General features: G+C 39.7%; 6 protein-coding genes across 11 annotated transcripts; 2 read left to right on the top strand and 4 right to left on the bottom strand.

The window, feature by feature from the left end:
* Window positions 1–30,764: 30,764 nt before the first annotated feature.
* otomp (otolith matrix protein) lies at window positions 30,765–38,318 on the bottom strand. Its single transcript, XM_027999897.1, has 9 exons — window positions 38,151–38,318; window positions 37,902–38,038; window positions 37,513–37,615; window positions 36,844–37,029; window positions 36,259–36,433; window positions 35,504–35,571; window positions 34,509–34,693; window positions 33,154–33,325; window positions 30,765–32,957 (listed from the first exon to the last, which is right to left on the bottom strand). Exons 1-9 carry the CDS (start codon window positions 38,230–38,232, stop codon window positions 32,947–32,949), a joined length of 1,119 nt encoding a protein of 372 aa, XP_027855698.1. The 5' UTR covers window positions 38,233–38,318; the 3' UTR covers window positions 30,765–32,946.
* A 10,283-nt stretch (window positions 38,319–48,601) lies between these two features.
* acvr1l (activin A receptor, type 1 like) lies at window positions 48,602–56,662 on the top strand. The gene is made up of 10 exons (XM_028000398.1): window positions 48,602–48,759; window positions 50,476–50,559; window positions 51,160–51,402; window positions 51,505–51,710; window positions 51,811–51,910; window positions 52,493–52,639; window positions 52,730–53,005; window positions 53,163–53,360; window positions 53,475–53,605; window positions 54,798–56,662. The coding sequence occupies exons 2-10, from the start codon at window positions 50,487–50,489 to the stop codon at window positions 54,927–54,929; spliced, it is 1,506 nt and encodes a 501-aa protein (XP_027856199.1). The 5' UTR covers window positions 48,602–48,759; window positions 50,476–50,486; the 3' UTR covers window positions 54,930–56,662.
* A 360-nt stretch (window positions 56,663–57,022) lies between these two features.
* d2hgdh (D-2-hydroxyglutarate dehydrogenase) lies at window positions 57,023–63,266 on the bottom strand. Of its 2 annotated transcripts, none has more exons than XM_028000396.1 (10): window positions 63,114–63,266; window positions 62,491–62,858; window positions 62,341–62,398; window positions 61,438–61,577; window positions 61,168–61,361; window positions 60,401–60,569; window positions 60,172–60,315; window positions 59,226–59,368; window positions 57,916–58,081; window positions 57,023–57,838 (listed from the first exon to the last, which is right to left on the bottom strand). In XM_028000396.1, exons 1-10 carry the CDS (start codon window positions 63,152–63,154, stop codon window positions 57,576–57,578), a joined length of 1,686 nt encoding a protein of 561 aa, XP_027856197.1. In that variant the 5' UTR covers window positions 63,155–63,266; the 3' UTR covers window positions 57,023–57,575. The 2 variants fall into 2 exon arrangements, with proteins under 2 accessions (XP_027856197.1, XP_027856198.1); XM_028000397.1 differs by having other exon boundaries at window positions 62,491–62,811; window positions 62,901–63,257.
* Window positions 63,267–64,251: 985 nt separating this feature from the next.
* Window positions 64,252–75,906, bottom strand: LOC114134530 (RNA polymerase II elongation factor ELL-like). The gene is made up of 12 exons (XM_028001202.1): window positions 75,574–75,906; window positions 73,117–73,161; window positions 72,911–73,032; window positions 71,709–71,869; window positions 69,210–69,508; window positions 68,957–69,081; window positions 66,800–67,277; window positions 66,607–66,697; window positions 66,459–66,525; window positions 65,358–65,529; window positions 65,213–65,257; window positions 64,252–65,133 (listed from the first exon to the last, which is right to left on the bottom strand). Exons 1-12 carry the CDS (start codon window positions 75,706–75,708, stop codon window positions 65,005–65,007), a joined length of 1,869 nt encoding a protein of 622 aa, XP_027857003.1. The 5' UTR covers window positions 75,709–75,906; the 3' UTR covers window positions 64,252–65,004.
* Window positions 75,907–77,566: 1,660 nt separating this feature from the next.
* On the top strand, window positions 77,567–85,749 carry LOC114134102 (ankyrin repeat domain-containing protein 34B-like). 3 transcript variants are annotated; one of them, XM_028000406.1, is made up of 5 exons: window positions 77,567–80,534; window positions 81,128–81,340; window positions 82,043–82,225; window positions 82,341–82,557; window positions 83,516–85,749. In XM_028000406.1, exons 2-5 carry the CDS (start codon window positions 81,131–81,133, stop codon window positions 84,220–84,222), a joined length of 1,317 nt encoding a protein of 438 aa, XP_027856207.1. In that variant the 5' UTR covers window positions 77,567–80,534; window positions 81,128–81,130; the 3' UTR covers window positions 84,223–85,749. The 3 variants fall into 3 exon arrangements, with proteins under 3 accessions (XP_027856207.1, XP_027856208.1, XP_027856209.1); XM_028000407.1 differs by having other exon boundaries at window positions 77,567–81,340; window positions 83,519–85,749; XM_028000408.1 differs by lacking the exon at window positions 77,567–80,534 and having other exon boundaries at window positions 81,237–81,340; window positions 82,047–82,225.
* On the bottom strand, window positions 85,211–133,620 carry LOC114134103 (single-stranded DNA-binding protein 3). 3 transcript variants are annotated; one of them, XM_028000410.1, is made up of 18 exons: window positions 133,338–133,620; window positions 121,572–121,644; window positions 119,505–119,566; window positions 116,085–116,169; window positions 101,215–101,304; window positions 95,806–95,889; window positions 94,650–94,709; window positions 94,500–94,563; window positions 93,872–93,936; window positions 93,713–93,774; window positions 92,576–92,621; window positions 91,902–91,937; window positions 91,766–91,817; window positions 91,457–91,527; window positions 91,148–91,226; window positions 91,020–91,048; window positions 90,824–90,925; window positions 85,211–87,905 (listed from the first exon to the last, which is right to left on the bottom strand). In XM_028000410.1, the coding sequence occupies exons 1-18, from the start codon at window positions 133,391–133,393 to the stop codon at window positions 87,876–87,878; spliced, it is 1,146 nt and encodes a 381-aa protein (XP_027856211.1). In that variant the 5' UTR covers window positions 133,394–133,620; the 3' UTR covers window positions 85,211–87,875. The 3 variants fall into 3 exon arrangements, with proteins under 3 accessions (XP_027856211.1, XP_027856210.1, XP_027856213.1); XM_028000409.1 differs by having other exon boundaries at window positions 91,763–91,817; window positions 133,338–133,618; XM_028000412.1 differs by lacking the exon at window positions 95,806–95,889 and having other exon boundaries at window positions 91,763–91,817; window positions 133,338–133,619.
* Between the last annotated feature and the right edge of the window lie 9,996 nt (window positions 133,621–143,616).

The raw sequence follows: 143,616 nt of genomic DNA, 5'->3' as shown, positions 1-143,616 counted from the left end.
ATTTGCAAAGGCTAAACAAACAGCACAGGACGATCAGGCAGAGCTATGTAAATTCTAGTTTCTGGTTTGATGTCTTTATTTAGCATTTTATTGTTGACGCCTGAACTCTGAATCTCTCATCCTTGATGTTTATCATTACCGTTTGTTTTTGCTGTTTGTGTTTCCATAAATATATTTCAGACTTTGCAGACATAAAAGGAGGCGTACAAGGTTACACGTGCAACACACCATTTATACATTTTATTTTCAGTCCTATCCTCAAAAGCTCTGGCGTTTGAGGCCAAAATAAATTGATTAGCATTAGCTTTTACTCAATGTGTAGCTTGCTGAGAAAGACAGCACTGAGGCTTGAGATGTTCATTTTGAGCTAATGTTCTGGTATTTGTAGTTTTTCCAGGTTTTACCAAATGACCTCGTAAAATCGTAGTTAGTCGAAGCAAACTAATCCAGCTTATAATTATTGTTTCTCTTAGATCAGTTCCCCAACCCTGGTATCCAGGGCGCACTGACCTGCATGTTTTAGATGTTTCCTTGCTTCAACACACCCCATTCATATGACTGCAATTCAGCAAAAGTCTCTTAATCTGCTATCAATTGAAGTCCATGTGTGCTGAAGCAGGGGAGTGCCTAAAACATGCAGGGCAGTGAGGACCAGGGCTGAAAAACACTGCTTTAAATGAAACCTAGTGACAATTTTAAGGTTGATCATTTTATTTAGCTTATTTAGAAAACCGGACAGCTTTGTAATAAATCCTGTTCGACTCAAACCGGCGCGGTGTTCCTGCCTCAGTTGTCATATCCATCCGTGCTTGTAATTTTCAGTGTCAAACCTTTTCCCAGTAAAATGTTTGGGCACAGTGTGATGGCCACGTCGAGGACTGAGGCCTGAGACTGAGTATGTGGGTCGCGCTCTACTCCCACCACACGCTTTCTGTCCACACATTGGGAGGATCCAGATAGATACTGATGGTGCCTGGAACGCGAGTTAATTACCAGAAGGGATATGGGCACAGACAATGAGTTAACAAGAGGAGGGAAATGGACAGATCTTAGGGATAATGCAATGGAAAAAGATTCTGCCAATCCAGAGGGTGAGTCTGAGGATGAGACTGGTGAGTGTCAGTCCGAGTCCAGAAGGAGGGAGCAGAGGGTTGGAGGAGGGACAGGCTGACGGTGGCAGATGGGGAATGAAGCTGCAGAGGACGGGAGAGGAGGTATTTGGCAGAGATCAGGCAGATGCCTTGTAAGCTTGGAGGAGTTCAGGACCGGAGAACAATCTTCAGCTTGGGATTAGAGAAAACGAGAGGTGACTCAGAAAGTAAGGAACCTCTACAATCCCAAAAGTCACGGAGAGACACAAGGAAAATTTGGGCTTCACTCTGACAGATAATCAGGCAAAGAAGAGACATTTTGCAGCTCCTTGTATTCCCAACAGCTAGATCAGGAGATTACCGTCAGGTGGACTTCATAATATGTGTTCATGTATCATTACTAAAAACAACCATCTGACAACTACCATCTTATGAAAAAAAACTCTAATTTGTAACATTCCCAGTAAAACAAACTGTTAAAGCTAAGCCTGCACCTGTTAAAGTTCAGCACCTGATTTCATATTTCATGTGTTTTGTGTGTTGCCCACAGGCTGTGCAATGAGGATCAGGGAGGGGGCCACTCCCCTGTGTCGATACGGACAAAGCACATGTACCTCACAAGCATGCTATGATCTATAATTTAAAATATTATCCTTGCAAAATATTGGCACTTGACACTGTCCTAAAGCTAAACTCCCTCCAAAAAAAAGTAAAAGAAAAAAAATAAAATAGGAGTCTGGTTAACTGGCTGTATTACTATTACATTGTTCAAATTATGCAACTGGTGTTGACAAAGATTTTTTTTTCTGTTCTATCGCTTGGCTAATCATGTCAACATTTATTAAAAAATAAAAACTTATCACAATTGTCACTTAACAAGTTTATCTTTCAAAGTCCCTGGGAACCTTACCAGAGTACATGACAGCTTAAAAAAAAGACAAATAATCATTCATAAATAATCATTGCATATCATAAAGAACCTGGAGAGACTTCTGTTGGTCTACCTGAGTAGAATGGTTTTAATGTATATTATATTTGCACTTAACTTGTGTTTATTCTCAGATTGCCAGCATCAGCCTTATTTATCATGTCTTAGCTTTCTGTATAATTCTGAGGATAATTTAAAAGAATCCCAGTGACAAACTCATTGGGTATAATCTCTTCTTAGAGCATGCACGTCTCCACAAACCCTTTTATGCATCCGTTTGTGTGTTTAAAGTAAAAGTGTGTGTGCTGGCAGCACACACTTTTCAAACACTCCCTCAACCTCTAGTGCGCTGGCCCATAGCCTCATTAATAACCCTTGCGTTTGCTGAATGGGGCTCGGGCGATCTATTGCGGTCTATTGCAGTGTTGTTTTTGTTTGGCCCTGGTCACAGTGATTCCTGGGAGATGACAGCATCATAAATCTACAGCTTATTCATGGAGTTAACCTGACCTTTACAGCAACAGCAGAAGAAGGCAGGGAGGGAAGGTGTGGGGATGATGGGGAGGGGAATCGTAGAAAAGGCCATGGAAAAAAAAGGAGAAAATGAAGGAAGAGTGGGAGGTTAGAAAGTTTAAAGCTAGAGCTAAAAGGATGAGAATCACAAAGAGGAGAAAGGAGGAATATGGGAAGGTGACAGAAGACCAAAGCATGTGGAGAAGAAGAATAGACAGAGGTGGCTCAGGGAGATGTTAAAGAAGAAAGACAAGGAAATTCAGAGGAGAATAGGGAAGGGGAAGGAGAGGCGACGGCAGTCAGAGGATGGGATTGGTGGGACAAAGAGGTTATTATAGAATGACAGCAATCAATGAGTGTGAAGGGAGACAGAGATAGAGGATTGCATGCTTGTGTTGGCGTGTGTGTGTGTGACTCAGTCGATGGAGCCGATCTCTCTGGCACCTCCATCACCTGTCGAGTCTTTAATAAAGTCTCTGTGTTGGGGGTTTTCGTTGACTCTCCGACGGCAACACAACTCTCTGCTGGAGCAGCCTCCCACATGGCCAACAATACTGCACACTCGTTCAGAGCGGCTCCTTACAGACACCTGCATGTCACACTTTTCTAAGTCAACAGTGTTTTTCCTCACACAGTGCCAGCGACTTCAGTTCACCTTTACATAAAAAAGTGACTGAATGTTTATATATTGGTGTTTGAATCCAATGCAGACGTCCTCATTTTATTTTATTTTATTTTTTTAAAGTGCAATTCTAAATATAAGCTGGGAAATAATTGACTGAAGCTTTTCTGTCATTTCTGCAGGGTCTTTTTGTCCATGAATCATTTATGACATACAGTGACCTCCATCAGGATTCACACCCATTTGAACTTTGACACAAATTGTCACAAATTGCCACAAACTTGAATCTATTTTACTTGAATTTTAAGGGATGAACCAAAATTAAGTTGAATATAATTATGTAGTGAAAGTGGATGAATGTCTCTCCCAGCTTGACACATTTGAGGCCCAAAATGTTTGCCTGGTATAAATAGTAGCATTGAATGGAGAGTGTTTGTAAATATCAACTTTCAAGTCTTGCTGCAGAGATCCAATTGCATTTACTTCTGGACTTTGACTAGGCCATGTTTAGGGTTATAGTTGTGTTGTAGAGTGAACCTCTTCCCCAGTCTCCAATCATTAACAATTTCTCTTCCAGCTTTGCTTTTAGCTCCACTCATCCCTCCATTGTGTTGGGTTGTCTTCCTTGATAAATATTGCATCCCAACAGCGTGATTCAGCCACCACCATGTTTTACAGTGTAGGTGACCATTTTGTGCCACACAGAAGTTTTGCATGTAGGTCAAAACATTTAATTTTTGTCATATTTGACCAGAGTATGTTCTTTCACGTGTCCTCTAATTGGATTGTGGCAAAGTTTAAATTGGACTTAAGAGGGGGTTTTTTTGGGGGGTTTTTTCACAAAGATTTTCTTCTTGCCACACTTCCATCCTTCCAAAGTCAGATTTATGCAGCTAATATTTGTCAACATATTCTCCCACCTCATCTGAGGATCTCTGCAGAAACTCATGCGAACACGTAGCTGCATTTTTGCTTAGTGTCCTTCTGACGGTTTAGTTGAACATCATTGCTTTCTCAGGTTTACATCTGTGCCATATCCTTTTCATCCTCTAATGATGGCATTACCAGAACTGTTCAATGATTGCCATTTTGCAGGGGCGTGCTGTGGTGGCGCAGGGGGTTAGCACGCCCCACATTTGGAGGCCTTAGACCCGCGGAAGTCGCGGGTTCCCGGTCCTCCTTCAAAAATGGCGCCGGCTCAGCTGGCTGCCTGCAGACGCAGCTCCCGTCATGTGTGTGTTAATCTGTGTATAAAAAAATTCTTGCTGTAACTGCGAAATAATTTCCCTGCTGGGATGAATAAAGTAATTCTTCTTCTTCTTATAACCTGACAAATTTATCTCTGACTTGTCTGCTGTGCTAGTCTTCACTGACCATTAATGTTTGTTCAGTCCGTCTCTGTGGCCTTCACAGAATAGTTATACTTATACTTGAATTCCCCTAATCCTATTATTAAATGAAGATTTTCTTCAGTTATTATTATCAGTCAGAATTATTGCTCTGGATTTTATTGAGGGACATCAGAGAAAGAGGGGGTTAATAATACACTTGCCCTCATAAATCCCAGTGAAATAAATTGTAGTTTGTGATTGTGACGTTACAAAATCTGAGAAAGTTCAAGGTTTCTAAATACTTCTGAAAGTCTCTGTGCTTCATCATCAAAGTGAGTCATGCCCAAGTATTGAGCATGTACAAGTCCAAACTCCAAATTTTCATCTGTGATATTACCCTCATAAACCATCTCTGTTTTCAAATCTCGTTATTATCCAAATCATCCTAATTGCTCAGACAATATTGTTTCTGAACTTTCATTCCGACTGAGCTCATAAAACTGAAATTACACCGAGACAGAAGGTTGATTTGTGAGCCGGCAGCCCGGTGGACTGATAAAGCCATTCCTATGGAAACCGCTCTCCTTATTGGTATTCAGCACCTGTCTGCCTCACAGACCCATCACACATCCAGCAAGTTTAAAAAACGACCATTAAGAAGCAGAGTCTTTACTGCTGTAGAGCAAAGCCACACACAGACGCATCCAGCATTTAACATGCTGCAGAGGAAATTACATTACATACAATAAACCAATTAGCTACATTACTAATAGAACCGAGATCAAATTACCAAGGAAAGGAATCATTAAGTGGTCTGTTCTGTGAATGTGTGCACATTACTGGTTTGCTTTCATTGAGTAACACCCAGGCTTTTGAATGAGAAATATTTTGTCAGGGTTGTTTTAGAGGTGGTTACAATGTTAGCAATAAATACCTGGAATGTAATGTAGTGTAAATATTAATCTTCCAGAAACACACCAGTTCTTTCCAGGAATCTTAAGGTTTTCCACTGTAAAGAGGAAACTCTGTTGGGGAGAGACTTTCACACCTGGTTAGTTTAGATAAATCACTGCTGCAAAGTCGTCAAACTGTTGATGTTTAATTTATTAATCTGCGTTTCAATTATAGCTAAGTCTAAAATTAATGACACATTTAGGTTTAATAATGTAATTTTATCAACTATTGCTTCTCACTGGAAGAAATGTTTTCATTTTGGAGTGGCACGGCCAGAGTCTAAGCTTACATTTGATAGAAAAGCCTACGGAGGGGGCAAAATGTCAAATGTCTTCCTGACCTCAAACACTGGGATATCAACCCTAAAGCACAAAAAATAATAGAAGGATTTTAAAAACCCAGGTGAAAAAATTGGTAAACGTAGACAAATCTGTAAATCTGTAACCAGAACAAAAGCACTGGTTGGCACTTTTGTTCTTGTTCATTATTCAGCTTTACTTGGGTATGCTTCTTTTAAATCTTGTTTTACTGCTTGTTTTAAACAGGTTCTCTTGTAGTTGTAAATGTAACTTTTTGACAGCATATCCATAAATTGAGAGTGAAAATCAGCATTTAGCTGGAGAGATGGACAGAACATTTTGTAAATGTAACACCTCTACCTTTTCTTTATGCAGAGTGATCCTGCATGAGCAAAATTCAATTGTGGTTGTAATAGTCTGCTCCGAAACTTGACAACCATCTTTGAATTTCCATTTTCACCAATGTAGAAAGGGTTGGGAGCTATGTAGCTCCAAGTTTACCTCTTGTAGGATAACTCTGGCTGAGAGACTGAGCTAAGCTAACCAACATTTGACAGAGACTCCAGGGTTTTTTGCTAGATTCTTTAGCGCTGAGAGAAAAATGGGGAACCGTAATGTCCGATTCACAGCAGGAGAAAATACCCACAAACAAAAACATTGCACATATTGCTTTCTGAATATTTTTCTGAATGTAGTAAAACAATGCAGCTGCTGATAAGAAATTTCTGTTACTGACAAAGCAAAAAGAGTTTTGACTTTTCACTTCAAATACTGAAAGCACTTTGATTTGAAGTTGGATTTAGATGGTGATGAAGATAAAGAGCTTGGCTTTCTTCCTCTGAGGGAGAAAATTTGACATGCTTTCCCCTGGCTAATCTGAACCATTTACTGAGTAACGCAATTTTGAACCACAGACGCCAAAGAAAAAGTCCTGCAGGAGTTTATTTTTGTTTTTATTTTTAGTTCTTGATACAACAGTGGCATTAAGACCCAATATAATGTTTTTTAAGGCATAGAAAACATTTAAAGTACATATTTTGAAATAACTAAACAAACAACACATGAGTAATTAAATTCATGTCAGTATCTTACGGCCCCAGTTAATTAAAAAATATCAGCAGGCACTTTACAAGATTTAGATTTAGATTTTTTATTTTTTTTTGGAAGTATGTGGTGTGTAGTTTGGCACAAATTAGTCCAAATTACTCCAATCCAATTATATAGTCAGATTCACATCCAGTTACTTGGATGCGGTGCAAATTGATATCAATTATGATGAAATACAGTAGACGTCAGCAGAGCTTATAATGCTCATTGGCAAAACCCTGCTGAATGAACCCCATTTGATGGCACCGAGTCATTGACTTTGAGGCAATCTCTAAAAAACAACAACCGCCACAACCTGCTGGGGGTTTCAGATGACAGGATCAAGAAAGAAAACCCCAGACAGGCTGGAGCAAAAAATACTCTAATGGGTTCATCAAGACATCAAGAAGCCAAAAACTGGCAAATACTCAACTCTTAACCAGGGGTACCTTCTACAGGAAAGAAAAACATAGACTACTCAGAGGTGACGACTTCCATGTCTCAGTCTACGTCTTAGCCCAGGATATGGACAAAGCTAAACAGAAAGACGAGAGTAAAACTATAAAAAGATCTTTATTGCACTGCATATATTGATCAGACAGTTAACAGGCTTTTCAAGTAGATCAGTCGGGTATAAGAAAGTGAGTTTCATATTATTGAACCTGTACTATGGAAAAATGTTACAACTTGTTCAACTAGATGTCAGTCAAGAACTTTAAAACTTTGTTTTTAAGCCTGTGTTTCTGGTGGAAGAACACCGAGGGAGGCAACTGCTTGCTTAAAGTGACCCCTGCTTCTCATCAAACTCCTCTGTGAGTTGTAATCCTTTATCACCAACACCTTCTAGTCTTCTTAGGCTTAAGTTCCTGTATCTTCAGTAATCTCTCCTTTGTTTCTCTCACCTTCCATTTTCGCCAAGCCTCCCAACTTCCTGTCATCTCTGTCGGCCTCCCTTCATATCTTCATACCACTACCCTCGTTTCTGTCATCTCTTGCCTTTTCCTCCATCTCTTCAAAGTCATTTCAGTCTTTGCTGTCATTGCACTGAGAATTGCACATCGCTCAAAGCTATAACATCTGACAAAACTCTGCTCGCCGACAGTGTCGGCAGAAACGCACCGAGAGATAGAAGAAAGTTCACTCAAGCAGCTACCCTATTATCCCAGCGGACGCGCGCACAAACTGCAGCCGCACTTTGACAGTTGTAGATACATTCAATTTACCTTGTAGTGGCCTCCAGAAGCGATGGAGATGGCTGAACGGTTCGTAAGTCAAAAAAACATATCCACAAAAGTGTGCAATGCATCACATATACCCTTTCCCTCTTCCTGTCTCCCTCCCTCTTTGCATTAAAAGCATTCGATGGGATAGTAACAGTAGTAGCGTTAGGTTTTTATCGCCGTAATTTGCCATCGTACATCAACATGACAGTGGCCGGGGCAAGACTGTGTCATCCCGCTACCAGACAGTAAACTGCAGTCTCTACTGACACATGCCAAGGGCAGCCAGATAATGTAGATGCATGAATTCAACGGCACGGGTTTGATGTTGCAGATCACAATGCATCATTCAGTGGCATCCAGCGAGACACAAAAGTGAAGGATACCGTTCATCCACAGCCGCTAGAATGAGATAACGGGTAATCTATGCACTAGTCATGGCTGGACTCAGCAGCGCTCTAGTGAAAATATACAGCTGTTTATGCAGAACAAAAGGAAATGGCCAAGAGGGTGGATGAGGTGGGTATAGTGAAGAGGATGAGAGGAATAAAATGTCATAGCTGATAGACAGGGAAGGCCCATCCTCACCATCTCTGAGCATATGAAGGGTTAGAGATGAAGGAGAAGGTGGGGATGAAAAGGGAGAGGAGAGATCGCCGCAAGGTAGAAGGGACTGTATTACTGAAAATGTGAGATGTGGGAGAAACGTGTGGTGGAAGTGGAAGGGCTTGAGCTAAGGGAGAGGGATTATGAAGGTGGAGGGATGAGGTGAGAACTTATATCGCTCTCTCTGAGCACAGGAAATAGAGAGGGAAATGAGCGGGTTGGTGAGGGTGAGCAGGTATGGGTGAATTCGAATCGCTGTCTGTGAAGCCAGAAAATGAGAGGATGGAGGAAAGAGAAGAGGATTGGTAAAGGTTAAGAGGGATTTTACTAGATCTGTTTTTTGTGTTTCATCTCTGCTGATTTTAATGGGGTCTTAAAGGCAATGTGAGGTTACCCAGGCAACTGAAATGCTACGCTGGCGGTGGGGCAATGTTAACCTTCAGGAAGTAAAGACTACTTCCATGTTGTGAAGTGTCTGCAGTTTCATCAGAGGATTAGACTACAAGAGAGACGAGTAGACACGTTTGCTGTGTGGGTTAAAGTGTTATAACGAGCGATCCTGGGTCAAATATGGCCTGATCCCATCCTGGGTTGATTCAACACATCAGTGTCAGATTATGAGTTTACAACATTTATGCTCAATTTAGGTTTTTGTCCTCCTCAGTTCATCTCTGGTTGTAACTCTGAAATTAAATGAATAATTAAACTAAAAGCATAATTTCAGTTAGAAATTATTTAACTTCTGTTCATTTTGAGCATAGTACTAGCTTGTGCTAGCTCATAAGAGTAATGATAAGTGAAAAAATAAATTATCTTGTGTGGACTGAAGTCATTAATGCAAATTACGGACAGTGTGCATAATGTTGACATTTTACCATTTACCATTTTAGTGAGGTATGATCAGGTGGTCATAGTTCAAAATGGCCGTCGTTGAAGAATGATGAGATTTGGTTTCTTTTCACTCACAACTAACTGAGATTTTTTCTTCAATATTTTAAACAACCCAAATTCCATGTGACCAGCATAAAACAGGAGTTTTTGTGACAAATTAACCATGAAATATGTACAATGTGTGCTAGGCTTGCAAACATTTTATATTAAAGCTTGCAAAATGGCATCACCTCCATTAACGTTTTTTCATGTAAATTGTGTTTTTCAGGAACTCCTGAAAATCTGGCATAGTGAACTATTTGAAATTTCAGGTCTATAGCATTTTTACAGACTTGCTGGAAAAATCACTGATCTTCCTGAAACATGGCTGACCGCAAGGTCTAATGTTGTTAATGTATCTGTTTCACAAGTTTAAGTAACTTTTTTTTTATAGATTCAGCTGCTGCGATAAACTAGTTCGACCTTTTGACAAAAGCTGTGCATTGGACTCCCAACAATTTGCTCAGCATGCTTCCTCAAGACAAAACATTGCTCTGATACACTTTTCTCTTCTATCTGTGTTTGACAGCTCTCACTCTTTACTATTATGCAGACATTCCACCATTTTGTGTAGCTGCTTAAACCGTCTAAGAGTGTGGAGGGCTGGTGAATATCTCCAGAGAGTGAGAGGAAGGGTACGCCCTGCACAGCTTGTCAGTCCATCACAGGGCAACTTGTGAGAGGAAGTACCTGAAGTGAACCAAAGCAGAACAAGTAAACACTACGACAGAATCAAACCCAAAACCTTCGCACTGCAAGGCAGTAGTTTGGAAAAGTGGCCAACATTTTGTGTGAAATCCAACGTGGACGCTACTTCTTTAAATTGATATTCAAATTGGAATATGAAAGGCAAACGTGATCTTCAGACCTTCAAGTCATCATCGTATTTGCATTATTTTTACAGGAAATCCATAGGTGGTGTCATCACTGATTAGTGTAAAAACCACAGATAGAGTGGTTGAAATGAACACTGTTTTATTGACTTTTACACTGGTTTACTTTTCTGTTTGCTGTGTGGCTACTCTCACCAGAAATGCTGTAGATTTTACTCTCACCAGCAGAAGATCATTAGTGGGACACCATCTCCAACCTCTATTTCAGTGGAAATAATTGTCAGTCTTTCAACAAATAACTGGCTAGTCCAAACATATTGGTATAAAAGTAGCCTAAGAACAAATAGCTAAAATTCAGATAGGCAGTCAAAGTCAGCTGGTGTCTTGTCTTATCTTGGAAAACCGTTTGATTCAGCCTCCAGGAAAAAACTGATGGATTTAAATTACACAAAGATGCCTAAAGTGTCATTTTATTCTGACAAGATATTAACTAATTATCCGTATATTTTCATATTCAGATATGATTAATCTTCATTGCTTTTTATTCTGGGTGAAACTTGTTTTCCAATTATTTTGCCCAAACTTACATTATTGCTACCCAAGTTAAGAAAGCATTATTCTTTTCTATTCTAGCAATGAAAAGTAGTCTGTACATTGTATAATAACATGCTTTGATCCATCACAGTCTGTATCTGTAGAACTGATATGTATTCCCTTGTGTAAGCAGGAATCCGCCCGGTTTGTCTGCTTACCTGTACGTGAGCCTTGCTGATATGTGTTTGCGAGCAGGTGTTTATGTGCAAGCCGGTGTGCGCTCATGAATCTGTCTGTTGGTGTAGCTGTGCTTGCACTATATGACAGAGTGTGAATCACCAGAAGCAGCAGAGCCATAAAGCCCAGAGCTGTTAGGCAGGATTGCTCCTGGAATGATCACAGGGCGGCTGTACTTCTATTTCCCAGGCAGCTATCGTCAAGGGAGGCTGAGGGGGCTGCTGTCGCTGTGTTTGCAGGGACCTGAGGGTTAGTCAGTATATAGTCACAGCTGACAGCACCGCCAATGGCCATAATGTCAGCGACAATGATTGAACACATGAAATATGTGCTCTTTGTCTGTGGTATTGGACAGGGTGGAGGTTAGAGGTAGGGTCATGGTAAGGGTTAAGGCAAAAGGAAAATTGCCTGTTTGGAAAGAAAGGTTGCCGCTCTCCCTCTCCCTCACTCTGTCTGTAGCTTTTATTAGTCAGCATTGAGTTCTCGCCTCTTTGACAAACAAGAAATTTGCCATGTCTGATTTCTTCTGTGCAGGAGAACTTTGTTCGTTTCCCCCGCAGAATACTGTAATATGCAACTATTAATAATGCATACGTCTTCCTCGCCAGGGTGGATCTATATAATTATAGCAGGCAACACATTCCTTTGATATTCACTAATGCGGAACATTTTATAGAATAGGTGCAGCTCAATACAATGTACTGTTAAAATAAAGCTAATTTTTAATTATTTTTTAACTCAGAAAAGCCAAGAAAGAAGCCATTGTTGTCAGAAATCCATAAGAAGCATCTCAGCTGAAGCACAGAGGTAGCAGCATCATGTGTGGAGATGCTTTTCTTCAGCTTAGATTGAGGAGCTTGTCAGACCTGATAGGAAGGTAAACAAAGATAAATGAAGGACAATCCTGGAAGACAATCTGCTACGAGCTACAAAAGATCTGAGGCTAAAAGGTAAATGTGTTGTAAGTTGGGATCTAAATGCAGGAGTTGGGCAGGATGAAATTATTGATATTTCATGAAGAAAACCAAGGATTTACATGAAAGAGGAAAAGCTAGAAGGGTAAAGAGAGAAGCTGTTGAAACAGAAATGTTTTAATCGACAGGAGGATCGGACAGTGACTTGAATAATCTGGGAAGTATAAAAACCCAGGGAGTGAGTGATTACTGGTAAAAGAAACATTTGGGACTAATTAAATGAATGTGACGGAGCTGCCGCAAAGCAAAGTCTGAGCCAAGGAAGAACAATGGCTAGGAGTGAATCAAAAACTGTGTACACATTACAACGTAACGCAGGAATTCCTTGATTGAAACGAGGGTCAGTGGAACCGCAATACACAACACGAAGCAGCTGAACAACACAAGGAGCACACAGAACTCAGATAACATTCAACTAAGTAATCCAGAAGCTGATAACGATTGCAGGAGAACGAAAACCATACCGTTAGAGCTGGAACTCAGAGGTTTAGATCAAAGCATACTCGCATGTTGAAATGGCTCAGTCAAAGTCCAGACACAAATCCAAATGAGAATTTGTGGCCAAACTTGAAAAACGAAGTCCGTCGACTCTCTCTATCAAATCTAACAGAGTATGAGCTGCTTAGGAAATTATCAAGCTTTCATAAAAGGCTTAGCTTTAACGCTTCATTTTTATTATGTTTATTGTCCTGTAAACTGTCTTTAATTTTTATATTCTCATATTTTCCATGTCGTTAATGCGATCTCTGTTTGGTAACAGTTTATTGCTAATTTGCTTTACCTAAAGAGACTAAACGGCGGAGGCATTTGAGGAACGGTGTAAAGTGAAATTGTTATTGTTATGCGATGTTATGTCACGTTGTTAAGCATTTCATAACCACCTATGCGGGCAAGCACATCCATCACAGCCTCAGGGGTGGGTGGAGGCAGGAAGCTGGTGCGCAAGAACCCACTATGAGTGAATTGCACTGTTGTTCAGCAGGGCTTTTTCTGCCTTCATCTGACTATTGATGACTGGACCCAGCCACTCAAGCTACAGTGGCTCAATAGTGCCACCCACAGTCAGAAGAAGGAAGTGCTGTGCCGTTTTGAACTTTCACTGGGATGTTATTCAATGAGCTCTTTTGGGGGTGTAATGGTGAAAACGTATCAGAAAAATGATCAGGTCATGATGTGAAATATGCAGTAGTCTCTGCAGGGCCTGGTGAAGGATTTATTAGGCTTGGGGATTAAGGTGAAGATGAGGCTGGCCGTTGTCCAGTCTGTTCTCTGCCAAGGTTAGACTACCCTCTGGCCTTTAAAACCTTGTCAGCTGAGTTCTTGCTCTCTCTCTCTCTCTTTCTCTCTCTTTTTCTTCCAGATACACATAGAAACACACAAAGATTGGCCTGTTTTTGCCCAGAAGCAAGGTCAAGGTTGTGGCACGCTTCAGAATCAAAGGCCCACCACACCTCCTGCTCTCTTTTACCTGTGTTAGTCTTGCAGACACACATACGCATGTACTGGACCATGCAGAACCAAACACACTACAGAGCAGAGTTTTTCCTCCATAAATGAGCGCCGACCATCCATCACAGCGCCTCTGCGGACCCCTGGTGCCCTCTGGCTAGTTCAACCTGGCAGCAGCAGCAGCACACCGGGTTGCACGGACAAAGAAGGTCATACCAGACCCTGAAAATGAGAGGAGAGATAATAATCATCATCCTTCTAAGCGAGTCTGTGTGGATTTCATCCTGCAAAACCTAATGGGCTACACTGCGTTTAAAGGCATTCTCTCACTCCTCTTTTTTTTATTTTATTCCCAGTCTTTGTATGGATTTTCCGTCTGACCGCAGCTAAGTGTCTAGCAGCGAGCGAAACGCTTCGGTGTGGGTTGCATGTTTTCAGCCAGACAGTGCGGGCGAGGAGATGGAGCTCATGTAGAGCTGCAGGGAAGACGCACAGATTCACTCCTCTGATAGCACCACCAGGGAGACGGAGGAAATGTAGGAGAGCGAGCGCATTAATGAGATTCTGAGGGGCTCGGCGTGCCTGGCTTTTCTCCATTTACCAGTCGGACTCCGAGAAGGCAGATTCATCGCAGTAGATGAATGAGGAAGCAAATTAGAGTCCAATTAATTAGTAAAATATATTTGTTTTCAATGCTGAAATCTGAATTATGATACTCCTCAAAGCATTTGGGAGATTGCTTAAGAAAAAAAAGAAGAAAAACTAATTAAGGGCTGATTTGATTAAGCAGAGTCCAACAATGTGTTGAGGCCAAATGGAAAAAATGACAAAGAAATCAAAGAAATCAAATTTTGATGCTCAAAGCGCCACCATATGATTAGATATAATCTGATGAAGCTCTTCTAACAGTGGGATGCTTTTGTGCTGCTGTTTAACTTTCTTGATAAAATATTAACAGCGGAGCCTTGCTTCTGATGGATCTAAAATACTAATGACAGTTTCAACCACTTCCAATATAACAAAAACAATTCTGTTAGAGTAAAATGTTCAGAATTGTAATTGAATTTGAAAATAAATGCATGGACAATAAAAATGTTATTTTCTTTTAACGTAAAAAATTAAAATGTGTTTTAATTTTTTCTGACGTTACAATTAACACACCTTTTTAAAATAAAAACAAAATACATGAAAAGCATGGTTTGAATTTGTATTGACTCCTTTTACAGTGATGCATCTTTAAATCTGTCTTTAAGATTCACTAAATCAATAGATATCCGCCTGTGTTTGTTTTAATATATTTGCTGTACAGTTGTGAGACAGTTTCAAAGATCTGTCAGAGCTCACATTAGTGAACAAAATGCTTTATGCTGATCAACCAGCACATCTGACAGGATGTGCTAAATTGATAAATTGACAATGAATAGAGAGCATTATTCAGAGAAGCAGCCAAGAGATGCATATTACCTTTGGAGAAGCTGCAGAGATCCACAGCTCAGTTGGATCATTCATTCTGCCTGTTAGGAGGAGAAGCAAGAAGGAAGTGATACGCTGAATGAATGCTCTGGGTGCAGTTTAGGGGGCATAACAAAATAATTTGTATTTATTTATTTTGGTGTATGTAAAGCTACATGTGTGGCAGAAAACAGTCAGTAATCATCACCCAGAAGGCATTGTTTCCATAGAGATATAGGGTGGTGGCAGCGTCATGTTACCATGATGGTTTTTTTACAGAAGCTGCTCCAAGATGACGGGAAGATGCATGGATGTAAACACAGGCTGATTCTGGAACAAACATGAGAACAGTTAAAGTCCAGACCTAAATCCAATTGATTGATATTCACACACACTCTTCATTTGACTCAACTAGAATATGAAGAATAGCACAAAAAAAAAAGATGGTGGGGATGGAAACCGAAGGACTTGCAGAAATGCAAGTATTGATTCTGAGGGTGTAACAGCAATGAACAACACTGTTTGGATTTACTTTTTAATTCAATTTAGTTTACTCAAATAGCACAGTTTCATATTCTCAAAGCACTTTGCAAAAACAACCGAATTTATACACAGAAATATGTTAAACCAATCAAATAAGCAGATTTAAAGACACTTCCATATATTCCGATCACATTGAGTCACTGACATTACAGCAAGTTCTCCTTATTTTAATCGTTTGAAAGCTATATGTGATTTTCTTGCACTACTGTGTGTCACAGTCTCACACAAAATCCCAAGAAAAATAAATTACATTCACTAAATTTTCATTAGTTTGTGGGCAGCCAAGCCTAAAAACAAAAATGTTTTGGTTGAGATTTCATTATATTCATTACTGTCATCTCTTCAGGTTCCAAATATTGAAAAACAACAGGAGGGATAAGAGAAAAAGAATACATTAAAGCATGACTCCCAAAAGCACTTAAATGTTTAATTAGAAGCCACTGCATGCAAACACAAACAGTCCCTTTACCCCCTACAACAACAAATATAAAGGAAGTAGAATACTCCCAGTAAGTTAAACCATCATTTTCTCCAAGCACAGCTTTCCCCTACCTAAAAAAACAAAACAATGGCACTATAATCACACAAAAATCAGACAACAAATGCCATCAATTAAGCAAAACTGAGTAAATTGTATTTTGTAAAGCAGATATGACACAAATGAGTCATTTTTTTTTTTTTTTTTTTTTTTTGTCACAAGTAGGCTTCGGCTCCAAGCATCACAACAGCGCCGCTGTGATACGACTGACAGAAGTGGTTCACCCTCGTCACGTCTCTTTTGTCTCTGTGGACTAATTAGAGAGTAATCGCTGTCAGTTTAGTCGGGGAATTTATGCAACATGACACATTCCAACAGCGCTCAAGGGCCTCGTCTATCCATCTCTTGATCAGAAACTTAATGTGGTGCCCCGCTTATTTATAGGGGGTTCTTAACCTTTAAAACTGCAAGGAATGAGTGCAGGAGCATTCAGGTACCTAGGGGATTTATGTTTCCTTGTAAAATAAGATTAGTCTCAACCTCATTGGGCGACTCTCCCCTTTCGTTTAATTCTATGTCGCAGTTTGTTCAACTGATGAAGAGGATTAGTGGAAAAGTTGTCATACGAGGATGTGGCTAACGATTTATTGTGATTATTTCGTATGGGGGGAATATGTCTCTAATTATAATGCGGATTTATGCGTCAACGTTTATTAGAATTTGTTTTTCTGTTTTGTCTGAATACACAGAAGCCCTCAGAAGTTTGTAAAGATGAATTTAGGATTTCAAACTGTTCAATAAAATGTGAGCCAAGATTTCTAGACACGGCATTAACAAAAAAATTAAAAAATTTATAAACGTTGCCCACTGCAGCTTTAATCATTGTGTGTTTTCACTTGAGAGGACAATGTAAAAATCCTACAAATATATAAAAAAAATATAAAAAATGGCCCTTCAATTACTGATTGGACTTCCCCATATATTCTCTCCACAGGACTACAGTGGATATTACACTTCCTATTGTATAAGGTAAATTCAGCTCTGGGTTTATGAAATGCAACATAAAATGTTATGTTAGAATGGTTGAGATATACTAAAAAAACTGCAATTATGCTTTGAAATGTGATTTCACCACCACAAAGGCTAATGGAGTTTAAAGATATATGAAAAGCCAAATACATCATCCACTGAAGGTAGAGGATTTTTTTTTTTTTTCCCCCTGCTACGTAAAAATCACAGTCCTGGAGAAAGTGCTATTGTGTTTTAATTTTACAATTCAAATGAACTATTATTTTGAAAGTCAATTCAACAGTAAATTAGATTCTTTTGTGTCTTTAAAGCACACCCTCAGGGTGAATAAAGAGCTAGAAGTCTTTTATGTCCACATTTTCATTCAGCGGCCAGTGCTGGTGGGCGGGAAGCTCTAAAAAAGCTCTTTATAAAGGTTCAAGGGCAACCCAGAAGAACCTAATGTACGCTCTGCTGCCGGTGCGGAGAGGATGGCGGGTCCAAGGACTCCAGGAGAGCGCGGTGCGGTGTGTGAACATGCAGGGTGTGTTTGCAGAAGAGCAGAGATGACGTCTGCCTGGAGTGGAGGCGAAACTAGCAGATGCCTTCAGATTCCCCAGAAGAGATGCGAGAGGAGGGAAATGTTTTTGCAAATATTTCAGAGAGCTGTGAGGATTATTTGAAACGTCTCTATTTAAAAGTTAGTGATTGCTGTCTGTCTGAGGAGGCATGGAAGATCTGCGTCATCAGATCATTAATGCTGACAAAGAATTCAGCAAGAAGAGAGCGACTGCAATGGGAAAAAAAATCATTCCCTCAATTCTCTGTTTCACTTCTTAGATTTATTCAGCTGCCAAACTCATTTTCATAATTATTCAGTTACCATGACACACCTTTCAGCTTTACAGAAGGTCTTTATTATGAGAGATGTTGAAAACGTGCCGTTTTAATTTAAAAGCTACTCAGATGCTTTATGATACTTGTCAAAGTGGCCTCGAAACTTTTACACAGTAATTACTATGTAAATGTATGACTAAGAATGATTCAGTTATGGATCATTAATAAATCATCCACAACCAGAGCTCCATGTGTTTCCTTGTGCAACAAAAATATATTTTAGACCCAGAACCCAGCAAAGGTTCTGGGTCCTGGTCCGATTCCTCAAAGATGTAACTGATGAGAAATCGAAAAATATCAGCCAACTGGGGATTGTAGCACCCGCAGGATCGTATAGAGTTGAACAATATATGCAGGAAACTGGGACAAAATTACATCAGGAAGTGTGGAAACTCCAGTAGCAGGGTAAAGTCTGTATAAGGGCAGAAGCAATCAGTAATTAACAGGAACAGGAGAGGAAGGGCGGTGGAGCGGCAGGTGTGGCAGGAACAGAGAAATACATTTATTCAAAGCTTATATAAAGTCGAGATTTTGATACTCACTGTGACAAAATGTGTTTATTTAATGAATTGACACAGAGGCGGTGAATACAACATGGACGCCACACTGATTTTACTTCTAAAAAGAATGAAAGCCTGGTTTTCTATATTTCACAATTGTACTGCATTTTGCGTTTTCCCACCCAAAAGTGAAATTGTTGCAGTGACATAAAAACGTGGGCAAGCTCAAGATATTTGAATGTTTTGCAAGACACTGAAGAAGAGGGCTAATTAAAGGCCCTTCTACAGTAAGTGTTTGTTTTTTTTCACTTGTCTGAGAAAATGTTTAAACTGGGGCTAAAATGCAAGTCACAACTTGGTAGTAAATTAACAAAATCAAAGGTGTAAATGGTGACTGATTTTGCAAAAAAAGAAAAAAAAATCTTTCCCAGCCAAAATTCTCTTAACAAAAAGAACATAAGCATATTGACCTCAGTTCATTTAAGTTGACGCATGGTTTTTCACATTTGTCTCAATTTAAAGTGGTAAAGTATAATGATCATTCAAAATGCTTATTTTTGGATTTTTTTTTTAATAGAATAAAAGTTGCAGGATTTCTGTTCACTGAACTTTGAACAGTCTAAACATGTAGCTTTTTAAAACGGAATAAGGGGAAATTCAGTCCAAATTCCTCAAAACAAAGACAACCTTTTCATTTAAAATCAAATCATTGGCTTAAAATCAGATACCAACTTTCCATTGGTCATTTGTGGTTCACATTATGTAGAGCATGGAGCATCATTTCGCACTGACAAGCAAAAAAAGCACGAAAAAGTTACCGACTGTGGAACTTTAGAATCATTGTTTAATTATTATTTTTAAAATGCTCCTCGCTGCTCCAGAGGTTGTGAACATATCGAGAACAACCTCTTGAGGTAAAGACACTTTTTGTGTTTTGTAGGGCATTGTCTATTACACTGTGAGCTACAGTATGACATAATACACAAAATATTACCGAGCTCGACAATATATTGAATCACAGTCGTAATCACAATATCAACTGGGGTGACCTGCAGAAATGTAAGATTTACACTTATCAAACACATGATAAAGCTTTTGTAAATGGTTTTAATTGGATCTTAGTTTTAGTTTTCTAATTTTTCCTGGTTACTCATTGCTTGATACATCATAACCCATCTTATTTTGCCCTTCACTGCACTAAAATGATGACCAGATACTAAAAAATTAAAACTCCTCCATCATTTTAAACGCATATCAACACTCACCAACTCACGCTTAAATTACAGTTACTATCTGTTCAGTCCAACACCTTCCTCTCACCTCCCAACACTGCTTCCACAGCTGTGCAGCGTTTTGCCAGCAACGCTGGAGAAAAAAAAAGCTTTTAACGCCGAGAGCAGTGGAATATTCATGAGGAGAGCCACGCTCTCTGATGTTGATGGGTGTGAGTGTGTGCACTGATCTGGTCTTTTGGAACTGTGTTTTAATATAATATTAATGCAAGCTGTGTCAGATAGCGTCGACTTTGTTGTTCATTATGCTCCAGTTCCTGCATGTGATGCGTTCCCAGGTTGCAGCAGGAAGTGCACTGGGAGCTTGTTTGACGTCGTGCGGCACAGCAGGACGCCATGTTGCTGTGGAACTAAAAAAAATAAATAAATAATCTTTTTGGGGTGCATGTCTTTTGGGGTTTGTTTCTGCAACGTTGTTGTGCTTGCACACACAACTTTACTCTGTGAGGCTGGAGAGCACTGATGGACGAGCTTTGCACAAAAAACCAAAAAGTTCCCTCTTGTCTCATGTAGCGTTTTAACAGAGATAATACGAGTGTGCAAGCACTTTTAAAAAGTTGCTCTTACTTTTAAGGCACAGTTTGAAAGTTCACTTCAAAGCATTTTCAGTAAATGTTCCCTTTAGCTTTAACAGCCCATTTACAAGCGAACTGGGGCTTGCAATCAGGAGTCACAAATAGTCCAGCTTTATTAAGCAGCTCTCCAAATAAACGATTCTGCAAGATAAGAGATTAAGGTGATGCGGGGGAGTCAAAACAAATAGTCCTTGCAAATTCAACAGAGCATAAAGGGCTTTTGGAGCTAATTTAGCTGTTCTGGTGCTCAAGTAAGTCAAGAACATATAGAAAATTGCTGAATAAGCTCATAATTACGTGTCCTTGTTTCATTATTTTATGCCTGGCCTGCAAATGCTGACTATTAAATGTACAGAATGGCCATCAGTTGAAGAAAGGCTTAAATAAATCACTGGAGATTTATGACAAATGTAGCTGCTTCTATCCTTGCCATGAAAAGTCACGATAATATGGAGAAGCCTCAAGAAGACCGGACTCGGCATTTAAATGCTTCAATAGGAAGATGTATTAATTTTAGGGTTTTCTGTACCTTCAAGTTGGAGACATTGCTGTAGCTGAGTTTAAACCTTGAATGTTTTGGGGGATTTTATATATATATATATATATATGTTATTATTATTATTTTTATCAGTGCTACGTAAAAAAAAATGCAAACTGAATTTAAGATCAAAAATCCCAGGAAACACTGACATCTTTGTCTTTAGTAAATCTAAAACTGCGGTATTATTTTAGTGTAAAGGGGAGAGTAAGTGGCAAAAGAAGTAAGTAAAATCTGTAATGAATTTTACTCCTGCAGCAGTAAACATTCAAATATGCTGCCAGTGTTGCAACGAACAATCATAACACAAAAGGGTGTGTATGTTTAACACAGATAATGAATTTATCTGTGTTAAACAGATTTGACACAACCTATCAGACGTCTTCCATGCCCTGCAGAGTTCTGGATCATTTTTAACGTTGTGATGTGGTTTAGTCCGATGTAAAGGTTGCCTCAAAGAACAACGTTGTGTTTTTGGCTCACGGTACTTGTATTAAACTGATTGAAGACGTTATTATAGTATCATAATACCCAGATGACCAAACGCTAATTTATTGTCTGTTACGGTAATGATCAATAAAGACTGAAGCAAACGTGTGAAATGTAATCTTTGTTGGTCCACCCACTTATTTTTCCTCTCTTTGCCTTTCGATGCTAGCCCTTCCTTTCTTTTTTTTGTTTCCATCCCCTTTTCCTTCCTGTGCTCGTCCCGCTCACGCCCCCTCCCTCTCTCTGCTTAACTAATGGTCCTTAAACGCACCTCCAGCTGCTGTGGCATCGAGACTAACTCACAACAATCAGGAGTTATTATGAGCAGCATGCTGACGGATTATCCCAAAGTACGCAGTGATCAGATTAATATCGGGCCTGCTTAGAAAGCATTCATCATAATATCCCCAGCACTGAAGAGGTAACAACTCGCATCATTGTGATAATTAAAAGTGTTAGACTGAAGATTAAAGTTAAACAGTGATAACAAGGGACTTTGGATTTCAGAATAACTGGGAGCTCCAGGAGAAAATGTGTGTCCTGCCAGATCTCTGGCATGAACTTCACCCTGCAGGAGCGTTTTCAGATTCTTTTTTATCATTTCTTTTATATATATACATAAGATTTTCATCATAGGTTTTAAAAATCAAGAATGTGGGATCAGGTTAGCATAATATAGTCAAAAGTATTTTTCTATTTGTACTTTGCTGTTTTCCTGATGGTGTCAGTTCATTTTATAGTGGCAAAAAGACTTTTTTTTTTTTTTGCACTTTCAAACATAGAATAAAAATTTAATAAACCAGGAGTTTGACCAGTCTAGGTGTTTCAGCTTTGAACTAGAGATCAGAGTAAAAGACTGCTTGGTAAACAGTCCCAGATTTCAGTTTCATGAATCTATGCGTGGCTGGATTTTATTACAGCCCGACTCCCATTGACCGGACCTGCAAACAAGCAATAGAAAACTGCACCAGGGCGCTCTGGGGGAGCTACATCGCTAACAGAAGAAATCACCACTGCCTTTCAGTAAACATGTCATTTTGCTTTCTCTTCTCACTTAAGATTAATCAATGAATAAATTCATGGATTTATCCACATAGGTTCTATTTTTGTATCTCTTTTATTTAACATCCCCAAACCTCCTTCCATTTTCCTAACGTTTGTCCTGCCTTGTCTGCTCATTTTTCATCCTATTTGCACAAATCCTTCCTCCTCCCTCCTCATTTAGTTTGTCTTTGCTAACAATCCACCTATTTTGTCCCCCTTTTTTTCCCTCCTCTCACTTTCCTTCTCTCATCTCCTCTCCTGACAGTCAAACTGCCTTCACCCCCTCATCTTGCCCACGTCTCTAAGTATGTGTGTGTAAGTTATTTATTTTCTCACTTACCATCTCCACCTCCGTAGAACGAGAGAGCTCTGTCCACTTATGAGGGGAGAGACTGATGGGGAGGTGTGGGAGGGAGTTTGGAGAGTTTTAATGAGCCAGCGCTCACACTCATGACAGAAGGGGTAAGTGATGGAAAATTAATCTGTTTGAGAGAAAGCGAGATGGGAAGTAAAAGGTTTATGTGTGTGTGTGTGTGTGTGTACATGTGGGAATTTTTGGGTACAGAGTGGATGTGTCTTTGCAGACCGTTATCCGATGAGAATTCCCAGACTCGCCGACCAGAGACATTTTGAACATGCCCAATCAATATGAGCGTATACATAGTGAGCGTGTGTGCATTATACTGATGAAAGGCCCAGCTCTTAATGTTCTGAACCACTCTGTGGACTAACAAGACTATTTAATCACCCTCCCTCCATCCTTTGCTTTCTCCTCTTTGTTTTGGCTTCAAAGCTCCATGCACTTCTAAGGTTAGACAACACTCACTGTACAATACATCCCTCCTCTCTCTTTCCATATGTGTGCGTGTGTGGGGGTGAGTTCAGCCATTAGTGCTGCATTAGTCATTGTCCGGGATGCCGGCCCGTACACCTGTCGACTTGTTACGGTGTGCAGGAGCAGGCAGAGGTGGCACACCGAGCATAAATCTAACATTCGCTCACACCCATTCACACACATAACCTTGTTAAAGTCACACTAACTTTCACTAACTTCTCTTAAGTTCCTCCTGTCGCCGCTAATTGCCGGACAGCCGCCTTTACCTGAGCTCTCATGTTTATCCGTGACACTACTTCAAATGTCTCCCGGTTCCTTAATGAGGTTCAGACATGGACAGCCACAAATTATTCTTTTATGAGGCAGCGGTGCTTCTCTCTCAGATCCTACCCGTAATTGGAGGATTGCAAGATGCTCTCTCTGTTGCATGTGCGCGACTTTTCTGGCGGTCTTTCGCAAGTAATGACTCACGGGGCCAAGGTGTGCACAGAGGCGAGGTCCCATAACGAGGACGAGTGGCGCAGTTTTCAAACACGTAAAGTATTTTTTGGCTAGGGAAAACTTCAAACTGATTCAGCACTCTTTTAGCAATGCTATAAAACATCACGTTTCTCTCACGTCACTGATTTCTTTCTTTCTTCTTCTTTATTGGCTTTTATGCGTACACCCTTCACCAACACACACCCAGAACAACACCCTCTATTCGTCCCCAAATGGATGACAGATTCACGCTCCACTAGTAAAGACTCTCAGAGTGCGGGTTATTAATGAGTGCATGTCCTAACAACATTACAGAGCTGCTGCCCCACGGAGGAGAGAGCAGGAGAGAGGGAACCAGAACAGGGAGCAGGAGGATAGAGGCACTGAGAAAAAAAAAAACGTGGGAGAGAATAAAGTACAAGGAAAGAATAAAAGAAAGGTAGATGAAAGCAAATGGAAAAGGGAGCAGGTAGAGGGAACACAGGGGAGGGTAATTGAAAAAGTAGGCAGTGGACAAAAGTAAGAGGCAGGAGAAGAGACTCTTTGAAGGTACAAGGGACAGAATTAATGGATCTCACTGGGAACTTGAGGAAACTACAGATGTTAAATGTTATTCTGTCTGTATGTGTGTCCTAAATGGACACAGCATCAATTTGTGCAACTTTTTCTTTTCAATGTATTTATATTGGGATTTTATGTGATGGAACCAACGTCAAGGAGTGAGTTGTGAAAGTTTTCACATTTTTTAACGACTCCCAAAAGGTTTTAACGTGTGAGTCTGGATTCAGTAGCTCTGAGTTAAAACATTTCTGGGTTTGGAGAATCAACTTTTTTCCCTTTCTTCTTCGAAAAGTACCTCAAGCTTAGCTAGATGGGACTGAGAGTGTGTGTGAATGGTAATTTGAAAGTCTTTGCATAGATTTTTACCCGGGTTAAATTTTGGACATTTTTTTCCAGAGTCTTTGTAAGGCATTGATGTACTTTGGTCTAAACCAACTGCATAGTAGGTCTGGTTGAAAATTCAAAAGTGACAACCCCGGGTTTTTGTAGCCTCTGAAAGAGTTTATTTTTCAGAATTGCCTTTGTTTACATGCATCCACTTTATTATCGAAACAAGAAAATCATAGCAAAAGCATGAGACTGCCAGTATCACCACAAACATGGTGTGTGGATCCATTTTGCTTTTTTAAAAGTGTGTGCTTGGTAGGCTGTTTATTCGCTAATGTTCTCTGAGGCCTTAATGTTGCATTAATAACAAAATTAAAATACAAATAGGATGGGACAATGTCCTAATTTGGCTATTTGTTGCATCAGTTCTATTTCTGGATATCAGAGGAGATCGTCCTGAATGCAAATGTACACCAAACTTTTCAGGTTTTTCATTTTTATTTCCTTCTAATTCACACTTTTTCACTCTCAATCTCTTTCTATCTAAAAAAAACAATCTAAATAATATGCGTAGAAGTTTGTTGCTGTAATCTGAAAAGATGTGAAATAGTCCAGCATTATTTGGGGAAGCATTGTAAAATGAAAATCAGTCAATAAGTACAGTTATTTTATTCATTTAGGATTTTTTTTTCTTTCCTTCAAATACGTCAGCTCAACATGAGTTAACAAAAAACCTAAAAAACACTAAATTCAATTTCATCGTCTAATTGTCCTGAGATAAATCTAATAGCCTGTAACGCAACTGGAGTCATTTAAAATGTTAAATATTTAATCCAATTAAAACTGCAACAAGCAGCTTGCACTCTAATGTTAGAACTAATCATCCTAATCTTTTGACATGTATGAACATAATTTTATTCTGACTAAAATGAGTCTCTGTTACTTGCTAGTACATGTTGTGTGTATACTTCAAAAGGATCTGCATGCGGCTCTGAGAGAACTTTAATGAAAAGAGAAACATCAAGGGGAACAGAGAAATTGAGATGAGGAGAGGAACAGATGAATGCAAAAGTTAGTGGAAAAAAGTGGATAAACACAAAAAAAAAGAGGGATGAGAGGACACAGTAATGGATGAGGAAACTGGGCGGGACGAAGCTAGCATGAGGATAAGAGAAGAAAGAAGGAAATATATTCAATGAATAAAGAACATTAGAAGGCAAGAAATGCAGAGAAAGAAGTTTGCATAGAGAAAGAAAGAGGAGAGCATAGATGATGGTAACAAGACGTGGACTTTTAAACGACTGGATCTGATTTTTCCAGTAACTAAAGTTTTGTAACGTATGTAATGCGCTAGCTCGATTTGCAACGACGTGAATCTCACCGGAAATCGGCCACATTATAAACAACCATCCTCTACTGCGAAGGGAGAAGTGTCGAACTGAGCGAAACACCCTGAAGGTAAATATAAATATATATAAATATAAATAAAATGTCTTTAACACTCCTTTTTCTCTGACTTTAATTGCTGGATATTTGGAAGTGTGGCCAACATGGACTGAATGGTTTTATTTGCGTACTCTACTGCCATTGCTAAAACTACACACAGATACAATACTGAAACTGCACAGAAAATCCAGGACTTCATTCACAACTTCTCCTTCTGTTTGCTGACTGACCAGAATGAAACCCATCCTGAGAAATCGAGCTCAATGGGAGAAGTCCCAGGCAGAGGACTGAAGGGAGAAGAGAATAAAGAGGCAATGGCAGTCTAACAAATGATAAGAAGTGAAAAAATTATATTTAGCAAAACTAAGGGCGATTTTGAAGATTAAAAATTAAATTTGACAGACTAACTAATAATATATAAGTCCAATAATTTCACTTCATATCTTCATAAAATGTGTTTAGTAAGATTTGATCGTAAGAAACATCTTTTACCTAAAAATGATCATGATTTTGTAAGAGGTAAATAAAAGGTTGATTGGATGTCGGAGGGTTCCTCATGTTGTGGTATCAGAGCTCCAGCAATGAGGATAGCGGAAGACGCCTTCCGTTTAGAAACACCAACAGCGGAATAACTCTTGAAAGCCGCTCGGCCAGGCAGGAGGTTGGCTTTAGGGAATTTCTCTTCAACATCGGAGCTTCCTGCATCTGTCTGGAATAGCTACTTACTTTGAACTCTGAAACAAGAAAAAAAAATGTTGCTGATGGCTAAAACACACGCCGGAGGGTTGCAGAGTTTCACTCAAAATAGTTCGCTTTGTATAATGAACTATTCCACGGTTGTTCATTGCAGCTGCAGCTTTCAGAGGTCAGTCAGACCTTGTGACTGGATCAGATCCTGCCCTTCTATTATTGAGAGGTTCCTCAGAGTTCAGTCTGTATCCTTCAACACAATAACGCTTCTCTGTGACTAAAGAGCTTCAAGGAAAGAAGCCATCATAAGGGAATGATTTTAGCTTTGACAATAATTTTGTAAGAGCAGAAAACAAGATCATTTTGAGGAACCGGCTTATGGTCTAGAACACGTGTGTCAAACTCATGGCCCATGGGCCAAATCTGGCCCGCCATAGCCTTTTATGTGGCCCTCTAGATTTTAGATTAAACATATAGTGTGCTTAAATATTATGTTATCAATCAAATCAATGCAGTTTTTATCCTTTTACTGCCAAATTATAACAATCAGTCCCTCCAGTTTCTTGAGAATTATTGTGGAAATTCACGCACTTTTTGGCGCTAATAATTGGATGTTTATTATTCAGATTAAAGTCCACGATCTATGCAACGAATAATAAAACGTGGCGTTTACCGTCATAAATAAGCGCAAATACTTTCAAATTATTATTTTTAGAGGTTTTACTGACTCTGGTGGCCTTTATTTGATAGTTAATTGACAGGAAAGTGGGTAATGAGAGAAGGGGAAGACATGCGGCAAAGGTTGCCAGGCCAGGAATCGAATCGTTGTGCTTAAGCCCTGCACCACCACAGCCTCCACCAAATACTTCCAAATTAGTAGCACAAACACTTTGGTTTTTAATTGCAAAAAAATGCAAAAAGAATCACAAAATCCTGGAGAGACCGAAAAGATGTTCAATAATATTATTTAATTTTATGAATTTATTGATAAGTGCCAGCATGTATTTATCAATACATGCTGGCACAACCGGCCCTTTAAGGGCATTCTTGATTTTGCCAAAAAGAAAGATGAGTTTGAAGGTTTAAAAAGTTTTGCTTCACATGTCAGAAGCATAAAAAAAAGATGTTCAGCTGCTATAACAGAGTTAAATTTGTTAACACGGCATGGAAATGAAGCAAAAGGTAATAAAAATCCTTTTCAGATATGAAGTCTGCCACCAGAGACAGATCAGTTTGTTCTTTAACATTAAACAGGCTTTCAGAGCACACAGCTGGGTTTGCCGGACAAAAGGGCCGTGGCTTAACAGTCAAAGCATTTGCAGATGCTTTCATTGCTCATTTCGAGGCTAAGTGATTGCTCATGTCCACAAAGCTTCTGACAAGACAAGGAGACGTTTATTCCAGGCAAAACAAATATTGTCAAAGGATCTAAAGAGAAGTACAAAAGCATCTTTACCTATCAATTCACTTCTACAACTTTGCACAAAACTACACAAATTGTCAAGAAACAATAATATTAATAAACATCTTTGTTTCCGTTGCTTCACGCTCACAATCTGCCACTTTTGGTCTTTTTTTATCAGTATTATTCAGCACCTGCATCATTACAGAAGCAACATGCTCCATAATGTAAACAGAGTCCATAAACAAGTATAGCAAATCCCATGAGCCTCACATGTGTGTGTGTGTGTGTGTGTGTGTGTGTTTTCTTGCTTTGCTTGGTTTTCATAATGCAAAAGGATCTGGAGAGCAGTGTGGGAGCAGAGCGATAAGCCTGGTGTCACTGGTATCTAATCATTCTCTATGTCCCTTATCATCTCAGGGCTAAGGAGCTTGAATGAACTGTGTGGAACGAGATGAGGGAGGGAATGAAGGAAGCATGGTGAATGGGTTAGATGTGAAAGGCAATGGGAAGAGGAAAGGAATGGAGATGAGAGATGTAGGAAGGAGGACCAGAGATTTAAGGGTCTGTTGCACTAAAAGCGTATAAGAAACTGGAGCCAAGTCCCATATCCTGCTTCACCTCGCCACCCACAGAGCACTCACCCACCTCATGTAAGAGGATCCCCCCCAACCCACTGCAAATTCTCACTGTGTGAGAGTAGAGATGTGTGGGTGTGTGTGTGTGTGTGTGGCTATCAAGAGCGCTAAGGATGGGTGGTAATTGAATAATGACAGTCATCCTTCTGATGGATTACCTGTCATTCCTCTATCTTTGCCCCCTCCATCACTGTCATTTCTCTCTTCTGTGCCGCTTTCGCCCCACAACCTCTGGTCAGATGGCGCCCCGTCCAGGGCGTCCCTCGTGCCAGCGTAAATAAAGACACTAGCAAAGTCACACAAGGTTTTCATTTGGTTTGTATGCCTGTGCATCGACATGCCGGGTATACTTAGTTTCTAACTCTGACCTGTCAGATAGTGCAGCCAATTTTGAATAAATAAAATACATTTTTGAAAAGTGGTGACAGAACATACAATCATTTTCTATGTTTCTGATATGATATTGAAGTGGAGTTAATTCGACTAACAATATTTATTATAGGTCTTGTGTTTTGTTGAGCACATAGCATTATAAAATGGGAATGTCTAAAAGTTGTACACATTACGTGCTTGAAAGATTTACATGAATACCACATATTTCCAGACTCTGTATAAAATGGGACATTACCTGGTTTTTCTCACGCTCAGACATTAAATCAGACCAATCTTTCCTGCATAGTCAGTAAGCATTACAGCAAAAATAGTGAATGTTTTAAGATTTTTTCAAATTGAAAAAAAACATTTTTAGGAAATTTTCATGGCTTTGTAATCTTTTGCTGTTAATTGACAACTTTTGAGTTAAATGGATGTGCAGCGCTGCGATGGACTGGTGATCTGACCGCCGAGGTGTATCAGTACGCTTTCAGCTGCGTCTTTGTAGAATGTTTTCACTGCTGGAGTGGAAAAGTTTGCCTTTTATAGCTCCATATCAATAATTTGTAAATCAGTTTTGTGTTTCCTAATATAATTATTATTATTTTTTCAGGCCGGGCATCTCTTAGTGTTGCAATTCCACAAAAATGCTCGAGAATTGCTTAGATTTTCCTGAACGTTTTTCTTTTTTTTTTCCATTAAAAAAGAGGAAACAAACACATTGTGTTTGTTGTGTTTCAATAAAACACATTGTTGAAATGTGTTTTGTTCTAACTGTGTGTCCTGCTGTTTAAAGCTACCGCCCTCTTTAATATGTCAGATTGTTGCAATAAAAAAAGCATGCAAATCTACACTTTTTATAACTCTTTAATTATTCTCAGCTGAGAACTTGGGCTGCACTGAGGCTGTTCTGTTTGTGGTTTTAGTGTTGCACTACAGCAAAAAGGGGAGCAGCAGAAGATCCAAGGAGAGTGATTGTAGCATTTTGCTGCAGTGCAGTTCAATCTACAGTATCTAGTTGTTGCTAAATGGTCCCACTCCATCATGTGGAGGCTTTCTCTATAGGATTAATATTGTAAAGCTCTGCCAGAAGGCATATTGGGTCTCTAGAAAGAGGTCTGTTTTTTTTATTTATTTTTTGCCGGGACCACTGATGATAATGGTTTTGTCCCTGATTTACCAGTCAAACCGTTTAAGTGTGTATGTGATAAACAAGAAGGATCATTTGTTTTCAGGCAAATCGGGATTGCGCGACTGCGTCAGCCGGAATAGTTGACACAAAATGAAGGGAGAATTATTCTTCATCATCATTTAATTGATTGAAAAAGGGGAAGTTTGCAGCTCTACACATTCAGGCACAGATGACTTATTTACATCAAGCCTTGTTTAAAGCAGTGGCATAAAAAGCACCAATGATACATACCCAAGTTGAAAGAAAATAGAGCTCTTTGAAAATCCTGCCAATGGACCACCTGTGAATGCTTCATGCCAGGAGACTTCAAAAAGCACAGTCTGATGAGAAGAACTTCGTCCAGTTTATGTCGGAAGCGGTGTGGGAAACAAAAGCAAGCGACTCTTAAAAGGCTGAAATTTATTGACCGTTCCGACTTTTGTAGAAGACAATCCAGAAGATCAAGCAGCTATAAAGTGGTAAGTGATTTTATCTGTAGTTGCCAAACTTGACTGACTTTACCCTGTAACCAGAATTATAAATGATCACCAAAAAGACCTCAACCTACTAATATTGAGTGGCAAACCCAGCATGAAGCACAAACGTGTAAGTAGCTCCTTCAGCGCTAACATTCAGCTACAAATTACTCATACCTCTTAAACTTTTCCTTGTTTTATTACAATGCAATGACAAACTTTAATTTATTTTATATGACAGAGATAATGCAAATTCAAAGTGTGTGGCACCAATTTCTGTCTCTTCTACTCAGCACAATTCAATTCATCTAATCATTAATAATTTACCCATTTCAGAATAAATCCAGTTGTTCTGCAATGAGGTTGTTTTCTTGTCAGATTCCTACATCAACTTGTAAAAACAAATGTTGGGAAACCAACATTGCACCTTAAAATGTCATCTCTCCTGTGAAGCATGGTGGTGGCGGTGTTATTTCATGGAGATGCGACAGGAAAGCTGGTCAAAGTCTAAAGGTGATCATTCTGGTTGTTGCATAAGTGTTTGTGTGTGTGTGGGCATGCGGGGGTGTGTGGGAAAACTGATTGAGAGGCACAATCTCTCCCCACCGACCAACTAGTCATGCCAACGAGGAAAGGAAATCAACAAATATGGACGACTTTCTCGTTTGAAGAATTTGTGCCACCCTCTGAAGGTGGCGCCATGAGTGAAGAAACATGTTGAAAACATGTTGAAAGCTCTGAAAGACTTGAGAATGACAGATGTTGACATTTTAGCAGGACAATAACCCTGAATATGCTCCCAGAGCTACAATAGGATGGTTTAAATCAAAGTGAAATGATGTGTCTAAATAGTCCAGTTACATTCCAACCCTAAATCCCACTGGGACTTTTTTGTTTTGTTTTGTCTGTTTCACTTTCCTTCCACTTCATAAACAGGCAGTGATTGTATTGGTTTTCCTCTTAAGAACCCAATAAAATCCATTGAAGTTTGTGGGCACCCTTTTATCAGAATGTGGAAAAGCTTGAAGGGCTTCATAAGTTTGAAAGGAATTGTACTTTTGTTGTGGACAAAAAAACAAGAAAAGAAAAACAAGCAGGCACATTTTGAAGAGTACAAGTGTGGAAATCTTGATGATGCGAAGTAATGAAAAAATTTATTTCAGTCAAGAATCCCTAAGGGGGCAATAGAGGCGACTCAAGCCTCAACGTTCTTCCTCCAAATTGCATAGCGTTACAATACACAGTGTGCTGGCACGGTGCGGCCCACCATGCCAGACGTGAGAAAGCACTGATCCAAAACGGCGAGCTACACAAGCCATGGGAGAGAAGCAACCCTACCAACAGCTACACATAAACACACACGCGCACACACACACGATATAAAATACACCATACTGCCAATTAGGGCGGTAATGGCTGTGGGAAAGCATGCATACTTCTCCCAAGCACACACACACGCACACACCCGCGCGCGTGCACGCCCACACACACTGATACAGTAACTGAGACTCCTAATGTCAACGTTAATAGCACCCAGTTGTTCAGTGCCAGAGACGGACCCTGTGAGAAGGAGGTGAGAGGGTGGCGGTGCTGAAGCTGTGGACTAAGAAGGATGCAATTCCCCAACAGACACACAGGAGTGAAACAGTTAGCAGGATGTTTTTGTGGTGTTCAATTGGTTTCTGAGGGTCAAACTCAATGGTTACTGTTTGAACCTTTGATTAAAAAAATTAAGAGAGATCATCTGTAATTACCACAGGTACCATAACTATTATATTCTACATTATTATCATGTATTTTTACCAATTTACTTCATATTTTCTACTCCTTTCCCCCACATCTTGTTTGACAGAGTTTTTAAAAGTTGATTAGCCCGTTTTTGGCTGTCCTCACAGCTGCTATGTTGGACAACACACCAAGTTAGTGAAGGACAATGATTAAAACGAGAGAAATGGGTGGTGAAATTCAGGAACAAAACAAATATAAAACACAAAGCAATAGAAAAAAAAATTAAATGGTGTTAAAGCAGAGGGACACAGATGGCAGGGCGGGAAGGCAGAACGCTAGCATGGAGACAGCAGGATGGGGTGGAAGTTGATGCGCTGGGTATCTTCCCCCTCTTCCATCAGCAGAAGCCTGTTTGTGGAAAAGAGCAGTAATGAGAGCAGCTGCAGCGAATACACACACACACACACACACACACACACCCCAACACGCACATATAAAAAGCAGAAAACACTTATCCAGCCACTTAGCCACCCACTCCTCATAAGCAAACCCACATAAACCCGATTGTGCACACTGGCGAATAGGCGGACATCATCACTCTTACCCTCACACTCGAAGGCCTGCAGTATGGTGGTGTAACTGGGGCCCAGCCAAGAGGTGTAACTACCCAGAACTCTCTGCAGGTGGTGGGTAGCGTCGCTGAACAGCAGATCGGATTGGCCGTAGCCTGCCGAGCTGAACAGGCTGAAGCCCTCGGTGGCGTTGCCAAACACATTCTGCAGGAGAGACAGCGTGTGACAGCACTTAATGCATGAGGGCATGCATGGATGTGCGTTGGCGTGTTCAGGGAACATGTGTGGCTGGGAGATTGAGGGCATGTGCAGCTGGAGGAATGGCGCAGGACGTATCAGTCTTACACTCTCTTGCAAGGAAGGAGGAGTGAGGATTCCCTGTTACGATCTCCACAGTGAGCAGCACAGAGCGATAATATTCACTCTGGATGAATACATACTGGTTTATATACTGGTCACATTACTGGTTAAACCTCAGTATTACTAAATTCCTCATAGATTTAACAGAGATTTCAGCCCAAACTGACCTGAGAGCTGCTACAGATTTGTGGGCCAGAAATTGTAGAGGCCATTGGAGTGATAATGAACTAAAAACTGGTTTGAGATGATTTAAGTTTTGTGACATCTTGCAGAAAGAAGTTATCACAAGATAGGTACTCTGGTCATAAAGGAAGGGCATTGTCAGCAACAATACCCAACAACACTGTGGAGTTTAAATGACGCTTAGTTGGCAACAAGGGCCCCAAAGTGTGATAAGAAAACACCCCCAAACCATTATACCACTTTCAGTCTTAACTGCTGCCAGAAGGAAGGTTGGATCCCAGGATTCCTGTGGTGAAGACCAGAGCTTACCTAACCTGCATGTTACCACTGAAATCAAGATCCATTTGACCAAACAGCATTATTACCAGTCTCTTATTGTCCAACTTTTGGAAGTCTGGTCAAATTTTGGCCTTGTTTTTCTGTTCTTAAATTACCCAAGTGGGACCTGTTAGGATGTTGCGTTAGTGTGACTCATCTGCTTCAAGGTTCAGAGACTGTTGTAATGAGTGGCTATTTGAGTTATTGTTGCCTTAGCATCTCAAACCAGTCTTCCCTGATCTCGACAAGGCATTTTCATCCGTACAGCTGCCCCTCAAGAGACGTTTTCTCTCTTCTGACCCATTTCCATAAATCTGAAACCATTTTCTTTCCCATTTTGATGCCCCATTTCAAGTCCAGCAAGTCCTCAACATCACACAAGACTCAAAATGCATTGAGTTGTAGCCATGTGACTTGGCTTATTTGTTAATTCTGTTGTAAGCAATTGAACAAGTTCACCCCATAAAGTGGCTGGCGAGTGCCTTTGGGGTAACACAAACTAATAATGACAGCTGTTGCGTTCTACCTGTAAACGCTCCAGGTATTTCCAGACGCGGCACTTATCCTCCATGCGCACCACAACGCCGTTGGCGGGGACAGCTGACAGGTGGCATCGCAGATACTCATCCAGACCTGCCTCTGTCCCGTCTGGACACAGCAGCTTGAGGTCCTCCAGCTCCAAGTCCAAGGCCCAGGATTCCTGATTCTTGCCTGACCAAAAGGAGTGCAAAACTGAGTTTAGTTTTCTTTAAAAAAAAAAAAAAAAAAAAACTAAACGAAAACACAAATGGAAATGCTGATAAATGAACATATTTACATTTGTATTTCTTGCTGGTCAAGATCCATGTTTTGAGTGCAAAATTTCCAATTTGCCTTCTTAATCCTAAAAAGTTAACCTTTCCGCATCCAAACAGATGTTTTTGTGAAAGAGAGGTAGACCACCTTGACGCTGACTTCTCCCCAGACATCAGCTGAGGCCTTCTGTGCTCTCCTGACCTGCCCTAATTGGTGCCACTCTGGACCTTTCTAAAGCATATGATGCAGCAAGCTTCGTTAAACAGCTGCAGTGTTCGTGGAGCCAGAGCCAAGCTGCTCCTTCTCGTCTACCAACAGAGTCTGTGCAGCATGATTGTGATAATGATCACCATTAATTTTGGATGTTGCCCAAAGCAAAGCAGCAGATGCACCAAGCTGAGAATTAGGATGCTATTGCTGGACAGAAAAATGCTTGGACATCTGTTTGTTATGATATCATTTCTCTTTTTTTTGTTTAATTCCTGTTTTTCATCCATCTTTCTGTCTTTATAAATCTCACAGGGAGACATATTGATGTGCCTCGCTGAATTTCAGTGAAATTTTCTCATTTATCCTGGATTGCACACAGTTTTAAAAAGCAGAAATACTTTGTGCCGCAATGACATCTTGTGTCTGGTTTGGGTACTACAAGCCCAGTTGGCTTCGGGCAAACACCAGCAGTGTTTCATCACCACTTCTCTATTGAAGAAATCTTTTTGCTCTTACCATCCGAATTGTCGAAGACTGTTGTGTGTTTGACAAACGCAACATCACCGAGGTTCTCAGCAACACACCTGAGAGGGGAAAAACAGTTAAACCCACTTAACCTATGGGAAAAAATCTATAGAAACATATGACCAGACTTTTATTTGTCTCTCAAATTCAGTAGGAATGGTAGGGGAGGTGATAAGCATTTCTCTCTGTGACCTACAACAAGCAACAAGTCCGGCGTGTTGCTAAAACAATAGACTTTTCTCTCCTAACATCACAAACATGAAGATGTGGAGTCCCCTTAACTCTTCTGGTAATTTACCTACAACTTTTGGCTATAAGGAATCCAGCTGGATTTGGCTTAAATGTATAGAAAACCACATCATGCTAACTGTAAGGTATGAGAGGGCGGGGGCAGCTGGGATGATGCATGCTTGTTTCTATTCACTGAATTTACCCAACAAACCCTGAAATACCAGAATATTGTGAAGAAAAATCTAATGAACTAAACCTTGTGTTTTTTGGCCAGAAAATTATCCAAAGCATACGAAGAAATCAGAACGCTGCATGATCTAAGTGTGTCAACAAGCCAAATCACCACAAAACATGAGGCACTCTTCAAAATGACTCGAAGATTTTTGCAACGTTTCATGAATGGGTGTGCCAAAGTCTGGTATTGAGCAAAAGTTGCTGAATACTTGTGGTCACAACTGGAATAAAATACCCCAACTTCAGGTGTCGATAGTGAGTTATTGGTGAAGGAGTCGTACCTCAGGGCCCCTGCCTCTCCGTAATGTCTCTCCCTGTGATTGTTGGCACAGATGTGTCTGTCGTTCTCGTCTCCTATACATGCCTCACAGAGGTTCTTCGGGTTGTTGCCTCTGGGATCATGCAGAGGATCCTTAATGCCAGGCACGCAACTGTAACCAAAGAAGTTCCCCACCGCTGGCAGGAGAAGTGGAGAACAAGTCAGCCAAAATTTGACACTGACAAATGTTGCTTTTGCATATTTTTTGTTTTTCTTATGTCAAATTAGTTATCAGTATTTGCCCTTTATAGTATTTTACCAAAGCAGCTGCATATTTAATGTTATGTGATTACATTTAAACTAAAATCCAAGAAACATTACGTGACAAACACAATGAGGACACAGTTTTTTTTGGTAATTAAATCTTCCTGTCTGTTCTTTCAGAGTGTTTTTGAGTGTTCCATCTCATTCCCACATTTCCACATCCCACCTCCATCCATTCACCACTCTGCTCCCCCCACTTCCTGCCTCCGGACCTCTCAAATACCTTCCACGCATCAGTGTGCACCAACACACACTCGCGCGCAGCCGTCACGCTTGCCTTCACCTTTGGGGAAATTGCACTGCTCTCCTACGCTGATTTGGGATGTGTTAACCAAGTAGCCGATGGGAACCGTCCAGCCCACCGTGGTACGGACGCCGGGGTGACAGGAGCTGCGCTCATGCATCTCCAGCAAGGACAGATCTGAAGAGGAGCGCCGGGCCATTGCCACCACATAATAGCTGATTCCGTCTGGAATAAGACGGTTGGACACACATCAAAGCAGGAAATCAGACTTAAGAAACCAATCAATGAGGCAGAGATTGTAATTAGCTGGTTTTGCATTGGAAAATTATCAGGTTTTTTTTTTTAAATGCATCAAATTGTAAATCACACACCACTTTTAATCTTTAAATACATTAGTTATCAACTTGCATGCACTTGGTTCAGTTAAATATCATTTTGGAGACATGTTCTTGGATAAAAGACGTTTTGAAGTTTCTGTTGAAATCTAAAGTACTACACCAATCAACAAATCTGCCTGTTACTTCCAAAAATCCTTACAATATAATAAATCAAACTGGCCAAAGTCGAAATCGTTATCAGCCAGAAAAAAGCCTGATCAGTGCATCTCTACCAAATATTGTACTTCTTCTGGAAACAAAAATGTTGATACATTTTGGGCAAAAATCCCTAGTGAGCTAATTGTACTAAGTGCTCCAACATGTAGCTTACCTACTCCATTATGAGACTCTCCTGCTGCAAGCTCCAGGCCATGGCAGAGACCTGCAGCGTAGATATCATCTGCAAACATCGAAGCTGCATCGGCTGTGCCGTTCTGAGAAAACAGAGACGTCTTCATGTAGCCTACTAACATACAACTAATAACTAAATGCAAAAATAATGTCATATATATATATATATATACATATGTATGTATCATTTATTTTGTTTATTAAAAAACAACATATCTCATTGTATATGTATTTCAGTGTTATTTTTCACCACATTGTGAAAAATGTAAACGATATTTAAAGAATTCAGTCAGAATTGTTGCTGCGTATTTTTCACAGAGTTAGAAATGATTTTTAAAACACAGGTATGCTATTTCCATCTTTGTGTACCTTGATTTTCTCCATGCAGTCTCTGGTGCTCAGGCCGCGGACACACATCAGCGATCCCCTCACATTCCTGGCCGTGGCATTGCCGGCTAAATCCAGGCACTTCTGCTCCTCGGCGTCCGATAGCACACACCAGGAGACTGAATCAGAGAAGATTTTTTTTTTTTTTTTCCCCTCGTTAAAGCAAGATCACATGAAAATTTCTGTATTCTCTAGAAACAAATGTTCCCTGTAAGCCTTCGACTGGCGTACCTGTAGTTTTCTGGTTGGAGACGCAGTCGACGCTCAGAAGAGGCAGGAAAAGCAGGAAAGTCACAGCGAATCTTCTCTCCATGTCGACTCTGGTCTGAAACCGGCTGCAGAATGATTCTGTAGTTCAGCGGAGATGAGGACCAGGTGGGATTCATTGGTCAGAAAAAAATAATTAAGCCCCCTCCCTCTCACATAACCTCACTACAGAGAGAGGAGGTATAAAGCAGGGGAATGTCGTAGGGAGATTGGATGTAGAGAGAAGAAAACATCATATTATTCCTCCATCCTTGACTATTAGGTCTAAGTCCTCATTAGATAATCCTTACCTCCATCTCTCGATAGTGGTGTAGTGTTTCTTCCTCCAATTATCCACTAAGATTTAAGCCCAACCATAGACACCGTTTTGGTTGGCTCATGTCATCGCAGCAGCTCAGGTCACCTGGCACAGAGACTCGAGCAGGGGTCTTTAATTAAAAAAAAAAAAAAAAGCAGTGGACAATGCATCTTTGTGCCTAAGCGCTGTTCGTGGAGAAAAGATACTGAATAGGTCTTGCTCCGACTCACCAGAGTACACAGCTCTAAGAAAGGAAGAACAAACAGCGTCTGCAGTTGTTCATGCCCAGCAGACCCAGAGAAGGGAACACAGATCACCTACTGGAGACAATTAAACTGTTTGTCTGTCTTTTACTCAGTTCTAACAACGTCCAGTCACATAAAAACTCTTATAAATTTAAGTAAATCTGTTGGGAAGGAATGCAAAACTGAATCTTCTGGGTCAGTGTTTAGTTGCAATTTAAATTTCATGGAGATTTAGAAAGGTGTTTTTTGCAACAATTATAGCAGCAGGCCTCCACTAAATGCTTCCAAAATACCTTAAGTCCTGCTGGAATAAATGGAGCTGGTCTCTGAACAGCAGCTTTCAAGCCATACCCGCACATTGTCAATTGGATTTCGATCTGAACTTTGACTGGGCCGTTCTACCTCATGAAATTGCTTTGATTTAAACCTCTGTGTTTAGGGTGACTGTTTCGCTGGAAGGTGAACCTCCACCCCTCTGGTCAATGATATTTTACAGCTCCCAACAGGTTCTCCTCAAGGTTTATTCTCTGTTTAGCTCCATTTAACTTCCCCGTCCTTACTGAAGAAAAGCTTCCCCACAGATTTGGCTCAGGACATAAAGGCTCATCAGGCCCTCGGGAACCATTTAAGGCCTATAAATACTCCACAAGAACACAGGTTTGTTTTCTCCCTTCCAGGCCTGAAAGAACAAAATGACGTCTTTCTGTCCCGTAGCCCGGTTTCAGCATTCTCTAAGCTTCTCGTTGAGTCAAAACCAGGGCAGAATCATTTCTAGTGTGGTGCCCAAAACATAGAGTGTGATCGGCCAGAAATTTGCTAAACTGACAAATAGAGGCTCCGGAAGAGTTCTGCATTTGAGTACTTCACTTTATTCTTACTTTATTCCACCACTGAGCATTCAGACTCAATCATACGTAATAAAAAACTACTGCTAGATGATTGTTTTACTATCTTGAAGTAAAACAATCTAGATGGTACTTTTGTTTTGCCTTATAAAAAAATAAAAAAATGGAAAAATGCAGAGAGGAAATCCTAAAACTGCGTGACAAACTGCTTCCCGGTAAAAATGGTTATCTCTATCATAGTTCAACATTAGCTACCAAATCATTATTTCATATCATTGTTTAACAATGCAAAACTCTCTATTTCCAGCCTTTAGCTACTTACTCCCATCCGTCATCAACCACTCTCAGGAGCAGTCACGTTTCACCTGCGTTGTTTGACACACACACACACACACTCACCCAGTACATTTCACGTTCTCACAAATGGCTACGTCTGGCTAGCAAACGTCTAATTTTGCAGTCAAAAGAGTAAATAGGTTTCCAGAGTTACTTCATATCAGGATTATGCTGCTGCCACCATATTTCACTATGCTGTGTTTGGAGTTATGTGTTGTGTTTTTAGATTTCCACCACAAGCGGCGCTTCGCATTTGGGCCATGAAGTGCAAGTTTGGTCTCATCTGACCAGATCGACTTCCTCCCCATGTTTGGCATGTCCCACTTTCTTTCCACAAAGGGAGTCCTTGTTGCTTCTCCTCAGTTTCCTCTCTGATCCGTCCGCCGTGTTCCTCGGTCTTCGTGTTGCTGTTAGTTCTCTAACCAACCTCTGGTACCTTTAGCGAGCAGCTGCATTTCTACTCAGATCAGATAAAATCAGCTTAACTATTCTGTTATATTGAACTGAACTTCATTTGGAGGCTTCACAAAGTAATATTTGTGAACTTATAAAAAAAAAGAAAAAACATGCTGTGCATTACATAAAATTCAGATTTAAATTGATGAAGTATGTTGTAAAGTGGGAAAATATAAATTTAACTTGAGCAACAGGGACATATCGAAGAAGAGATTGTATTAGCAGCAACACACCCACAACCAGATCCTGATATAACCAATAAAATCAGAGGTGTAGATGGTGCACATAATTTACCAGTGTACAACACACTTAACTGGAATAAGCCTTTAATATACTGCATTCTGAGAAAAACATCCAACAGTGCTTTTTTCCCCTGGAGAAGAAACATTGGAAGATATTTCTTCCAGTAATCTGTCTCTTGTTTTGGCTGCGACACACACACCCACACACACACACACACACACACACACACACACAAGCCAACACACACAAAACATTCACTGTATCCCAAGTTTTTTTTTGCTAATTTACCTTTAGGAATCAAGTTGTTGGAATTTCCCCGTCAAACTGAGTATTTTTTTAATGTTTTATTTGAATTCTACTACAGAAAAGTGAAAGAGTTTCCCTTTGTGATCTTGCTAAAAACTAAATTTATCCAAAAATGAAATCAAATTTAAATAACTTTGGCTTAGATGGGTTACTAAGTAAAGATATCAAACTTGGTTTATTTTTTAATTAAACAGTTGAAACTTCACATAAAGAAGGACAGAGCATCTCTTATCTATTCCAAATCATCTTAATTAAAAACCGAACATGAGAAGTAAAGTCCAGATGAACACATTCAGCTCATTTACATCTGCATAGTTGCTGAGAATTCACATCTCCTCACAGGGCGTCATTTTCTATTTCCTACAAAATATTGCTCTGCTTCGTGTCTTTTGGACCTTATTTCATCTTCACTAATATCAGCATTCACCCTGCATGGGCACTTACTTCCCTCTTTAACCGCCATCACTGTCATCTATGTGGAAGTTAAATTACCTGCAGCAGCCAATTCCAGGAGCTGCTGTGATCTCACTGCATGAATACATTCAAATATAAATCGGAGTTTGGAAATTCTAGCACGCAAAGTGTATTTAGGTCCAAAACTAGTCAAACCTCAGCTCTAAATAAACGAATAGTTGGGACCTTTACTGAATTTACTGATACAATTTGCTTAATTGACTGTTAGGCATTGAGTTAACACTGACTCACCCCTGTAGGTTCAGGGGCTCCATGCAAAGTTACTGACAAAAATTACAACTTTGAAAGATACGGAAAACTGACTGTAAGAAGGGGCTTCTATGAAGGAAAATGTAAAAGATGAGGAGGTGAGAGCCATTACGTCATTGTTATTTTTATGTGACCCTTGCCAACAATACTAAAGCACTCTTCTATCATTGAGGATTTTGACTTTGAACAGGCTTTCTTCTCTGTAGCCAAAAGAATGTTGGATTTTTTTTTTTTTATGCATTGCATTACACAAGAATTTCCAGGATCAGAATAATATCATGAAAGAAAATCGGGTCTATTTATAGGTGAAATTCGATATTTATGGTGTATTGTTTTGTTTTTCCAGTTTTTTTTTTCCATGATAAAACATTTATTCACATTTCTGTCTGCACATTCCAGTCTGAAACTTACAAACAGAACAGAAAAAGTGTGAGCTTTAAAATACAGCGTTTACTTTAATGTACTCCTAACAATTGATAGACTATGGCATTGTGATAAAATGGTTCAGTGATTCTGAATTCTGTGAAACAGCTAATCACATCAGACTAAGTGACATAACATTACAAGCTCTGCCAGGTGACAAAAAGAAAAAAATAACACAGATTATCTTGATACATCTGGCATTCAGCAGGAACCACCTGAAATTTAATTCCTGAAATAGATATCTTAGAAGCAGGGGGGGGGAAAGGAAAGGTGTAGGGATTTAGGTGAGTTGCTATAAGCAACGGTGAGAGTGAAACTCTACATCTGCAGCTCTTTTTGGTCCGTCTCCTGTCCTGCTTTAGTTTGGCGAAAGAGAGGCGAAGCTTACCAATAGAAATGTGGAGAGTAATATTCCTCCGCATTTACTCACAGTGACGATGTGTATAAACCTTGAAACAAATCAACAATTTATTGTAGTAGCGTAATCCCGCCCTGAAAACAGTAAAAATATCAAACCCTTAGATTAAGTATTTAGCAAGATAGTCTGTGGTGAAAACACGGGCTTTCGGACTAATTCTGGGTTCTGAGATGAGTTTAGAGGAAAGTTCATTCAGTGTCTGCTGAATCATTCCGGTCTTGATTTGACCATGTCTTTTGGGTCACATCTATCAAACTCAAGGGCCACAGGCCAAATCTGGCCCCCATAACTACACAAAAAAATAAAACTACAACAGAAGTAGTGTGTCTAAGTATTATTTCACTAATCTAATCAAATCAGTTTTTATTTGTATGGTGCCAAGTTGCATCAATGTGAAAGTTTGTTTAGTAGTATTTAATTTTGAAGAATATTTATTAAACGCAGAGGCTTTATTTTTTTATATTTATTTATATTTTAACAGTTTTGAAATTGATAATTTGATCTATAAATTGTGATATGACCTAACTTTATTGGGACATTGATAATGTTGTTATAAAAGTGAGTCTGACACCCTGCTTTAGATTATTAGCCTGCCATGACCAACCACTTTAGGTTTACATTGAAAATGGCTGGTTGTACATCATTTTGTATTGATTGCTTGGATATTTGAAGTAAAATTATTAAGACTTTTAATACTGAAATAAAAGAAGTACTACATTTGTTCACTCCTACCTTTCCCCTTATTATCACATACATAGAAAATTGCCTTTACTAAGATTATTAAGATCTTCCTTTTCTTGACAAACATGTCAGTAATCTTGCAATGAATATCTTCATTTCTTCTATTCTATTGGACTAATTGCTTACACCCTGGGTTATTGTAGTTTGTTTTTCCATTTTTACAAAGTAAAAAGGCAAAGAAGTCAGAACAGCACTTTTCAAAAAAGAAAAAAAAAAAGTTGAAAAAGTTGACTGCCTTTACTTTCTCAAAAGTAGAAGTAAAGGAAAAATGATAAAAACGCATTATATCACAGCTATATTAACTCCAGTGCAGCACATGTCATTATGTTAAAAAGAAAGCAGCTATTTCAGAGAATAAAGTTCAGTGCAGATCTTTAGCAGAAATATCAGGTTTCTGTTTATTTAAAACTTTTCTCAGTAACCTAAGTCTCCTGTCTTTACTTATTTCATCTACGACTGTTCTCACCTTTCAATGTATTCTCAACATTTAGACCGTGCTCTCGCTCCAAAGTGAGGAAGTAAATTCCCTCCACGCTCACACATTATCGTGCGTACAGTGGCTAGATGTTATAGCCAGGTGCTGCTATAGTTCTTGATGCTCCATGCCACCATGGAAACCCAGATACTTTTTGAAAGGTTTGGAAACAAGTTGGAATACTAAGCACTAATTCCACTTTTAAAAAACAAAAACAAAACAAGATCTATAAGTAAATTTGAAAAATGTAAAAACTAAAGAACAAGAAATGTAGAACAACTGTTGAAGAAGTTTGAAGGATATGTTTGTTAGGTGTTGTCTTGTTGTTAATCAGCTAGACAAAAAATAATTTCCTCTAATCTAATCCCTTGTTCAGATTTAAAACATCTCAACAAAGAAACAAACAAAGGTGAATGTAATCAAAAACATAATCAAAATCGAAAGAATGAAAAGATTGTTCCATTTCCTGGAGTTGGGAGGCTTCATTCAATCACGGCTTCGTTTTAGTGACATCTAGTGGCGACACAGGGGAAAGAAAAACAGCGTCTGACTGGCCCAATGGACTCTGTTTGGAGCATCCAGAAACATTTAATCATTTATTCTGGAATTCTCGTATCACAAGAACATTTTGGAAAGAGTGTAATAACTTTATAAATTGTAATATTGATGTTAAATGTTCGCTGAGGTATGAGCATATTATTTTTGGCTTTCATTGTAGGAATACTAAAGCAGACAAAAGACTGGCAATCAATCTAATTATTATATTTGGGAAATTTCATATTCACAAATGTAAATTTTCATCATCTTCACCTTTTTTTTTTTTTTTTTGCAGTTTTGGTTAAGGAAATCGAGTTCTACTTATCTACTATTTCTAAGAGTATGAACAAAAAAGCTGTAGACACATGAATGTTGTAGATCTCTGAATATTTTTAATTTGTCATGTCTGTAATATCTTCTATCTATTCTTTTTTTAGTTTTCATACCAATATATTTACTATTGAAAGCTACACCCTTGGCATACTTTATAATATGTTGTGTTCTGTTTCTTTTCTTTTTTTTTTTTCTTTGTAATTGTAAACAAAGATGATCCTTATTTCAAAATAAATTTAAAAAAAAACTGTTTTGGGTGAAAAAGAAAACCTCGTCACGCCTTCGTGACATGTTTATTATGTGGTGGGTAGACTACTGTATGTTGCGCTGTTTATGAAAGAGATGCTGGGGGAGAAAGTCACATGTGTTGCGATAAAGCAACGCGCATGAGCTGTGATTATGTAATTGGGACGAAAACATTTTACTGATAAGCAAACCATTCATCCACTGGTTGGACTGGTTCCCGTTCAAACATCCGTGGTGATTATGACCACAACTCATCTACTGAATTATTATAACACAAAGTGTTTCTAGACACAGTAAAGCTGCTGGACCCATCGCAACACTTTCAGGGTGTGGACTTCCACAGCAGAACTTCAACGACTGGCGTGATTAGAACCGCGTTGGTTTTTGACGTCATTGGTCACGTGACTTTTCCCGCAACAAAGCATCCCACTGTTTTGGTGTCTTTATTTAATTAATTTCATTCAGTAGTTTATTTGTTTAATTTATTATTAACATTATTAATAATATTATTAATTATAATAATGCTATGCTAATTGAGTATAATAATATTAATATTATAACAATATTATTACACATGATGCATATTAAAAAGTAATGTTATTAATACTATATATTATTGTTTTCTTCTTTATTTATTTATTATTAATAATAATTATAATAATGCAATAATAATCAATATAATATATATAAATATTAATATTATAACAATATTTTTATTATAATACATCATATATGTTAATTATTATTAGATTCTTATTATTATTCACACATGCACACAGGTGTTTGGATTCAGTCAATACAAATACCTCATTCTAGCAATGTGACAGAACATTTTTTATATTTTTGCAAATTTATTAAAAAATAGAAATCCAAGAAATCTGCGAATTAACTGATGTTTCACCTAACTCCATTTTTCTGTTCTGCTTTACGGTATGTGTCGAGATAAATTACTTAAAACCTCTAACAAAGGCAAACTTTTAAAAAATTACCTAAACCAGAATTACTTGAATTAATTTATTACACACACAACTCTGAAGAGATCAGTGAATAACTTTGATCTATTTACCTTCTATGCTCAGGAAACCTTGATATAATTATTTTATAGATCATTTAGCAAAGCACATTAGCATACAGCCAATTTAATCTTTCATTGGTTCTTAAAGTAACTCTGCAAGTTATGTTCAATACAGGTATGAAAGAACGTAAAAATATTAACCGTAAAAAAACAAAAAACAAACCAGAAAACCAAGCACTGATCAAATAAACGGGGTCATAAGGACTGTGGTAGTTTATAGGCTAAACTGGAGACTCGCCATTCAAATCCAGGGAGTCTTAAATTGTTATACGTCAACAATTTAATTAACTAGTACACATAATGTGTCTCTCTTGAATCTAAAATTCTTATATAAATTATTCACCATTGTCTCATTGATTCACAGTGTGCCTGTCATGCAAGGATTGTGCAACAATTAGAAATAAATCTGACCCAGTGCATCATGTCAGCACAAATATGTTGGTGAATCACAAGATGAGTGATTACTGTTTCAGATGGAGATGATTGAATCATCTCCATTTAAGCTGGAATTTAAGCTTAAAGTGCAGCGTTTTGACTTTCTGGCAAACTCCAGTGACTTTTGCTGTTGTTTAGCCTCATCTGCGCCGTTCAATAAACTAGTCAACCAGGAATTGCTAATCAACTAGGTTTTAGTCATTGTGAAGCAGCGTTTTACGCATTAGTGAGTATACGCTCACCCACATGAGGCAAAATGCAACACTGTTCATGTAGCTGGAACCACAGGACAGGTCACAGCTTTTTGCCTTAAGCTGTAACAGTGAATCACACCCAACACTCCTCCACTACACATAAATAATCTGATTTAGGGATAAAGAAACATTAAAACCAGTTTGTTGCTGTTTCTCTAACCTCAGAATCTTTTAGACTTAAACGTGAAATTTACATTGTATACTATTTGTTGTATACAATGTAAATGTTCTTTACACTTCATGTTTGGAGTACATTATTATATATTTACATATACTTAGTTTAATTTTTGGCAATTCGCTTAAGAGAATGACAGCATAAATGTGTGCCAGGATGAAAGCCTTAATTATTGGCATTTACATTTGTGATTGCTATATATTATGAAACTCAGCTGTTACTTTCTTTCTGTCCTTCTTTGTGTTGGTCTATCACTTGAAATCCCAATATAATACTCTTGAGTTTTATTGCTGTGACGATGAGACAAAATGGATAACTGGTTGTTGAGAGCATAGCATTAATGTGTCCACAGTGCTATGTAATAGTTTTAATCACGCCTAATTTATATTTTACTTTCTTTTCAAAGAACAGGAGTTTCTACTTATTTGGATTTGTGCTTTGTTTGGCCACTGATCAATTGTTCAAAGTCAGCGTAAGTGTGTGCCACCATGCAATTATAACTGATAACGCTGAAGATGTGTTTGGAAAGGGGAGAATAGTGGCATATTTCAAGTACAATTATAGCTTTAATCTTTCTAAAGAGAAATATGCTGAACATTTTAATCAGTACCTATTGCAGCTGGTGTGGGGTATCTTTGAGGAAAGAGCCTGAGACGTTGTCCAGGCATGCAGCTTTCACAGAGAGCCAACTCATATTCTCATTAGTTAAGCTGTGAGGCTGTTCAGCTGGGTGGGTCTGGTGTTAGGAGAGGTTCTGGAAGCTTCAAAGTGAGCAATGGGAGTGATCAAAGCATCTGGGGAAGACAGGCTCAAAAAGATGTGGTTCTTGTAAGCCCTGACCTCAGTATTCAGGCATGACTTTTGCTCAGCGTGGATGGTAGAGTCAGTGTTTGTCGCCGGAGAGGAAGATCAAGCAATGTATGTAAAGGAAGCGGTAAGATAATGGAGATTTAGCATTGCGGATTACAAAGGGTTTTGCTTCACATTGTTTTTACAGAATTAAACTTTCTTTCACAGAGGAGGAAGGAAACGAAGCTGATGCTTAGACCCTCCACCAAGAGTTTAGTGATTTATGTAAAGGTATTTTAACAGTTTTGTTCTTGGGCTGTGGGAGGAAGTCTGTACCCTGTTTCTAAATACAGAATAGATTGAAATTATTGCTCGCCTCTCACATTAGCAGTGCAATACTTTCATATCATTTATCACAAATGTCAGGGCTCCTTCTAGAGAAGGATTTCGGTGTGTATAACATTTTTGTTTAATATAAAAATAGTTTATTGTCATTTATCAACCCCAGACATTATTTATCTCTGTCAATTAAAAAAGCAGAAACATGAAGATAGGCAGAAAGTTCTATAATACATTCAAAACAAATACAAAAGCGTCAATATAGGATATGATCCATAATGACATATCAAACAAAGTTCAATCATAGGAGAACTTTCTGTGATTAATCTCACAATGGTCAGCGTTCAGATGCAGCTCAGGTGGTGAACTATGAACATAATTTAATCAATTCAATTTGAACTCGTTATCTTGTTGCATGAGACTTTGCAAAACACAGCAAATGCATGCATGTACGTTTCTTAAAATATCTAAAGTGGGTGCATGTTGGAGTTTGTAGCAAACGCTAAGCCTTTGGAGAGGAGAAGAAATCGGCTCTTTTTAGTTAAGCCGAGCAAAAATGATCCGAATCCACGAGAACACTATGACTCATTACAGCAAATATAGTTTTTAATTGAGCTGATGTTGTTTGGTGCTAAGTAACATATACCAACTGCTATCTATTCAGTCTTAATGGAGTAAAGTGTCGGAGGACTCTGCTGCCCCACAATGCTCCTCGACGTTAATGTTTTGGTGACGTCAGGAGACGAGACCAGCCAGTGGGTGGGCTGCAGCCCTGCTTCAGGACTGTTTCACGCTGCAGATGGCGTCGCTGTGAATATTTGAGCCTCGTTATGTGGACTCGCTGGGCTCCCAGAATGAGTTAGAGGGCGCACCTCCGCCAGGTATGTTGTTGTTTGAATCACCTGTCAGAGATTTAGCCCTGTGCTCCAGAGTTAGCTTAGCTCGCTGGGCTAACAGCCCGTCCGGCTGGCGCCTCTCAGGCGGCTGTGGACGGACAATAAGCCAGTCTGTGAGCGGCCCCAGCAGGCCTCCATTTACCGAGCTCTACCGTCAGGAACGTCCTGGTGGGGTTTCTGTATCAGTCTGAAAAGGTTTCTGTCGTTGGATTTAAGCTACTCGCTTCCAAGGGGAAATCTCTGCTCTGCGGAGAATCTGTTAAAGTTGGTAGAAACCAATCTGGGCAGCGATCAGCTGCACCAATGTGATACTTTGAGGTAAAACTGTTCTGTTTTAGTCGTTTTTTGTATTTGGATTTGATGCAGGCGCGATGCTAGGTTTCTGTAGCCGAGCCTGGGAGTATGTACGTTACAAACATGTTAAACTAGTTACTGTACCAAAAACAATTAATGGGAAGGGAACTTTAAAATTGTGCCACTATCAGATGTATTGGTTAAAAGTTGAGAAATAGTGTTTCTAAAAGCTGAAAATTTGAACCCTTTGAACATAGCTTCATTTCAAAATGTCTCCATTTAATGCACTGGAATGAACAATACATAATTATTAGAATACATGTTAGTTAATTGATTTGTAATCGACCCTTTAATTAGCAAAAGGGTGTTGTTACTTGAGATTATATTTGTTGAGAGCAGCTAAAATAAAATTTAAAAAGAAAATAGTTAAGCTTACATGCTTGGTTGAATGAAACTTGGTTAAATCCTGAAATTAAGGCATGTATGGTTAATCAAGCATGTGCTCATGCATCACATTTGTTGATTATTTCTATTTATTTATGCCTGTTGGTACCTAAAAACATTGAATAAAAGACTACTTGATTTGTGAAGAGCCGATTAGTTTTGTGTTCAATCAGACAGGAGTTCTGTAGGTATGTGTATTTTCTTTTTCTTTTTAGGTGATTAGTTAGGATTTCGCTACAATCCCCACTATTAAGGCAGCAAAGGTTTCCCTGACTGTTCGGTGTTTGCTCAGAACATGTGAAACAGTCCCGTACTTGAAGCTGGGTTATTGTAGGCTGAGGTAGTAAAATGAAAATTGAAATAAACTTGTTGACTCTGGGCAGGAAGCATTAAGAATCTGTTTCAAATTTAGCAGGTACTCATTTTTTATGTACCAAGATCAAAACAATAAATAAATATAGCTGTGATACTTGAATAACTTATTGCAGAACCTTAGCACAGCTTTCTAAGTTTATGTGATTATGTTTTTTATTTGGGTGTCTGTAACTCTCATAGTCCTCACCTGTCCTGAATTTGCTGCATCCCATTTGTCTATCCCACAATTTCTAAATCAAAATCTAAAAACATGACGCTTCACATCTTTAGCTTATTTTAAAGAGGACAAACTTATATTTTGATTTTCTTCTGTAATAATTCTAGTTGTTTGATGCTTAAATGGACCGTTCACATCTTAGGCTATTCAGCTGATGGCTGCCAGACTTCACGTTACCCTTAGTCTAATCAAATAGAGATTTGTATTTTCTCTGAGCCTCTGAAAGTTCACTAAAATTCTAAACTGTCCTTTTCTTTCTGTCTGAATCCATGATCATCAGAAAACAGAGGGCGGTAAATGAGATTATGCACATTGCATCTGTCCTCATTGACCTCTCTCCATCTCTGGCATCTCTTCATCTGTTTTGTTAGCATAGGGAAAGATGGGTCTTGGCAGCTTCCACGTCCTTCTGCTGCTCCTCCTGCCGGCTCTACAGGCATCAGCTGAGGACTCAGGTACTCTTTTGCATCTTCTTTATCTTCAGTGAAGGTTTTTATGCATTAGTGTGCAAATGTAGCCGTCAATTACAAACTGAAGGTTTTAACATTTTGTCCTGTCACAACTGCTAACTTTAGTGCATTTTAGTGAAATTTTATGTGATGGAGCAACACAAAGTGGCTCCTAATTATTAAGCGGAAGAAATTATTTTATTTAATTTTTTATTAATTTATTAATTAAATTACTAAGAAAAACAAAACTGTGTTCCAGATTTTTTCACAAGTACAATTCTGAAAAGTATCTCAGAGATGATATCCCAAATAACTGGACATCTCACAGAGTGGTGATCAACCTAACCAGTCAGCCAAGGCTACAATGATATCTGATAGTTTAAATCAAATGATGTGATTCAATTGTCTACTATATATTTTCCCAATAAAATGTGTGGGGATTAAAAATGTGACAAAATGTGAAAACTGCAAGATGTCAGGTGAAGATGTGATGACTTTTGTTTAGGTTTTTTAAAACATAAAAATATTTATTTCTGGAGAGGTTTTTCCCTCAGATTATTTGAGTCCTTTCATTGTGTGTCGGACCTAACCTCATGTCTTTTACAGAAGGACACCTGATGTGTCTTTGCGAAGGCTCCAAATGTCCTCAGACCCCAGAGTGTCGAGGCACCCGGTGCTTCTCCTCGATTAAAGTGAGCGGCGGCGAGGTGTTGCTGGAGCATGGCTGTTTTAAAGAGCGACTGCAGTGCTTCACGGCGCCGTCCTTCCATCAAGCCGTCCACTGCTGCTCCAAGCACATGTGCAACGGAAACACCACAAGGAGCTTCCTGATGTCGCTTCTTATATCAGGTCAGACAGCAAGGAGTCGGACAGTGAATCAGAACGAGTGCCGTACCGGATAACGAAGGTTGTCATAAGCATCCTCTCCTTTTTTTCTCTGTTTTCCCACAGCCCCTGAAGGGGAACCGGTTCGGTACCGGGTGGAGACGTTGGCTCTCTTTGTGCTCGCCCCAGTGGTGGTTCTGGTCCTGCTGTCTGTGGTGTCGGTTCTGGCCTGCAGGAGGCTCCACCGTGGCCGCCTCCAGAGACTGCAAGAGTTTGACACTGAGCAGGGAGATGGTCTCATCACCTCCAATGTGGGAGACAGCACTTTAGCTGTAAGAGTTGTACAGATTAATAATAAAAAAAAAACCCAAAAAGTCATAGTGAACTAGGACAGGATTCAGTCTGAGCATCTGCTCGTCTTTTCTCCTGCAGGATCTTTTGGATCACTCGTGCACTTCAGGCAGTGGTTCAGGTCTTCCCTTCCTCGTCCAGAGAACTGTAGCCAGGCAGATCAGCCTGGTGGAGTGTGTTGGTAAGCGGACTTAGACTTCTCTGATTAGCCATGTTTCAATTTAGCCGTGTTTTCTTCTACTAGTTTGAAGCAACTCAACCAGGATATGTAGGAAGTTTTTAGTTTTGTGCCTCTAGTAAGGCACAAACCTACCAGTGAATGAAAGCATTTTATTATTCAGTTTAATTAATATTTGGCAAGTGAAACAGAGAGTCCATATTGTGCCATCACACATCAAGCAGGTGAATGCATGTAACTTTTTCACTGTAGTGACAAAAAGCATCACATATCTACATATTAATATCAAAATTGTAATTAACTCTAATAATAAAAAATTTTTGGGACAAAACAATAATCACTTTCAGTGTAGAAACATTTTGTGTGTTTTTTTTTATTTTTATTTTTAATTTATTTAGCTGTTTCCGTCAAATTAAAACTTTTTCTAACACGTGTCTTCAAAATGCGCGTAAAAAAAACCCCTGATGGAAACAAATTGAGTTTGCCATACCTAATAAATTGAATATTGGTTGCTTTTCCACTTTTTTCGTTCAGCCATTTTCCGAGTATAGTTCCTGAATAGAAAAAATACTCTCTGTGTTTCAGGTAAGGGGCGATATGGAGAGGTGTGGCGCGGTCAGTGGCAAGGGGAGAACGTTGCCGTGAAAATCTTTTCCTCCAGAGACGAAAAGTCTTGGTTCAGGGAGACGGAGATCTACAACACTGTGATGCTAAGGCATGAGAACATTCTTGGTGAGCTAAACCTGAACTACCGAACCAAAATAGATGGATGAAAGAATCAAGTGTTCATAGTTCTTAGTTTGGTTTGCTCGTTTCTCCCAGGATTTATGGCGTCCGACATGACTTCTCGAAACTCCAGCACTCAGCTGTGGCTCATCACTCAATACCATGAAAACGGCTCGCTGTACGACTACCTGCAGCGAGTTGCGGTGGAGACGTCGGAGGGCTTGGCGATGGCGGCGTCGATCGCCAACGGCCTAGTTCACCTGCACACCGAGATCTTTGGCACGGAGGGAAAACCCGCCATTGCACACCGAGACCTGAAGAGCAAAAACATTCTGGTGACTAAGGAACTGCGCTGCTGCATTGCAGACCTTGGTTAGTTTTTATTCCACTACTTCATCTCCCGTAATTTATTTTTTTTATATAACAGATTCTGCCCTTATCAAACCTTGACGGGTTTGTAGACTGTGTAATTAATATAGCTTTCCTTTTCTTTCTGCTCTTTTGCTGTGATTCTGTTTCTAATGTACAGGGCTGGCTGTGACACACACTCAGGCTGACAACCTGCTGGATGTGGGCAACAATCCCAAGGTTGGCACCAAACGCTATATGGCACCTGAAGTGCTGGATGAAACCATTCAGACCGACTGCTTCGACGCCTACAAGAGGGTTGACATATGGGCCTTCGGACTGGTGCTGTGGGAGATAGCGCGGCGCACGTACAGCAACGGTGAGCGCCATGTGTGAACCTCGGGTGCCAGGGTGACGCAATCGTTCCAACTTCTGTGTAGACTAGAATAGTTTTTGTAATTTCGCTCTCTTTTTTTTTTGTTGTTGAGTGCAGGTATCGTCGAAGAGTACAGACCTCCCTTTTACGATCAGGTGCCAAACGACCCCAGCTTTGAGGACATGAGGAAAGTGGTGTGTGTGGAGCAGCAGAGGCCTTTCATTCCTAATCGCTGGTTTTCAGATCCGGTAAGAAAAAGAAAAACCTTTTTCTTCTTGCCTTTTTTTACTCATATTTGTCACAAAGACGCAAATTAGAAAATAAATTGCTTTAAGAGCATCTAAGGAAGCAACTTTAGTAAAACAGCACAAAACTACAATGACTTACCGTATTTTCCGCACTATAAGGCACACCTAAAAACCTTCCAATTTTCTCAAAAGCCGAGAGTGCGCCTTATAATCCGGTGCGCCTTATATATGGACCAATATTGAGCCACAACAGGTCTTGCAACTACGGTAAGCAGCCGCCGACTTCATTTTCCCCCGTAGAAGAAGAAGCGCACGGTGCATGCTGGGTTTTGTGTAAAGACCCCAAAATGGCTCCTATTAATAGACACGCTTACGACGCAGAGTTTGAGCTCAAGGCGATCAGTCACACAGTAGAACACGGGAATAGAGCAGCAGCAAGAGAATTTAACATGAACGAATCAAAGGTGCGGAAGTGGATATATATTGTGATTGCACTAACGTTTGATTAACCGTAACAGCATCAGACTGTTTTTTACGTGTTTATTGAATCGAGGAAAAGTTCCCCTCCACTATATGTTATACCTTGCTGTTGTTAAAAGATAAACTGTGTCACGAAAATACCACGTCACTTACTTTACCTCGGGGAAAATAATAAAACAGCTGTTTATTCATTTTGGGAATGAATGGAGTTTTCAGAACGCTGGTTTGTAATCTATTAATAAAGTTCGACTGACCTATCTGACTGTTTTGTTGACAGTCCCTTTATTGCAGCTCCATCTAATGGATGCATAACGTAACTCCAGCCTCTACTGTAGCGTCTATTCTATGCGCCTTATATATGAAAAAAGTTTTAAAATAGGCCATTCATTGAAGGTGCGCCTTATAGTGCGGAAAATACGGTAGTTCTGTTTTAAGTGCTCTATCTTTAGTTTTTCTTAAGTTGCTTTACTGGCTTTGCAACTGCAACCTTAACACTAGTGTCAGGTTTGCACTGCCCTATTAGATGTCAAGAGGCTTTGCCATATAAGCTTATGAGCCTAGCCTTCTTAAAAATTTTTATTAAATAAAAATTTCATACCCATAAGAACTAAACAGTTTTCTGATGCAATCATCCATAGGATTGTTTTTATCTGAAGGCTGTAGTGAATACATTGATTGTGGAGTTTCCTCTAACACACGCTGTCTCCCTCAGACACTCTCTGCTCTGGTTAAGCTGATGAAGGAGTGTTGGTACCAGAACCCCTCTGCCAGACTCACAGCGCTGCGCATCAAGAAGACCCTTGACAAGATCCACAGCTCCCTGGAGAAGGGCAAGGACTCATGAGACGGAAGCGCCTGTGTGATGTCAGAGGCTTGACTTCGACATGAGCTTGGAGTTTGTTGAAACAAGAGGCAATCTGAAGGATGGAGATGGACAGGAAAGCTTCTATCCTTCTCTTGCTCTTCCTTTCTCTGTTGTTGCCTTCCACCAACATCCCTCTGTTTGACTTGAAGACATTTGGAGCCGTCGCATTTGAACAAACCAGCCGTAGCCGTGCGAGTTACCGCCGCAGACTGTTACAGAGTGTGAAGGGTTGGCATATTATAGTACCCAATCATACCGCTTCAATGCACAGTTTACACGGCTCTGGGTCTGGCCTTTCTACACACAAAACACTACATGCTGAGTCCAATATCTGATCTCCAGCCAAGCATTTTCTCTGGCATGCGTTTGTGGCATTCTGCTGAGAGACAATCAGATTTTACTTCACTCACTCGGCGTGATTTGAACAAGCCAACGAATACTCAACATGTTCACTTACTAAAGGAGAAGAGCCAATAGAATCAAAACTTTTTAGTCCGTTTTAAAAATAATATTTATGTATTGAACCTCCACTGTTACCACACTACTGAGGATTTATGTAAGACTGGTGTATGATGATGATGATGTGTGCAAGTGATTGTGAACATATATAGGCATTAACGCTATTGGACTGTAACTATTGTCACTACCAAGTAGGAAATAATTTGAGAAATGCAGAACGTTTAACTTTTTGATATTGAGAAATGAGATGAAACAGGATGTGGGTGAGTATAAAGAGAGGAGAACACTATGTTGTTTGTGAAGTTTGAATTACATTCTCAATTGGGAAGAATATTATATTAATTTGGGGCTTTTAATTGTTTGTTTTAATTGTTCTGTGATGGAATGAATAGACAACATACTTCACTGATTATTAAAGACAAGAATTAGGTGCAGAAGTTTAAACTTACGCAACATTTTACCAGGAGCAGGATTCCAATGAATACATATATGCACAGTACTTTGCAGCATTTTGTAGTTTATAGTCGGTTTACTGGGCGTTTCAAATGGTCAGTGAAACCAAACACACACCAAGACTGGTTTTAGATTGGATGAAGCAGGCTAACAGTTAGCTCCTTAATTATATAAAACATTTTTGAATAATGCTTAAAATCCAGGTCCACACGGAAACTCAACCAATTTAAATAAACTCAAATATTTTTCACAAGAAGGGCAGTCAAATGTGCAACTCTTAATTTCTGCTTTAACTTGGCATACGGATTTAGAAAACTTGTGAAGGTGTAATTATCTAAAAAAACCGTTTTCCACAAACATTAAGATGTATATGTTGAGTAAAAAAAAATGCCATTTATAATATTTGTCAGTGTCACTATAGGGACTTGTGAATGAATGAATAAAAGAGTTCATAGCAAACAGACTTCAGATTAAGTTCATAATCTAGTTTCCTGAAAAAAAAAAATCCATGTAAGGTTTTATTTTTTTTAAATAAAGCTTCTAGCTGATGCCTGTTGTATTAGAAGTTAGATATTTTAGTTGTAGTTTTTTAATGCCTTGACCACCTTGCCATGTTTAAAAGCTTTTTATGCTGCATTAAACATATTACAGGCACATTGTGACTGAATTACCTCCCAAATCAGTGGCACAGGACATATTGATAGTGTGATAACAATTACATATCTTGTATATGTATATCTGTATGTATACTTTTGAACCATGTGTTGATTGCAGAAAACTAAAGCCAAATTGGTGCTCCAGCCTTTTTTTTCCCTGCCATACAATGAAGTTGTCAAATCAAAAATCATTAAAAGCCCCAAAATAACATTTTAAATGTCCATATGGAAGGTATAGAAACTTCTGACCTAAACTATAAGCAAGTGAATTTAGTAAGATCTAATATCTTGCATTAAGACAATGAAACACACTCTCTCTGCCTTGCATACTTGGTTAAATGTTCGAAACTCGAGCAGAAAGGAATAGACAGGATCTGCTGGTGTTAAGCTACTTTTTCCTTTTTCTGTCATTCAGACGACAGCGGCTGATTTTTCACTTGTCCTCAGTAATGCGATGGAGCAGAAGCCGACTAAATAACTGGAGGGAAAAGAAAACACTCCATATTCATCGGACACTTATTTATATTTCTGATTCAAAACTAAAACATTGCCTAGGTGTACAAAGAAATAAGCTCAGAAGTGCTGGCTTTGCTTTGAAGAAAAATACCGCTTTGTCTTTTTTTTTTATATGTAATAAAACATTTACTGCATTCTTGATTGACGATTAACTGATTATTGCAATTTTAGTGTCTAAGCTTTTCTCAATTTCATTCAACTTCAATCTGAAGCAAATACACACCTATAAGACATTATCCGATCTCTCTACTCTGGTGCATCATGATGGCCCTCTAGTGGAAGCCAAAAGGTTACACTAACATGCATAATTAACAGTTTCTTTTCTTTTTTTTCTGAGCCACACTGAAAGGTCTGCCCTGTCCTTTTTAAAGCTACACATAAGCAAGTCAAAGTGAATGTTAGACTGCAACTTTACCAAAAAGATCTCATTGTTGTTTTAGTGCAAAAGTGGCAGCTCTGAACTACAAACATACAAAGAAGATTGCAGACAATGTGGCAGATACGCTGTAAAGGATGGCTTCTGGAATATTTCTATTTGAAATCACTTTAGATCATCTGGTAACGTCTTATACGGGTTCAGGATACCTTTGGGGTCCAGCAACGTCTTCATTTTACCCATGATGGCCACAGTTGGCCTTGATTTACTGTAATAGATGTAATTCCTTTTTTTAAGGCCCAGTCCATGTTCTGCGCTGATGCTGCCCTGAAATCTGGCCGTCCATTCGTAGACGAACGGCTCAATGGACGCCAGCAGGGCGGGATCCTTTGCAGAAGAGGTGATATTAAGGTGGAGGTTGCCGTCACCTACAAGGGGAAGTGAGAGGAAGGGTGAGAATAGGACGGAAAACCTCCTGACTCATCCTCCCATACTGTGATCTTACCTACGTGTCCGTATCCCACCACGCTCCTGGCTCGCTCTCCCAAATGCTGCCTCATGTCCGTCACCAGCTGGTAGATCCGCTCCACCGGAAGGGAGATGTCGTACTTGTAGGTGAAGCCGTCGTGAGTCAGCGCCTCGGTGACACGTTCACGCATTGACCACAGCGTCTGGAGCGGTGGAAATGGAAAGTCTGAATAAGTCATTCAGCTCTCAAAACTAATGTTCTAAAGCAGCAGCAGGAGGAAACACGGCTTTACTTTCGTTAATATAAAAAAGGAAAGAAAGGTTCCCAAGAATATTACCATTATGAGCCATAATTCTATATAATTTTCATTCATTTTAAAATATGAAATACACTGTGAATTTATGGCAGATGTGTCTACAGTGTTCGGGCTTTAAATATGACACCTGGAAGAAAGACAAAATATGAAGGACAGGGTGACATTTGGAAAGGTGTACGAAAAAAAGCAGGGAAGAAGTAAGAAAGGGATGACAAAAAAGAAAGGCATGAATTGACACCCAATATGGGATAGGGAATAAAGTTACAATATAAATATTTTCTCATACTTATCCAGACAATATAGATTGTCCAAAACAAGAAGCTCCCATGAGGTTGATAACTATTTACAGTGGGAGCAGAGAAAATGACATGTGTTTTATAAGAATACATGCTAGTTGAGATTTTTTTTTAAAAGAAACGTAGCTTGTTTTTATCATTAGCATATTATCTTAGCTTTTAGCACGGTTATCATTACAAAAGCAGACATTTGAAAGCTTACTGCCTGGAAAAAGTTCAAATGTTGAGCTTCCCATCAAAAAGCCAAAGATGGGTTGACTTCAGTCACTGGTTGATTTCTCTGTGTGTCTAGTTCAAAAGGACCGTCTGCAGCGGTTTAATTTTGAAGGAACATCAACATAAACACCTGAACCAAAAGTTTTTCAGCTGATTCCTGCACTGTGATCAGATGATCTTTGATCAGCGTTGATTACTTCACTCATTTAAAGTTTTGAGTGGTGTATTGCAGTGGTTTTGAGACATTTTTCAGGGGTTGCTTTGACTCTCCACTCAGTGACTCAGAATAGACCACAGTGTCTGAGTTTGTTAGAATGAAAACACAAGTCACCCACTGCAGGACTGTAGGCGTCTAATGTGCTTTTAATAGTCCAGAGACACAAGAACCGCTCTACGATGCAAAGATATAGGAGTCTGGATTAAAAATAATTTGTTCATCCTTATTATTTTATGTCACATTTGGTTGAATGGGTGAACCCATAAATGTGAAGATGTGAAGTTTAAGAACATCCCCTTACCTTTATTTTTGATTCCTCGGTTGCTACAGTACCATCTGTAACTAATAACGACGTCATTGCTTCCTCTAAAAAGTTGTGGAGCTTCTGTGAGTCGTGGTCTGAGTCAGATCCAGATGTTTCGATGACAATGTAAAAGGGGCAATCTGCACAACAGAAAACATGTATCCTGTAAAAGAATTCAGAGCACTAGAACTTTTAGCACATTTTGTCATATTACAACCACTGTCTTCAATAGATGTGACTGGAATTATACGTCATGCCTCAACGCAAAGTAGTAGCACATACTGTACATGTGAAGTGGAAATAAAATGATTTAAATAGTACAATTTTACACATAAAAATAAATAAAAAAATGTGTAAATGTAAGCCTGTGGAGTTGTGCAATTAAAATGAACTCAATAATTTTCAATTCTGACCAATTTTGTTTACAGAGAAATCATAATTAATTTTATTTTACACATAATTGTGTTTATTTTAGATATTTTAAATATCTTTCTGTTCCTGTTCCAAAGAGCTGAGTGCTCTTTACAAAATTAAGGTTTATTCATCTTTGAGAGGGAGAATTTGCATTATTACGTTATTATCAATATATTACTTGAAAACAGTCTCAAAATGATAATATAAATGTTTATCACAATAATTACAGGGACAATTAATGAAGGCAAAATCTGTTGTCATCTGTGTTCAACCCTGTTTCTTGATTTTTTCCCCCCCAAAAAAGTCCAGCGCAACCTGCTCTGTTCAGGGCTAGGATTTCATTCCTAGTAAAAGTAGCCAAGAGGTCCATGGTAACTGGAAGAGCAGCAGCTGCATCCATTACCTTCTGTTGGTACGTCACATAAATTCCCAATAAAATACACTGAAGCTAGTGGTTGTAACATGAAAGAATTTAAAAGAGTTGTACAAGTTATGTGTTTTTATAAACTACTGGCATGTGTGTGCATACCAGAGATAGGATTGGCCAGCTTCAGGTGTGTGTTCAGCAGCCTCATACACTCACTATCCAGGAACTCGAAGGCTGACAGGATTTCTCCCAGCATGCCTTTGCAGAGCTGAAAGCTTTTCAGCAGCTGGTCAAAGGTTTCACAGCCTACAACGGAAAGCAGAAACACTCACTGCTCTGCCGAACCGCTGTCGTTTTTACACCCAGGGGACGAACGCGGAGAAACTCCTACCCAGGAAAACAACATTAACGGATTTTGGCTTTCGAGGGCAAAGGATGGAGACCGCAGTGATGACGCCCAAAGTGCCCTCTGAACCAATGAACAGCTGCTTGAGGTCATATCCTGTGTTATCCTTCCGCAGCGTGGACAAACAGTCCAGCACCTGTCCATCTGCCAGCACCTAAACAAGACATGCATTAAGAATTTGAGCATTGGGTCAAATACTGCACAATCCTCACAAAAACAAACGATGTCAGATGTAAAAGCCACATCTGTAACAGGGTTTTATTTTAACAATATTATAGTTGTGAAGTTTGTCAAAATTAGTTTAGTTTTCACGTTCATTTTGTTGAGGCAAAACATTTTTTTTTTCTCCTGACTTCTATGTTGACGCTTGGTGGTTACCATGGCAACCAGTAACAGTCAGCTCCTCCCCTTCTTCTGTGTTTAATTTACAAGTATTCCATTTTAACATACATTAGAAAAATGTAGTTACATACAGCGTTTCATGGGTAATTTTGCCATGTTTTATATTTGTTTTTACCCGTTATTATTATTAATGTTGTACTTTTTAGCTGTGTTTAATTTTACAACTTCTATCAACTGTTCATTGGGAACCATTGCTCTGTAGTCTGTTTCTTTTTCTTAATTGCATTTTATTTAATGCATAGGGGTATAAACAGCTGGACTGATGTTAACCACCAACGTGATTTTCTCTCTCGTTAGAATAAACACAGTGAACCCGAGTGCGTTTGTTGTGGGCTCACATATCCACTCACAACTTCCAGGCCTAGCACAGTCCCGCGCAGGGAGCCGTATCGGAGCAGCCGCAGACCGCCTGCGTTGGTTGCCACGTTGCCCCCGATCTGGCAGCTGCCCTTTGCTCCAAGATCCAGTGGCATGATGTAGTCTCTCTCCTCCAGGTAGAGGGACAAGTTCTCCAACACACAACCTGCCTGACAGGTCAGAATACCTGAGGAGAAGAATCTAAAGGGTTATTGTTCAAGTGACCTTTCTTAAAGCGGTGGCTGGTTTAGGTTGAACCTTACCAGAGATTTTATCAAAGGAAAGTATGTTGTTCATGAGAGAGGTGGAGAGGATGATCTCGTCATACACAGGCACGCTACCACCGACTAGACCAGTATTGCCTCCTTGAGGGTTCACTGCCAGGTTGCGACTTTGACAGTAACTAAAGAAGGAAAACAAAAGTCCTCATGAAAAATGACAATACGTTTACAGGGCCTTGCATAAATATCCACAGTCCTTGAGTTTCTATCCCATTTTGTCACATATTGACACACCTAAACAAAACAGTACATAACTTTAAAGACAAAGTATTTGTTGGGTTAAAAAAAACAACTTAAAAGTGTGTTGTGGATTTTTATTCTGCCTCTTGTGGTCATCCTTCAGGATCTCCATTCATCTTCCCATTAAGAGAGCAGTTTCTATAACTCCTCCTGAAAAAAGCCTTCCCACAAAATTATGTTATCACCATTGGAGTGAAGCAGTTAAGGTGATATTCAGTTGTTTGTTTTTATTTGCTCGTAGACCAAAAGATGGGCCTGCAAATGTGGTTTCATCTAGCTTCTAGGTTTACTACACAGCTTGTAATAAATTTCTTATTGCTTTCAACCACTGCGCTCTCAAAAGCAGAATATGCTAGGTATATGACTAATAGTTGTCCTGTAGATTGGTCTTGCTCTCTCAAGCTCCTCCGGAGTTACAATAGGCCTCTTGGATGCTTTTCTTATCAATGTTCTCCTTTTGCCATCATGTCAGTGTAGCTGACCAGTCAGGTCTTGGTGGGCTTTCAGCAATTTTCAGATTTTTAAAAAATATTAAAAAATAACCTTCTCTCCACTTCAAATTTGTGCAGTGTGTTCAAATGTTATATTTTTAAAGCGATAAAATATGGAACAATAGCTCAAAGCATTATATAGTCACTAATATACCTGAGAATTTGTGACACTTCCTGCGTTGTCTGAGGTCTCAGCAACACTTCACTTGACCCTGCAGGACTCAAACACAAGCATCTAAACATGCAATAAATTAACCAAATGAAGTAAAAAAAAAAAAAAAAGACATGCAATTCTGGGATTCACCTCTCACAGACTTCAGCCAGTCCTCATTACTGGACTGCACCAGGTCTGGGTCAGTGATGGCCCTGCCTGGCAGCGTCTTCCTGAAAAAGGTCAAATCCTCCACAGTTACCCTGGAGAAAGGCAGCCTCTGTGGAGCAGCGGCCGGTGACGACGCGGATCCACCTGGTCCGAGGTGAAGCTCACGGGAGAAGGTCGCACTTTGTGGACAGCGGCCCCTGAGAAGAAGCTGCACCTGGAGGTCAACAGGTGGGAGTCCCGCTCTGGACAGGAGACTCAGCGATGTCCTCAGCTTTTGTGTCGTCTGGAAAACTCCAAACATGACTGAGAAGACGGGACGAGGAGGTGTGGATAGAAGCCACAGAAAAAAAGTGGGAAGAAAATCACATATTTGCATGTTTTTTTTTTCTTACCTAGTAGTGATACAAGGAAAGTTAGGTGAGTTATAACAATTATGTTAAAAATTACAGTCGCTACTAGTAATGCAAAATTTCTTTCTTGAAATGGTCATACACCAAGCGGTCCGACTGAATAAAATTGCTGGTCTCACACCTGCATTATTAGCTTGGAGTGTTTTATCACTGCCCTTAAATCACTTAATACATTAAAAAACATGTTTAACCCACCGTAAGCGTTCATTTCGCGTGCGTCTGTATTTTCCCTTCATATCACCCTGAGCTGTCTCACATAAAATTCAAGGACAGCTTAGTATTTTACAGATTTCAATTTGTTTACCACTAGCATGCTAACAAAAGCCGGAAGTTGTTACCAGGGCAAAAAGCTCCGGGGCAGCCAATCAAGAGGCTGCTCGCACATTCAGCCAATAGGCGAGGCTTCAGTTGTAACTGAACAGCCAATCATTGCTTACTATTTCAGTTTGGCTTTATTTTTGTTTTGTTTTTTAAATTGAAAGTCTTCCATTTAATACAAATAAATGGAGCAATTTCTTTCCAATGTTCTTCAAATTATAACATTTAACTTTTGTAAGTCTTCTTTTTCCGTGTAACTTTTTTAAGCATATTTTTTTATTGTAAAAAGCATATTTATGGGTGTTCCATAATTAATATAAATACTCCAAAACCTTTATTTTTTGCTCCAGTGCAACTACTGCTGCAAAAGTGGATGGAATTACAAAGAACTCCCTTTCAGTTCTTTTAACTTCACCTCAGATCAACAGTCGGATGGTTGAAGGCTTGACCAGGTGTGTGTTTCTGGTAGGACAATGACCCAAAACACACAACTAAGCTGGTTTAGGAAAGCTGATGTTAGATTTCCTGGTACTGGGATAAGGCCAACTACCGGCTTATGCATTGGCCTCCAACTTTAACCTCATTTAGTATTTGTAAATAATGTTTACTAGTCTTGTCTGCCCCATAAAATTAAACTACTGAGGTGATTTTTCCCTTTTCAAATATACAACCATAACCTTTTGAACATTTATCCACTTATTAATGGAGTGCATGTCTTTGGTCCTATGTGTACAACTTGATATTGTATGTGAAGCTTAGAAAACCCCCCCAACTTATTTAAACTTGTTCATCTACTTCTAGTTTCACCTTGAATAATCAGCACACCCGTCAAAAATGCTCATATGATGTCTATCTTAACGACGTCCAGAACTATAATAACAGCAAAGGGATCACACTGGGAAAAGAAATGGATGGACAATGCAATCATCACTTGATACAAAGGAAAACACAACAAGAAGTTATAACGTCCTATTGTGCACACCAGTAAGAATCCAAGACAAAATGAGAACTTGAATCCATACAAAATTATTTATTAGAAACTTTGACAATACCTTTAGTTTTTCTCATCATACAGTCTGCAAAGTACACAACATGCATTATTTTCAGAATACAGTGTTTTCTTTAAATCATCTCAGCTTACAGTATGGACAGCTCTGTACATTAGTTTCAACCATTTGTAATTTACACTTTCAGCAAATGTCAAGAGTACGTTCTCTGATTACGCAGCTGATGAACAATGAGTCCTGGGTCGAAGTGGATTTTTAAATGATTTTATCCAAACTGATGAACAGCCAACACAGATGAAGAGCTCACCCAGCTTAAATAACACTGAAGGACAGACCTTTGTATTGTCCTAGCTGCCGTCACAAAGAAAAAAAAAATAACCCTCACCTGACAAATCATGCGGACTTTCTGGATATGTACAGCATGCAGTTTTCTCAGGTTAAAACTTGAACACACAAGCGATACTTCACAACTAAAGTATAACAAGAGATGAGGACCTGCTAAATGTTTTCAGGGTTAGTAGCTCATCTCAGCACCCGTTTCCAGTTTGAGCCGCCTGAACAGAACTGCAGCGGCTTCTCGTGTCTGCACCACGTCAGTGCAGACAGTGAGAGCTCCTAGCTGTCTAAGAAAATAAGCCACTTTTCTTTACTCTGAACACTGCTGATGTTTACAGCAGGTTGCTCCAGCCATGACGGCTGCAGGATGATGGCGCTGAGCTCAGCAGCCTCCTTTCTCCTCGAATTCTCCCCAGCCGGGCGCTTCATTTGGGGCCGGAGTGATCCACTGTGATCTGCTGCTGATCGAAGTCTGATATGAGCTTCTTGATGTGAGCCAGCTTGTTGTGTAGATATTCACAGCGAACTTTGTCCTGATTGTAGTTGGGATTGGACTAAAGAGACAAACAAAGAACACTGATTACCTCCAGGCGAACCAGAGGAAACATTTGTTCAGAAAAAGAGGAGAGTTACTTTTTTAATTTTCCGGTACTCTTGTAGGATTTTATTCCGAACAGTCTGTGAGAAAAAACAAAACAAAACAACAACACAGAAATCAGAACAAGCAGGAAATATCCACACCTTCAATAAAATGCGTATTTTTCTTCTTCTAGCTTACCTTGTATTTGTGTGACTCGTGGTGAAGTTGCTTGAGCTGAGTGTCCAGGTCCATGAACTGCTGCGTGACGCTGTCGATGCAAGCGTGCAAGTCTCTGTACTCGCTGTACTCCTTATTGAAGTCCAGTTTATAGCTCTGTCTCTGGTTGTGGCTGGAAATGGCCGTGTACTTCCTGCACAAAGAAAAAAAAGAAAACATACTGGTTTGAGCAGGAAAGCATCCATTATTGCTCTGACTTCATGCTTTCTATCCTATTAGAAGGTGGACCAATCGACCCAAAAATAAATAACATAAATTATTTATGTTTATGTTACATGATTTTCATTTAAGCAGGCAAACATGTGAGATCCTTCATAAGTTATGGATCTACAACTTACAAATCCCTGAAAGTTGCATCTGTAAGTCAACTAGAGACTTACAAAAAAAATAACTACTGAACTGAATTATAAGAGCAAAAAAAACCAACTACTTTATGTCAATAAAATATTGACTGTTTAGGTTTTATTGAGATAATCACAAGGGCTGGGTATCAAGAAACTCCCAGTTCAATTCAATTTAGATTCTTTGGGTTAGATTTAAATTTGAAATCGATGTGATTCAATATATCCTTAAATATTGCAATATTGATTTTGTAATAAATAGCATACAAATAATTAATTGGATTTCATATTAATCATTTTCTTTGTTGCTCACATTTTTGAGCAGTTAAACATCTGAAAAGAAAACTGTAGCACAATAATACTTGTGGTCACTATAAACTGCAAAAGTTAAAACATGACAGTACTTTATTGAAATTGAAATAGTGACTATAAAAGATAATCAATTCTCCTTATAGAAACAGAGATAATTCACATTGTTTTGAATGACCCGTTTTATTAAAAATTAGTTTTGCATTTTTAGTTTGGAAAAAATAAATTTTGGTGCCCTGCGAGCGTTTTCCTTTATATGTCTTTATACAGCTGTAACTTTTCAGACCTCAATGAAAGACCCCCGGTTTTGTAAAGACGCGTTCCTATGTTTGCTCTCCTGCAGGTTGCAGGGGAACAGGAAAGCAAACTATTGCTTAAACAGGAATGCAACTAGGTCAAACAAACAACTTACGATAAATAGTCTGCTGAGTCAGTGTCAACTTGAGGTACGTTGGAGTCAAACATTAGCTTACTCGTCTCTGAAAGAAACAAAGAAAAGCTGTAAGTGAGGAGAAAAGTACAGAGAAATTAACGGTTTCACCAAGTCTGTCAGTTCTTACCTGTACATTGCAAAGGAGCATCGTTATTTGAATCTGAACTGCAATCTTTATCTTTTCTCCTTTGCTTTTTGTCTCTCCATTCTTCTTTCTCCTTAAAAAAAACATAAAAAATATCAACAGATTACCTAAAATTGAAGTCCCATTAAAAATAAAAAAAAAACAACCACCTTAAAGCAGGTATCTGTTTTCTCACCTGATCTTTGTGTTTGCTCTTCTTCTTTTTGACTGTATGTCTGCTCAGATTGGGCACCATCAGAGGCAGAGAGGGGTGATCCGACTTGGGTTTCTGTTGCTCTTCTGGGTCTCTAGGTTCCTCTTGAGGAGCATCCGTCTGTTCCAGTCTTTTAGCCACTTCTGCTTCCTGCTGACAAACTGCTGACAGCGAGTCAAAAAGTCTTTTGGGGTTAAGCGAGTTGTTTTGCCCGTCCTCTGCTGTTGCTTCGGCGTCTTTCTGAGCCTCCTGTTTAGAAGACCTCAGTCTGAAATTCTCACTCGTTGATTTGCTCGTCAGGTGAGATATTCTGGGCTTCTTGCTGGCCAGAGGATCAGCGTATTCATCGAGGAGGGAGTGTTTTGGGCGGTGTGCAGGTGATGAGTTGGGGGTCTCCCGAAGAGGGCTGACCTGGGCCTCGGGGACAGTGAGGAGGTTCTGCTGTGGTTGGAAAAGTCTCCTGCAAGGAAACCATTGTACATCAACAATCAAGCAGGCAGAACGCAGAAATAAATTGTTGTTTTAAGCGGGAGGCATGGAAAGCTGTGGCTTTTTCCTGGTTAAGCAGGAAAACACAAAAATAAGGAACCAAGTAAATGATAGATGCACCGCAGAGTTTCCCCCAGAAAACTTGCTAAGCCCACTGGTAAGGTTGCTGGGGCAGTCAAGCAACAGCCAACTGTGTTTTTGTGTTAAAAATGTTTTTAAAATAAGGACAAAAAAACTGCTGGCTATTCTACTGGCAGCCAGTAAGAAAGCCGTCACGAGGAAATGGCTGAAACCAGATCCACTCACTATCGATGAATGGATTGAAATTGTTTGCCAGATTTATGTTATGGAAAAGATTTCTTTTTGCCTCCAAGTTGAAAAAGAAAAATTTTATAAGAACTGTACCAAATGGACTGAGTATGTAAAACCATTTAGATTTGACTGCACTTGTGAATTATGTGTGCTGCCCTTTTATGTTCTTGTGGTTTTTATTGCTTGAGGTGGTGCAACTGCCATTTTTGTTATCGTTCACAACTAAAGTTAGTAATAGTCTGAAAGAGAAAATACCAGAAAGGCAGTACGGGCAAAATCACTTGGACTCTCTGCTTCTATCCTCACGAACGACCTTAAATGGGTAAAGCTGTAATTAACAAATGTGATGGAAGTCTTTCTAAATAAAAATATAATAATAAAAAAAGAACAAAGTTAAAAGTTGATATAAAATTTTAAAATAGGGTTAGGGTTACTGGAAGATATTATTGACAATACTTAAACTAACTATAGAGTCTTAAAAAAACAAATACCAAAAAACATCATTTAAATAAATAAGAAGCTTTTTGCACTTCAGCTAAATTCTAATTAAATAAACCACCAGTGAATCTTAAAACAAGCTATTTAATGCTTAAAACAAGCTATTTGTTTTGTTTGAATAGTAAAATAAAAAAATACACAACATATGCGCTCACATCAGTTTCACTGTACATTCAGGTAGGTGGCACACATATAAAGTCATGCACGTTTCTATTTAAGGCCGAGTTCTTGTCACACCGTCAGTGGTTTGTGTTTAACACACGCGAGCTGATCAAGCGATGTGACTTTTATACTGTTGCTGCAGGATTGTCTAAAGATGAGCTGCAATAGAGGAATCATGAAAATGCCGGTACAGGTGAACCTACCGTGGAAGAGCTTATTAAATTCTTTAAGCCATTTCAGTTCTGAGAATGTTGGCCTTTTGATTCATATTTAGCTAATTTTAGAATGAGTTTTAATTTTCATTTTTATTGAGAACTTTCAGCAAAATACATTTCCAGCTAAAGAGTGACTTCATGCAGGTGACACCATACTTCACTCAGTTTATGCAACGCCAAAGGAGGCTGCTGATGATCCTCAAGCTGCCGCTCAGTACAACTGCATGACTTAAAACCAAAGTAATGTTGTTTACAAGATATCACTCTCTCATCTTCACTCTCTGAACTTCACCCTCTGCGACGATCTTACTAACAGATTTATTTTCTATTTAAGTGCGAGTGGTTTTCTACCCAAGCAGCTGGTAAACCAGCATTGATAAATATAGTAAAGATGACTGATTAAAACAGCCAATAACTGTCTGATAGAACAACAAAACAAACAGTGAGGATTCATTTTTATTACCTGACAAGGATTCGTTTTAGCAGCTGCTGGTCCCCTGAGGTGTAGCCTGGCCAGTCCTTCTGCAGCTCCTTGTACAGGCCATCCTTCAGGACAAATGTGCTGTCTCTGTTACTGAGCTGTCCCACCTGCAAAACAAACAGGCCACCTCCGTCAGTCTGTTCGAATTTCTTCCTGCACCATATGTCGAACGGCAGTAAAATTATTCTGATGTTTTATTGGATTCATTCCCACAACGTCAAAGTAACTTCATTACCTCCATCATAACTGCGTCCAGCACGTCTTTGTCTCCGTCTGCAATCCCGTCTTTCTGCAGCCTCAGGATCAGCTCGGGCCTCTTGTACGGCCTCAGAGCCAGCAGGTGCATCACTCTCTCCCTGAGGGGTCGCTCCCTAATGTCACCGACACTTTTCCTACTCACTGGACAGGGACCCTTCCTCTGCCTTGGCAGGCTGACCCCCCTCTTGATGTTGTTGAGGAGGGAGTGAGACGAGTGTTTGGGCTTGGTCAGCTTGGCCAGCGCTGGAGCTGGAGCTCGCACAGTCACCTTCTTGCCTGAGATAGAAATTAAGAAAGAAAGGGGGGAGGGGAAAGGCATCACCAATAAGTACATTTAGAAATTGTGTTTATAGCATCTTCCAGATAAACAGTCACACTACCAAAAAATAAGTACATTTTGTCCTTATTGCTACAGTTAGAGCATTGCACTCACAAATACTGTTCTAAAAATAAAACCTCCTCATTACTAGACAAGTTTAGGTTCCGAGTCCCAGACATGGATGTGCTTTGGGAAATTTGTGCGAAAGCCCCAGAACAAAAGCTTAAGTCTTTGTGAAGGAACTGGCTGTAGCTGGAGAGAGAGCGTCATTATCCACGGTGAGACAAGTCCTGTACAGACACGGGCTCACAGTCCATTCAGACAGGAGGAAGCCATTAGTTCAAAAGCAACACAACAAGCAAGATTATGGTTTGCAAATACACAAAGAGACACAACCCCAAGCTGTAGAGACATGTCTCGTGGTCTAACCAAACTAAAGTGAAGTGTTTAGCCATGATGACTGTCGTTAGTTTTGGAGGAAACTAAGCCAGCACACCTCAAAGTGAAGAGCGGCACTGGTACTTTTATGTTCTGAGGCTGTCTGGCTGCAGGAGGGACTGAAGAATGAAGATTATGATAAAATATTGAAGCAACATCTCAAGAGATCAGCCAGGAAGTTAAAACAGGCCTTGTCACACATGGATAAGCACTGATCCTCAGCATAGCACTGGTCTTAAGGACAACAAAGTCAATGTTTCGAAGTGGCCATCACAAAGTCCTGATTTCAGTCCCATAGAAAGATTGTGTAAAGAGCCAAAAATGCTCTTTACACAATGGGTTCAATGCTTGCAGAAAATCCAGGTTTGTTTTTTTTAAAGTTAGTTCAAGTTTTTGCATTAAACATCACAAAATATCCTAATTATTCATGTCTAAATCACCCATAAAATGTGATGTATGAGAAGTAAATAAAATAAAACGAGGCCAAGCAAAAAACTCTGTGCAACTACATCCTTAAGAGCTAGTGAAGAAGTCTGATTCTGCAGCAGACAATTTCTTAGATATACGTGTCCAACAAATTATTGTCTGAAAAAACACTGAATTACCAACAGTGACAGTAAATACGACCTCATCACAGCATAATTCAGAGGAGAGCACACACAGTGAAAAACCAATTTAGTATTATTCAAAGTTTATAATCATTTCCTGTGTGTAAGAGCGTCTATGTTACAACCTTCTTAAGAATGTTTGCCATTCATAGGAGTTTAGCAATCAATCTATGGGAGCCAAGACATGACTGATCTAAACTCAGTTTAATAGGCAGCCTTTCAGGTTACCCACAAAAAAACAGGCCCTTACAATGAAAGATTTTCAATTCAAAACGTAATCCTATATTATGTTATGTTAGTTTAAATAAAAAAGTGTTACTTAATCCCCAGAGCCCATGTTAAATATGTATCAATAATGAGGTTGTTAAATCATTTTAGACAAGATTAGACATGAGAAGAGGAAGTCATTATATCTTAACTTTCTCCACTTGCAGAGTTGTGAATAGAAAAAAAGAAGACCTCAGTTCAACCCACCAGAAAGTCACAGTCAGGTTAGAAAGACACAAACACACACACACAGAGCGCAGTGAGCAGATGTAGCAGTCTAATTTAAGACATAACCACACTGTTGCACAACCCTGGCATGAATAATGTTGATTTGCCCCTACCCCTCCTTTAAGCTTCCTCTAAAACAACAGACTCATCATAACTTAACATGCTAAACTCCATTTGTATGAGTTTGTGTGTGTGTTCACTGAGAGATGATGACAGTGACTAACATCATCTCAGGAGGAAGTGGTTTGGTGGTTGGATATGCAACAACAGTGGTAGTACAAGGAAAAGCTAAAGCGCTGGCTCTACAACGCGGAGAGCAAAACCGATTGTTCTGGATTCGCATGGTCCATTTTTGTGCTAAACTGAAATGCAATCACCAAGAAAAGGGACAAAATGTGCAGGAAGAAAATAAAAGAAAAAGAAAGCAACCCTTAAAATATCTGTTTACTACACATGTTTCCAAGGCAACCAATGCAATATGGCTGACAGCATTTTCAGGATATCAGAAGCACAGTAGAGAATTGCCTTCAGGCCAAGCGCCTGCCTTGCGCTGGGTTTCTGGTTGTATAATCACACACACGCTGCAGACATGCGAGCGCTTTTCCGTTCTTCTTACCCTGGTAGCGTGCGCCGTTCTTGATGACGATGGCCCCTCTGCTGCGCGTCTCCTCCTCGGCCTGGGCCATGCTCTGGCGAGCCTTATCGTACGAGTCATCTGTGGCGTTGACTGTCATCTTCTTCTGAATCACTCCGAGACATGTCAGCTCCTCGGCAGCACTGAGAGCACGACGGGGGACAGTCAGCATTCAGCCTGCCATGATTTAGGCTCCTAATAAAAAAACCTGCTTCAGAGAACCCGGTTGCTTAAGTTGATGCCTGCTTGCATCAGCCAGACTGTTTCGCCGGCCGAGTCCAATTCAGTTTTTAGGAACAGCTCTAAAGCGCGTCAGTTCTGATTCCGTCAGGACTCCACAGGAGGAATTTAATTTCTGTCCTCGACGTTATTTAAATTCTCTTCTCTGCTTCCCGGGTTTTCTCTGGCAATCAAATCCAAAGATAACGTCAACAATGCAACTTTATGTGATAATGTTGCTGCAGGCAAGATGACCTGTTAGCTGTTAAGGAAAGTAATTTGCCTAACCAGAAGCCCAATTTATTAAAATTTATTTATTGATTTATTAAAAAAAACAACAAAACCTCTCTTTACTAGAGGAGAATTAAAAAGTCCAACCTTTATTCACGTTCTACACAGAGAAACTGGCTATATCAACAAGTAGGAACTCAAAAATGTTGTTTTCTTTTGATAAGAGAACGTACCATGCTAAAAGCTTTCAGCTAATAACACTTGAAATGGACAAATTGTTTTAAAAAAAAAACACTGAGAAGACAATAAAAGTTGCTATTTTCAAAGCCAGTGAGGTGTTTCATGAATGAAGGGCCCACACCAATACAAGAAACCATTTTAAATATAAACTACTTTCTACAACAGGACAAGAAAAGCTTGTTCAGGCTGCAAGAGAGCAACAGAGAGAAAGACTTTCAGTAGATAACAGAAAGGCTCAGGAGGGTATAGTAAAGGCACTTTCCTTTTTCCTATTAGTCACAGTCTGGCATGAAACATATTAGGTTTGGAAACCATCTACCATCCCATTGAATATACTTCTAAAGACTATTTTTTGCAACGTTAACCGCTATAACTAAATGCTACAATAAGGTCCCAACGGTGGCTGTTATTTAGAAAAGCCGGCTGTTCACTTGCTCAAAATGAATAATGCAGTCGATATTTATGTTTTTGCTGGCTGTTTCTTTATGGCTTACCCTGCATCGTGCTGCTGGACGCAGTCAAAGCTACCGTGCGGGCTGTTTCGAGCGACGTTGGTCACTCCGAAGGTGAAGATCCTCGCTTCATTTCCATTTTCTGAGCAAGGTACGGCAATTCTCTACAACAGAGATTGGATATCTTTTAAGATACAAGACGAGGGAAAATACAGCATTTAGGGAGCAGAAATAGCAGATCATCTTACCCCTTGATTTCCACTGAAGGTGATGGTAGGACAGGAAGACGAGCTCTAAAAAAAAAGAAGAAGAAAAAAAACAGGATATCAAGCAGAATTTTGTGCGTAGTAATTCAGTATGAGTGTGACATTAACACACAGCTCTTAGAAAAAGTACTAAACTTCTCCATGTTTTGTTACTTTACATAAACAAACCAGTGCAATTCATTTGGTTTTTGTATGATAGACCAACAAAATAGTGTTTGATTTTCATATGCAGAGAAAAGATAAGTTATAAAGTATTTTTTATAATGTTTTGCAAATAAATATCTGAAAATTGTGGCATGAATTTGTTCTCAGCTTCTGTGTCTTCACTGTACTTTTTTGCTGCCATAGGAGCTGCAGGTTTTTAAGAGTGTGCCTCTTGTCAGATTCTGGATTCGATTGTTTGTCTGGCTGTAGGTTTAGGGTCATTTCCCCGATTGAGGGTGATTATCTAAGTTTTAGCTCAATCCATCTCCCTTTCCAATTTGACCAACTTCCCTGTTCTTGCTCAATAAAAACATCCCACAGACTGTTGATGTCACCATCTTTCACATGTTGATAATAATGTGACGGGTTAGTTTTCCGACGCACGCATGACTTGCTGAAAAATTTACTTTTGGTCACGTTTGACCAGAGCTTCTTCCATGTTTTCGGTGTCCATGCACGTGATTTGTGGCACGCCACTCCTATCGTTTTAATTCAATAATGACTTCATTCTTGCCACTAAATAAGGCAAAAATCTGTGAGCTCCCCAACTAAAAGTTGTTGACTGATTCTTTCAAGACTTTCCTTCGTGGCTGCTTCTCTGCTTTGCTTCTTGTACAGCCTGCAACCTTGCAAAGGCGATTGGATTGTTAAATCTGTTACCAATTGTGATATGTGCCTATTTTCTCCTGTGTCTTTTTTCATCTATGCTCTTGAGACTTAATATTTTGGAGAGCTTAATTTGATTGGTGATCATCTAGTGACGTGAGACTCTGTCCAGCTGGCTAAATATTACCTTAGCATTTAAAATGCAAGTTCATAACACTTGGAATATATAAACTGTACTCCAGACAGTCTTTGGCAAAAAATGAAGCAATATTTGCTATTTATTCTGCAGCTTTACTGTATAAATACATTTTTCTTTGAAAGAAAAAACAAACAAAAAACAATCCTTTATTGTGTGCTGGTCATAAAACCTGAATAGCATTGAGGTTTGTGCCTAAAATATGCCAACAATGTGAAAAAGTTCAAGCACGAACTATTTAGCAAGTGCTTTCATTTACAGTAAATACATCCGTGACCCATGTCTGCGCAACATTTCAACCTTCCCTCAGATTCACCTTTGATTTTATGACCAATGAGTTGTGAAAAAAAAAAAACACACAACATTTTGATTATCTATGCAAACATACAGCAGATTCAGCATTATAAATGTGTTCAAAGATCATGACACAGCGAAAATAAAGCTGCGTTATCACATTGAGTGAAATGAAAAAAGCTCATGCCTGAGGGGAAAACACACAGATCACAGAGCCAAAGTGACACGCCTGCAGTCCTGATGGAAAGTATGCAGTGACTACAATCTAACTGACCTTTTTAAATGGGGAGTCCACCTGTTGAGAGCGCAGTGTGAGCTGGCTGCCAGCACAGGGTCTGGCCCTGCTTGTATGCGTGTGCAGATGTCTTACTTTTTCCTGCGTGATTGTGCGCAAGTGTGACCTGAAGAGCCGCGAAGCTCTCCTTGGGCTTAGGTGATTTCCCCCGCCGTTTCTGTCTCATCATCACCACTTCAGGTCAAATTACGACGAGATCAATCGGGGGTTTCACGCTTAAGCGTTCAAAGAGGTGCCTGTAATTTTCTCACCGAGGAGTTTCCAACCCTGGTTACAAGGAATTGCTGAATTGAGGACGTGCCTGTTGCATTAGACTTCCTGCAGCATCTGATTCAGTGGTGATTTACTGGGTTAAATGGTTGATTTTGAGCTCAGTCACTCTGCCACGGCCTAGTTTTAGAAAAAAGTATAATATCATTCAATGTCCAGCGTGGAGTTTCTTCAGGCCAATCCAAATATTCCCTCCTACTACAAACCTTCACCCCCACAGCTTCACTTTCTGTCTCCTGTCCTCCACACTGATTAGATGCCCTCATACTTTGCCAGAAGCCTGTTTGGACTTGGCCATCAGCTTGCTACACGCTTCATAACACACACACACACACACACACACACACACGCACACGCACACACAACATGTTTCCGCGTTGCATTATGCAACATGTATTGGCAACAAAAAAAGGGGGCTCGTTGGTAGCAACCACCAGCGGGGGAAGGCGGCGGTGAACTTCGGCCGAAATTCACAGCACAACCCCCGTCGCCTCGTTTTTAAATCAAGCGAGAGCCCCCGTAACAAGTTCATGCAGCACAATTTGCTGAGAGGAAGAGCGGCGTGAAGACCCACCTGGCCGTTTTGAAAGGTACCAATGGCTCTTGCCGCGCTGTCAGTGAGTTTTACATGAAAAACAGAGACGTTGCCGCCGAGGTTCAGTTTACCGCTGGACAGTCCGTAGCACTGCTTCTCCCTCAGAGCCGACATCGCGCCACAATCCTCCCGTCCCGGTCAGAAATATTCCGAACCAAAGCAGCCCGACGAGATATAAACGGGCAAACATTGGCCGGTTCGGATCCGAAGAAAGACCTCCACGGAGCTGCGAGGCTTCTGCTGCCGCTCCGCGGCGCGCTCTTACGGCTGAACTCAAAGCGGATCCTATTGGTCGAGAGACACGCACAAGCCATTACGTAGGTCTTACGTAACCACTTCCACTCTTTTTGTTGGGGTTCTCGTCTCGCTATGCTAATATGCTAATGGTCCTTTACATGAGGTAATGGGGGAGCGAAGGCTATGGCAGGCCGTAATAAGATATAATTCAAACCACCTGTCATGACGGTGGTCTTCCACCAGAAAAGGGCTTTAGATATATTATATAAAGATATATTTAGATATAGATATGAATATTTAGACGTGTCTATCTAAAGATTTAAGTACATGTCAATAAATAAAAACGAATAAAACAACTCCAAGTTTTAAAAATCTCAGCTTGATAAAAATGAAACTTTTTAGTGAAAAATAAATCCAGTCCAGATTTGACCAGTCCGAGAATCCTAGATTTTGAACTAAAGGTGATCAAATGCAGACCAGGTTCCTCCTCCAAAACCAGTGTATTAGCCCTTTAACTGTAAGTTACAAATGAGTTTCCAACTTCACTGTCATGATCCACGACTAATGACACAACATCATTTTCAAATAGCTTACTCTGTCCAAAACTACAGGTCAATAAAGAATGTATTGCAGTGCAAATGACAGACTTTGGTTTTAGTCAAGAGTTTGTGACTTTGCCCCCGGTTAGGTAATTAACACGTACAGCACGTAAAACTTTAATCAGTTTATTTAAAGACACATATTTTACAGAAATTGTTTTATTTCACAACATAAACTGCATCTTCATTCCTGCCATATGTATGAAATTATATATTGGATGGAGAAAATATATTTTTCTTTAGTTTCTTCTAAAATCACATTTTCTTTCCAGAAATATGCAGCTTGTGGAAACATGCTACACTATCTATCACACCTCCTGACATCGAGGCAAAAGTCCTATAGACGCACCGTAGAGCCATTAGCAAAACACATATTTAATGGAAGTGGGATGTCTGTGGCAACTCTAATGATAACTGCAAGTAATATTTCTAGAAATCCTACATAATGAAAGTGCTTATGCGACAGGGAAAAACTGAGTTATTGTCAAACAATTATATAGTAAAGTAGTTTGCCATACAGGTTTGAGAAGGGACTACGTTTTTACAGCTTCACAGTTTTAGCCTTTAAACCACATTTGTCAAACTCAAGGCCCGTGGGCCAAATCCGGCCCGCAGTAGGTTTTTATGTGGCCCTCAAGATTCTAGGCCAAACACTGAATGTGCTTAAATATTATGTTATCAACCAAATTAATTCAGTTTTTATCTGTTTACTGCCAAATTATATCAATCAGTCCCTCCAGTTTCTTCAGAATTATTGTGGAAATTCACAAAGTCAACAAATCCCAGCACTTTTCTCAGCTAATAGTTGGGAGTTTATTGTAGATTTTTCTCAAAAATGGTCAAAACCTTTCTTACTTGTACTAAACAGCTGCCTCAGCCTTAATTGATGTCAGATTATAGTCTATTATCAATACGAGTGATAAAAAGTCACATTTACCGTCATAAATAAGAGCAAATATTTCCAAATTACTACCACAAACACTTTTTATTGCAAAAAATCCCTCCCCCCCCCCAAAAAAAATCACAAAATCCTGGAGGGACTGAAAAGATATTCAATAATATTATTTAATTTGAAGAACTCATTGATATTTTATCAGTTTGTCAACAGGTTTTATCAACACATTCTGGCTCATGATCTTTATTGGGCCCAAAACAAAAATGAGTTTGACACCCCTGCTTTAAACCCTCTTAAGGCCAGAATTACATAAAGGCCACATCATGAAACTGTTGTAATTGTGAAATAACAAAAACAATGACGATGTGCTCCATCCTAGTTTATTACAGACAACTGTAACTTTCAGGATGAGGCAGTTATTCGGTATTATTGTGTTTCTTTGTGGGAAAAAAATGCTTAAAAGGCAGAACAAAAAAAAAGGCCAAAGCCTTTCCTTGCTGAAGGGATGGTGGTAAAAGAGTACAAGACTGTCTGAGCCACACTGATAAAACCAGTTGAACTGCAATCCTGTGTCCGTGACATATTTGTCTTGAGGACTAAAGCTGTGTGGTATGCTGTATAAATGCACATGGCTGTGTTTACATTATGGACTATGAGTTGTAGAAGGAAGTGCAGTGCAAACCTAGTCAGAGTTGGCTAGGATATAGATGCTGTAAATGTGATTTGCTGTGTTACACTACTCATAGGTTAGAAATGGGACTGTCTTATGGTTTAAGTTTTCTGTTTAAGTGCTCCCGAACAGCGACCAGTCAATCTTTGTTTACAGAGCATTTTTCAAGCAAGTAATGGGGAACGCAAAGTGCTTTACATAAGCTAGATACATAAGGCAGTATCTATGACCAAACAGGTATATATAAAAAAAGAAATAGTGAGTTCAACAAGGCTAAGTATGGATTTAAAAAAAATAAATGTACAAAGATGCATTGTTAACAGAGGTGAGGTTGGTGTGAAGGGGAAGGCTTTAGGAATAGATAACAAATAGTAAAAATATAGTTTCAAATGTCCTGATGAAAATTTGTAAAACTAAGATCACAAATAATAAATTAATTAATTCATGAATTTTAAAAAATGACATGGAAATAAACTAAAATAGGAGAAAAGTTAGTAAATCATGATAATGACACAAAATAAAGTAAATTTAAAAAATATATATAATCAGTATAAAGCCAAACAGTGCAAGGAAATTGCATTGATAATTAAATTTGGAATAAGTTATCATAATCACCTCAAACAAAACCCTAATCCACAAAGATCAGTCTCAAATTTGCTTTTTAAAACATCAATGGTCTCCCCTGGGAAAGAGTCTTCAGAAAGGCTTTTTGCCTTTTTGAGGAAAATTATGCATCACTGAGGATTTTTGTTCCTCCTAAGACCTTTAATGGCTTCAAAAGCTATTAGAAGCACCGAGAGTTGATTCTACGTTTAGAATCAATTCTTAAACGTAGAGCTAACTAGCAGTGAGGAGACCTGAGAATGAGAATGCTGCATAAGCTCTCTTTCTGGTCTCATAGTCGCTGTAGAAGGAGTCATATTCTTTTAGGAAAGCCAGGAAGTGCAGTATTGCAGTCATCTACTCTGCAGGTTGTGGTGGGGCTAATGGAGGTAGCAATAAACTCCATGGAGGTTAAATAAAAATAAAAATGCATAACATTATGCATGTTTTCTTTGTAAACATTCAGACCTACATCATCCTGTGTTGTGGACAGGTTAAAGTGAAATATTCTCTATTGTTCTTCAGTGAGAAAATCAGGTGTAGCAGCATTAAAGTGACAGCCAAGTAGAAGAATGTACTTCCACATCAAGGTAAACATTTACCTTAAAGTGCCTTTAGCTATCATGTGTTATGATTTGTTGCTATGTAAATGAACTAAATTGAACTAAAATAAAAACAGAAAGTAGGAAAAGAGGCTGTACAGTGAGGGCAGGTTTACAGCATAAAATACTACGGAGTTATTAGATCTCGGAAGCCATATTTATTTATTTATTTTTAAATCAGGGTTACAAGAGACAGTCATTTAAAAGAAATGGGAAAAACATAAAAATAACAGCAAGTGATGGTTATAGTCGTACAGATGCTGGGAAGAAGGATATAATGCTCCTTTGATGCAGCAGTCTGTCACTGATTGTTTCTGGAGAATAGCTTTAAGCTGATGGAATTCACAAGATTTGTCAGATATACTGATGTTGATGCTTTAAATACAACTGTGACTTCTGGAATGAGATTTCATAACATAGTATTTGCCCAATATCCACACATCAGTTGTCTGAGGAATTTTTCTGAATCCTGCAAGCCGCATTTATTAAAAAATGAACAGACACAAACCCCTGAAATATTCCACTCTTTGTTTTAGGAATCTAGAGTTTCACTTTCTCTAGAAAGTCCTTTTGACAACGTGAAAGCTGGATGAAATGTTTGAGCTCCAGCAGACATTTTTAAATCATCACAGTATGATGAATCTGCACATTTTAGTTTAAATCATAGACTTGTTTTTGTTTTTGCTGTTCCTCATTGTCAAACTCACAGCTGAAGGGTTTCTGTATCGTATGTTTTCGCCTATACATTATGTTGTTTTTAAGTTATTTAAGTGCCCAAAGGTCTGTATTATCATTATTATTATTATTATTATTATTATTATTGGTTTCTTGAATCATTGAAATCATTGAAATTGCTCAACTCTAAAGCAGCAGCAGACAGTTTTAATGAACTGCTGAGAGTTGAGGAGAGAGCCTGTGCACGTCAAGGGTCTTTATTTTGGTTTTTGTCTTTCCCTGCGTCTATTTGAACACAGACGGTGGTCAGAAGGCAGATGAGAGCCGTTCAAAGCTGACTCATATCAAAGGCCCTCTGGCTCTTTGTGATGCTGTGTTTGCAACAGGTGACATTTTGGGCTGGAAACTGTTTATGACTTTGAACGCCCGCCCTCAGCCGAACCTCTCCTGCGGGAACAGGAAAAAGGAGAGCAGGGATTATAGAGCAGGTGGGAGGGAGCTGGAGAGGGAAACTCATTTTTCCCTCTGCAGATCGCAGCGACGCGGCAGCATGAAGGTGCTCCTTCTAAAAACAAAGGCAAATGTTTCAGAGGATAAACGACGATTTTGGTGCGAAAATATTTCTTTCCTGCTGAATTGACAGCAAAAAGAACCATAAGGTAAGTGGTGTGCTTTTTGTTAATTTAATAAGCATCAACCAGTGTCTTTCTCCATCTTTGTTCTCAACTTATATTTTAATTCAGGAAGTTTTAGCAGGTGACGAAAAATATACAAAAAGACAACAAAAATACAATATATATAATATCCTTCCCAAATACCTTTTTTTTTGTCTCCTTTGACTGTAAAGACATCTTTGTGAAGACATTTAGATCTAGAAATTTACAGACTATAGCTAAAAGTCATGTTTATTGCTGGCCACTAACAAATATGAATGATTTCCACCGATTTAGATCAGAAGATTGGTCCAATGTGGAGCCAGAAGCTTGTTGATAAATTGCAAATAAAATTTTTTTTTTCCAAACATCTGTTTCTGTTGGTGGTGTTGCATGCATTTGTTTGACTAGGCAAAAAATTTACCATAAACTGAAACTTCTGTACGTAATTTGAGTTGGATCCTGCATTTTCAGACCAATTCCAATGGGATCATTGAAAGCACCAACACGATTACGACATTCACGTTGATGAAGAGTGTACGTAAACGTCTCACCGGGTCAGCAACTAAAATACAGCCAGACTTTGTTTTGCCTCTCAGGAAATGGATCCTCTGACAGATTCCAGGCCCCTCATCAGCGCAGCCTCCTGCGGGAAGCTTCGTCTGCTCCGCCTCCTCGTGGAAGGTGGAGCTCAGGTGAACGGGAGCAACCAGAGAGGAGAGACGCCCCTCCTGGCTGCTTGCAAGGCCCTGAGAGAAGAGCCAGTCGGGAAGGAGAGTGTGAAACTCCTGAATTTCCTGCTGCAGAATAAGGTCAAACTGTGGTGACAAATACTTCCCCTTTCATGAAAACACATGTGCAACAGCAGTGTAACAGTTTATGTCTTTCACAGACTAAGTATTTTTGGTCGAGTTTCTTGTGCAAATATCTTAGTACATTTGAAATAAGACAAAACTAACTTATAAGTAGCTTTTCAGCGTGACAAATGAGCTTGTTAAAATGAATAGTTCCTTAATATTGATGAAAGAGTGTTAGGTATAAGTGAAATAATCTCCCAGTGGAATATGGAAAAATATGTTGTTTCACTAGAAGATTATTTCACTTTCAACTTGTACTTTTTCCATCAATATTAAGGAATTCCAATATTATTGGAGGATTTAAAAAAAAAACAAAAAAAAGTACTAACTTATAAGTTAGTACTTTGCTTTTTATTTCAAGTGTACTAACATATTTGCACTAGAAAGTAGACAAAAAATACTTAAATAAGCCTTAGATTTATGTACTTCATCCACCTGCGTGTGTGTTGTTGAACATTTTGCCATTGTGGAACACAAAACCTCTCATCAAAAGTGCGTTATGAAACAGACACTTTGGTTGTGCATCTTCACTCAGGAGCCACAACACAAAACCAACAGACCCAGAGCAGTTTTTTTATGGTGGGAAGATGACGCAAACAGCATTTAGATCAGCTAAAGTTTGAATTTCAGAAATATTTAAACGTCACCTACAATCAGGCAGATCCCAACGCACAGGACCAGGAGGGTCGCACTGCTCTGATGTACGCCTGTATGCAGAGAGCGGGCGCTCTGGTGGCGTCCGCCCTGGTGGCTGCAGGAGCTGACCCGTGCATAGAGGACGGCTCTGGAGCCTCAGCTTTGGTCTACGCCATCAACGCACAGCACCAACCCACAGTGCAGGTTATAATCCTAACAAAAAAAATAGAGAAAAATCCTAAAAAGAGGATATAAGAAGCAAATGTAAAAGTACCACAAGAGCAGCCAGATGATTCGTGATGATTCATTTTTATTTCAGGTGCTAATAGATGCTTGCCGGGCCAAAGGTCGTGACATCATCATCATTGCTACGGAGACGGGCGCGAACAGAGGTCCAGTGACCAGGAGGTACCTGAACGTCCCCCCGTCTCCGGACTCCTCCCCCGTGTCCTGCATGTCCCCGTCCGACATCATCCTGAAGACGGGCTCGCCAAGCTCACCTGAGGGGGGAAACATCTTCAATTTCAGAGGAACAAGTGAGGATAAACAAAAACAACAAAAAAAAAACGATTTGACCTATCCTCTTGTCAGAAATTGGTTAAAATCATGAGAACTGGTTGTGTATCTTTAATAAACCAGAATATGAAGCATGATCCATGCATACAGTATAGCCGAGCATAATGTTAGTCTGCTTTACCTCTTCTAAAAGCACTTTTGATGCGAGTCTTGGATCATTATTTTGTTGAAACAGCCAAGTGTTTTCAAGTCTCAGTTAATCGGCCCTTATAGTAACCCTCAGATGAAAGGCTAGAACGAATGACACCTTTGCTCTAAACTTATCAGGGTTGGCAACTTTCCTTCTGCAGAAATCTAAAGTCATCTGGAGAAATGCTTTACAATCAGATGTAATAAAGACAGAACCAGCTAGCTGACGAGAAATGTTATTGGACAGGTCAAAACGACACTTTTAATTCCAAGAACACTGTACCCACTGTCAGGCATGGTGGTGGTAGCTTCATACTGCGGGGTTGTTTGGCTGGTAAAGGTGAACTAGCTCACAATTATTTAATCTAAAATCTACAGCCAGAAGAGGAGAACTTTGGTATAATCAATGATCCCAGCCTCACATCAACACTGGGTTGGGAACGGCTAACGTTTAGCAAATGCCCTCTGAAGAAAGTTTCCTTTTAAATTTCTCTGTCTACAAAATTCTTAGCCAGGAAGTTTCAAATTGTTACTGTACTCAGTGTTAGTTCAGTCTAATTCCAGGAGGACTGAGTAATTTCCAAGCTGCAAAGTAGAAATGTCTCTCGGATGTGAATTTCTAGCATTGAAATCTTGCAAGTAACTACATCAACTAAACGATATTGTGTTTAGCCAGATTGTTCCTGTTAAAAAAAAGAGTATTATTTTGGAAGCGTAGAAATAGTCTCATTTAGTAATGATTCCGACTCAGGCTTTTCAGGTTGTGTAAACCATTTCGTTTATGTCCAGCAGGCAAACATGGAAGCTGCAGCAGACGCTCGTCATTTGAGCTGAGCCAGTCGAGTCCGTGCAGCGGTCCGGCTTCCAGACAGAGGGTGTCATCTGAACCGTGGTTGGCCATTAACAACCTGGACTCCCTGAAGAGGGCTTACGAGCAGGGAATGAGGGAGAGGAACCTCAAGGAGGAAGGAGGTGGAGATGCGGACGTAGATGAGGGGATGCATTTCCAGAGGAAGGACGACGTGGCGCACAGACTGGATGCTGGGTTTACCGGGGACGTTCATAAATGCTGGAGTGAGGACTCGCTTTCAACCAAGTCAGACGGCGGTGTCCCCAAGAGGATTCCGTCACCAGGAGGGTCAGACATAAAGCTTTCAGCCTGCTCGTCCCCTCGCTTTTATCTCCGCAGGAACACCCTCCCCTCTGTCACGGCGGTCAACCCTCCGCTTCACCTCCCGCCCTTAACGACGCAACCAGACTCTCACCTGCAGGTGCCAGCTAAGGTTTTACCTGCAGGAAGCAGACACGTGTTGTTTCAGCCACGCCCACCCTGCTCCTGTCCCCCATCCTCAGCATCTGCCAGAGCAGCCCTGCTCCCTCTGCTCCCCCAGGCCTCCTCCCTGTTCGCCCCTGCTGGCTTCAGTCACAGGGAGAGGAGCAGGAGGTCACTGCGTCGTCACTCGGCGCAGTTAGAACAAAATAATTTGGACTTCTGAAACTGTGAAGCGATTAATAGGTCTGCGGTCTGGTTTTATTTTATTGTTAAATAAGTGTCGAGTCCAGCCACATCTGCAGCTTTCTGCCTTATTTTGTATCAACTAGTTGGTTCTTGATCTGCATAAATGACACTGTCAGTTTTTTAGATGCAAAACTAACAGCTAAAGCAAAACCAGCTAACATCTTTTCACTCAGTTTGTGTGTTTGAATGTCTTTTTGGAGCCTAATGGAAAATAAATATTTGAGAAGAAAAATGTTTGGGGTTCAAATCTAGAAGGAACACAGGAGCTCGTGTTCATGGCAAAAGGAGTGAAGTCATTTTATTTCTTTTTAATATGTATCTACAACAAGGGGGACACAGGCAAAAACGACCGACAAGTTGATGGAAATTAAAACAAAACAATCAAATAAAGAACATTAATCAGCATCGATGTAGATTTCCAACCTTTTTTTTTTTGTCTAAAGTAACTTTACAATATAAAGAAACATACGAAGGAACCTCTTTTTTTTTAACTACACAAGACATTTAGGATCTGAAACTACCCTAACATGATATACAAAGCAACTTCCTGCCTCATATTCAATACTGCTTTGTCATCAGGAGGAAATAATGAGGAACCGAACAGAAAAAAAAAAAATAATCTTTACTCCCAATTCTGCCCAAAAGTCCTCTCTTAACCTTCCCCATTCCTTAATGTTACAGTATTATACATCAGCACGATAGAAATACAGTAATGATCAACATTGTGACGGCTTTGCTTACAGGACAGAAAGAGAAGTCGGACTGCATTTTATACAACAGTATTAAAGTACAACGCATGTTGATGCACTTTCTCTACCTCATCTTAGCAACAAATATGTCCATGTGGCTTTTTCTCTCCTTCTTTCCTCTTACTTCCACAAACGTTTCTCTTGCCTGGTTTTAAATAGATTAGAAAATCCTTCATAGTATAGTAAAGTACGTACTCTGATCTCCGGTGTGCTGGACTGAGAGCCAGTGTCCTGTGTGCCCTGCTTTGTTTTTTTTTTTGTTTGTTTGTGTTTTTTGTTGTTGTTGTCGTCAAGTCAAAAGAAGCTGAGCTGCAGTGCATCCGAGACCAAGTGTCATTTGCTTTTGCACCCGGTCTTTGAAAATTCTGCCAAAAAATTGCAAAACAAAAAGAAGAAGAAGAAAAAAATTCCTACTTTGTATTTTTCTTTGTCGCCTCAAAGGCACCATGTTTAAAACATGTGTCGATGAGTTATCCCAGAACTAACTACAGGTAATTTTCCTCCTTTTGTCCAGTTGCAGCACCGAGAGACCCCCCCAACCCCCACGTAATATGGGTTGTGAGGTGAAATAGCATAATCGTCTATAGCAGCTCCGGTTTTTTAAGTTTCATATCATTTCTGGTTAAAAGTACACACAGTTTGCCTGAATCAGCACGCTACTGATCAACTGTTCAGTTGTGATTTGAAATATCAAAACATGTCAATGATATCAAAATGCATTTTACAGTATTTACAAAAAGGAAAAAAAAAAACAACAGAACAAATCAAAAAACATGGAGAGTTGTACAAAACAATCCAGAAATGATGGAGGGGGGAAAAAAGTGGTGTTTGTGTGAGAATCCCAGCCTGATGGAGAGATGAGAATAAAGAGAGAAGGACGGAGGAGGAGGAGGAAGAGGAGGGATATCGCTCTTTTAGTCAACGGAGCAGAGATTTGCGGCTCCCAGACCTTCCTTTCGGCAAATCAAGCTCCAAAACAGCACAGGCAGACGAAAAAGATCGCAAAGTTTGCAGAGGACGGTGGGGTGGAGTGGACAGAACCTTTCGGGCTCAGATGGAGGACTCTGCTGAGTGCATCTGCAGATTTAAACAGTTGCTACCAATTCTGCAATCAACGACAAAAACAGGGATGACACTTAAAAAAAAGAAAAGGATTTATAAACAAATTAAAAGTACATAAATAAATAGAGCTGTGCATCATTATTATTATTATTTTTTTACTGCAGCAAAGTTACAAAAGCAGGAGGCAGAGCTGCTGGTGAGCAAGGGAGTAAAAAGGTCTGGATGTTTTCAAAATGCTCAATAGGTACCGTAATGGATGAAATAAAATCCCACCAGCAGGGGGCAGTGTGCTCACAGAAAGCCATGTGATGCGCAGCAAATTACAGGTGCTTCTCAGTGAGTCTGAATATCAAAACATTTATTTCAGTGTTTAAATTCAAAATGTGAAACTGACAGAGTGATATATTTATCCAGCTGATCAAGGTCAACAGCCAATAGAAAATCTGAAATGCAGCTTCAGCTAAGATGTGACCTCTGACCTGACAGTGATGAAACACTCTGCTCTAAGCATGTTAATGGAAAACTGGGTGGAAGAAGAAAAATGTGCTATTGTATGATTACATGCACCAACACGGAGTACAGCTGTCACATTCCTTAAGCCGACACAAAGTCAGACTGTACTGTTGTTCAGCAGCACAGTTTTTTTGTTTCGGTGCAGTCTGAGCTTGATTAGCTGGTAAACTTGCATGACTTAAACCCCCGCAGAGAATCTACTGATGCAGAAATTAATGCAAAAGTGTCCCGGATCAAGAACTGAGTGCATATAATGAGTTTACATGCTTTTCAGTAACTTTTTTTTTTGATGGTTTTCATTAAAATTTTGTTGGAAACCGCATTTTGCATTTTCATCAGCCGTCAGCTATAATCACTTACTTAAATATACACTTACAACATTCAACTCTGGTTAATTTAACATTTTGAATTGAATTTCTGACACGAATTAACTTTGCAAAGATATTCTAAATGAGAGGAATCTGTATCTGAGACTCGTGTGTGTGTGTGTGTGTGTGCGTGCGCGCATGTGCTGTCTTCATTTAAACAGTGTGCCCCTAAAAACAAACAAAAAAAAACAACCTTAATCTTAAAATGATAGCAATATCATAATAATAATACAATTAAAATAAAAACATCAATGATACATTACATACACAAAAGAATTTTGGAAAAACATGTTCACTGATCATCACAACAACTCTGTTACAAATGTACACATACAGAAAAAAAACAAACAATGTTGTAGGGACATCGAGGGCCCTCCATGGAATCTGTTGGGAGCAAAAACAAAAACCAATAAAGATGAGAAAAAAAAATAAAAATCCTGGTTGATGAGATTCCCAGCAGCTGCAAAGAGAGTCCATGAGGGACGGCGGCGCTCTCCGGTCTCCTCCATCCACTCGCTCATTGTCTAGACCCCGAGAGAAAGCCGGGGAGGCTGGGGCCGGAGTCTGAGAGGAGGCCCTTCCTGTTGCCCTGCGACTGCTTCCTGTTCACGCCGGCAGCCATTTTGCACGCTCCGGGAGGACCCGCCTTAATTAGAGTCCCAGCATGCTCGAGGGCGCTCCCAGAAGGCTGCGTGGCCACACCAGTTCCCGAAGGGAAGAGAGGAAAGACGGAGGGCGGGTTGGGGCGGTGGAGGATGGCCGCCGTCGGGCGGAGGGGGGCAAGAGAGAAAAGGTGTGTGTGTGATGAGAGGAGGCGGGTCAGTCCAAGGGTCAAGTTAGGATTGAAGAAAATGATAAAAAAATAAAAATTAAAAAAATCAGGTGCAAAGTCACAAAAAATTGGGGGAGAAAGATTAAAAAGAAAAAAAAAAAGAAAATCACACACTCATCGTCATGTTGGGTGAATACTGAAAAGAGAGAGAGGGGACGGGGGGAGGAGGAGGGCAGAAATGAGTGGAGATATCACTGACAACGATTAAACACTAGAGGGCGCTCAGACCCAGGCCTGCAGAGCCACAGGAAGCGCAGACTTGAGGTCTGAGTCAGGCTGCTTATACAACAGACTCCATCAGTCAGCTCTGTCATGTTCCTGTTGTCTTCAACAAACAGGAAGGGAGGTCAAACTGCTTTCAGAGATAAAGCACGCTTTACCACGGCGCTCTCAGGTCAGGGTTCCAAAACGGCTTCCTTTTCAATTTTCCAGACTCAAATTTACAAAACAGTTAGTTTTCAGACCATTCTGGATATTTGAGCACCAGATGTTTAACCATTTGGATTTTAGTTCCTGAATTTCCCACAAATCTACTGAAGTTGGCCTCTACTCGGATAGTGAGATAAATAGGCACTTTTTGTCCTCCCTACTTTTTCAGATGTTCATTTCTAACAAATTGGTATTCGCTAAAGATAGGGCCAGTGGAAAAGGGGCAATAGATTCTATAAAGCACCTCTTTATAATATCTGATACCTTTATTCTGTTTCTAAAACAGAAAAAAGGCCAATGGGTCCTTTTATAACAGCACTAGCTACAATTCACTAGCTGCAATTCCTGTTAGGCTACAATATTTATTAGATTGCCAATATTATAGTTGTTGAGCTGGATGGACAACTTCTGTCTTTCATATTCGTAGATGCAAGAGAAGATGACGTTAAAACTAAAAGCAGAGTGATGTGATATTGAAAAATAAAAAAAAAGAAAATGTGGGTTAATCTGAGTCAATATCGTCACAACAGTAACATATTTTTCTAATATCGCAAAGCAATAAATCCTGTTTGACGTTGAAACCAGACCTGATTTAAGAACCAGGTGTCCTGCTTAAAACCCTAATTTAAGTTGCTCTAATCTCCAAATTGCCCCTTCTTAAAATTGCTAATAAATGTGTTGGTCTTTCAGTAACTCTGAACCTAATCAGAATGCTTGAATTTAAAAAAAGTGTCAAATAAAACATGAAACATATTATTTTGTCATAAATTAAGGTGGAAAGCACAATTTTAAGGAAATCACCATTTAACTATCACTTAAACAAATAAGGAAGAAAATTTTCAATCTCAAACATTTTGACATATTCTGCTTTTTTTTTTCCTTGTCATTTCAGACCTGAAAAATGACAAAAGCAAATTCCAGACAAGCCTGGGAGGAACCCTGACACAGGAACCCTGCTCGACCTGCAGAGCAGATGCGGAGAACAACTTGGTTGCTCCAATAATGAATCAGATGTGTTTTGTTTTTAGTTGACAGCAGCTGCAGCCTTTTATCAGAGCTTGTTGCCATCCTGTGAACCCCGTGGCTCTGCAGGCTGAGGGTAAGAGAGCATCACAAATTTTACACAACGCAGGGAACCAAACCCATCACCTCCCACCCGTTACGGCAATTTAACCAGACCCAACATGTTTGCTTTGAGAGTTTCAGATACAGATCAATCAATCAGCTATAATCACATCACTGATACAGAGGGTACAGAATGAAGCTTTAAGAGATTAGTAAGCGGCTACAATGCAAGCAGAACACAAGCTGTTATAAAGAGTACACGTGGGTAAAAGTGAGTTTCTTTGTCGCTAAAAACTAAATTTAGAGTGCTGTGTCCCAACATGTAAAGTTCAGATTAAAAAGAAGCCTAAATTCAGAAAATATTTGAGATTTACAAAGAGATTGCTTGTAAAATAAGTCTATTTTGGATCTTGAGGCCCAGATATCCAACAGCCATGTTTGAGTTTGATACGCAGGAACCAAAAATCTCACAATTAAGAGTAATTTTTGACAGTAGGTATGGATTCCTTTTCGTGTTCAGATCTCAATATTCGCTCGTCGTGGACTGAGTGTTAACAACTTAGGGCTTTTGATGATTCATTTAAATGGAACAAACATTTTAAATATTTTTTTAAAACTAAAGTTATTTAACTTCACTCATCCCCACCAAGCTGGAGAGAATCAGCACCATCTGTAGTCCTCAACAGGGCTATGAAAGACTAAGGTGTTCGGTCATAATGACAAAAAAAGTTCAGAAAAATCTGAAGAAAGAAGGCGAGGCTGTGAAATATAATAGTGCAAATGTTAAGCACGGTGTTGACAGCGTTATGCTGAGGGGCTGAACCTATCAGTTCCAAGTTTCTGGAATGAGGAAGACTTCAACTTAACAAAAAGAATATACAGTGGTCTCCTAGTATTTGCAGGAATTGGGGTTCACAACCGCCAGGGAATAACTAAAAACCATTGATACTTGAAACTCCCTTTATAAACACTTTTAATGGCATATTTTAATAATTCAAACACAAAGTTAAAATATGTATTAGTGCTACCACAGAAACCAGTATCTACAGTCTTCCTCATCTGCTCTTGGGGGTTCAACCAATCAGCACCAAGGTAAACGATTGGTACTCCTGGATTGGTTGATTTAATTCTAGTTTCTAATTTGTGTTTTAAAATTCACTGAAGCTGTTTTATAATTCATTCCACTCTAAAAAAGAACAGTCCAAATGAATCTTTAAAGTAAATACGGCCTCATGCCAATGGCCGTTTTAAAATGTCCCAAAAGGGTTTGATTCAACTTTGATTTGATTTACCTTGTTGGTTTGAACTGCAGAAAACATAGATTGCATAAAAATAGAAACAAAGGAAAAGTACAATCTGCAAAACTGAGATTTCAATTAAAAAATGTAAAGTTTCACTTAAGTAAATTACTATAACAGGGACATATTAGCACTTTATTTCACTCCTAAATTTCAATCATCCAAACCCTCTGCTTGCATTCTTCCACTGGTTTATGTCAGGAATGAGAGGACAAACCGTTAAAGGGTGTGAAATGTCGCCAACACACTCCACTCCACTTACACTTTCGCTTTGGAATGGGTTCAAAAAGTTGCCGCCCATTTCGCCGTCGTCCCGCGGCGTTCCGGGAGGATTGTTCATACCTCCCATATTGTTAGGAGAGCTCTGATGGGAGAGAGGGTCGAACAGTAATAATACAAGATCTGACTGAAGCGCCGCTGGAGCAAAGAGGAAATGCTTAAAGAAGATGTTTACTCACCTTTGGCAACCCATCCATATCCCCAGACCCTGAGGATGTAAAGCACAGATTTGAGTACTTGCAGAAAGAAAGAAAGGAAAAAAAAAAACGTTATGAGAGTCGCTAAGTCCCACTGTGTCTCAACCCACCTAGTGATCCATTCATGTGATGTGGCTCCATGGCTCCCATAGCTCCCATTGGCCCATCAGGCCCCGGTCCCATAGGGAACTGATGAGAGGGAATTATGAATGACTGAGATCATTTTTCTCTCTGCGGACTCGTAGATATAATTGTAATCTTTGGAGGCAAAGCTGAAGTGATTTAATTCAGACTCCCCGGGTTAATCCTAGTGTGTCTCCTGATGTTAAACAACACTAATACAGTTAGAGCAACTTCATGGAGCAACATTTACACTTTCATCTTTGCTGCAAATAATTGATTCTGCAACAAAAACTCACATTGGGTCTGTTGCCTCCAGGTCCGATAGGATTCATCATTGTGTAGATGTTTTCACTGGAGTTGGTTGAATCTAGGACAAATAACGCAACTACATTAATGATAAGTTATTTAAATGATGATGTCACACAAAAAATAATAATAATAAAGGATTTAAGAACAACATAAAGACAATGTAAGACGAGGAAAATGAGAAACGAACAATAGCAATTGGTGGCGAGCAGAGGAAATGAAGATTGTTTAGTGAGGAAGTGAATTGAGAGAGATAGATGAGTGTTTGTGACAGGGGACATATTTGGGTGACGCACCACCTGGGCTGGGCATGATGGGAGTTCCAGGCGGACCGCCTCCACCCGGTGGACCCTGGAAAACAAAATTAAAGGTTTACAAATCACATAAATAGAAGACATGTCTTAATAAAGTGGCTTTATTTACAGTTTGACTCACCACATAGTTTCCTGGTGATGATGAGGAGTAAGCTATCTGCAGAGGGAACAGTGGTTAGAACCAACTTACAGTAAAAATCTGTAGTGTGTATTTGTATTGAGCCTACTTTTCTCTGATAATTAAACCCTTTGAAATTATGCGAGTTTGGCTCTCTGCAAAACTGAATTACATTCAAAGCTTTGCATGAAGCGTAATGAAGCACGGTGGTGGCTGCATGGTCAGAGTTAAGTTAACTGCAGGGCAAAGCTGGAAGAAAAACTTGTTCTATGCTCTCAAAGACTTGAGGCTGGAGGAGAGGAGGATTAGGTTCGAGCAGGACAGCACCCTCAAACATATGGTCAGAGTCTCATGAAATTGTTCAAACTGAAGCACAGAATGGCCTAGTCAAAGACCAGACATTATTTCAAATGAAAATCTGTGAAAAGACTTAAAAATAGCTGAATTGTGACTGAACTGGGAACATTTGGAAAGAAAAATCTTCTTTTAGCTAAAATGCCAACTTTGTGTTGCTCTTTCAAATTAAATCCTCAAAAATACTCTGTACTCATGGTGACAAGCAACAAAATTTTGATACACCTGCTTAGAAATGACTATTTAGAATCCAGAGTATAATATGTTCACCGATCGCCTGCTATGTTCGTGTTCAGTGGGTTCATGCAAAGACTCGGACTCACTGAGTTAGCATTAGGTCCTGGCCATGGCCCCCTTCCTGCAGGACCCCTGAGGAAAAGATGGGGCAGGACAACAAACAAAAAGAGGAAAATGTGTAGAAAAATTTGGTCAGAAGGAGAAAACCCCTGAGATGAGACTTCCCAACAATGAAAGACTAACTAGAAGAAAACATGCAACTGTTACTGCATTAAGAAAAATCATAATCTGCCACCAATGTCTTTCAAACCTGACAACATCAACAGACACACAGAGCTTAAGAAACTCACCATATATAGTCTATACTGTCTTAGACAAAACAAGCTCTAATCCATTTTTATGCAACGATAAAGGGTAATAGGATATATATATAAAAAATATATATTATGGACCCAAAAGCAGTTTATGTTTTAAAATAAATTAACCAACCATTTCAGATTTCCAACTTGCTCAAATATTCTAGCTTCAAAGTCAATAAGCTTATTGTGTCCAAATGTTCAGATGAGAAAAGCAAAATCTAGGTTTCAAGATGAATTGTGTTTTAGTTTGCGGTTGAACCATGACATTCCTCTGACGATCTGAAAACCTGGAAAACTCTACAGGAATTCATACTGAAGGAAAGAGCGGCTGATGATATGTTGGTTGTTTGTGTAACTCATGAAGTGTCTGTACATGCAGATTAATAATCCTACTTCTGTTAACAGTTATTTTCATTGGAGTCATATCGCCATTTAGGAGTATTTGTACGCTCAGTTTAGAATATGTAGAACTATTCTTGATCTAAATTATGCAATTTATTACTTTATTTGTAACTTACTTATGTTTGTGACCTGGATTTCCTCCAATAGGGATCAATGCAGGACCGTCCTCTCGTATTTGAACAACTTTGTAAATGCAGGTTGTGCCAACTGCAAACTGGCAGTTTATTTATTCTTTATGAAACGGCCAATGTGGTGTGAATGATCCATTTCAAAAAAGTAACCCAAAGAGTAGGTGAAATTAGCAAAAAATTGTAGCAACTTTCTTTCAGCTGTTGAACTGCAGTGGCAGCAACAGGTGGAGGAGGGGAGGCACTGCTTTTCTACTGCTACTCAAAGGAGGAGAAGAGCAACTACAGGCTGACTAAGGTACCTTTGAATTAATGAGTATTTCACCGGACTTACATATTCATTCCTGGCATGGGACCCCCCATGGAGTTGGGAGGAGGCCTCATGCCTCCGTAGTTCTAAGAAAAGGGACATAAAAAAAATGTGAGAAAACTCAAAACGCATTTGAACCAGTCTAAAAAGAGAAAAAAAATCCTCCATTTTCCTTATTTGTACCTGTGGTCCCATGGCCATTCCTCTGGGAGGATTCATTCTCATTGGTCCACCCATGTTAGGATGTCCTGGCAGAAAGAAAAACAGTCACACCATAAACACACAGGCACATATGTCTCAGCTCCTAAAAGTCAGGAATTAAGTCAGCAATGCAAGAGACAACGCTCTGCCGTAATCCCATGAGCTGCAGCCATCTAGACTCCAGAAGGTCTAATCTACCGCCAAAATCACAACACACTCCTCCTTGAGTCAAACACACCCACCATTTAGTTAAAAAGGCCAAAAAATACTTAGAACATTAACGAATGGGCCATTTTTACATTTGCGTTGTTTAAAGGTTAGATTTAGCTAGCCATTGACGTGATTTCAGTAATTAAGAAAAGCATATTTAAAACGTTGTTGCAACTGGTTCAAGGCCTAAAGACTAGGATTTTAAATCTGAATACATAAACTACAAGGCAGAAAGTCTACAGAAGAGTAGACTGATGGATGTTGACCACAGTATTGTCAGCATCAAAAGTTAGTTTTTTTTCTCTCTTTGATTAAAATAAATAAGAGCGACATAAGAAAGAATTCTTGAGGAACACCTTTGGATACACAAGCGAAGCTAGAGGAGGTTCTTCAGCCTTACCTTGCGGTCTTGTTGGGTCCAAACTGTTTGGCAGGAGAGGCTGCGATCCCGGGATTCCCCCAGGCTGGGAAGAGAGCAGACACGGAAACTCAACAACATAATAACACACACAGTTCATTTAATGGAAATTTGATCCAAACAGGCGATTACCTGATTTGGCATTCGGAGTGAGGGGCGTGGACCACCTGGATACCGCGGTGACATGAAAGGCTAAAGGGACCAGAAAAAAAAAAAAAAGTGGAAGAAGGACGACAGAAAAGAGGAAAAAACAAGGGCAATGGGGAAGAGAGACAGAGAAAATGACATTTCTATTATTGATAAATCCAAAAGCACTCAAACAGAGGAAGCACAGAGAACACACAGATGGACACAGCGCGGCTGGAAAATGGATGACGACATCGGAAAACTGCAAAATCAGCAGCACATCCAACGTGGAACCGAAAAGAAAAACATCCTTGCATGAGCTTGCGCGGTATAAACTTTAAAAGTGCACTTATACCCAACAAGATGGACTGAAAGCTCATTTTGAGTGCCGGTGTGCGAGAGTCTTCCCTGCTCTCGCTTTGGTGTAAGCCGACTAGGCCCTGTGGTCTGCCTTGGCGCAGTCGGAGACATCTCAGGCCAACGACACGGTTCAAAACCCTTAGCGGAAGCGTGCCCACACTCTCTCGCACACAAGAAAGAAACTGGAAACCACAAGAATGAAAAGCCGAGCCGCCGCAGTTAATGGGCAAAAGCCTAGCTTCACCTCCACAGTGGCGTCTGCAGCTGCTGTAGCTGAGAAGCGACGGCTGAACTTCCTTCATGTTGATAACCAAAAACTCTGTATGAAACTGGTGGACATGTATGCGGTTGTTAATTTTGCTTGTCTGCTGTTTTATTTATTGGATGCAAGAAGAAGTAAGTGAGGGGGAGGGGAGAGGTGTGTGCGCATGTTTGTGTGTGTTCAGGCTGGAGCAGATAAGTGTGCAACCCCCCACAAGCTGCTCCGGGGGAGGGGCAGGGAGTGAATTATTCATCCCGCACGGGGACAGGCGATTCTCGGCCTTCGAGAGGAGCCTGCCCTACTGCCTCTGGATGCTTGGCTTTTTAAAATTATTTCTTTTATTTAAAAAAAAGAAAAAAATGGAGCTCACAACTGCAGGGGCTTCCTTTAGTGGGGAGTTAGCCTGAACAAATGTAGTTCTTGTAGGGCTCAAGGGTGGTCAGAGGACAGAGTGCAGGTAGCAAATGGGAAGAGAGAAGCTGGTGTGTGTCAGTCAGGGAATGACGGGGTGTTTGAGAGAAAGTGTTTGCTGCTTCTTACCTGGCCATGGGGTCCCATCATGGGGTTGCTGGGGTTGTGTGGGGGGGGCTGTGCATGGGGGGACTGCTGAGAGCCGGGCGGTCCCTTTAAGAAAGAAGAGCGATATCAGAGAGGGGAGGGGGCAGAATGTGGGGTTCACACCTGGAGGAAGAACCCGATCAGAGTCACTGGAGAGAGGAAAACCATGTTGGTAGGGAGTCTGGAGGGAGTGTTTACGTTGGAGGGGGAAGTTGAGAGGAAAATGCTGCTTATTTTTGGGGGAAAGAAAGAAATTAACACTCCAAACTAATTGACAAGTATCATCTTTATACACGGCCTTAAAGTGACCCTGTTACACCATAAGCGCTGCTCATTTCCACCACCTTGTTCTGTCCCGGGACTGTTGCACTTTCAACCACATGGGGGCAGTGTTATCAAAGGCTTACCACAACAAGCCAAGCAGAGGCACAGACTTACAATCAGAAAGAATGCCGACCAAAAACAAAATAAACAAAACAAAAATACAGAAGCATTTCTGGAAACCTACTTCATGACAGAGTCGAGTTCCTGTGCCAACACACAAATACGCTCATACATCATATCGTTGACTTCTCCACCCGGGACAGGAGGTTAAAAACCTCTGATAAATACGTCTTTATGCAACAACAAGGTTCAATGTTTTACTTTTTCTCCTCTTTTCCAGCTCTCCCCTCCAAAACAATGAGTGGCAGATTCACAAATAGCAAGTGGAATTTTTCACCTTTCCCTCCAAGACATCCGAACACACAGGGAGAGAGAGAGAGGCAACACGTCGGCTACCGGAGAGAGTCTGGGAGTGTGTGCGCTCAAAGTTAGCCTGAGAATAACTAGTTCAGAGTAACCTGTTGTGACAGATGTCTCAAAGCAACATCCACTGCTCGGGCTCTTAAAGGTATCATCAGAAATGGTACAGCGCAAAAACGTCTCATTTCACAACCAGACGAAGTTTTTATGTGTAAGCCTCACATAGCAGTGGATGGAAGGAAAATTGCACATGCTTTTGAAAGTTTTTATTTTATTTCATTTAAATAATTCCTGCTTGATGCATTTGCCAATATATTTCATTGTGAGAGATATTTTTTATCAGGGTTTTCTACCACTGAGCAGGTTTTTTTTTATGCAGCCACAAAAAGTTTCAGTCTAGTCTAACCAGAGTGCGTTCTTCCATGTTTGCTACGTTAAACTGAAAATGGGGTTAATTACAGCTTTCAACAACTATCTGCTTACCAAATCCTCCAAAGTGGCCAGATTTGTTATATCTATGACTTACACTGTCAACATGTTATCCCACCTGAGCTGTGGATCTCCGAAGCTCCCCCAGAGTTACCAGGTTCCTCTTGACTGTTTTGCTGATTGATGCTCTCCTTGCTCAGTTTAAGAGCTCAGTCATTTCGTAGGTCTACAGTTGTCGCATACTCTCTCCTTTTCTGTTGTGACCAGTTTAAATCTTGTGACAGATCAGTGGATGAGTTAACGATGAGCCCTGATTGGACAGCGCTAATTTTAGTTGTCATTTATGATGTGCTTTGCAATGGATCTATGAACCCTGATACCAATTCTTCAGAGGACCACAACAGACTGTAAGCTGTTACATTTCCAGATCAGACAGATCATCTCTTCTGTCTCTAAACACACCGGATTTAGACGACAGTGCGAGGATAAGAGGAGCCAGAAAGATGGCAACATCCAGTAAAGATTGTAAATACTGGATTGTTTTACTATTATTGCCAAATGAGACTTACCTGAAAAGGTCAGTGCCTCAACATATTTTAAAAAATGTATGAATGTTGTGAGTAGGGTCAATTTTCTTAAAACACATGATGGTTTTCAACCAAGTAGAAACTTGGATTTAGGACAATTGCTGAGGATTTCAATTACAAAAATGGCCTTTTACTAACAATTAAAGTGTTGTTTATTGTCTCTAATTATAACACTGTCACCTAAAGCAGGTTGTGTCTTAAATGCAAATATTTGGTGCAAAAGTGTGTTGACATTAGTAAAATAACTAGGTGTTAATAAGCGACGTGTTTCAAGGTGGAAAACACGCAAAGTAAATTCTAGACTTTTTCCAGACTTCATTCTCAAATGAAACAAATTGTGAAAATGTATTAGTAGGGAACTCCTCCTGCGACCCATAAATAATATTAATTACATGAGATGGCGCCATCTCTCTACCTTATGCCACAAACTGGTTGCTGACTCAAAACGTTCAGGGCCAAATGCTGCTCCAATCAGGCTTTTACTGGTCAATAATCATTTCTAATTTGATGTTTGATTCAAATCCCATCAACTTTCTGAACACCATGAAGACACACAAGCTCATTTGTGTAACATTTGTTTTAATTCTACAATTAAACCTAAAATTGGTCAAAATTGGTTGATTTTCAGCCCCGACCTGAGGATTAGTCAGTTCCAACCTTTTTTCCTCCAACCAGTGAACACACCACGCTTAATGCAACTGACAACAGTGCTGTTCAGTGTGGCAGCAGTCACTGAGGGAAGAAGACATAAGCTGACTTTGTTCTGTATAAGTGGAAGCTTTAAAATTAGGTAGGAGGAGTATAAGAAGGCAGGTCTGCATTTCACTTGGGCCACAGGAGAGAGCAAGACTTTCAGCAGACAACAAGAAGGCAAATGAGAGGGCAGATTGTACAATTCTACCCTTTTGACCTTTAAGCCAACATGCTGGATTTGGAAATGTTGGCAGCCATTATGCCAACATTTAATATAGTAAACAAACCATATTTTCTAGAATATACACAGAAAACTGTTTGCGTAATGTTACCCAAGCTAACTCTGCTAATTGCTAACAAAGGAGACAAAAGACAATTTGCAAAGTTTAAAAGTGTATGACAATTTAAGTCAAACCTTTTTTTTTCTAACACCACGTGACATTGCCTCTGCTCTTATTTTAAATAAATAATGACCAATGAAGACTAAAAATGGCATTTCAGAAACCTTTCGAAATATTTGTAATGCTATTACTCTTGAACAGAAATTTGAGTTAGAAACAAATGACAGTCATACAACAACAAAAAACTCTGTTGTCAGTGGATCTCTATATGGAGGTAATTTATATAGGCATGCTTTTTAATAATCCATAAAGTGATTTTGTTCTGTAAAAAAAGACAAGCGTATTGTTCAGAAAACAATGTGCTAAACCGGCCTTCGAATATCTAAACATTTAATTTAAATCAAAGTTATGTGTGAAGGAATCCCCTAATGTTTAATAAAAACACAAGTAAGAGCTTGCTGTTATCAAATATTTAATTATCAAAGCAACAAACTGATCAAAGCTCAAAGCTTACTAGCACAAAAGCCCGTCTCAAACTATAAGGTGGAAGAAATCTCTATAGCTGTCGCCTTGATTTTCTTTGAATTGTGATAAAACAGGATTTGCCTCCCGTGCAACACTTAACTTGTAGGTTTGTTGCTTCTTACATGCTTTTTATTTTTTTCTTTTGGAGTCAGACATGCCACTGACCACAGCACTGATAAGAATAGAAACAAGATTCTGCATACTGTGTTGTGAAGCAAGGCAGCTTTCTGGAAACATAAGTTCCCCTGAACACAACAGACACACAAACCCGCGCCCAATCTCACTCTCCCACCGACGGTAAAAATAGCACTTCCATGCATCTCTCGTCGTCACCCCCCCACTCCCCTCCTTCCTTATTTACAGTCGTGCTTTCACTATTCCTCACCATCAACGAGCCAGCGCACCATGAGGATGTGAGGCCTCTGTGCTGGTAGCAACCACCTTTTACATTTCCCTCCTCTTCTTCCACTCTAATTTTCTTCCTGCCTCCTATATTGTGTCACCCGCGTTTTAGCTCCCACTCGTTGCAGCTACCTTATCGCGCCTCCTGCCAAATGCCACCGCTGTCCATCACGCTGCTGCCTCGCAGAGGATGTGAGAGCATGTGTTTTTGTTTGTGGGTGCTCGCACACATCAGTGTGCCGCCTTCTCTTCGCTCTTAGAGGCTCTCCAACACGGAACCCCTCCCCGCCCCCATTTGGCGCTACAGAGCTGGGACGGGTCAGAGAGGGACGGAAACAGAGATGGATGGGTGGAACGGAGAGATGGACACGGGATGGTTGAAGCGTCGATGGAGTGAGAGCCGAGCCACAGATGAATGGACGGAGTCAGGTCGAGTAAGTCTTAGCTGGTTTTGAGTAAATAACTGACCTCATTTACTCAGAAGGTAAATAAAACTCCCAAAATTGCAATAATAATAATAATAATTACAATGAACTGCTTAAATAGACATGTTTGTTGAGTTTGTGTCTCATCTTTCCACGCTTACTGAGAACGTTGCAAATAACAATAAAATGTATCCACAAATCAAAACTACTTTATGAAACATTTACACCTCTGTTTAGTGTTTTGCAATTTTCTGGTACCTCTAAACACAGGCACACAAATTGTTCTCTGTGAGATATTCAAAGCTTAGAAAGTTGATTCATAACCTCCATATGGTTTAGTTTTGTTTTGTTCAATCTCAAAACACTGAAGCATTTGCAGAAATGTTCTACTGACTCTAGGAATAGATAATTAGGGTGATTTCAGAAAGTAATAGTTGTACTTGATTTTATTTTACGTATCTTAAAGTATCAAAAGGGGCTAAGTGTGCTCTGATAAGTGTGTCCATGCCACACTTATCAGATTTAAATTTATATATATATATATATATATATATATATATATATATATATATATATATATATATACACAGTACAAAACAAAGGTTTGGACACACCTTTTGATTCAATGAGTTTCCTTTATTTTCATGACTATTGACATTGTAGATTCACACTGTAGGCATCAAAACTATGAATAACACATGTGGAAATATACACTAAACAAAAAAGTGTAAAACAACTGAAAATACCCCTTATATTCTAGTTTCTTCAAAGTAGCAACCTTTTGCTGTGATTACTGCTTTGCACACACTCTGCATTTTCTTGATGAGCTTCAAGAGGTCGTCACCTGAAATGGTTTTCACTTCATAGGTGAGCCCTGTCAGGTTAATAAGTGGGATTTATTGCCTTATAAATAGTCATGAAAATAAAGAAAACCCATTGAATTAGAAGGTGTGTCCAAACTTTAGGTCTGTACTGTATTTATATATATATATATATATATATATATATATATATATATAAAAAAAACATTTGAGAATTATGTATTATTTTCTGTCCAGCAGACAGTAAAACAAAACAATTTTGTTAAATTCAGTGGACAACTTCTGAACAATTAGTCTTCATACTACAAAACTGCCTTTAAATTTAAAATAATTTGGTTGTTTGTCATTTTTTGAAGAGTGGTCCAAGGGATGAATGAGAGACACTGAAAATGTAACAAGTGGGCAGAGAGGAGGCGGGTTATACCTGGAAGAAGCCTGGAGGCATGGGACCACCTGGCATGGCGTCGTTGGGGGGCATGTTGCCCATCACCGGGCTCGGCGCTGCCGCTGCGCTCTGAAACACACAGACGACAACTAAATCACCCTCCGCTCCACAGCGCTGGCGCACTGGGCATGAAATCACAACACCTGTGTTACACCAGTTCATGCAAAATATTTAAGGACTTTGTTTAAATGGAAACTTAACTTATGTAACACAACAGTTTCCCTTTGTTAGAGTCAAATAAATAAGCAGTATTCCTACAGATTTGTTCATACCTTTCTAGACCAACATTTTTGAGTTTACCTGTCAGTTCTATCTTTTTTTAAAGACATAAGCTCCAATATTTAGAATACGTTTCTGCATAACTCAGGACCTAAACATGTAACCTGCTAGGAAGGAATGAAGAAAAAAAGAAAGGAACAGACTGATAACACTTTATCAGCATCTTTTCTTAAAACAAAAACATTTGGGTCAGAGAGATTTTATTACCGTAAATTAAAAAGGTCAGACTTCTGTCATGTCTACAAATTAATATATGATAAAACCAGTGGATATAAATATATTAATTATAAACTAATCCAAAAAAAACCCCAACCTAAAATTAAATTCAATACTTTTTCAGATCTGAAGAAGTAGCAAAGTCTGTAGTAACAAAAACCACAGAAAGAGATGTAGAGCAGCTAGCAGGCTAAACATGATACATTGTGTTCTTGACAACATGCGTAAAACAAAATACATGTTCAGAGTGCTTACATAAGCAAGCTGGGGGAAAAAAAACCAAAAACAAAAGATCAGACCAGCACTCAGAAACATGAACAGGAAAATCACACAGACACACAAAGAGTTGAATCACAGGCTCATAAAGTGCAGCCCCTCGGTACAGAGAGACAGACTGGGGAGGACCGCAGGCTACAGGCAAGAACAGAGGGGTGGAGGGGGTTCAAGACCCCCGATCCAACAGCACGCACACCTCCAGAGCGCTCGGCGTCCATGTGATGCTACTGTACGCCAGGAAGACAGGACTGCCGTCTAATTACACACACATGTACGCAAACACTCTCCGTTCTTCCTTTATCTGTTACCGACACACATAGAGACTGAAACAATGCACCCCCCTCCCATCGTTATGCTAATTCTGCTTGTGAACATGAGCAGGGCACTGAATCCCAGGGGTAGACGTGGGGTCGCTGCCTCCTTGCCTCCTCCCACCCCCTTCCTGTGTCCTCTGTACAGCTTCCTCTGCTCCATCAATGACCCCCCCTCAGCCCCCACCCCAAACCCTCCTTGTGCCCCTACCGTTACACTGTGCCTCCCCCTCACAACCTTTTCTTCTGCTCCTCCTCTCAGCCCCCTCAGTCCCCCCGCCACCCCCACAGTAGGGTGTCAGCAGCTTGCAGAAGCTGTTGCTATGGCGACAGGTCCTATCTGCACTCTGTCCCCCTGGCATCCCCCGCTCCAGGAGCGCAGAGAGAGAATAAGAAGATGCAGGAGAGAGAGAGAGAAAGAGAGAGAGATCCAGAGAGTGAGTTTGGAGATAGAGGAGTGAGAAAGAAAAAGAAGAAGAAGAAAAAAAAAGAGGGCTAGCAGGAAAAGACATTGTTTGGAAGAAAAAAAAGAAAAGATTTTTTGTCATTCTAGTCAATTTGCAGATCTTTTCTTATTGTTATGGAGCATCACTGGTAATAATTCTTCACATCCACTTTCACATTTGCACAACCTAAACCGAATGCAAACTAAAGAGTGTGGAGACCGAGCGACTGCCGCCAGCGAGATTGGAGCGTAGATTTTGCATGCAGTCGGGCTTTATCAAAACCTACTGGCCTGAGGAAATACAAAAGGATCCAACAGACTTCTTTTTATTTATTATTTTTGTGCCATCAATATGCTTTTTTTTTTTTGGTTTTCATAACGAAAGAGTAGCTTGTTGGTAAAATCTTGCAAAAATTGTGACTCATACAGAAAATAAATCTATTGGAAGTCTAGTCAGCACAGAAGGTAAACAAGAACTTCTAATGCTAAAGAAACCTGCAGGTAGAGGAATGAGGCATTAATAATGAACTAATTAGTTTATTTTAAAAGTTAAGTTGAATAATTTCTCTTCCTGCTGTCAAGTTCGGGAAAAGTCGGCTGCTGAGAACAGCATAAGAATCACACAGTCAAGAAGCTTTAATGCTTGGCATAAAGCACAACTGACAAGAATATATTCCTTTCATTTAAAGCAGCTAAAGGTAGTTCAACAAAACCCATGGGACACATTTTCAAATGCCTAGAAATATTTACGCTGTTTAAACCGTAAACTGCATTTTAATGGCCTTACCCTACGGAGCTGCACGGATGCTGTGTCACAGCAAAGAGCGGGAACATCTTCCCAAAGCTGCTTTTTGATGTAGCCTGGGTGAGAATAATACCCCATCTGTACTAGAAACAAACCGTATCCCATTGTAACGGCCAATTACACCACATTTAAGCCAATGACACCAAAAATGAAGCATTCTGATTGCTGATAATATTATAACAGGATATGTTTCAGTTATTTTTGTGAATCCTTTAAGAAAACACATCAACAGTTTAGGACCAAGCACACATACCTGTGGGTTACCTTAGATTTTTACATAGTAAATGACCAGCAGGAATCCAATAATGCTCCTAAGAGATTAAAATCTGATCACAATCTCACTGCTGATCAGAAATTTGTTTAAAAAATTATTCACAGTAAAACTACATCATCACAAACTACAGGAGGTTTTGTGTGAGCTCTGTACTGCTATCTGGCAGGTGAATTAAATGTTTCGGTGCAGTTAGAAAACTAATCAACAGCATTGTTGCTGATACAATATAAATTGTAATTCATCCATGTTTTCCTCCTCAAATCTACCTGCTTTCTATCATCCCTGTTTTCGGATGGACGGACAGATGGATGAACAAGTGGATGGATGGATGGATGAATGAAACTTTTAAACACAGTTATATGGACAAAGTCCCTAAATACCAATACTTTCCCATACTTTAAAAAGTATTTCAATGAAATTTCATACCCTATATGAAACCCGGTGACCCTACGACTCATGTCGGTTAAATATTATCTTCACTCCAATATGTAGCGTGCAACAGAGAAATGACAAAACATTTACTGGCCTAGACGTTTTAAATGAGAATGTCTTGACTTGGTTTTTAACTTTTTGAAGAACTGGTTAAGAACCAACTAGCCCTAGCAGTGGTTTAGCACTGGAACGTCTACTTCTTATGGCAGAAAACTACAACTCGGACATTTCTAATCTTGGGTTTTGGCTCACTGAGAGGACCGTTATGTTGTGTTTGCTTTTCGGCCTCTGTACAGATCCCAAACGCTGATGAATAATCTATTAGAGAACAAAAGACTCGGGATCTGATTGGGTGGCAGAGCGCGGTATGTAGATGGGTTATACAGAATAGCATTGATCCATACCTCTCCATTTCCCTCTTCCCCTCTCTCACCCGTAGGACCTACCGGACAGATCAATAGTGCTCAACACATTATTGACCTCCGCCTGATACCTTTCACAGGGATAAAGACAGAGACATAAACACTGGATGGCAAAAGGGAGAGGCAGGAAGGGAAGGAGAGTGCATTCATGTGTGTGCGTGTCTATATTTGTGTGTGTCCCTGTCTGGAGAGGTACTAATCTACATTCTGGTTCACACTGATATGTACCTCATCACCGTCTCCTTGACCTGCTGTCCTTGGCGCACACAGAAGAAGGGGTGTGGAGAGACGAGGTAAAGGAAGAAGGGAGAGAGCCTGAAGGAGTGAAGATGGGAGGTGGATGACAAAAAAAAAAAAAAGCTGACAGTGGTGATTTAGGCGATTCACCCGCCCCGTCAAAACGGAGCGTTTTAGTCGACAAGCAACAGGATATGGCTGAAACTCCTACAATCATGTCTGAGAAACAAATGCGAGTGCAAACACCATCTCTGAAGACCCAGCTGGTCCTCAAAACTGGCACAACTCGCACCGTAAACACACACACTTCCACAATAGGCTGCTGCCAAGGTAGCAGCGCCCAACCAGACAGGAGGAGGAGTGTGCGCAAACGCTCAGCAGCGCTAATAACTCTGCAGACACAACATCCACTTAGCCGGGGCTCTGGAGAGAAGGCAGGGGTAGCTGCAAGAAAACAAGAAAATCAAAACCTAACCCGAACAAAACCAGAATGCTTAAATCTGAAACATTAAAAATTTTATGTTCACACTCATATTTACCTCATAACCCCATAGCATTTACAGTCTGTTAAAAGTATTTGTATACTCTAGTTTTATCTTCCTACTGCCGTAATCGGGATACATTTGAGGATATTTGAGTATCAATGATCTGTTAAGGTCATGCCACCAAATTTAAATTTGGACTTTTATTAGGCCACTCAGAAACCATCCCCAATACCTTCCAAAGGCAGATCTGCAGGTGTGGTTCAGATCGTCATCCTGATACATCAGATCTACCAGGACATACAGCTTTCACTTCAGTCAGTATACAAAATATTTACTAAAAGGTTATGAGGGTAATTGAGATATTTTTGGCAGATGTGAAATGAGGTGCGTTTTATACAGTAGTGGTTTTTGCCTTAAAACTTTCTCTTTGATGCCATTTGTCCTCCAATCTCAAACGCCTTATAAGTTGTTCTGGGTTCTTTTGTGACCTCCTCGATCAGACGTGGATGTGCTGTTAAGAGTCATTTTCTAAAGCTGGCCAATTCCAGAAGGCTTCATCAAAGTTTCTGATTTCTTAAGTTTTGAAAAAAAATGCTTTCACTGCAGTTCACTGGAGTCCCAATGCCTTACAAAAAGGCTTTGAAACTGTAAATGATGTAAATGACTTTGTTTCAAATTTAAGTGATTACTTGGTTCTACAAACCTAGCATTAGTCAGGCAGAAAATGCAGTCAATGTAAATCAACAACTTTTCACATAAGTTAGTCTTTTTTTTCCAATTATTTATTTATTTATTTTGTATTTAGTCAAAATAAATACATACATCCATGTCCCCCACCCCGGGGGAGGTGGGGGACATGGAGTCTGAGTGGACCGTGTTCCGTGCCTCCATTGTCGAGGCGGCCGATCGGAGCTGTGGCCGCAAGGTTGTCGGTGCCTGTCGCGGCGGCAACCCTCGAACCCGTTGGTGGACACCTTCGGTGAGGGATGCCGTCACGCTGAAGAAGGAGTCCTATCGGGCCTTTTTGGCCTGTGGGACTCCGGAAGCAGCTGATGGGTACCGGCGGGCGAAGCGGCATGCGGCTCGGGCGGTTGCTGAGGCAAAAACTCGGGCGTGGGAGGAGTTTGGAGAGGCCATGGAGAAAGACTTCCGCACGGCTTCGAGGCGATTCTGGTCCACCATCCGGCGTCTCAGGGGGGGGAAGCGGTGCAGCACAAACACTGTTTATAGTGGGGATGGTGTGCTGCTGACCTCTACTCGGGACGTTGTGGGTCGGTGGGCAGAGTACTTCGAAGACCTCCTCAATCCCACCAACATGCCTTCCACTGAGGAAGCGGAGCCTGGGGACTCTGGGTTGGGCTCTCCAATCTCTGGGGGCGAGGTCGCCGAGGTGGTTAAAAAGCTCCTCGGTGGCAAGGCCCCGGGGGTGGATGAGATCCGCCCGGAGTTCCTTAAGGCTCTGGATGTTGTAGGGCTGTGTTGGTTGACGCGACTCTGCAATATCGCATGGACATCGGGGGCAGTTCCCCTGGATTGGCAGACTGGGGTGGTGGTCCCCCTGTTCAAAAAGGGGGACCGGAGGGTGTGCTCCAATTATAGAGGGGTCACACTCTTAAGTCTCCCTGGCAAGGTCTATTCAGGGGTCCTGGAGAGGAGGGTCCGTCGGACAGTCGAACCTCGGATTCAGGAAGAGCAGTGTGGTTTTCGTCCTGGTCGTGGAACACTGGACCAGCTCTACACCCTCGGCAGGGTCCTGGAGGTTGCATGGGAGTTCGCCCAACCAGTCTACATGTGTTTTGTGGACTTGGAGAAGGCGTTCGACCGTGTCCCTCGGGGAGCCCTGTGGGGGGTTCTCCGGGAGTATGGGGTACCGGGCCCTTTGATACGGGCTGTCAGGTCCCTGTATGACCGGTGTCAGAGTCTGGTCCGCATTGCCGGCAGTAAGTCGGGCTCGTTTCCGGTGAGAGTTGGACTCCGCCAGGGCTGCCCTTTGTCACCGATTCTGTTCATCACTTTTATGGACAGAATTTCTAGGCGCAGCCAAGGTGTTGAGGGGATCCGATTTGGTGGCCTTAGGATCTCATCTCTGCTTTTTGCAGACGATGTGGTCCTTATGGCTTCATCAGATCGTGATCTGCAGCTCTCGCTGGAGCGGTTCGCAGCCGAGTGTGAAGCGGCCGGGATGGGGATCAGTGCCTCCAAATCCGAGGCCATGGTCTTGAGCCGGAAAAGGGTAGAGTGCCTTCTCCGGGTCAGGGGGGGTGTCCTGCCCCAAGTGGAGGAGTTTAAGTATCTCGGGATCTTGTTCACGAATGGGGGAAGAAGGGAGCGGGAGATCGACAGGCGGATTGGCGCAGCGTCTACTGTCAAGCGGGCGCTGTACCGGTCCGTCGTGGTGAAGAGAGAGCTGAGCCAAAAAGCGAAGCTCTCGATTTATCGGTCGATCTACGTTCCCACCCTCATCTATGGTCATGAGCTTTGGGTCATGACCGAAAGAACGAGATCGCGGATACAAGCGGCCGAAATGGGTTTTCTCCGTAGGGTGGCTGGGCTCTCCCTTAGAGATAGGGTGAGAAGCTCAGTCATCCGGGAGGGACTCAGAGTAGAGCCGCTGCTCCTTCACATCGAGAGGAGCCAGTTGAGGTGGCTTGGGCATCTGGTCAGGATGCCTCCTGGACGCCTCCCTGGTGAGGTGTTCCGGGCACGTCCCACCGGGAGGAGGCCCCGGGGAAGACCCAGGACACGCTGGAGAGACTATGTCTCTCGGCTGGCCTGGAAACGCCTTGGGATTCCCCCGGAAGAGCTGGAAGAAGTGGCCGGGGAGAGGGAAGTCTGGGCCTCCCTTCTGAAGCTGCTACCCCCGCGACCCGACCTCGGATAAGCGGAAGAAGATGGATAGATGGATGTATTTAGTCAGATTATCTGAAAAACAACATTAAACTGCAAAAAAGGTCAAGCTGAATAAATCTAAAAATAATCCATGTTATTTACATGTGGCACTACAAGCAACATTAGTTTCTCCTGATGCTTTGTTTATTCTTCTCCTTATGATCAGCAGCAGTAAGAGTCAAAGGTACAGAGTTCAGCTGCTGTGGATAAGTAGGTGAAAAGTGGGTTAAGACAGAAAACGCAACACCAGAGTCATGTCTGCTATATATAGTCGCCTGGTCTGTAAGGTATCTTATTATATAGGTGAGTCATTACTGTCCTTTTCTGTGTGCATGGCTGGCAGTCAGATTGCGTTGCACAGGCACCTCCATGTTCCAAACACATTAAGCAACATTTCTGCTGGCAACCCCAAAACAAAACCAAAAATAGGACTTAGATAAACTATTATTGAATATTAATATGATCCAGAATTGATGGAATATCTGATGACATGAAATGAAAGGTGGACAGTTCATTGCTTGAAAATATTTAAATTGCTTACACTACCGCTGGCAGAAATGTCAACAGCACATTTTGTATTAAAATCTATTTCTTGTATTAAAATCTATAAACCGGTTTTCTAGAGTCAAGTAGTAGTTTTCGGAATAATTTTGGAAAAACTAAAGAAAATCCTTATTTGCTTTGGTTAAAAAAAAAAAAAACAAAGAAAAAAAAAAGTCAACAAACTGTTTTAGTGACTCTATAACAAAGATTTTAACAAAGCCAAAAATCAGAACCTCACTATTTCCCTTTGATTGATTAATTGATCATTGACCAGATGCCAAACACTTGTTTCCTGTTCAAGTCATAAATAAAAACCAACTCCCACCGTTTTCGGTTCATAAACACCTCATCAAATAGCACATAGTTTTGTTTTTTAAGTTGAACAACAATCAGATAGAGAACAAGAATCAGATAAAGGACATGTACTGTATATATGATGTGACCTATAAATAGGCATAGTCTTATCCTGTGGTAAATGTTTTTTTTACATGTACTTGAATCGGTCAAAGCAGGAATTAGCCAGTCAGACCTCAAAGTAGATCAGAACAGGCCAGAAACGTTTGATTGGTGCTGATCTAGTACTGGGTGCAGAATATGTTAATCCAGGTTTGACTAGCCTATTTATTCAGATTTTAAGATTAGTGTTGATGCCAAAATAACTTTTTTCAATAACAGTTACTTAAAAATCAAGACATTCTAATCAGGCTTAGTCTCAGTAAAAGTCTGAAATAGTTCTTTTACTGAGTACTGATAGGAAGCTATGAAGAAAACGGTGAGTTTTTAATCTTTCAACTTGTCAGTTTTTTTTGTTGTACATTTAGTATTTTCTTGCTCCAACATCTCATTACACCTATATTCATTTGGTTTAAACATTTTCACATTACACCAATGCTGAATCTCAGGGAATAAAATCTGCTGAGACTACAAACTATAGTCCAACTATCTTTATGTTCTCTACGCTGGTCGCCTCTCCTACGAGCTGCAGGGCATTGTAGGTAAACCACCAGATTAGGTGATCAATCTTCTCAGGAACAGAGGGAGCCAAGAGTGAGAGTGAAAGAGCAGGAAAGTTGAGGGAAGGACAAAGTGATAAGCCAAGTGAGGCAGCGGTAGACTGGAGTGTTGGGGAGAGGAGATATAGTTAAGATGGCTGGGTGGGAGAAGAGGTGCAAAAAGTAATGTGGAGGCGCTGGAGGGAAAACCCAAGCTGCAGGAGAACAAGATGTGAAGAGGCTGAAGTTTAAGAAATTCAGAGGGGGAAGGAAGCTGAGGGGAAGAGAAGGGGAAAAAAAGTAAGGCAAGACATTAACACCTTTAATTTTAATCAGGATATATAAGCAAAATGAAAAAAACATCCCTGTGTCCGCTTGTGTCTTATGGATGCACCGATGTGAATGCACATTTGGCCTGGATGTGTGGCATCACGTCTTTTTAGTGAACAAAACCAGACAGCTTTATGTTCAGGTTCGAGACGGTATCTGGAGACAGTGTGGGCTGTATAAGGCACATTCCTAAAGCACAAAGAGCAGCAGTGTGTGCTTCAAGGCCCACCGATGCACCACCTGTCTCAGTCTGATGTGCTTCCACACCAGCAGACTCCTGGATCCAGAAGGGAACCGGTCCCTTCACAAAGCCATTTCTTCTGCACTGCGCTTTTAGCGTAATGAACAAAAGCGAATACAAGCATTATGATGCAACTGATTATGCTTTCTAAAGGTTTAATCCTGATTAAAACACTAAGTTTAAACGGATAAGATCGATAATTTGATGCAGCTTGCCTATCCTGAGCATCTCGAGTGCAGGCAACATGTTATAAACTCAGGTCCTGGTTGTCAAAATAAAAGTAGGCTGCGTGTTTATTTGTGTCTTTGAGCAAAGATCTGAGATCCAATCATGAGTGATTACTTAAAAGTTACTGGCGGCACGTTCTGATGCCGGAGTGAACAAAGAGCTGTCCTCTTGTGATCGGATCAGTTAGGATGCACGTTAATGCCAGGTGTGAACGAAGCTTATAAGCTTTAAGCAGATCATCCCGAGGGACTCAGCAAGTGGAGAGTGAGAATCTCATCAACAAATAAACTACCTGCACAGAAGCCATAAACCACATTTTCAGCAGAAATATCAATTAAAATTTCAACAGGGTTAAATAGCAAGCCAGGTTGTTTTTTTGGCTTATTTAAGCATTATAAGCAGCTAACTTCCAGAGAAATCCAGACACAACCGAAGAATCTCAGCCAGACATGAAAACTTTACATTTTTTATTTAACATTCCTCTCCATCTCTTTCCAGAGTAAAAATATTGATGGAGCAAATTACCCTTTAACCCTTGCTCTACATTTTTGTTTGCCATAGAAAGTAGCAGTACTAATACATTTAGCCATGTCTCTGCTGGGACAATTTTTCCAGCCTTTACTTTTGTGTAGCATTTGTTTTTGCACCCCACTAGAAACTGTACCTGGGCTAGTGTTTCAGATTGTGTGTTTTCTTTAAGATAGAGCAATTTCTGTCATTATCTATAAATTATCTTGCTTTTCTACCCGTGAAAAGTAATCATTCCCCAGTGATTCAGTTATTAACTGTATCACTTTCTGTGACAGGGTTATTGTTGCTGTTACTTGTGGGTTCTTATCGCTTTATTGTTATTAGAGAAAGTGCTCCTGGCTCACTGTTCATTACTTAACTGTTAAAAGTAATTCAGCTTTTCTGCCCAGAACTATCGGCCATCTTGAATCCTCAGTGTTGGTGTAATCTTTAACTACCATAGAAAGTTCCCCTGGACCAGTGCATCTGTGTGTCCTTCTTGTTCTTTCAGTTTCTTAGCCAATTGGGAGCAGATTACCACCAATACTAAAGATGGCTCTGCTAAAAAGTGGTGCTTCTTCCTTACTGTCGCCACATGCTTGCAAGGGATGAGGCATTGCTGCAAAGTCAATGATCAGATGCCATCAGCTGGGCAGAGACTCACTGGCATGATCATCTGAAAATAGACTGTATGGCATTATAACTTTGATTTAATGGGAACATCTGAATTTAGGCTGTATGGGTGGATTGTCGTGAAATGAAGTGAACTTGACTAGGCATATCATGATAACAAATTTTACTGGATGATAAATTGTCCCAGAAGTTATTGTGATAAATGGTAACAGTGGTATTTTGAGATAATTTTCAAGTAATAATGCAAGTGACAGCCTTTCAACGATTAATAAACTTTCATTTCTGACAAACATTTAACACTGGAGCTAGAAGATATCTTAAATATCCAAAATAAATCAACAAAACCCCCAAAATAAGAAATAAGATGAATATTGAAGTTTCTGTAAACAAAGCCGCCCATCAAAACAGAAGCTAGTGGAGATCAATCTGCCAGTTTCAAGCCTTTTGTCTTTAATAGAAAGAGAGACAAACAATCATGCACATGGAAATTATGAAGCTCGTTTTAATTTATCATGCGATTAATTGATTTATTGCGAGAGGCTTGACATTTGAGTTTTGCTGTGTATCTGAACAATAAAAACAAACTAAAGAAACTGAATAAAAACTGTTGTAATATAACACTTGAATTAGTCATACATATTACATACCATCAGGGCAGGATTAATGTCATTTGACAGAAAGCAGGCAAATTAAATGAAAACATTAACCAACAAACTTGAATCCTGACATTTGATCTAAAAATTAATTTCTGCATCTGTATTTGGGCAATTATAGTGATAAGATAAACACACTGAATTAGATCTAATGGGCTTTAATAGAAAAGGAAATCAATTACTCAATATCATTTTTTTTCTCAAGTTAAATCCTGTAAATCAGACGTGTGTGTAATTCAATTATTAAAACCAACTACAACAGAACCTTTGCAAAGAGTTTTAGTTACTGTTGAGGCAACTTCTGCGGTTTCTCTGCATCCAGCAGCGAGAACAGTGATAGTGTGTCTTTAATGCCAGCGTGTGATCCGGCAAGTTCACAGGACTAAAACTCTTTCGAGGTGAAATTTCTTTTTTCCTCCGGCGCTGCCTTTAACTGGCTCGTTCTTTTGAAACCAGCAGAGAGGGGACCTGTGCTCAGAGGCTAGCCTCGGGGGGCTGGAGCCAAAATTAAACCGGTCCCGTCTCTGAGCTTTATCGCCGTCAGGGAGCAGACAGCTAGTGTCCATGTCACATGCCCATCTACATTTATACACGGCATTAACTGGAAGGAGGGTGTGAGCCCAGGCACCCTCTTATGGGCAGGTTGCCAACGATGCCCCACCACCACCAAAACACACACGTACACACACAAATCCCTGGCTTAGCCTCGGCCCAGTGCTGGGATTACCGGATTAGAACTCTATTCCATTATCTCCCCACACTATACAGTATACACACACACACACACATATACACACAGGCATAGTCTTGGTCAAAGACAGACCGAAGACAGATAACAGTGTCAATCACAACAGCTGATGTTTACACATAAAACCATACAGTTACAGTGTTTCTTTAACGGCAGCGGGAAAGTATCATGACTATATTGTACCTAACTTTGTTGTTAGCCATGAGAAAATCCCTGCTAATGTGCAAACAACTAAAATTGGTAGCATATTACAAAGACAATATGTTCACCAAAAAGTTTGAAACAAAATGCTGGGATTTTTCTTTGGCATGATTAAATGCACGTTTCTTAAAGTTAGAAGAGCTCAGGCCTACAACCTGCAGATTGAATTTTTCAACGTTTCTTCACAATTGCATGAGAACGTTTACATTTTCTTCCATTTTTCCAGTTAATACATTTGGAAAACTTTCTTCTCTATGTAATGGTTGCTGTCTTATTTAATCCCTTCTGAGGATAAAGAATATCAGGTCATCGTGACAACTTCTGCAACATTTTCACATAAAAAAATCAACCAATTTGCTAATGTATAAAGAGAATAATCAGTCAACATCTTCAGCAGCCACTGTAACTAGAGATGCATCAATAAATTGGCCAGGTACCAGAATCAGTACAACATTTTCTTTACTAGCTTTCATCTGTGATCAGCAGTAAAGGGCTAAAAAATTTGACTTCTTTTGCCTCTGGTGCATTAAATGCATCAAACTCCCATAACCTTTGGTCTATAAACACATCAGTCAACAACAAGTCCTTCATGACTTGTGTTTCGTTGAATAAATGGGATAATCTCATATTTTCCATATATTCAGTTGGATTCAAAACTGCTAAGCAATGCACATACAGCGTATAGCTTTCTCATCTGCATTTTATAATGCATGGAAAGTAAAAATCTGAATTGGGAGGTCAAGACAAAAGGAAAAATGGAAATATTGGTATTGACCGGAAGAGCTGGATTAGTGCATTTCCAGCTTTTACATATGTATAAAAAAACAAAAGTTAAGAGTTGTCACACTGGAATCCACTGTGCAACATCTGAAGCCTCCCAATCTATGATCTACACTTGCTCTTTAGGTCTCATGATCAGCTAAAAGGAGGAAGTCCCAGTCATGAGATGAAAAGGTCTGAAGAGACTTTGAACAAGAAACACGACAAGCAGCAGCAGGGAGAGCAGAGACGCTTGATTTTTTTTTCAGGTTCCTTCTAATTGCAGTAAAACATGCATCAGCAGATCATCAATGTTGACGATGCCACGGAATAACTCGTCATCTGAAGCACTGAAGGCATTTGGACACCATGTATCAAGACCACAACACCAAGCCAGTAAAACCAATAAAACTTTAAAAAACCTCCCCTTCAGAAAGTCAAAACTAAGAGCTGGAAAATAGTCAGAGTAAATGTCAGTTTTCCAGCAGTTTCTCCAACTAGTTGCAGAAATGTGAGTTTGTAAAATTTCAGCTGAATTCATTGGACAGCTTCAGACACATGCAAAATAATACAAACAAACAAATGTGCAATGTTTGTGGAAGTTCTTGAGCGAATATGAAAAAGCTCTGAGTTTGTTAAAATAAGAGTCAAGAGAAAGCAGCTTTTTCTCCACAGCATGAAGTTCATTTAGGTGACATTTGATCTGGGAGACACACAGATGAGAAACACACATTGAGGGGTAAATGTGGGGTTGCCAAAAGACCAGACTAGTGAGTAAACTGAAGTAGTTTCAGTGTAAACTTAACAACAACTCTACCTTTAAATCTTCACCTGTTTCTGCAATCACAGATTCAGGATCATCTCAATTTCTAGGAACCTCTGATTAGCAATCCATGACTTTTAGTTTCCTGGGGTATAAATACGATGTGACACAGCCAGCCATTCTTTTAGCAACTGAACACCAGGCTGGACGAGAACCTATATTTATCTTGCTCTCACCCACACTGAACTGAGACTTAAAAAAACCCCAGAAAAAACTCTGAAGCTCATTCTTAGGAAACTGCAGCAAAATGTGACATCTTATCACCCAGGCTCTCTGTAGGAACCATTAGGCACTGAATGGTTAGCTGTCTGACTGATAAAAACCATCAACCTGTTCTGTCCTACCATCACAAAGACAAACTGTAAATCTGTGATTTGGTCAGTTGAGATGAAGATTGTTAAAAAAAAAAAAAAAAAAAAAAAGACTAAACAAAAGAAAAGATAGAAAAAGAAACAACTCATAGCTGTGTGTCAGAAAACTAAGGATGGATATGTGGAAAGTCATATCATGACCACTAAGCCTGTCGCAATAAATTGCAGTCTAAATTAAAACGAGCTCAATAATTTCTTGTTTTTCTTGCTTTCTACCAAAGACCAATGACAAACGTCTTCATTGGTCTCAGCTATCTCCTTTTTTTGACGGGGAATTTTGTTTGCACAGACTTCAGTTTCCATTTTATTTGTTGTATCGGTTGTTTTGTTTGTTTATTTGGGGTATTTAAAATGTCCTCCAGTTACAATGTTAAATATTACTTAAAAATTAAAGTTTATCGATCTTTGAAGGTATACTTCCATTGTTACTATACAAATGTCTCTGCGTAAGCATTATATTACATTATATTAGTTGAAAATGGTGTAAAAGCAACAATAATATTTATGCTTCAACCTTGTGAAATGAATGCTTTCAATGGAGACCATTTTTCATAGTGAGATTATGCTACTGCAGTGAAAAATCTATTCATTTCAGGCCTTTTTACATGTCTTTCAACAAACTCGCCCCTCACTGCACGTGTTTCTCTCAACCAAATGTCCCTGAAGAAGATGCTAGCATTTCAGAGTTTCACTCTCAAGATAAACCAACACCGAGCGTTAGCCGACATTCAATATTTGTCACTTACATAGTCATGGAAGGCCTTTGCCTCGCTGGAGTGTTCACACGTCTCCCTTCGGTCTGGAGCTGCACAATACAAATCCCAGAATACGCTAAAATGAAGAGGGAAAGGAGAGGTCAGAGGTTAGCAAACAGAGCGCTCCAAGCCCATGTGTAACAGCTATTCATCATAACCCATTCACACACTTTCATTATCTCCCTAGCACTCTTAAACCACCTCTTACGCACTTGAGCATCTTTGTGAGAGGGACACAATGCCAGTGTCACCCTCTCAATCAACCGCTCACTCACTCAAAATACACACATGTACTTGTATTATCACACTAGGGCCCATGTCTTACTATAAAGTGCAAAAGGAGCAAATGCCACCATGGTGCGTTACAGTCAAAGATGCGTAGACGGCCCAAAAAAAAAAAGTTGATTTACTCAAGTAAAAAGTAGCTATAAAAAAGGAATAGTAAAAGGCTACTCAAGTACAGAATAATGACATTTATTATTTTTAAATGATGGAATCAGACAGTGAAACATAATACAAGTTTGGTATTAAATGAAGTAAGAAAAAAACCCCATAAAAATACAAAACTTCTCAAATTAATACGTCCTGCATGTTGTGTAAATATTGTATTGTGTGAGGGGGTAAAATACTTCATGTGACAACAATATTGACATACTATTTACTATATAATCAGCCCTGAAATCATTACATTTGGGTAACTTTGGCTGATCAGGAATCTAGACTTACTTTCTACACTGGTAGAACTGGTGTTCCTAACCTTTTTATTTAGGTGCACACAAACTTTTACCTTAAATACATTCAACATAGCAGCTTTTTTTCTTCTAAATCACTGTCCATAAAGGTAACCTGCATTAATGAACAATCTACTAAACAGAAAGTTTTTATTTGCTTTGTTCAAGATGGGTGTCTAAAGTGAACGTGTCTAAAGTGCTTCTATGAGCTGAAATTGAAACTTAAAAACATCAAGATAAAATAAAATAAAATTAAAGAAGAAAAACTAAATTATAATTGCAAACCTTCTAATATTTCGCTGTTGTACATCTTAAACTTAATATTTCACCGTTTCTCTTATGAAGGGTTATTTTGAACTTGAACTTAGTGAAGAGAAGCTTATTATTCTACAGGCAACGATAAACTTGAAATTAATCTCTCCCTCTCCTCTGATGATGCTTTATGTCAGCTGAGAGGCCACAGGGACAGGAGACATCATTGGCGCAGCACTGAAACTACTCAAAGTACATATTTTGCAAAACGTTGCTCAAGTAAATGTAACTGAAACAATATAGCTAGTTATTACATACTGTTTACAAATCTGGGCCTCAGAAAACCCTGATATTCAGATGCACAACAGTGAGGAAATCTGAGAACAGGTTTTCTACTACGTTTAAGGGAAGAGAGGCTAATCAAATTGCTAATAATTGTGCTGAATACCTGTGTAAAAGGTTCTTACTGGATCATTCTTTGAGTACTGATTTAACAAAAACACTATTAGAAACAGCAAGACAACTACTGAGAGGGCTAATCAGCCAGACGCTTCAGTTGCACTTCACATCAGCAATCTGCATTGCTAACAAACATGCCAAAGGCCTGAGAGTTAGACTTTTTCATTCACCTAAAAACACAGCAGCTTTTTCAGTGTCTCCACCTTCTCCTGAACTCCTTTATTTCACTAAACAGATCACAAATTACTTCAAAAGTTTGTTTCTTCTCCTTCAAATACTCCCTTTTGGAGAAGAATGCGTTTTTGGCTTATGTTAGCAAAAAAAGGTAATTATGAAGAAAAGTAAAAAAACAATGGCAACATTTTATTTATCAAAAATCCAAAATCCTAAATAAATATTATAATTTAAAGGGCAGTATTATGTATTTTCCAGGCACGTAGTGCCATTTCATAGTACAATAAAGCAACCTTCAGTTGTTTTCTTTAAAATAAAGAAAATTGACTTTGTAATTTAAAGTCTTGAATTTGGGCCTCTAACTCTTTAAAAGCTCCTGCTCTTTCTGAAACTCTGCCTTCCGGAAGTCATCACAACATCACTCGTCTATTATTCCTTTGATAAAAGCAACTTTTTTTTACCAGCATTGCACTGAGAAGTAGATGTGCAGTTCCACCAGGTGTTTGCTAATTACTTCTGGCTAGTCTGAAGGAGCTGAGTGGGGGTGACAAGGTGGAAGCTCGGAAACTGCAGGTTCGAGGAGGTGTAAAACAAACACAACAATGTCACCAAAAGGGTATTTAAGAGTTCATTCTGTCATTTTGGAGTCAAAGTTCAAATTTGTGTAACTTCACCAGCTCTTGGTGGCAGAAAAACCTGTTCTATAACACAAAACCACATCTTCGTATCAAGATGAGCATTCATAAAGAGCACCGCAACAGGAAGACCTCAATAATTTACATGCACCACCTTTTGGTATGTGGTATCCTTCTCTTACACACCTGTTACAGTTTTTGTTTGTAAAAATGGTGAATTTGGTATCAAACGGTTTCCCACTGTGGTTTTACATTTATGCATATGTCTCACAATTTAATTATCAAACTGACGTTTAACACACCGACTTATTGAGAAATGTCTCAAGAAACATTACAATGATTAAAACTATAATGTAATTTTAAAAAGAAGCTATAAATGACCTGAAAAACTCATGTAAGTCTGAGTTATAGCTTCTTTAAATTTAACAAGCCTCTTTTGTGACATTTTTGGACGGGTAAATGAAGAAATGTTTGACTGCACTGAATCCCACAATGCACCAGTGAAGTAAAATCCAGTGAAAATGCTGATCGGGGCTTAAGGCGTTGACCCAACAGGTCAAGTCTGACAGAGGGGGAGAAATGACAAGGAGGAGGTGGGGAGATGACACAAAGGAAGCTGGAATGCAACGGGTTAATCTGCTAAAAAGCCCTCACCCGTGTGAACAAAGGGGGTAAAGGCAGAGGGTGGGGGGCAACACAAAGGGTGAGGAGAGGGGGAAGGAGGAGGAGCGAAGATGGGGGTCCATTCCCCAACCATCTGGATCTATTGTTTCAGAAGCGGCGGCGAAGGTTGGGGAGCGAGAGGAGGGGCCAAGAAGGAGGAGAGAGCGGTGGGGGTCAGGGCCTCACTTAGTTTGGTCAAGTAAAAGGCTGACGCTCGGCTGGACTTTCAGTTCTAGGAGGACATTTTTAAATCATCGATGAGGACATGAATCTCACTTTCTGTGCATTTACATAATATTATCTTTTTTGGGGGGCTCAAAAGTATCCACCAATTGTAGGTTTCACTGATATAGTAAGACATTGTAGGAGGTCAGGGCAAACAAATGGGCATGGAAAAGGCATATGAAGTGTAAATGTGGAACCTGCTTATTCAGTCACTTATTTCATGAAGGCAGGAGTAAGCTGCTGCATGTGGAAAACGTGACAGGGATACTCACCACCACCACGAATGAAGGAATCCGGGTGGCTCCCCTAATGTAATATTTTTCTCCCATCGAATCTGAGAAGAAAACAAGGAGGACAGTCATGAGAGATAGCATCTGGTTTGTAGGTCCAAGGATTAAGAAAGTGTAATCACTGCGTAAAACTGAGAACAGCTTCTGACATCATGATAGGCATCTTTCATTCTTTAACGTTTTGCTCTGAGCACGTTAAACAAATGAATCCAGACTCAAACGCTCCCAGATGACTGAAGAGATGCTTTGAGAAAGTATTTTGATGCAAACATCTAAATATGGAGTTCTCTAAAGAACTTCAGCTTTGTTTTAGGTTTTCACATTTCATTGGTGGAGAGTTAGCAGGACCTGGTGTAAAACTAAAGCATTACATAGCAGTTTGCACCAGGAAATCATGTTTAGACCCTTGAACTCACCGCAAAGAAACAACAAAAAAAACCCATTACTGAGATAGAAATATTAAATCCGACTTTTAACAATTTTATTTATTTTTTTAAATCGGACCATTGAGAGGGAGAAAATTCAAGACATAAAAATATTTTAAAACTCTGCCTATTTTCCCCCTTATTGGCGCTGACAGGTGATCAAAAGGTTGTTAAGTCAGTTAAATGTAAGAATTTTTTTTTTCTAGAGTTTAATAAAAAACAAAAGGTTAGGAACATGTTCGCGTACATAACTAGGGCAATCTTGTAATTCCTTCGATTTCTGTAAGGATTCAAAAATCAAACTCTAGAAAATAACCTGCACAACAACTATTCTTCTTTATTTATAGCCCTTAGAATAATGACAAAAATGTAAAAAAAAAATAGACATTTGTACTGGCCAGGAAAGGGTTTATTGGTGTATCTGAAAAACATCAAGAATAAAAGACATTTCCTAAATACTGTTAAAAAAAAACAAAAAAACAACATTAGGAACCACTCTTCATCATACTTGAAGTAACATCATTATTTCATATTTTCTGTCAATCACATTGAGGTGTATGAGTTTGATTTTTCTTCCTATATAACGTTGCCTCGGCTCATTAACACCACCAGCTATTTATTTATGTACAACTCTATAAATGTTCCCTCAAAAAGACAATAAGTTGTGAAAAACTTCTGAGAAAATATGCAGGTATAGATGAACTTTTAACAAATATTGACATGCTGGTCATGTTTTACTGAACAATAACAATTCTCTTTGAGCAGTCTATGAAAAGGTACAGTTTCATTTCAGCAAACTGTTTTTATTTCATGGCGACGTGAGAAAAAAAATCTGGGAAATGTGCTGCAGAGCAAACAGACACAAGGTTATCCTTATTTATTCATCAAAACATATGTTCCTACCTTTATACAATTTCCTCTAAACTATAAACAAAGTGCACCAAAGAACACTGGTTGTTGATTTTCTTATAGACAAACATGTTTTTAGCTTAGATATATCAAATCAATTGAATTTTTTTCTGTAACCGATATGCTGATAAGCAGCTAGAGCCGTTAAAGAAAGACTAAAAACTTCAAACAAATCGATGAAACAATAATCTGCGACATTTTAAAAAAATTTTTTTGACTAATCTTTCATACTACACCATGCATTTTTCACTTAGGAATCCAAATTGTTCAAAATGTCCGTTTTAGTCTTTCCCACACTTATGTCTTCTGAGATAATTGCCCTCGTCTTACCACTTCACAACCTGTTCAGTACATTTTGGTTGATAAAACGTTATTCAGTTTAGCCATAAATTACCAGCACCTGTCTGGAGCTTTTAATAAATATTGACATGCTGTTCATTTAATTATGTCCTTACTAGTGTTTATCCTGCTGTGTAAAAGCTAAAACTTGAAAGAGTGTGTATTTGCTCAGATCTACATTAAGACTGAGGAATGTAGAAAGTCGTTTTGCCTTCAGAAGCACTTGGGCCCACTTTGCAGGTAACATGTTTCAACAGGACCTGGCTGAACTTAAAGCAGAGGTGATTTCCAACGAAAAACAATTCAAGAGGACTTTGAACGTTCAGTCGGAGCTAAATGTGTTCTGCGCTTGCTTGAGTCGAAGATGCCATCTTACCTCAGACAGGAAGGTCTGCGCTGACTTCTGTGCTCCCACATGTAGCAGGTACTCGTACACATATAACGCTAACCTGAAAAGAGAAAAAGAAATGCTAAATTTAAGTGTTGTGTGAAACAAGAATTGGAAATCGGAATTAAATGGTTTAAAGCAGTGGTCCCCAACCGTGGACCTGTACCGATTCGTGGACCAATTGGTACCGGGCCGCACAATAAATAATTAAACATTTCCGTTTTATGTATTATTTGAATCTGGAGGATCTTTTATTTTGAAAATCCTTTAACCGGATTCTCTCGGTTAAGTCTTGAGCGCCAACATTGAGCCCACAAGCAGCAAAATGAGTAAGAAACAGATCAAATGTCTTTGGAAAGTTTGTTTGTGAAGATGAAAAGGCCCAGAGAAGAGACAGAAGAATGGATTTATCCCGGTAGGTGATTCCCACAGTCCAAGCTCTGCATGATATGATGATCGGCTCGTTAATAAGGCAATGAAGCTTCAAACTGTTTCTCCATGTAGAGACCAAGCATCCTGTGCATAAGCAACACTTTGGGTGTCATTGTCTCTCATCACTCCCAGATGGACCGTCTGGTTGCAGAGAAAAACCTCAGGGCTCCCATTGATTTGTCATTATCGAGTTAAAATTTTCACGAAAGTGAAATGTTCCGTTTTTGTGGTGCATCTGTATCTTATTTTGAAGGGATATGTAGACGTTACCATAGCAACCAGAGTCAAAGCATTAGCAGTGGTCGAGAGGAGGAGAGAATTAGAGCTTGTGAGTTTTAGGTCTGGTTCACACAAGGCACAATTTAAGAATTGTTGGCCGATTTTCCAAACTTCTGTGACCACAAAGCTGATAAAAGTCCAACAGGTTCGATCGATTCCACTCACGGACATCCCGATTCCACAAGAAAATCCAGAAAACCCCCAACATACCATACGTGATTTTAGAATAATCAAACACGAATGACGATGTGGAAGCAGCAGTGATACTTTGTGGACTCATTTTAAGCGATAAAAGATGAAACAAAAAGAAAAGGCGTTGGATAAAAGACGGTGGGTGGAGTTACTCTATTTGCTGCGCTATGCACTAAGCCAGGCTCTGGTTGAGTGATGTCAGCTGTTTGGGATTCCCCTCCGTGCTTACGTCATGGCGCTTTCTGATTGGCTACCTGTCACATTCAACAGGTTGCATTCTTGCTCCCCATTTAAATCTACAACTTTCAGACTTGTAAGGACTAGTAGATAAAGACAGAAATTGAACAGTTGTGTTTATGAACCACAGGTTCAGGTCAACCTGAATCTAAATTCATCTAGAAGGCAAAAAAGTAGTGCTATAGCCCTTTCTTAAACTTGAGTGTGAATTTTTTTCATTATAGTAAAATCAAAGCTACTGAAACAACCGTATCAAATTGTATCCAGAGCTTGAAAATTATAAAAGTTAATTATTTTCAAGAATTTCCAAATCTGCATGGGAACTCTGATAACACAGAATGTTATTCTGATATACCAATAAATCACAAGTTAGGTCTAAATTGTCTTTGACAGCTTCTGGTACTTTTTGCTAACAAAAACATTTGTTCACAAGTCATGCTTGTAAAGCCAGAAACATAAGAATAGTATTACAGCAACGATAAGAAAATGATAAGATGAGAAACCTCATCTTACTGCTATTATTTAAAAATGGCAAAACTTTGTCATTTTTAAATAATATTCTTTACTTGTTGGAATGTCTTATTTTCTTTTTCTTTATTTGTTTATTCAGTTCCCTCAAATGAACCACCTTACCCAGGAAAATGTAGGTCAGTATCTCCATCAGATGTAAATTATGCTTTTATTGCTAATAATTGATGTTTAGCAGAATATATTTTTATATTATTATATATTTCACCACCCTTCTGACATTGTAAGAAAGAAAAAAACAGAGCACATTACTCCACACATAAAAAAATGGCTACGTGACGCTAGTTAACGACAGCCCAGTTAACTGGTTGACGTCAACATTGGTTGACAATGTTAAAAACGTCAACCAATACAAATGTTAATTAATTTATTTGGTGCATTCCTCTTTAAAACCCCATTAAGGAGACACCTAAAAGTACTGCAGTAGCTGGAAACTTCTCTTGGAAAGCAGCAATAAATGTTTCAGTGCTTTTCTGTTTCAGACAAAGTCTATATGCTCATATTCTACATTTCTGATTCAAATGTCCTACTAATATTGAGATACTGTCAAAATGTGGTAATTTTGCCTAGTTTGGACAGATTTATTAGGTGGGTTTCCCAACTGGAAGTTTTCTGGTGTAACATCTGTACTAGGTACAAATTTAATAAAAAACAATCTTTTGTTTCAAAAAACAATTGCTTTTCGAAAGAAGCAGTTGTTGCCACCTATTCTTATAATGGTGTGAATTAGGGATGGACCAATTTGAACATTTGGGCCAATATCGATATACAATATTTTTGCCAATGTGGTTGATAACCAATATTTAACAATGTCCTAAATATTTCCCTAACCCTTTTGAATCACTGAAAAAATAACACCACCTTCCTAATTTCTTTTTTATGCAAATACTTAGTTAACTGTAGCAGACAAAAGTTAATATAGGGTGAAGCCTAAGTCTTTGAGTTTGAAGGGTTTGAGTAAAGATCAGCAGCAGCACAAAGATGGTTTCCTCTACTGGCATAAGGAGTACATAAGCTGGATAGATGAGTATTATTAGACTGAAGTGAAATAATTCAGATAACGTTCTAAAACAAAAATCCCCTTTATCATGTTCAGAAAAATTTTACATCTATGAAAAACCTGTAATATTAGCTATCACTATCATACACACTAGTAATGTTTTATCATACGTTTTTACAAGATCCTGGCAAGATACAATATAGCCAGTTAGAATATATCTTACTGTATGCTAATGTTTATTTCTTTTGAGAAAGGAAGCATTCTGGTGACTTGTACTCATGTCTTGATAATCCAACGAAGGGAAACAAGTATAAAACTGCCTGACGTGTCTGTCGTCTTGCTTATTTTTTGCCCCTCCTACAGAAAAAAAGTATTTAAATTAAATTATAATTTCCCCAACACTAAATTAAAACCAGAAAACATTTGCAAGAGGTTGCTACAGCTACCGGATGTAAACTATGTTCCTATTCCCAAACAAATACAGTAACTGGAACATAAAGCTGCACGTGATTAGGAACACATGAAAATGCAACATTATTGTTAAAGGTAGGATGAGGATATCAATCCTGAATAACACACATAATCCAAGAGGATTGAATTTAAACCACTTTCTAGTCCATAATCTTCTACTTGACCTTTACCATCAAGGTCATCTAGATGTGGGTATAAAAGAGTGATAGAAAATCCAATTTAACAAATCTGTTATTGGCAAGCACATTTTTATAGCATTGCTATAAAGATCGCGGCAAATATAGCACCAATCAGAGCTTTGCCTTTTTATTATTGCTCATATTGGGTAAAATTGTGATTCTGATTACAGTCAAGTAGCTCTAAAATGCCATGAGAAACCACAGCAGCAGACAGGGCATTGGCATTATTTTAAAGACTTTTCAAACAACATAATCTCCATAGGTCAACTCAGACAGCTGGTGAAAAACATTATGAGGAAATTTATTGTTTTCCAACTTTCAATAAATGCAAAACTGATAATCATGCAATAACTATATTTAATTTAATGATTCATTGGAGCAAGCCAAACAGGCATTCCCACCAATTAAAAAATAAAGAAGCTCTGGTCTGACAATTTAAAAAAAAATATGTAAAATAAATCACTGCTAGAAAAGCCCCCCAAAAAATTCAAAAATGGAAATCCACCAATCTTATCAGGCAGAGTGGGAAACTCCCATTGGCTCAACATTGTACTCCAAACTCCTTCACTTAGTCATGTTTAATAGGCTGTTAATGGACCATCAATCGACCCAGAGTGTGGATATGACAGTGCCCTGTGTGCCCACAGCAGACACTCCTCTGACAGGCCAATAAGGTCCTAATGAGAAGGACAGTAGCTCAGTGTCATCGTCACCATCAGCAGTCAATGAGCTGATCAATGAAACATGGTTTCTGAGATAATCAGGCTGTTGTGCGCTTTGCTTTTAAACAATGATAGTTCTTCAGATTTTCCTCTGTACTGCGTGATATAGAGACTCAATTTACAGCTATTTAAAAGACATCTTCTGCTTTTCTATCTGCTGAATTGAAACATGGCTGCAATATAATCAAATGCAAAGCGCATTGATAATCTTCATGACGATAAGAGAGGTTATTAACTCTAATACTGCCTTAATGTGTTCATCAGTTTGCTTCTTGAGAGCAAACATGTTTTCACTCTTTTCTGCAACACTGCCCATTTCACTTTAAGCCTTTAAATCTTGGTCACCAACATCAGTTACATAGAAGATCATCAAACGGAGCACAGATAACAATGGAAAGCTAAGGTTTAATGCACCGGAACTAGTCTGTCCTACCAAACACTGCATCTAAAGATGCGATTGAGCATTGCCCACCTTGCAATAACAACTGGAATTTGATTCTGCACTTCTTATTATTACACTTATATTATGCTGCCTTTAACATATGTTTTCCTTTTTAATTAAGACATAAATGAAAAGGACAAACTTCTTCTTAATTTACTAAGTATTTTTAGAAACATAGCCCCTCCAGCGTGCCCCAAATCTTTCTCTGGGTCTCCCTCCTAGTGGGACATCCACAGAACACCTCACCAGTGAGGCGTCCAAAAGGAATCCTAACCAGCCATTTCAACAACACCACTGTTGTGGCGTCCACAGGTCCATCAACGTACCACTCAATTTTTCCCCTAATCTGTGAACAGAACCCTGAGAAACTTAAAATTCTTCCATTTGGGAAGAATTTAAGTTCTCCTCGACTGAGAAGGCACTCTACCCTTTTTGGGCTCAGGACGATGGTTTTACATTTGGAGGGATTGATTTTCATTCCGGTCACACACTCAGCTGTAAACCGCTCCAGTAAAAGCTAGAGATCACGACCCGATGAAGCCAAAAGAACCATATCATCTGCAAAAAGATGATCCTGAGGTCAGAAAAATGGATCCACTCAACAACTTGGTTGAGTCAAGAAATTTTGTCGATAAAGGTTATGAGTAGAATCGGCGACAAAGAACAACTCTAACCAGAAACAAGTCCGACTTAGTAGACAAAGTGTGAAGCTTTGCCTCTCCCAGTAGCAGGTACCAGGAGAGACAAGTACCGGCTCCCACATATTATTATCATCAGCATCAAAGTCACAGGTGTCAAACTCCAGTCCTCGAGGGCCGCTGTCCTGCAGTTTTTAGATGTGCCACAGGTACAAAACGCTGGAATGAAATGGCTTAATTACCTCCTTCTTGTGTAGATCAGTTCTCCAGAGCCTTGCTAATGACCTAATTATTCTATTCAGGTGGTGCAGCAGAGGCACATCTAAAAGTTGCAGGACAGCGGCCCTTGAGGACTGGAGTTTGACACCCCTGATCAAAGTGGTTCTGAAAGAACAGCTAAAACTCGAGCAGTGGAAACTGGTAGCTTTCAGCAGCAAGATTTGAAAATTGTAATATTTGCTAAAAACGTTGGATTTTATGCGGAACACTGCAATTCTTTTTGCAAAGCAGTAGGCATCTGTTGTAAAAAGTAGAGCTATAAACTAATAATGGAGAAAGAGATTTCTTTTCCACCAAATCTTACCATGACTCAAGTTAGGATGTGGAGAGCTCCAACATGTTTGATGAAGTCTGGCTTAATACCAACAAGGAAGGGCATCTTCCTCAATATTTTAATAAAGACCGTATTTGCATGCTGTACAATAACCAAGTGTTAAACTGTGAACCTTCAGCGCTCTGCTTTTGTATTTGACATTCAGGTTTTTCATCGCACCAACAGAAAGTCATTAGCAAAAAACGATCTGCAGCACCAGCGAGTCAATTCGGAACATTGAAGCTAACAGGAACAGCAACGTCAATCAATTTTTTTCACCTGCCTCTACTAATCACAATTACACCAGTTTAATCCAAGATTCTGAAAAATTATCTTTGCTGAAACACCAGATGACATTCGTGTATGAAGGAAATACAAAATAACTGTTCACATGTGTCGCAGTAAAACAAGAACGCAGGTTCTATAAGACTCCAGTTGAATCTTTGTGTCATGAATGCTGCGTATTTCTGCCACAGGGGAGGAGAAATGAACACTGCTCCAAAGTGCTACAACAGATACGACCCATACCTGACCTGTACTTACTACCAATAGTATGCAAATACGTTGTTAGTATGCAAATGTAGTCTGCGGAAGATATGAATAGGCAAACACTGAGCCAATGATTCTTACATGATATCTCAGCCCAAGGCAGAATCACAGGCATTTTCAACTAACAGGCCAATATTAGAGTCTGTTTCTCAGTAATTTAAGATAAAACAAAATTATACGTTTAAAGATTTAACAACAACAAGAAAACTGACCTGCATCTAGAAGCAGTAGAGTTTCCACTTAAGAGGGTTTTGTTTTCAGTTGTTTTTTTAAGGTTTTGTTGGCTCTAGAGGCCTTTATTTGATAGTTAATTTGACAGGGAAGTGGGTAATGAGAGAAGGGAAAGACATGCGGCAAAGGTCGCCAGGCCGGGAATCGAACCTGCGACGGCCACGTCGAGGACTAAGACCTCCCATATATGGATTGTGCTTAACCCCTGCGCCACCACAGCACACCCCTTCAGTTGTTTAAATATCATTATCCCAGGGTTTGTTTAACCTTAAAACAATCAATCATTTGCATGACCCAATTTATTTATAAATTGAACACAATTATAGAAAACAGATTTAATTGACAACTCTGATACTGTAGATCTGTGTTGACTTTTCAAAAAGCTGATTATTAAACTGTCCAGTTTGCTTATGCCCATTTACAGAGTGACGTTTTCATGAAAACGAATCACAACTCTGGTTCTGATTCACATTTTAGATGTTTTAGGAATTTGTCGATTAGGCTTTTATTTGTTTTCTCTTAGTTCTAACCTGCCAAATTGGGATTTTCTCATTTTAGTCCAACAAAAAGTAAACATTAATCAAGAATATATACTGAGAGTGTTCTTGGATCAAGTCGAAAATGAAGAAACAACCTTTGCGTTAACAGACTGAGAACAACGTGAATTTTAATTTTGATGTAACTAATAAAATAATAAAATGTTCATTATTATTATAATATGTTTCAATCCGAGTTTATTGGCCCATTTTGATTACCAGTGGATTGATCGATGAATCGCTAGTTAAATTTGTATTGGGGAAAAAAATTGTTTGGAGGAAATGGTTTGTTGATCAAGATGTTAAAAAGCTAAAATAGCATCCCTCACAAGCAGTTTGGTCCTAGTGAGGACATTTCTCCAATGCCACCTTGTGCATGTAATGAATATCAAACTTGTTTATAAAAGGTCACACTGCAAAAATCCCTTGAGATAACTAAATGAAATATGTGCCTCTTATTGGAAAATCAGCAAGGCGTTGTAATTAGTAAACTTTTAGCTTGATCTGCCCTCACCAGTAATTGGAAGGTCAGGAAAAAACATATCTATTTTTTTTTTTTTGCCCCACCCAAGTGCAACCAGTTTGCTTTTACAATAACTCGCTTCTTTGTGGACGTTCAACAATTTAGAGTAAAACACAGAGAAACAAAAAGTTGTAAAAACAGAGACTGTTATTTCCACTATATATGTCCAGGCATGTCCACTATTGACTGAGGGTCCAAAAGAGAGCGAGGCTTTTAGAAGATAATAGGGTGGCTGAATGGATTACAGCAAAGTTGCTCTGTTTCATCCAGTAGAGTCTGTTATGAGACTTGCTGGATATGTTTGGAAATATCAGCTTTATAGTAGGAATCTACATTAGTGTGTCTAGACACACTACTTGTTCTAGTCGCTAATATAAATAGCTAAAGACTGCTTAAAATGTAAACTCCAGAATAATAGAGCTTTTGTTTTAAACACCAAAAAGACAAAAACAGTGTAAATAATTTGACCACTGACACGAGAACCCTAAGTCAGAAGTCAAGATTATTCTTCTTAATATATAACGGGTCAATGTTCTACAAAAATCAGTGTTCAAAAATCAACCACAAAACTGACCATTGCTTCTGTATTTACTAGCTTTCAAATCTATGATTTAACATTTATTTTTAACGAGATTCAAAATAACAGTGTCATACATTACTCCAGGTCAAGGGTGTTCATAGTATGGCCCAGCAGCTATTTGTGGCACAAGAACTGATTTTTAAAATTTTTTTTTCCTTGTTCCCCCTGACCACAATTCAAGAATAAATAAATTAAAATATTAGGACAAAACCATGACTTTTAAATTAAAATCTACTTATAAAAATACAAAAAAAGTTATATTTTCCAAGCTTTCTGTTTTCCTTCAAATTTTCTTTGTCGTTGACTAATTTGTCATTGACTTGGTAAAAACAAATATATATATGGTGATGTTAGTTCTTAAAAATTATATATTTTTGGCCTGCAGGTACTTTTGACTGGACAATTTTGATCCCATGTGACAAAACGTTTCAACACTCCCGCTCTATCTGGACAACTACAGTCCCATAACAACACTGTGACAACAGTGTTTGGCTGTAAATGGGTCAGTCCAGGTTAAACATTAGTAGGTTTTAGTGTCATGTATTGATAGATTCAATCTGTCCATGTTTATATACATAAACATTATGAACTGTCTGTCAGAAGCTTCCCTTTCACACTAAGATACAAAAGAAATATACAAATAGGCAAACTTAAGAAGAAGTTGTTTTATTTATATAGCACTTTTTCAGCAACAAGGCAGTTCAAACTTAGGAAATGTACACATGTAGCTAAGACAAATATCTCCGCCGCATCGTTTAACATATAAATATGTACACACATGATCAGTTTCAGAAAAGGTTTCATCCCCATGAATCCACATAATCTGCACCCGAACGTTGTTTCAAACATGCCACACCCACAGGGGGCAGTGTAGCGCAAAGCTAAAACCTATGTCAGCCAATCAGACAGCTTCAAAACTAAAACGACTTCCTAGTAGGAACTAAACATGATGGCAGGAGGTTCATTTGTATGGACAGACATATAAAGATTTATAGGTTGAACTACTTTTAAATAGTGTATTAGAATATAAAGTCAATAAAATACGAGACAATGTTGATTGGGAATCATGTCAAAGCAAACATGCCGATATATCCGTGCATTATTTGTCACAGACTGTAATACACGGGACCCTAAATCTCTGTTTTCCCATGTCCACAAAAAGAGGGAGTTTTCTCAAAACTCCACTTTGGTCAGAGTTTTTATTCTTAATTATTTTTAGAGATACTAAATGAATAAATGCATTAAAATTATTTTTGTTTTCTGAGACATCCAGCTACATGTGGACAACGCCTTAGAGACGACGCAGAAGCCGTCTTGAATTCCTTACTTCCCAAAATAATTCAAGCTAATCATCACTGCAACTACTTTAATGCGCCTGATTAAACACAGGTCATAGTTCGTAACCGCAGCTCCAGAAATGCCCAATAAAGCCAGGAGGATGGAGACTTCCCTTCCACTGAGCAACAAAAACACTTGACCACGGTAGCCAGGGGAATCTGACCACTTTCTGAGGTTTCCAGCAATTTGTAGGTCACAAAGCTCTCTTTGACCGCTGGTGTAGAGTGTAAGTCACTGCCACTTGCAGGTCAGTCTAGCACTGGCCCACACACACACACACACTTCAAGCAACTTTACTGGTTGATTTAAAATCAACCAGATTTAAAGTCATTTGGAAGAGTTTTGAAATGTCTGGCAAAAGCTCGCAGGATCCAGCAAAGTCTTCAAATATTGATACCATCTCCCTGCTCTCTGCAGGCTTGAAACATGTGCATCCTTAGAGGAGTTTGACCCGCAGTAGGAGATGTTTAAGGACTCCATTCGCATGTTTGGGGATGGGAGGATCATTGCTGCCGATGCCCTCCCATCCTTCATGAGACTTTCGATAAAAATTTTATGTGTGGCGTCGATGTGCATGGTTGTCCCGTGTGTGTGTGTTTGCCTGTGTGTGTGTGTTGTATAAGGGGCTGCTTGTGCATGCACCTGGCCTGTTAAAGTTTGCGAGTTGGCTCACTGAAAAGCAGGAGAAGTTTGAGGAGACGAGCCACTCCAGGAGCAAAAAGAAGGAGAAAGATTCACTTCCTGCAGGACAAACGAAGCAGCAGACCGAGTTTAAAAGTTAACGCAAAGAGCAGAGGAAAGCGCGGTGCCCTTTGACCTCCCCGTCCCGCCTCTCTCCCTCAAAACTTCTAGGATGGGAGACGTCGGCGCGCAAATGCATTCGCTTCCACAGAGAGTGAAATTTCCCTGGTGTGCACCATCAGTACATCTGACACCTTGCCCGGGGCTCACGACAAAACCCCCTCTTTAAACATGGATGAGTCTGCCCACCACATCTTCCTCCTCTTCTTCTCCTCCATCTCTCTCTCAACTCTTGACGCAAGGCTGAGAGCAGCTGCTTCGGTCAGTCTCAATAATTCAACAGCAATGTGAGGGATGAGGACCGAGGTGCAGCAGATGAAGAAAGAGACGAGGAAGAGCTTTGAGAAAACAAAAGAGGTGCCTGTTGATCTAAACTCAGGTTCTGTCCCGGTGTGATTGCAACTGAATTAAAAAAAAGAAAAAAGTTCAGTCCAACAAAGTTTTAACACCAACCAAATAGGATGACATCAAGGGAGGCTCACCCAGGTCAGTGGCCCCTGATTGGCCCGCTAATGCACGGGGAGACTATTGAACTGATATTTAAGGTCAATCTGGAAGCGATCTGTCTTGTTGAAGTGTTGAGCAGGGGAGCTGCGTGCGTCTTCTGGGCGAGACTGAGGCATGCAGACAAAGAGGCTCAGAGGGGGCTGCAGCTTCCCTTGCAAAGACCCCACCGATCAGCGCCTATTCCGGGCAGCAGCGTGGGTCGCTTTCGTTGCCGGGGGGGGAAGATCTGCACGGAGCGGGGTACAAAAGTTACAAAGCGCCGCTCCGCTTTTGCACGAAGAGTCGCCGAAAACACGCGTGCATCCAACGCAGCCGAGCGACCAGCAGTCTCGCGACCCCTGCGCGAACAAGCCACGAACACGGCTGGTGTGTGACAAAGCTGCCCACCCCCACTCCCACAAAACAGCTGTATCCTATTTTTACCGAGAGCAGACACGCATATACACACAAAAACGCAATCGGATATAATGCCAAATGCGCAGCTACAATAAATCCAAATGCATTGTTCCCCCATGGTGGGGGGGCTGAGGAGAAAGGAAGAAACTCGAGTGGGATCCCCCCCACTTCCATGCTCCTTATTGGATATTTAAAGCACACACGCGTGTAAAGAAGAGGGGGAAAAGTGGCGCAACTTTAGCAGCCGCTTTGGGTTGAACATGAGCAACAAAACAATTAAACACAAGAGTGAAACTGGCTGCAGCTAGCTGCTGGGGCTAACTTAGCAGACATGCCTGCAAGTTGGAGGATGCTAGAGAAGAAGAGGCAAGAAAAGGCAACAACACACACAGGAGAAGTGGCAAAAACACACGCAGCACGGCTTCACTGGCAAGAAACAAAAGAAAAGTTAAAGTAACAAACTTGTGCATGAGTCTGAAGTTGCTGAACTGCTTCGACATCAGTTAGCAAGTTTAGCCACCTAGCACACTCCTCTCTCTTTACTGGGGTTTGCTGTTGTGACACTGCGATAATTTACTCACTTTTCTCTCGCTTGGCTATCGGAGGGAACCACAGCTCCTTTACCCTTGCCGTACATCTTGGAGGCTGTTCTCACACTTTATTTTATCCCACTCGACACCTGTCAAAGAAAGCAACCAGGAAAACCTACTATCTCCATAGCTACCCAGTTAGTGTTGTCTCTCTATCTCTCCCTTCCTTACGCTCTCTTTGCTCCGGTTTCCTTTTCTTTCTTTTTTTTCTACATCCCCAACATTGCCCACAAATCAGGCAGGGTTTCAGCCGGAGAGGGGAACTTGAAACAGTCCAGTGGTGGAGCTTTTTTTTTTTTTTTTTTTTTTCAATCGCTGTTCCTGGATTCAGCTCACGCCCCCCCTGTTGTGAGACGGTGGGGGCTTCTTAAAGGCACAGTGTCCAAGTTTGTACAGACTTCGCTCAAGTTCAAGTTCTATTCTTCAGGCCTTCGTGCAACTTTTCCTTTTTTTTTCATCTACAGCATCACACTGTTGCATTTAACTATTACTATTATGTTTAATTATTCTAAACAGTAGAATGTACTATATATATATTACTAACAGGAAATAATGGATGGCTTTGGTCATATTTGTGCACCCTAAACAATAATTAACCATCTTCAATTTACAATGTACCTAATAAATTAACTCAAAGCTAAATCCTGATGTTCACAGACCCAACCAGCTCCAGGCTGAATGAGGCCCTAGGCAGAATATAGTTTGGGGCCCACCACCCACAACAGCACCGCTGACCTCCTGATCAGATTATATTGCACATTTTTATTGCATTTGAAAGTACTACTTTTTTTTTTTTAAACGTGTATTTAAGAGAGAAAAGAAAATTAAGCAACGATTATCAATATTTATTTATTTGGTTTCTTTTCTTTAAACGTATTTCCTTCACTCTGATAACTCTCTCTCTCTCTCTCTCTCTCTCTCTCTCTCAAGTGATTACAGGATCACTCTAACTATTTAGGCCAAACATTAGGTGAATTTTTATATTTTTAAGTCAATGCCTACAAGAATTTGCAGGTGCTAGTTAACACAAGTTTCAATCGATGAAAACAACTAATTTATTCGCTACATAGAAACATGAACCCAGCTTATATTAGGTCATGACCCCCAGACCCCCCAAAAAGATTGAGATTTTGATAAAACTGTTTTTACTGTGCTTTCACTAGATTGTTTTTGCTCCCCTCTCTGGTCCCTAAGCTTCCTGTACTTTACATTTCATACTGATTATTAATTTGTGTCCACCAGATGGACAAATCAAACCTGCATTGGAAAGTAATAATTTATTGCTTATTGCTTTACTGTTGTAAGGAAATGTGCACATGTGGATTCAACACATATTAACAGCAGAAGGTCAGTTATTTTGGCTTGATCAGGGGTCATTCTCAATGAGAGTTAAGTCAGCCCAAATGGGAATCAGAGCTACAATGAAAGGAAAAGGCTCTAATGGGCATGCTGTAGAAAATAATTTACAATTCAATTAGATTGCATGTGAAATTTGAAGATATGTTTCATATAGCTCCAAAGTTCCCTCATTAAACTGCTCACAATCATTATGAGCTGCTCAGATGGCTTCATTTTCTGCAGGTTTACATTTAAATCCTGCCAGCATTTCTTGATTTGAACTTTAAACATAAATGTTTGCACTGTAACAGACTTTGGTGTCACAATTCCAGCTCTTAACAGGTTGATTTTGAAAGGTCCCAGGTGTTTGTTTCTTTTACATCTTGCTTTCAATCTAAACTATGAACATGCAAGACTTGAAAGAAAAAAAGTGACATAAGTCTATTTAAATCGACTTTTTGGAGTACAAACATGCTCTTCTGTTTGAGTAGAGAAACACAAATAGTCACATTTAACAAATATAAGGGACGGCGCGGCTGTAACTCGTGCACTTTGTTGTTGTCCAGGTGTGGTGCCGGCTCTTGACGACTAAGTTTAATTGTGTGTCATGTCCCTTTAAGAGTATGTGGAGAGCTCTTTGTAGAGTTTGTGTGTCCGTGTGTGTGTGTGTATATATATATATGTGTGTGTGTGTGTGTGTATATGTAAGGCAGGGACAGGCAGCGCTCTGTTTTTGTGCTACTTGCTGTGGGAAGGGCACAGCTGACTGTCTGCACGCACGCCCTGTGTGTATATGTGCTTGGACATGCACATGTATTTCTGTCTGCAAGAGAGAGAGAGAGAGAAAGAAAGAGAAAAAGAGGGAGAGAGAAAGACAGAATATATTTCTGCATATGCGCTAAAGCCTTCTACTATAAGAGGATACAAACACCTGCTCTCGCAAGCAGACATTTTCATAAAAGAATAGAGGAACAAAAGAGATAGAAAAGGAGCGAGGGGCATCATTTTGTAAAGGATCGACATTTTCCCAATTATCTTGTTTATATAACAAATAAGTGCACAGATGACCTCAGTTATGGAACAGATATACTTTAAACAGAGTAGGATTTTATGAGTTCCTTTGTGCCACTATAACATGATGTATATTCTAATTTGTACTGAGTCCAAAGTGGGGAACAGTTGTACAATGTCGCTGGCTGAAGTTTTTTGTTTTATCTTCTAAGTTACAGAAAATTATTTGGATTTTACGTTGAGCACAAAGATAACACACCCATCCTTTATTTTTTAAAATTTGAGTAATTAATTGGCTTAATAAACATAGACAGTAAGGTAGATATCATTTTAAAAGGGCATTCGTATGTGTTCTCCAGCCACAATAGTATCATCTTATAGAACAATCAAGTAACTATAATATGTTCATTTGTTATAAAAATGCTGCACATATGAAATAGGACTTAAAATAAATTTTAATTCACAATTTAAGACTTTGAAATTGTCAAAGTCTCTGTCTCTTTAAAAACTCCTACTCTTTCCAGCACTCCACCTTCAGGAAGTCATCACAACAGTGGTGCTCTATTAATCCACTAACAACGTTTTTATCAGCGTTTCATTGACAAATAGCTCGTGTAATGAACTCAGCAGATGTGGGTTTCCACCAGCTGTTTGCTAATTGCTGCTGGCCAGTGTGAAGGAACTGAGTGAGGACGTTGCGTTGGAGGAAGTTGCGTTGGAGCGGTGCTCTGTAATGCAAAAACATGGCTTGGAAACGGCAGCTACGAAGAGGCGGCAGAGGCGGCGCTTGGTCTCCCCAGATGTTTTGCACAGCTGAATGGTTGCCGTGGAGATTAGAAGCTTTCTCAAACTTGCGTGAAATTGTCAAAGCAACAGGGAACGACATGACGTAAAGGTAAAAAAAAACAGCAGATTTTACGTAATGTCTCCCCTTTGAAGAGTACATGTAAAAGTATACATACCGCAGTTAAAAAAGGGTTTTGTGCTGTAAAAATTGAGACCATGATAAATCATTTTAAAACTTTGTGACATTTATTCAAAACAAATAAACTGATAAAAGACAAACCTGTTGGGTGGTTATGATGTTAAAAATTAAAAAAAAAAATGCAATGACCTGGTTGAGAAATCTGTGCTGCCCTGGGCGGAGAGCCGTATAGTTCATGTCAAAAATGACAACTGAATGCAAAAACCTCACATTTATTTGTTTTTATTAACCTAAAAACATAAATAAACTGAAAATAAATATTTTAAGTGTTCATTTTTATCACACAGATTAAATGCTATCTTTCTATCCGGAAGTAATTATAAGATGTTTGTATATTAGCTAATTGCATGAATCACTTATCAGTATCAATGTATAATTTCAGACAATTTCCACAGTCTAAAGTCCTTATAATGAAATGATAGACACTGTGCAAGAGAGAAAGAGTTTTCTGACACATCCGCACTGCTGGTTAGATGTTTGAAAAAAGGCTTCTAGACTTTTAGTAGCTTATATGAGGGACACGTCCAGCTGTTTGGCAACCCTCCCCATTATAAATATCGTGATTCTGGAGTTTTCTCTGTGCAGAGTGCTGCTTTGGAACCGCTTGTTGCTGCACACTACCACTCAGCTGGCTGAAAGAAGACTCCTACACATTACCCTGTCTTACAAGACAGAGAAATTTGGTTACTTATATTTCCAGTCATTAACAGGCAGGATCATTTAAAAACTGTAGAATTGCCACCCCTCAGTCCTATCCATCCATCCATCCATCCAATTTCTGTTCACCCTTGTCCCTAATGGGGTCGGGAGGGTTGCTGGTGCCCATCTCCAGCTACGTTCCGGGCGAGAGGCGGGGTACACCCTGGACAGGTCGCCAGTCTGTCGCAGGCCCCTCAGTCCTACTAAGGTAAAACTGTTTTATTCTTATTTATTTTTAGCAGCAGTAGGGGTTGTATTTTGGTATACATTTCTGTTTTAAAAATGTGAAACCTTTGTATTTCTAATAAAACCTATTGTGAAAATTATGCTATATTAGAATAGCCACCATATTGGATCTTTTATACACTCTATAATAATTTGTAAGTCTATTCTTTATACTATTTACCTTTCTCACCAAGACTTACATGAACTATTTGTGATTTTCTTTTTACTGTTTCTATTAAAAAGCTTAAATTCAGCTGACTCTGCTGTGGACAAAACAGCAGAGAAAGAAGAAGAGATAGTGCACCCCTGTGTTTTAAGCCCTAGATCACAAACTCTATCACTGTCTTATCATAGCACCACTATTGATCCAAGAACCCAATAATTCCTGGGAACACTGGCTCTTCGTCTTTTGCACAGAGTTGAGATAAGCAAGGACATTGTGTGCTCTCTCTGTCTCTGCTTTTTCTGTTACATAAAGACACAGACAGGGATGTTAGCATTTTGTCCCCTTGGCGTCCATTTGATTTCAAAATTTTCCATTTCGTCCATTGTTTCTTGTTTCTCTCACTCTGTGCCAATTTGTACATCTTAGCTGGTGCATTCCACGAAAATAATGTGGTTTTGAATTGTTAAATAAATAAATAAATAAATAAATAAATAAATAAATAAATAAATAAATAAATAAAATCAGCACAATAAGTTTACAAAAATATGTTTTTTTCTATAAGATATGCACATCCCAGCTTGCTTTCTGTCTGCATGAAGTTTACATGTTCTACACATACTCTGACTGAGTTCAACTGGTTTCTCTATTGCCCTGTAAGGACTAGCACTCCATAAGATGCACTTTGTTTTAAGTTGAGTGAAATCAGATAAATATTAATAAAGTACTATGGTGCATTAAAAGGAAAATTAAAACTCTTCTATTTTCTTGTTTGAATCAACCACCAATCAACCTCAAGCATATTTTTTTGTTAATCTTTGTTAAAGTTAAGTGTTGAATTCAAACAAAGTTTACAGAAATAACCTTAGATGTGTACCTGTAAATAAAATTACATTTACCACCTAGAAAATCAAGTCAAGTCAAAGTCAAGTTTATTTGTGTAGCACATTTCAGCAAGAAAGCAGTTCAAAATGCTTTACAACATAAAGACTGTATGTAATAACCAATGTCAAGTATTGAAAAAATGATAGAACAGAGAACAGCAAAACACAACACTGGTGCGTGAATTGTTAAGTGTAAAACCTAGCATATTTTTTTCTGTAATACATTCATAAAAAACTACAAATTTATAAAAGAAAAACTGTCCAAATGTAACCAATCCAAAAAAGCCCCCAGATCAGTACAAGAAAAAAAATGAAACAGAAAAGCGAGAAGACAGAGCATCAATATCAAGGTGTCAATGCTAAAACAAATACACAAGCTAAAAGGACCAAATTTATGTGATGCTTTTCAAGTCTTAATGACCACCCAGAGCACTTTCGACTATCGGTCCAGATTCACACTCAAAAAAAAAAATAAATTTCATACAGCAATAACCAAATTGGTAGGCGACTTGGTGCCTTGGGCCACGTCAATATGCGAGGACAGCAAGCTGAAATCAAGCCCACAACTTTTCAATTGCAAGACAATTACTCTACACACGTCGCCAGAATTGCCCGTAAAATGCCTTGCATACCTTCAAACCACCCTGAACAATTATGACAAATCCTGACCATAACGTCTGAATACTGTGGTTAAATAGTGGCCCAGGAAAAGTTTTTTTTCCCCCAATCTGTTGTTCAGTTTTAGTGAGCATGTGCAAGCTGGTGCTATAGTGTCCTGGTTTCAGCTGACAATAAGAGCAGCAGGTCTGATCTTCTGCTGTTGCAGCCCATCTGGGTTCAACATGTGTAATTAGAGACTAAATTCTCCATACCTTGGTTGTAGTGAATGGTTCTTGAGCTACGTGTATGAAGCTTCATGTTTAACTGAACATGTCAGCTTGGACGGCAAGTTCTTTTAAATCTCCTTAATTCCCGAGTCAGATGCTTGGTTTGAACTTCAGCATGTTGCATCCGATGCCTCAGTTCGTTGAGTTGCAGCGAAATGATTGGCTGATTCCTCGTTTGTAATAAAAATCCATTGAACAAGTGGACAGAACAAAGTAGTAGCAGAGATGGAAAGAGTAGAAAACTAACCAACTCCAGTAAAAGTGAAGTTTAATAATAATAACAAAAATCTTAAATACTAGTTAAGTTACCAGTGTAAAATGTTACTCCAATAAAAGCAGAAAACTCATTAAAATTTTACTCTTGTACACTTTACTTTGTTTTTTGTGAGCGGAAGAAAGATATGCTTGTGGTTTTCACAAAAGAAACAAGAATATATTGTTCTCAAACTGTTTCAATTAAGGATTACCTTATTAAATAAAAGTGCAACACAAAATAAAACATGTTAGCATATAAAACCATGAATATTTCAATGGGAAATAAATTTCTCATGTCTTTCGTATCCATCTCAGCATCTTTCTGCCACACCAAACCTACTCCAACCTTCACTACAGCTACGAAGCACCTCTCTGGTTTTCGTCTTCCTCAGAAACTGCGTTTCTGACCTTCATCCAGTCATTTTGTCCAAACTTATTCGCCGTCCCTCCTTTCTAATAGTTTAAAATAACTCACTCCGAAAGAACCACTTGATCCTCTGATTTCAGCTTTAGTCAAAAGAAATTATTGGTAAAAGATGAAACTGATAGTTACATTTGTTGTTGAAATTTTATTCAGAATGTTTACATGGTCACAGTATTTAATATACACCAAACTAAGTCTGCACTGGATGATAAAGTTGATGCCTTTCTTATAGTTAATTAGACTGGTCCAGTTTAACTAAGTAAAAATTTAACTTAATTAAACTTAAACTGCCTTTTTATCATGCAGGAGTCCAGGCTTTCAAAAACGTGTATTAGCCGCATTGCACTCAAAGCGAGTGAAAAAAGAAGCATCTTGTAGACAGGAAATTATAGTAGTTACTTTCCACCCCTGGTGGGTCGTCATGGTCACATCAGCAAAGTGTTATCTCCAGAAATCACATGTATTAATCTGAAAACTGGCTTCATTACTGTGGATATCATTTCCTTTTCGAAACTTTTGCATTAACACAGTTTCTGCAATTTCATAAATAATCGTTCCGTTGTTGTGAAAGTTGGCAGCAACGGTGTCAACATCACCAACACCAAAATTTAGAAGATTCTCAGTAGCGCCAACAGACTTTCTCGCCCAGTCACGGTTGTAGCTCGTGTTTATTGACTTTTGTTTCAGTCAATAACTTCTTCATGTTGTATTTAAAGGGTAACAGTTTGACTTCTGCTCCACAGAGTAAAAATCTTCACTATAGAAAGTGGTTTTTTTATATATATATATCTTTTTCTTAATGAAAACTCAGTTTGCATATGGATGCTTTTTAAAAATTCCCGTGTCCCGTGTGGACAAGGTCAAAACTGCTCATTTCAGGCTAAGTGATTGAGAGAAGCCATCCAGTCTCTGGTTAGCAACCATACTCTTACATGAAAATGTTTCAGATTCGAAAAGTAAAATTAATCAGGTTTACAAATATGTTTGAATATTTTCTGTAAAAGCCTTTGTTTCAAAAATGCTGCGTCTTGCCATTCAAATTTGAGTTATTCCAACATCATCATCTTTGTCCACCTCTTCTTTTATTTCTGACATGCTGTCATCCTCTTAGTTCTCCTCATTCACCCATCCATCCCCATTTCTTACTTTTTTCTCCCTCCTCTTCTCCTCTGCAGTCATTTCAGGCTTTCCAAGTGTCATCCCCCCCAACATTTTCTAATTCTCTTCCCCTGCATCATCACCTGCTTGTCACTCCTTTGCATCTCCTCTGCTGTCATTGGATATTCTCGGTCTCTCTTCTTCTTCTTCTCCTACCTCTCTCGTACGTTTGTGTGCCGCTCATTCTCTCCTCCCTCGCCTACGCCCTTCCTCCTCGTCTTCCCACCTTGCTTCCTCCAGCTTCTCTTTCCACCGCGACTCATTTCGTGCTCTATCTCTGCTCCCCTCAACTACGCCAGAGAGCCATTCAGGACAGACATTCATCAGCGGCCTGAGATGATAGATGCTGCTCACCACAGCTCCAGCAGCCAGTTAGCCCCAGGTGATGCCTTATGCATACAGATATCACCTGGCTGCCTGTAGCCTCCTCGCTTGTCCAAGATCGACAAAACACACAAAATACTTCTCAAGTTCACACTTTGTCCTGCCTGGTGTGTTTGCGACCAACTACCGAGCAGAAATGAGAAGTTTAATACATGTATAAATGTAATGATAAGCATAATTCGACTTTAATAAAGTGTATAAATGTGAAAGGGGTGGATTCATCTGTGTACATATGGGCGTATTGAGATTGTTAGGTATGCAAATTCCAGGGGAGTTAGGTTAATTGGGTCTGAAAAAGAGGTGGGTGTGTCTCTCTCCACTATGACGGGCTTATTTACATAGCAAAGCTGTAATTACCCTAACGAAGCCCCCCCATCCTATCAGCGAGAGTGTATACACACACACACACCCCATACACGCATGCACACACAATCCCATACACATGTGCAGTCCCCAAACAGGTTGGAGCTCAATCATGCCAAACCTGTATTTTTCATCACTCCAGCTTCCTCTCAGAAGCCTTCAATTCGCATGTTCAGTTTCTAAATGAATGGCGTCTTTTGGCATGCCAATCAGCTGGGTTTGTTGGGACGTCTCTATTGGAGCTCACTGGCTTCTTACAGAGACGTGGGACTCCTTCCAGCACTTTGGAGCCGCTTCCTTCCTTCTCCTCGTGCGCGAGCTTTTGTAAAAACAGGCTTTCCCTTTGTGAGGTCGGGCAAGGAGAAATTCTTTTACCCCGAAGAAGGTCAGGCGGTCCCGTCCCTCCTGACATTGTCTGAGAGGCGGGGGCCCTTCATCACAGGACCGGCACAGAACAACGGACATCCACACTTGACTCTCGCGAAAACAATCTGAATTTATTGGATGTTTTCGGAGACGACCAAAAGAAATAAAGGAAGGAACCCTGAGAGAAACATTCTAAAGTCTGCTGCTTGTTGCTTATACTAGGATTTTGATGTGTCTGTACATAATTATTGTTTCATACAAAAGGTTTGAAATACAGTATGGAACATAAATAACATGTAGATCTCTAAAACTCTAGAAACACATGCAGATCTTTTTATCCCTGTGCCATTTCATATCCTTGCAGCCACAGTCACTTTGGATATTTCGGACTGACAATGCATCAGTTCATTGCAGCTAGGATTACATTTCAAACTTGCTTTGACGCACAATAATTCAAAGGTGTCTTCCATATTCTTTTCCATGGGGAAAAGAGGTTTTGGGACTCCAATAATGCCAGCAAGAAGTTGCTTAGAGTTCTATAAAGTTATCATAAAAGAAAAAGGTAAACCATTCCTCACTTTATGTTATGTACCTCATGTGGAAGGTTTTCTGGACCATCAAAAACTTCAAGGAGAGTCAGATTGCATCCATAGAGACTGTACCCTTTAGAGTGTAGCTAATCAATGCTGTTACCAGTGTGAGTAAAGGGATGGTAAAGAACGCTCTACCTGAAAGAGGCAGTAAGTTTAATAACTGGACAATAATACGAGTTTCAACGTTTTTTTTCTCTGATGAATCTTGCTTGGAATTATTTCAGACATCTAAAACTCACCTAGCAAGAGGATCAAAGGTCATTGAGAGATCTTACAATTGTCCTTATTTTATAATCTCTTCTCATGGCTTGTAGTCACGAACTTACCTGTTGGTTATTGTGCAAGAACGCAGCGACTTCAGTGTACGTTAGGAAAGCAGCATGAAAGGAGATAAGAGCTGAAAAGCAGCCAAGCAATGCCTTTTTGAGAACCAGGCATTTCACATCATTTATAGAAGATATGAGATCAGTGACATGAGAAAAATAACATCTCTACATGCCCTGTAATAAACTTTATTTTGAATGTTAATATAACA

Source organism: Xiphophorus couchianus, chromosome 19 (assembly GCF_001444195.1).
Source record: "Xiphophorus couchianus chromosome 19, X_couchianus-1.0, whole genome shotgun sequence".
NCBI classification, from domain to species: Eukaryota; Metazoa; Chordata; class Actinopteri; order Cyprinodontiformes; family Poeciliidae; genus Xiphophorus; species Xiphophorus couchianus.
Note: the sequence above shows the minus strand (reverse complement) of the source record. Positions and strands in the feature narration are given on the sequence as shown.

What these genes read in the sequence shown, in the direction of transcription:
- otomp (XM_027999897.1), bottom strand. Translation starts at nt 38,232, where the DNA reads ATGGAGAGAAGATTCGCTGTGACTTTCCTGCTTTTCCTGCCTCTTCTG. An exon ending in GGAGAGGCAGGGGCCCTGAG is followed by an intron (nt 35,572 to 36,258) that starts GTACGACTCCTT and finishes TTCCCCTCTCAG; the next exon opens with GTGTGTTGCTGAGAACCTCG. An exon ending in AATACCTGGAGCGTTTACAG is followed by an intron (nt 33,326 to 34,508) that starts GTAGAACGCAAC and finishes TCTCTCCTGCAG; the next exon opens with AATGTGTTTGGCAACGCCAC.
- acvr1l (XM_028000398.1), top strand. Translation starts at nt 50,487, where the DNA reads ATGGGTCTTGGCAGCTTCCACGTCCTTCTGCTGCTCCTCCTGCCGGCT. An exon ending in GATGTCGCTTCTTATATCAG is followed by an intron (nt 51,403 to 51,504) that starts GTCAGACAGCAA and finishes GTTTTCCCACAG; the next exon opens with CCCCTGAAGGGGAACCGGTT. An exon ending in TGGGAGACAGCACTTTAGCT is followed by an intron (nt 51,711 to 51,810) that starts GTAAGAGTTGTA and finishes TTTCTCCTGCAG; the next exon opens with GATCTTTTGGATCACTCGTG.
- d2hgdh (XM_028000396.1), bottom strand. Translation starts at nt 63,154, where the DNA reads ATGAAGGGAAAATACAGACGCACGCGAAATGAACGCTTACG. An exon ending in CGTTAATGTTGTTTTCCTGG is followed by an intron (nt 60,316 to 60,400) that starts GTAGGAGTTTCT and finishes TTTCCGTTGTAG; the next exon opens with GCTGTGAAACCTTTGACCAG. An exon ending in GGTGGGATACGGACACGTAG is followed by an intron (nt 57,839 to 57,915) that starts GTAAGATCACAG and finishes TTCCCCTTGTAG; the next exon opens with GTGACGGCAACCTCCACCTT.
- LOC114134530 (XM_028001202.1), bottom strand. Translation starts at nt 75,708, where the DNA reads ATGTCGGCTCTGAGGGAGAAGCAGTGCTACGGACTGTCCAGCGGTAAA. An exon ending in CTAAAACGAATCCTTGTCAG is followed by an intron (nt 67,278 to 68,956) that starts GTAATAAAAATG and finishes GTTTCCTTGCAG; the next exon opens with GAGACTTTTCCAACCACAGC. An exon ending in AGAGCAAACACAAAGATCAG is followed by an intron (nt 66,698 to 66,799) that starts GTGAGAAAACAG and finishes GTTTTTTTTAAG; the next exon opens with GAGAAAGAAGAATGGAGAGA.
- LOC114134102 (XM_028000406.1), top strand. Translation starts at nt 81,131, where the DNA reads ATGGATCCTCTGACAGATTCCAGGCCCCTCATCAGCGCAGCCTCCTGC. An exon ending in ATTTCCTGCTGCAGAATAAG is followed by an intron (nt 81,341 to 82,042) that starts GTCAAACTGTGG and finishes ACCTACAATCAG; the next exon opens with GCAGATCCCAACGCACAGGA. An exon ending in AGCACCAACCCACAGTGCAG is followed by an intron (nt 82,226 to 82,340) that starts GTTATAATCCTA and finishes TTTTTATTTCAG; the next exon opens with GTGCTAATAGATGCTTGCCG.
- LOC114134103 (XM_028000409.1), bottom strand. Translation starts at nt 133,393, where the DNA reads ATGTACGGCAAGGGTAAAGGAGCTGTGGTTCCCTCCGATAGCCAAGCG. An exon ending in TCACATGAATGGATCACTAG is followed by an intron (nt 91,049 to 91,147) that starts GTGGGTTGAGAC and finishes TTACATCCTCAG; the next exon opens with GGTCTGGGGATATGGATGGG. An exon ending in ATATGGATGGGTTGCCAAAG is followed by an intron (nt 90,926 to 91,019) that starts GTGAGTAAACAT and finishes CTCTCCCATCAG; the next exon opens with AGCTCTCCTAACAATATGGG.